Genomic DNA, 144,179 nt, shown 5'->3' with positions numbered 1-144,179 from the left:
GAATGTAGAAGGTACATTTATTGAAAAGTGCCTTCTACGCAGTAAACAACTTGTACGAGGATGTATTGATATCTAGTTAGCCTAGACCAGTTCCATGCATAAACAAAATATTGCGTTACTATAGCAACAAACAATAGAAGTGTCAGTATAAAGTTTGATATCAAAAAAGTGAACCAGAGCTACGCAATAAATTAAAAGAAAAAAAATATGTCCACCGAAATTGTGAAAATCGTAAAACTGGTGTATCGAGCCATCATCAAGTAGCTGAATTCAAAAGGGTTAAGAGGTAAGCAGATTTACGAAGATATGCTTAATACCGTAGGTGATCAATGTCCTTCGTATACAACCGTGAAAAATTGGACTGCAGGCTTCAAAAGAAGTAAATTTTCCATTGAAGATGATGATCGATCGGGAAGGGCAGTTTCTGTGTCAGTCCCCGAAAATATAAGGGTTGAACAATTGCTAGAGATTACTATTCGATATTACTTACTTACATTACGGGAAAAAATTAAAGAGGAAAGACGCGGAAAGCTATCCAAAGGTGTTTTGTTTCTGCATCTCTTTCCTCAATTGAAAAAAAGTTTAAAAGGTCGTAAATTTTCTTCCAACGAGCAGTTAATAAAATTAAGCTGTGGAGGTCTGGTTTGCAGAGCAAGAAGAAACATTTTTTTTGAAAAGTCTAGAGACGAGAATAGAGAATATATAGTAATAATATATTTTGACAATATTTTGATTGGTTCTATAGTAAGATAAGAATTTTACACGTTACACATTTGGTCAATGTTAATATTGATTTTCAATACAAATTATTGCATATTATAGGATTGTGGTATATTTAATAATTTTATTAACTGGTTTATTTGTCACAATGTATACATGTAATTTATATTACATATAAAACCTGCACATTTTGAAAGGTAATATCGATATTCATTGTCATTTTTGTATATATTTAAATTTCATTTTCATTTGTGTATCTATTTAGTTATTTGTGTATTATATTAATTATTTACAAGCTCTTGTCTATAAATTGTAACAATTTTTTGACAATAAATTTTTTCTTTCTCTCCAATCTATCCAATAATATACTTTTCTCAACTGAAACAGAACATATTGTAAAGATAATACAGTAAACTAAAGATTATTAGGTAAGAATTAATTGAATTTTGGAACATTTTAAACAGAACCAAAATCAAAAAAACTCTCAAAACAAATGAAAATACAAGGGCTAGCAACAAAATTTTAAACAATTTTAATGAAACAATTTAGGAAATACCGTATAACGCAAAAATTGTAGAATTAATGTTTTTTGTGATAAGAGATATTTTAGATTTTCTAGAATATGCTTTATCTATTCAAAATAAGTAAACTATTTAACGAACTCTGATTCACGTTCAATGTAATTCTAGCTAGATATAGATAGAATAAGATAACCGTATAAAATTGGTTTTGTAAACGCAAAGCTCTATATCCGTGTTTTATAAAATATGATAACATATTTACCGAGCTGCAAAAAGTAAATTTCTTCCATTAAACGAAATTATCATTTGAATTAAAATATAAAAATATTTTAACTTTTGAAAAAAATTATACTCGTGGCATCCTAACCATTAATGATGAACTAACAAATTGCCTATACATGAAAATTAAAACAAGAATAAATTATATGGAGAGTATTTCGGAAATAAATCAATTCTTAGCAATATGTCCAATCGAAGAAAAGTTGAATTAATAAAAAGTGTGCAAGGGTAGAAAATTCACCATGTAGAATGATATTCAAAAAATAAAGAGTTAATATTTCAGTAAAACAACATATGGACAGCCTTTTGTAATAAATAAACTTAATTTGAAGTTAAATCATCCACAGTGTATGTCCAATGAAGATCGGTCTGAAAAGCTCAAAAATCAAGGATATTCCAAATCAATAAGTAATGTCAACAGAAAAAAAATCTCCAAAACGAAAAACTACAGAAAAGCCATAGAAAATTAAATCCAGTTTCTAGACGCTTCTTTATGTAATGTAATTGTTTAGTTATTTTTGCGAATGGCTCTGCAACCTCAAAAGAGGGATAAATTTCCTAGTTTTTGAAGAAATAATCGGCATTCTTATTTCTTATCTCTTATCTTATGAACTCAGTTAATAGAGGTGGTAACTTATCTGAATAAATTTTCAGCCATATATATATATATATATATATATATATATATATATATATATATATATATATATATATATGATCGAAAGTGTTTCTCTATCCTATCTCTTCCTTGGAGTATTTTGTTCCCCCTTAATTATATTTATATAGAAATTATAATCGTCAAAATGTTGTATTCAATAGACTATTAGTTGTTTAGAAGACGCTGATTGTGCTGATAATGCAGTTTTATATGTTTAAACATAATGGCATATAATATACTTTGAAGTTAAAGTAGAATCTGACTTAGAATGACACCTACTATTTGGATTGTATTTTTCACTTTCAATAAATTCATGTTTTAAAAAAAATATATTTTTAAAAGCAAAAACATAATTAGCGCAGTCAGTAGGATCGCAAACGAGTCTGTATAGTGGAAACTTGTCGTTATTAAACATTTGTAGTTGCTTATTACTTTCAAGTAGAAAAATAAGAAACCGAGAACATTCCTGGGGATATCGTTAGAAGCTCCTTTAACTCCTCTGTGCATATTAAGTACATTTCCGTTTAATCGTAAATTTCTACAGATATTTTATATCTGCAGTTTTTACTTGTGGAAAAACTGATCAAGAAATCATTGAAAATACTAGTTATGATGAGAATTTTCGTTAGTAAGTTCAAAGACGCAGTAGAAACTATTTGACCTGGCCAAATAGGTTGAAGAAGGGAATAGAAGACTATAAGCACCTGATGATGAAAATGCTTCTTTATTGCATAATCAACCATTCGAGGTCAGACATTCATGACAAATATTTACCAGGAATATCCTCGTCTATAGATGAAATTTTAGAACCTAGTAACATGAATCAACTCTCTCTAGAAATCAATGAAACAAATATTGATATCTGATAATAAGGTAACAGTAATTTACAGTACATAAAATTAATATTTAACATAAATCAAAACATGACATAAAACATAAAACATCATAATTCATCACATATTGAAAAAGACGACATAAAAGAAATTAAAATTCAGAATTCTGGAATCCTGGATTAAAAATTGAAGTTGGCTTTTCGAAGTCTCTTAAATACTTTCTTTGAATGAGAAATGTGTTTATGTATCGTTGGAGAATTAACAAAATTCTTCCGTTTTGAATTCCAGCAAGAGCGTTGTCATTACTCTTTGGAATGGCGAATGGGTATACGGCGGTCTTCAGGTATCATTTCAATCTGATATGATACGACGTTAAATTATATTTGCCTTAGTTTTAGTAGTGTAAAAAGTAGTGCCATTCTTGAAGACTTAGAAACTTTTTACAGCATGGTACTACCATTATGTTCGAATCGTTCGAATTAGACCATAAAAGAGTTAACTTACTGTTACAGATGAATATAAATAAATAAAATTTAAATGAATTTCAACTAACCTAGAAGCCACATATACTTATATCAAATAAAGAAGAAGAAGAAAGAATAAAAAAATTTCACGGGGAAAAGGATCTGAGAATAATCCTGGAAAATAAATATGAAATGGTTAGATGATTTTACGTGAAAAAAATATCACGAAAAATCTATCTCTTCTCTGTTGTAGTAATAGTCAATTTATATTACCAGTGAAAATCTTTCTAGTAGCGTGATTATTAATGTTTTCCAAAAGCCAGGTAAAGTTGTCTTCATGAGATGGCTCGAAACGAAATGTAGACTGCATCTTAGTCTAACTAGAACATTTATATTGGAAATTTTAACAGATTTAACATTAAATATCATTTTAACAGCTATTGTAGACGGTAGAATTGATAAGTCTGTGAGTTTAGTTAGTGTTTTTTTTCCTTAATAGACTTGATTTTAGGTTTATTGTGATGGAAAGTTAGTTTTTAAAATAGTTAAAAAAATGTTGAGGCTTTGACCTATTCCAGTCTTTATCAAATTTTTTTGAAGAGACCTAAAATCAAGACCAATTAACAATAAAAACATATAAAAGGGTGTACGAAATAAGAGTTAAAGCTAATTTCAATGACTATATACTGAATAAAAAGATGTTTTTATTATCCACTACACTGCTTATATATATTATCGAATTATATTATTCAGTAGATTAATATGAATAGCTAAATCCTTTCCATTTTACCAATGTTTATGAAAGTGCTTTTATTTATTCTTTGAAGATTTTTTAATACTATTCAAAAAGAAGTGTAGAGTATTGTTAACCGATAAATTTTCAAAATCTTGGTGAATATTTGTGATAAAAAGATGAACAAAAAACAATTATCCTATTTTCCAAATAATGCCTCGAGTTCCGAAAACGTGAACCCACTAATTGGCCTCTACTTATTACCAGATACTCTATCACACAAAGGATTTTTGGCGTCTCGCAAGGAAACGGTAAAAAAAATTTCTTGACCTAACCTAACCTAACCACGTATTTTCAGCTACTGATATTTTGTGCATATATTTAGTAATAAAATACTGCGCAAACTCCTTTAACCAGTACCGTCATATTCTCTCTATGATTTTTGCAATATCATTCTTCAGGTAAAAATTTTCTCACACCAAGGTAGTATACTTTCACGATTTTTAAACTTATTTCCTAATGTAAATAAATTATATCTGTTGCTCTCCATTTTATATTATACATAAATAATGAACTAAAAAAAATCAAGACTATTAAAATAGTGGCTTTTGTTTTTTTTTCTACTTTCATGTGTGACTTTGTCAAAAATCAATGATATTTTGATTATGGTTCAATTGTAGCTATTACAAATAATTAATTAACTAGTAGCGGTAGTATGTTTATGTTTCTAAATGTCATTTATTTTAGGCCTCTTCTGTTTCAAAATTTGTTTTTTTTTAATAATTTTTGAAACACAGATAAAAATTGACGTTTCGCCTTCTTTTAGTCTTTATCAAAATTTGATATTGCCACTGACAATTAATTAATAGATCATCTACATCATGAATATCAAAGTAAGAATATAATCAAAATAGAATAGTTTTTTTAAGAAGAAAGATTAATTTTTTCTTAGTTTTTACATCTCAAATACATCCATACTAAATAGAGCTATAAATTTTACTTAAATTATTTATGTCTTTTTTATCATTTATAGCTTTTTCGTTCTTATGAATGTGAACCATTTCTAAAAATTCTCTTTTTCGTGTATTAGATTCCCTTCCAAGAATTTTTGAATCTTTACAATTGAATTTATGTTTTTTTGATATTTCATGGTTCGTTAATGCAGTTCTATTTTTATGTCGTATTGATGACCTCTTAGTCTATTTTCTAAATACTGAGATGTCTGCCCTATGTAAACAGCGTCACAATTAGTACAAGGCACTTGATATATAATATTACTTCTTTTGTTTTTTGGTGTTTTAGATTTTAATTTAGTGAAATATTTGGTCTTTATGACTTATACTGATATATTTATTGAAATAATGCGATATTTGTTGGGAAAGTCCTTGTTCATATGGCAAGGAAAATGTTTTATGTTTTGATGTTTCGTTTCTGTTTTGCTTTTTAAATGATTGTAGTATCTGTTTATACTTTTGTTGAATATGTTGTTTATCATTTTATCCGGATAATTATTTTCTTTTGATGCAGTTTTTGCTTTTTGAATAGCTAACCACCTAAATTCAGGATCTGATAGTTGGATAGATATATCAGTCAAACTTATTATCACAGATCTTTTTTGTGAAATAGGATGACACGAATTGAAGTTTAAATATCTTGAGGACCAAGTTTCGTATACCATTCTCTTCTAATGTCATTGTTAATTTTATAAAATGTGACATCAAGAAAATTGATTCTATTATTTTGCTCAACCTCGATTGTGAATTGAAGTTTTTTATGATAAGAATTGAATTTTTTATTTATGTTTTCAATTTGATTCTTTGGTACAGCATTAATGCAATCATCTACATATCGAAAAAAGAATGGAATATTTATATCAGTTGTGCTTAGAACACTTTCCTCAAGATCTTCCAATACTGTAACTGTGTTGTAACACTTAAATGGAAGCTCCCATAGCACAACCATCAATTTGTTTGTATATTTCATTTTCATATCACGTATTATAGCACAATTGGTAATTGAAGAATATATAAAATGTATAGCTCCATTTTGTAAATTTTAATAAAACTACAAATAATGTAATTGATGATCGCTACGTATTTAAGATGTAAAACTGAGGAAAAATTAGTCTATTTTGTTGAAAAAATTAAACGATACTATTCTTATTTTGATATTTATAATATAGGTGATCTATTGATAAAGTCGAAACGTCAATTTTTATCTGTCTTTCAAAAATTATTAATTAAAAAAACTTTATATATATAATTTCTTAAATTTCTCATTTCTTAGACCTTTTGTCAATATCATATTTTGATAAAGACTTAGTCGTAACGTCAAAATTTATCTTTCTTTTAGAAACTATAAAAAAAACTAATTTTGAAACAGAAGAGACCTAAAATCAAGAACATTTAGATGCATTTATATATATAAATTGTAAAGAAGTCTTTGCAAGCTATATTTTGAGCGTTTTCTTATGGGGAACGTGGCAAGGAACCACCATAGTGGACTAACTTCAATATATTTTCCGAGTTTTCGAATACTTATGTATTCATCGTCTGGGAAATAATTAATTAAGATTTTCGGTGGGTGAGTTGAGTTCTATGAGTTTCTAAATTTATACAAGCATTAATACTATCCAATACCACCGAAAATCTTAATTATTTTTCAGACGATGAATACATAAGTATTCGAAAGCCTGGAAAATATATTAGTTAGTCTACTTTGGTGTTTCGTTGCCACGTTCCCAATAAGAAATCGCTATATATATATATATATATATATATATATATATATATATATATATATATATATATATATATGAATTTATTTTTTTCATCTCTTTAATTTCGTTGGTTGTTTAGATAAAATAATTACTTCGATGAAATATTACTTATAATACCCAGTCACCTTTCTACAAATTATCCAAATACCTTGCCAACAGTTTATTAAAAATAACCAAAACGTTTTTACATAAAAGAATCATTTATGCTCAAGCAGTTTTTAGATACAGTACATATTCCTGACAATTACAAAATCATATCTATAGACGTTGTCCCAATGTATACAAATATTCCTAATGATTTCATAACGCACGTATTGAAAAATAGTTGGGATTCAGTCAACAACATACATCACTCAGCTATGACGAATTTCTAGAAGGTGTCTATTTCACTTTAGGAATTGAAAACAACAAAATGAATTTCTTAGACATGTCGCTTATTAAAATCAATAATAAATTGAAAACTATATTTTATACAAAAGAAACATGGAATGGAACATATCTTGATTATAACTTAGCCCATCCCAAATCACAAAAAAACAGCGTCGTTAGAGGATTAACAAATAGAGCATTAAAATTAACTTGTCCAGAATATCACCGCGAAGTAATAAAAAAAATTAAAAATAATTTGAAGAATTATCCAATATCCTGGTGTTTGTAGGTGCATTCATCTAATGTGTAATAGAGTTTTGAAGCCAATCGGTAGGTTCCAGTTTTCGAAACTACACCCCTAATAATATTAACCCTTTCTTAAAAAACAGAAATGTCTTAACTCGTTGTATAAAACCTCACTTTTGACTGTTAGATAAGGAGTTTGAAGTGCAGATCAAAGGAGGCTGACTGGAGTATTTTATAAGCTTTGTTTTAAATTATTTTCTATAAGCCTTGCGACAAAAATTTTTTTCATCAAAAAGTGACGTATATCATTAATTCTGTTTTATAGAAATTGTCGACAGATTTGTGATTTTTTACCCTAAAATAAAAAATCCGTATCTGAAATATAGAAAGTTAATTCAAGAAGCTAAACACAAAAATAAAGTCGAAATGATGCACGCACCTACCCACAATTATACTATTGAATTCTTTTTATACAAAAATGTTAAGTTCCTTCAGCACGTGTGCCTTATTACTATAAATAATTTCCATCAATTATTATCAATCGTAGTTGGTGACGTAAGATCGGTATGAATATTCATAATATAATTTATTTTGGAATGGATATTTCTTGGTATATTGAAAAAATTAGGTGAATTTTTCATAATAAATAAAATAGCCTGTCATGAAAATGGGAATAAATTTCATTGTAAATTTATTTACAGATTACAGTGACGTCAGGGATATATTCATGAATGAAATATCTCAGATCTATAACCACTTTTAAATTATTCTTTGGTAAGTGGGGAGATTGTATTAAAGCAGATTTTGATGATTGGTAACTAAAAAATTAATTTGTTCTTATCTTCTGAATAAATTTTATAATTTTAGACTGATAATATATTTTGATATGTTAGTCCTATATTTACATGAACACATGCTAAATTAGCTGTTTAATGTTCGATGCTTAAGATTCTTTTCTCGGAAATTAATTAAAATATTAGTATATCTACCTTTAATAAGTTATTTATTATTTATTCGGGATAATTATTGTTTTCAGCTTTTCTTCTTTCAATACGAGGATATATTGATATCTAGTTAGCCTAGACCAGTTCCATGCATAAACAAAATATTGCAACTAACAATAACTTATTAGAAGTGTCAGTGTGAAGTTTTACGTCAAAAAAGTAAACCAAAGTTTGTGAGTCCCCGAAAATATCGATGCAGTTCATGACATGATTTTATCAGACTGTGAATTGGGCTAAAACGGATATCTGAAGCACTGAATAATTCATACGAACGCGTTCATCATACAGTTCACGTCAATTTGAACTTGAGAAAAATTGCTGCAAAATAGATTCCCAAATGTTAGAATGTTGACCAAAAGCGTGCAAGGGTAGAAGCAACGCGTTCGATCTGCGCTCGATTTGAAAACGATGTAGACTTCTTAAACCGAATTGTTACTATGGATGAGACTTACGATCCAGAAACAAAGCAACTATCGATGGAATGGCGACACTCTGATTCTCCATAACCTAAGAAGTTTCTTGTCCAAAAATTTGCTGGAAAAGTTCTTGCTTCAGTTTTTTGGGATTGCCATGGACTAATCATGATTGATTTTTTGGATAAGGGTAGAACAATAACTTGAGATTACTATTCGACATTACTGACCACTCTACGGGAAAAAATTATAGAGAAAAGATGCGGAAAGCTGTCCAAAGGTGTTTTGTTTTTGCAAGATAACGCCCCTGCACATAAATCTTATGTTGACATGCAAAAAATTCGTGATTTAGGCTTTGAATCACTAGAGCACCCCCCTTATTCACTAGATTTGGTTCCGTCCGACTATCATCTCTTTCCTCAATTGAAAAAAGTTTAAAAGGTCGTAAATTTTCTTCCAACGATGAGGTAATGAAAGCTGTGGGTTTGCAGAGGGTTTGCAGAGCAAGAAGAAACATTTTTTTTCAAAGGTCTAGAGACGTTTTAGGTTCGCTGTAATAAATGTATCCCATTAAGTGGAGAATATGTTTAGTAATAAAATATTTTGACATTGAAATTTTGTTTGGTTCTATAGTAGGCTAAGATTTTTTTCAATATATCCTCGTATATCTAAATTCAGGCTCCAATAGTTAGGGTATTTTGTGTTTTAATCATTTTTATTTAATTATTGGCATTATAATCAGTATCAATCAATTAGTCATCGTTGGATCATTAACTAACGAGTAACACAGACTTTTAATTAAGTAGGAACTATAATAAAATATATATTAAGAGAAAATGTAACTAATCACAAAAACCATTTTGTCCATATAGTATGGACAAAATTACATATAAGTTGAGGACATAATTTTTACGAACACTATTCACAAATAAATCGTTTGAGCTCAGCACATGGTGTATGAGCCCAAAAGAAAAAGTCATACATCGTAACCAACCTTCGCAAAGCTTGGAAGGGAAAAAAAGAGATCTTTGCAATAAATGCAAGCGGAGTCACTATCGTCGTCTTATGTCTCGCCTTAGAAATCATCGCTTCCTGAGCTATCATATATCAGAGTAGTTGTATGCTTCCTCAATGTTCTCAATCTCTTGTGTCTACTTTTCTATCGGTGGATCCTTTGATCTGTAGTTAGCAATAATGGATGGATAATAACCTGGATGGTTTTTGAGCCGCTTAGACATTTCTTGATTGAAACAAGTTTTTACCGTGCAAAATGAGTGAATAAACAATTAACGAGAGTGATAAAAAACATACGGAACCGGGAAAAAAAAATTAATAGATACGCAAACAATACAACCATGTTCATTAGAAAAGCGGTGTTGCCATACTGTTAAAACAATCTGAAAAATAAATGAAATAGTAGAAGCTAAATTAGTGATAGAAAAAGGAGAGAATTTCGGATGTATACCGATAGGAAAAATATAAAGTCCGAAGAGTTGATTTGGGTTGTTTTTACTATTGTATTGTAGTAACATGAGCGGAACGATGGACGTATACTTTGGTCGAAGCAAAATAACTAAGAGATCGCCTGTAAAAACAAGTAGGGAAAAGAGAAAGACAGAAGAAATGATGTGGGAACTAATGAATAAAAATGATGATTTAATGGAGTGAGTGGAGCTAATCTGGAAGAAGCTTAGAGACAGCCAACAACAACTCAAGGAAATTAAAAAGAGAACAAAAAGATGAAAGAGGCAAAGAACTATTTATCGAAAAAGAGCAACAGAACAAGAAGTAATACTTAAGAATATCGGTTCTGAAGACAATATTAACGATGATAAAGCAAGTCTTAAAGGAACAGATTGAGAGCTTTATGTTGACGGAACTTTAAATCGATATATATTAAGAAATGCAAGAAAAGTGGGAGGTGAGGTTTCTACAGTAGAAACAGAAACTCTTGAAGAAAATAAAGATATACTACGTACCAAAATCTAATTCAGAATGCTACCTCAAAAAATATTAATAGATTCTGAAATCACAAAGAACGAGCAAATAATTTAGAATCAAATAAGAGCGACTGCAAAAGAGGAAAGGGAAAAAGGTAAACGGGCGAAAGTTTGTTACGAAAAGCTGGTTATGAAGGTAGAGTATACACATGAAATGAAGAGCAAGAACGAATACAAGAAGAACAAGAAGAGAATATCTTAAAAAACCGACAGGCATTTATAAGAGCGGCAATTAAGATGGCAGTAAGGCAACGGATAAGGAAATGACTAACGAGAATAATGGAGGAGATGATAATATAAATAATCAAGAAAGTACAAAAGAATGAAAACTAACAAAAGGAAGAAGAAGAAGTAATATAATAAAAGTCGGTACAAGAAAGTAATGTCGACTTATGAGGAAGAGGCGTTGTGAAATTTAGTAGAAACAATGAAGAGGTCTAAATAGACGTTTTCGTTTTGCAAGAAAAAAAGCAAAAAGTTAAGCTCACAATTAGTATTGACGAATTTATAATACGAACTGAATTAAAGAACAGTTTTATAAATTTTGAGCGTTTTGTTCTTATTGGGAACGTGGCAATGAAACACCAAAGTAGACTAACTTTAATATATTTTCCGAGCTTTCGAATACTTATGTATTCAATGTCTGGGACTGAAATTATGGCACTGAAATACAATATAAGAAAAATGTATAAATGTATAACAATAATAAATTTTCACTTACAATTATTAATTGACATGTTAACATCGACAAAAAGGTAGATTTACATCACGCTCTTCAGAGGGGTTGTAATTCAATATTCGTCGAGGTGTTAGCCAGGAAAGTAGTTGTTTTCCTCTTCGAAGAACGGAGGAATACATTTAGAAGTATTAATATATCAAAAGGACTAAGAAATGAGAAATTGAAGAAATTTATGCATATATTTTTTCTTCTCCGATCACCCCTCTCCGAGATATCATCCTTAAAGGTAGTGACTAAAGTTGAGTTTTTATTTTTTTTTTCTAGACGGGTATTTTGACTAGAGGTGGTCATTTCCAGCATTTATTATGAATCGTACTAAATTTTACATTTTATAATACTGTTTTTGACTCAATTTATTAGAAAAATTAACAATTATGGTTTTTATTTTTCTCTCTACAGCTATTGGTTTTGGGAAAAAATTGAGAAAAAAATCTGTTTTAAATAAAACAAAGATTTTAAGTATAATTTTATTTCAAAAAACTCCATCTTGAAAAAATTTTGATATGAAATAAATTAAGGATTGTTAATTTAACCCCCGTATAATGTATCAGAAATTTTGAAAAAATACACGTAGTTAGTCCTTTGCGAGTGCACGAAAATTACAGAATTTCTCACAATACTAAAATTTTAGAAAAAATCAATACGCTTTCTCCATTCATAGCTATAATACTAGAAAAAAGCATTTGGGCATTTACTTAACTATACCCACTTTCTGCTTAAAAGACCTTATTATTCTGTGGCAGAATTCTACAATTTACCATAGACCATGATTAATTTAGTATGAAGAAAGATAATATATGTATTGGGTATAATAATTATCATTCCTTCAATTTCTTTTTTCTTAGACTCTTTTGTTTCAACATTAGTTTTTTTCAATAATTTTTAAAAGATAGATAAAAATTGACGTTTCGACTTTTCTTTAAGTCTTTATTAAAATATGATATTGACACTGACAATTTACATATTTATATTAATCAATAGATCATTTGCATCATGAATATTAAAATAAGGATGAAATCAACATAGAACTTTGTTCTAATGATAAAAATTAATTTTTCCTTAGTCTTTACATCTCAAATATGTAGCCAAATTGTTATTTCATAACTCTTAACATTCACACAATAATTTGAACAGCAAGAAGAATAAAAAACTCCATTTGTATGTCACGTGTCAATTTGTCAATTGATTTTTGAATCGCATGAATTTAATATTGATCATATTCATAACGATGAAGGATGGAAACAAGATCATGAATGGGAGAAACCAAGTAAGAATGTCTAGGATAGGCGAAAAGAAGAGAAGAAAAGAATTGGTTTAACAAGCAATGTAGATTAATGTTGAAGAAGAGAAACTAGACAAAATTAAGACTAATAAATCTAAATACAGATAGCAACAAAAGAAGATATGATGGAGGAAGTAAATAGGCAAAAGCAAAATGCTGAGGAAAAAATAGAAAACATATGGAGGAGAAACTAGGAATAATAGAAGAAATTTCTACCAGGAGGTGAGAGAAGCTCAAGGTAAAACAAGAGAGCAGTATGTCACTATAGAGCAATCATACGACACCAGCACTTGAGAGTGAAAAAAAGAACGACAATTTATTGAATGACAACAGAAAAAAATCCGATATCATGGAACAACAAGCAGGAGAATGTAATGATGGAAAGGAAGTGAAATAATGTTAAAACACATTGAAATATGGCAAACGAAAAATAATACAAATGCAGGAGAAAAATATATCACAGCGAAGATATTTGAAATAGGTGAGCCAGTACCGAATAAAAGGATTTGTAGACTGTTCTATCTATAAGAAAGGTGATAAGACCTGATTTGAGGTGTGCTGGATGTGACCTACAAAGTTTGGGCCAGAATAATAAGAAACAAACCGGAGCAATTCATAACCAAGAAGTCGGTGATTATCATGGAGGTTTTAGGGGGAACCAAAACCTAGAACTACATATACATCTACAGTTAATAGATTATAAGCAAACATACGATACAATAGAGAGGACAAAGTTGTATGAGACTACAGAAGTCTAAGGTGTCCCAAGAAAACTAATAAGAATGGTGAAACTGAGATCATAGTAGTATGGTGAGGAAGACTATCAATAAGTTTTCGAGGAAAATAGAGCTGAAGCAAAAGGACTCCTCATTTACTTTACTGTTCAACCTCACATTGGAAGTAATCATAATGCAAGCACTATTACTGACAATTCTATTAGAAGCAAAAATTTTTAGCATATGGAGACGATATTTTATTATTACACAATTCCGAAGTGAATTGGAAAAAGTATAGATCAGAAGAGAAGAAAACCTAAACGATTTGAGTAAAATTTATAATTCTATTTTATAAATTATAGTGCAACTACAAAGACAAAGAATAAATGGACATACCCCAATACGAGGCTATATTGAAAAATATATTATACTACTAGGATCTTTAGGCTACAATCCCAATTCCTATCTGCAAATTTCTGCTTACCTTCAGGCTCTTGTGGTTTTGGTGATTATCTCTTTTCCAATCAGATATTTCCCCTCTGTTTTCCACTCGATTACTTGATGAGTTTGAGGTTGTAGGTCTTGTTCGGATCGACGTTTAGCCCCACCTTTTTGTACTTCGTCTATTACAAAGCTCCACATAAGTGGGTGTTTCACGAGAAGGTGTTACAATTAGTGTTGTTAAGAATGCTGTTAGGAGTGTTGGTGATTATCTCTTTTCCAATCAGATATATCCCCTCTGTTTTCCACTCGATTACTTGATGGGTTTGAGGTTGGGTTTTTTGTTCCTAGTGAAGGAAATTAGGTAGGTTTTGTTCGGATCGATGTTTAGCCCTACCGATCGACACCACCTTTTTGTACTATGTCAGAGTGTATTCTCAAGCATCATAGTGTTGTTGGGAATGTTTTGATCTAATCCTGACTCCTTTAAAACATTCTCGTCTTGTGTAGATGAAGGATTTGAGTAGAGTGTATTGTATGTATAAGTGATATATATGTTATGTATAAGTGATGTATAAGTGATGTATAAGTGATATATAAGTGATATATAAGTGATATATAAGTTATATATAAGTGATGTGTAAGTGATATATAAGTGATGTAATTTAAGTTTATTTAAATTATTCAAGTGATATTTATAAATAAATTATTGTAAGTTAAAAGAACGTAAGACACAGTGTTTATTAATTCAGCCCACGAATAGAAAGAGGGTAAATAAATTCGAAAATGATTCATAGCTTATTTTTTACTAATGTACTTTAAAAAGTATAAATAAATTTTATATTTTTTATTATTATTAAAGGTGGTTATTAAAGAAATAGTTGTTCTTAGAGAGAGAGAAAAATCCGATGGTAAAAGTTTGGTAGGATAAGGCGATGAGTGCGGTGTTGTCCGCATACAATTGGACCTTTACTGTAGGGAGACTGGGTTTATAGTAGTAGGTGGCAGTCGGATAGACAGAAGCTTCCTAACAAGTCCGGCATGCCACCTGATCGAAAGCCTTCTGAACATCCATGAAAATGGCGGAGGCATACCGGTGTTGGTTCATTGCTTTGGTCAAGATAGTTTGAAGATTGGTGATGGCGTTGTGCGTGGAGTGTTCGAGCCTGAATCCGAATTGGTGCTTTGGAATGATATTAAGATCGGTACAGAAGTCCCAAATTCTGTCTTTAATAAAACGTTCAAAGACTTTACCCAAGACGCTGATGAGCGAAATAGGGCGGTAAGATTCAGGTTTGATAGGGTCTTCGCTAGGCTTAGGAATGAGAACTGTGCTGGCGGATTTCCAACCTTGAGGAAAGAAAGAGAAAAGCAGGCGTCAAATAGGCTGCAGAGCTTAGAGAGAGAGGTCTCAGGCAGGTTTTTCATTGCTTGTCTTGAGACACCGTCCCGCCCGGGAGCGAAGTTCTTCCCAGATCGGTAAGCCGACCTAACGACATCAACAGTGAATGGTGCGAGAAGTTCTCATTTAGTTGGGTAAGAAGTGGGTTTCTTCGGCAAAGGTCCTTGAAAATGGGAGTTTTCAGCAGTAGTAAAGATAGTTTGCAGGCTGTTTTTGAAGACGGTAGCTTTGTCTTCGGGTGAGAGGTATTTCCGTCCCTGCATTTTAAGGTGCAACTCTACATGCTTTTCTTTGGCCAGTAAGCCTGTAGAATTGAAAATACTCCGGGTTTGCTCGAGCTTATATAATAAACGTATGCATCTTCCTTGTCACATAGATAGTGAGCCTGCGTAGGCTGTATATAATATATTATAGTTTAGCAACCATCTGTCTCTGTCTACGAACTACTGTATCCGGCATATATGTATGTATAAGTTGGCCACCTCTTAGAGCTTTATTTTTTGATAAATGACATATAAATATAATGAAAATATAATTTCAATTCATTTTTAATTTTCCTATTGAGCAGTTACCAATGAAGTATGGATTTTCATACGATTTGCTACATTTGTAAAGAAGAGCTCACGGAAAATATTGTAACAGATTCTACCTTATCAACCTTAAGATCTGTTAGTCGAGAACGGAATTATTGTTTTCATAGTCATTTGAAAAAAATTTATTCTGTTAAGATTCTTATTAAATGCCAAAAAAATAATATTTTTCGAAAGCTTGTTACTTAGCGCTAACTTATTTTTATTTTCCGTGGAAAATATCTTTCCTATGAAAAAATGTGTTATAATATTTTTTTCGTAAAATTTTGTCGCCAACGTTGCGTTTGCCCTAATTATTTGGCTTTTCCGTAAACGATGGCGACGAAAACATTGGCTTTAACCATGATTGGAATATCATGGAAATACTTGCCACCTTAAGGTAATTTTATACTCCCTTTTTTAACTATTTGATATTAGTTGAAAAGGAAATGTCTATGTCGCAGATATGATTCTTCTGTAAAACTGCAGAAATTTTTGAACTCGCTTAAAACTAGGTTAGCCATGATAGTGTAAGAGATTTCATTTCCAACGATGTTGATTTAAAATCAAGACATTCTGTGAGTTAATAAAATAGGGTTATTGGGGTAATTGATTTGAATGACGACACTGGTGTGCTATCGTCGGCGAAGCTATAAATTATGTTTGTGGTTTTGTCGACTAGATCGTTAATATACAGGAGAAAGAGAGGTGTGTTCATCGATAGCGACCTGAATGGATTGGTATTTGAGAAAGCTACTAAGATAGTCGATAAGTAAGGATGACAAACCGTTCGATCTTGATTTGTTTAGAAGGTGAGCATGCCAAACCCTCTCAAAAGCCTTCGATATGTCCAATGTGATTGTGATTTCCCATATGTCTCTATAGATTCAGTACATACGTTAGTGATATAGGCCAGGAAGTTAGTAGATTCAAGATATCCCAAAATTTGCTGATTAACGACTTTCTGCATGACCTGGGCAATGGCTGGGACTTAAGCAATCGAACAGTACTTATTGGTAACCGATTTTTTCCCTTTCTTTCGAATGGGCTTAACACAAATTTTCCAACCGGCAGACAAAAGATCTCTTCAGCCTGTAGATTTTGCCATTGAGAAGTTTTGACATAGGGGATAAGAAGGGTTTCTTTCGCAGCAGAATTAGTTGCTGGTGGTAGATGATACGAATCACATAGTGGGCTTGGAGGTCATTTAGTCGGCTTGGAATGGGGTTTTGCCACATCTCAGTGTCTAAATTCTATTTCTGGCATAGATATACCAGCTCAGGGCAGGCTGGGAGGCTAGGTGGTAGTTTTCCATGCGAATGAAGGACTGAATTTAAAGCAATATGCGACCCAACAAGTCCTCCTTCTCCTTTGCGGTCTCTATGATTTACCCTCTTTCCCAGTCAACGATGGAGGTCTTGGCTGACTGATTTTGTTACAGACCACAAAGACCTTGATCGATTTGGGCAATTGAGAAGTTTATTTTCCACACTTTCATTCAATCGTTCCTTGCAAGCATCTATGCAGGTATTTCTTTAGACAATAAAGCACTAGGATTTAAGGGCCATTTGCAATAAGCAGCATTTTTGTTGTTGACTGCTCAAGTGCAGTTTTTTTCAAACCATGGATTTTTGTCGGCAAAGCCCTTGACAAACGGAAACTTCCAATATTACTTCAGAAATCATTCCAAGAAAAAGTAGAAAGGAAACCATTTATATACTTCCATTTTGAATATCAAAGCAATAGCAATATCTGCCTGTGGATGGTTTGATTTTAGGTAATCGAGTTTATTGGCAAGATTCAAGAATAACTGCCTGTAGAAGTTATCACTAGGAGGTCTGATAGCAAAAGAATTTTGTTCTTCTAGTCGCTGTTTCAAATTACATTACATCAAATTCTGAAGGCTCAAAATTCTCTACCCGCTGGCAAGATATGTCGGCACTAACGAAGATGGCGAGTCCAAAATTATATCTGAATCATATGTGTAAGTCACATCCAGAATATACAAGATAAACATTGGACGTTGTTGAGTTTACCTTTGTTGAGACAGAATATGAGGTCTCTTCGACTGCAGATGTTGGTGTATAGTGTTTATATTAGTATTAAGACTTTGTATATTGCAGAAATCTACCTTAAAATTTGTTTTGCCTGATAGATCCTCCAAACCAGCTCCCACTCGAAGATCCGAATGGGAGGCTTATTCAACTCCGGTATATTTTAGTCTAGAAGGTGCCGTAATGGTATATTTTTTTCCCATGGGAATCGAATACATTGGTACAGCTACGTAACCCTTTGAGTCAATTCACGTTGCCTAGATCCGATGAGGTTGTATCTCCCCAGGAGATGCGATTGGGCAACATCTACCACATATATCAAGAGAAATGATGTTAGTGCATGTGTTGACTGAAAAGCAGAAATAATCAGTAATACCCCAGACACTTAGCGATAAAAAACTATCTTATGAATCGTAGGGGGCGTGAAAATTCTATCAATAATTCGACCACTCATATACAATATAAACTGCTATTTGAATTACGCCAAACTTAATTTTTTAGTATTTTCAAAGCCCAGATAAATGGAGTGTGATAAATAGTACCAAGGACTAACTACCTGTATTGCTTTTGTTACATCTATAATAAAAAAATTTTGGGGTTTTGGCACAGAAAATGAAACTGAGCAAGACTCCGTAAAAGACTGGGATTTTCGAAATGTCAAAGGTGATTTGAGACCCAAAATTAATTGGATTGGTTTGAATATATAGAGGAAATATTTTGTTTCCACACCTGAAATAATTTGGAAATGACAAGAATCCTGTATTGTAGATGAGCAAGAATATTGGAATAATGAAAATTATGTGTGAAGCTAAATCAATTCGATTGATTTTAATTTCTGAAGAAAATTAAATTTCTCCTAGGGGACACAAGAGGTGAATTGAAGCAGGAAATTTTGAATTAATTGAAGTGAAAAGTTCTTCAGTTGTACGTTTTATCGAGGGGAGAGATGTTGGTGCAGATGATGGTTGAATAGCAGAAATAATCAGTGATACTCCAGGCACTAAGCGTCACAAAACTCTCTTATCAATCGAAACCACTTGATCAGACCAAAAAATGAGTCTTGGGGCGCGTAAAACTTTTATCAACAATCCTACGGCTCAACAATTTCTCTACCGAAGAACGGCAGAATACATTTTCGGAATATTGAATTTCGAAATTACATTAGAGGTGAATAGTAGAAACTTTGATTTTGATTCCTTTTACATACCTCATTTAACCTCGGAATCTTTATTATCGGCGACTACGCTAGATTTAGTGTTCGCTGGGGAATTCTCAACTACATGAACTAAGTGACGTTCATTGACATTGTCATCAATTCAGGTCTCAAGTAGTGGGAATGTGGAAAAATTGAATACCTAAGTGTTAGAACTATAGTATATTCTGAGCTTCCGAATACGTATATATTTATCGTCTGGAAAATAATCAGATATCAAATTGTGTTATTTCTTGTAAATAACTTTAAATTCATATACGAGTATAAATTCTGGCGATGCGAGGTTAAGGGATGAGTAATTCTTATCCGCCTTGGATATAATCCGATGCAGGGCTGACGTTCCTGATTTCCTATGAAAGAATTCACGTAGTTTCATTACCTATCGAGTGTGCAGGCTAAGAATGTCGATCAAGCCTCTCCCACCCTCTTTTCGGGGTAATGTTGTGGATGACATCGGTTGGTGGTTGTTGTTCTTCGTCATCATTGTTTGTGTTAACCTCTGAATACCCTCTACCTCTGTTTTCGTCCACTTCAGGATTCCAAAAGAGTACGTTAAAACAGGTGTGGCATAGGTGTTGGACTGGACTGGACTAAGTTGCCTGCATTTAATTCGGATTTCATAAGTAACTTCACTGATTTGGTAAATTGATCCTGGATTCTAGCTTTTGCCTGCTTGATTTCCATTCATGACAATTCATTTCTCGATATGTAGAGTCTTGCACTTGACAGTCCAAACTCCATATGTGTATCGGAGGATAATCAATGTTTTATATCGGAAAGGTGATTGATTTGACGCTTATTGAGTATGGTAGATAGGGTATTCAATGCACAACGGACTCAAGGAGTCGCTCTGGTATATGCCCCTGCGAATGGGTATTTCGTCAGTAGTGAGGAAGTTTGGATCGATTAGCAGATGTAGGTTTGTTCGCCATCCCTTCATCGTTAAAAGGAAAGTAACAATAATTGGGTGGACTTTGTAAATCTGCAAGATCTCCACAAGCCAGGAATGAGGTACACTATCAAACGCTTTCTTTTAATTAAATTGACTATAATTATTACTCGTTGGATAATTGATTTCTGTTATTACAATTGTTATTATTATTATTATTATATTGATAATTGTTTGTTGATTTATTATTATTATATTGACTATTCTGATTATTTCTTATTAAATTTAAATTTGATGGAAAATTATGATTTCGAACTTTAGGCTCATAAAATTGGCCGTAACGTTTCTCGAAATTTTTAAACTCATCAGCATAAGACATTGCGTCTTCTAAAGAATTCTGTTTATTTCACGTAGTTTTCTTGCAGTGATTTATTTCGCATTTTTTATCTATTTCACTTAAACTAAAATCATTGCTTATTCGTTGTATTTTTTGACTTTTCAACAATTGTAATCTGTTTTCAAAAGTTCAGTTATCATATTCAAATGGTCTGGCTCTTGACAGTTTTTGTAGAATACAGTCGAAAGTCACTTCTGTCAGCAAAACATTGTTTTAATGCTTCTTGTATTATTCTACCATGACCTCAGCATTTCCAATTAATTTTTCTTGGATACATTCCATAATATGAGTGTTTATATCACGATCATTGTAGATTGCATTAGTTTCGATCAGTTTCTCGATTTGTTTAAGGTATCGACCGTATGCTTAATATTTTCTAATTTCAATTTAGATCATTCTCAATTAAAGGTTTTTGGGTTTTCCGTGTCCATTTTAAATGAATCTAGGCAACCAATATTTTCTTTGATATTTAATTTATTAAAAGTAGTCAGTAAATTTTCTAATTTGTTCATAGAAATATTGAAAATACACTTCAAATTAATAAATGATCTCTTCCTTACTTAAGTAATAGATGAAGATAGAGTTGAAAAGATAAAAGAAAATAAGGAACTTGGCTAATACAGACAATCTGAAGGCTGGTCCTTTTATTTGTCCCTCGTAGATCGTAGGCATTCGCACTCTGTATTGAAATACTTAGTAAAGTAGTTTATCGATACTTTGCGTAAAGATTACAACCGCATAAATCCTACTGAGACTGCGCCAGTTATAGATTTCACTCCCAAAATTTTATTCTTAAACAACTTTATTTACAAATTACAATAATGAATGAATTACATTAATTTCAATGATTGCAATAATAAAACCCATTCGATGAGTGAATTAACAAAAACTCATTAAAATAGTTTTTACAATAACTTCTATTTATATTGAAATAAAAGCTGAGGAAATATTTATGAACTATAATCTTTTCACGTTTTAGTTTTTAATGTCGTCTCAATTTTTCTAGATGTTAATTTGGTTAGATTTCTTAAATTCGCATTACATTTTATTTTATCTTATGATTCTTTTTTAACTATTTCTTTTTTTAACTATTTCTTTGTATTGTTACTTGTGCTAATAGCTATAGCTGTGACAACAAAAAGGTTAATTTTTTGAAATACTAGATTTTATACCGGATGTGAGCCAAACCGATCAAATAATAGTTAAGACAGGGCATTTACGAAATTACATGACAAAATTAATAGTAGAAAAAAAAACAACGCCATCGTGTTCTAGGGGTTAAATGAAAGATATGTGCACAAAATTCAACATTTTTTGTCTATGCGTTATTTTCTTAAACAATAAAAACACCAAAAAATCGGTACAAATTTTGTTTTTTGCGTTTTGCGCTGAACCTATGCAAGACTTGTGTTTGTTGCTATGGACAATATTGTAGAAAATTGAAGAATTTTCCAAATAAGCTTTTATAAATTAAATTTCGTGAATTTGTTGCTTAGATAATTTAACCAAAAGGAGAAAATTTCTAATTTTTTAAATTGATTATAATTTGTTTTTAAATATAAAGGTTTCTTATTCACTGAAAACCGAGATCTCAATGTACTTGATCAATGCTCTAAACAAGGGCCCTGGGGCCCCAATAGTTTTTGCAAAATGGCAATTAAACCATAGAAGGCCTTTTTTCTCAAAGGGCCATTCTTGCTCACCGGATGGTCCTATCATCATTTGGAAAGTCGCGTTGGAAAGAAGAAGAGTTGTACTAAAAAATCTAATTTCAATTTTTTTAAATTTTTTTTGACCTCAAAAAAGTGTGCAAAAAAGGGGTATAAAAAATTTATTGTTTTTTAATCATTTTATAAAAATATCGTAATACCAATGTTATATCCGCAAGCTGGCAGTTTAATTTGGGACAAAAGCTAGACATTTTTGTTTGTTTCGCAGTATTAGGGTACAAATAAAAATATTTTCATAAACAACATTCAAAAAAGAAGTATTTTCAAATTTTGTGTATGAAACCTATAAATGCGTTCAAGTAAAGCAGTAAATACGAAATATTTCCCCATAAAATTAAGTATTAATTATTATTATTAAGTTTGATTAGTTAATAAATAAGTCATAAAAAATATTGCAAAATTCATAGAGGGTAAAATTCTGGGAAAATTATTAATTTTAGCAAAAAACTAATGTATCAGCTAATTTTAGCTGAACGAGTTAGCCCAGTTATAGAAAAAGATCAAAATCGGCCCAATAGTTACGGAGATAATTAATATTTTAAAGTCCTCCGCAGATTTGAAATCTGTCGGAGCATTTTTGAGCCCGTCGTCTTTGCTTCTTTTCGTTATCCCCACACATTTTCAATAATAGATTATTGAAACTTTTATTGAAAAAAATTTCAAACTTCCCCTACAAAATGACACTTTTAAGGTAAAAAAAATGGAAAAAATGAGGGATTTTTAGTTCAACTCTTCTTCTTTCCAACGCGACTTTCCAAATGATGATAGGACCATCCGGTGAGCAAGAATGGCCCTTTGAGAAAAAAGGCCTTCTATGGTTTAATTGCCATTTTGCAAAAACTATTGGGGCCCCAGGGCCCTTGTTTAGAGCATTGATCAAGTACATTGAGATCTCGGTTTTCAGTGAATACGAAACCTTTATATTTAAAATTAAACAAATTATAAATAATTTGAAAAATTAAAAATTTTCTCCTTTTAGTTAAATTATCTAAGCAACAAATTATCGAAATTTAATTTATAAAAGTTAATTTTGAAGATTTTTCAATTCTCTACAATATTGCCCATAGTAACAGTCTGAGAATACTTCATTAGTTTGTGTATAATTACCAGCTCAACTGGTGGAGTTCGATAATTCATTAAATTCCAAATTAAAAGCCTCGAGATAAATAAGCAGATTCTTTACAGTAAAACCATTACTGTACTATTGTATACTGTGGAAAAACATTTTATACTTTGATGGAAATATCTGACAATATTTTATCGGCATAAAAAAACAAATACAATTCGTCCTGGAAGATCAATCTAATTATAATGTGAACAGTGTTGAAGGATTATTACATCTCAATATCAAATGCGTAGTAGAATTTTTTCAGACTTTAAAGGACGTATTCATAGACGTATTTTGCTTTTTAAACAATTAAAAACAAATTAAGGATTTTAAGTTATGATTTTATTTCATAAAACTTCTTCCTGAAAAATTTTTGATATGAAATAAGATAAGGGTTGATAATGTCACCATTAAACTATTTACTGAAGTATCCTATGAGAAAAACTCAATTGAATTTATATTTTCCTACAGGTTCCAGAGAGCTACTGCAAATCCTGAATACCTATAACTATCCAAATAACAAACTATTCAAAACAAGACTATTTTAAATAGAAAAAACATCAATATTGTTTATGGGAGCATGATATTTAGACTAAGCTGATACGAAAAATAGAAAAGGAAATTTCAATTGAAATATTAATTCATTCATTACGAGGATGTATTGATATCTGGTTAACCTAGACCCGTTCCGTGCATAAACAAAATATTGCGTTACTATAGCAACGAACAATAAATTATTAGAAGTGTCAGTGTAAAGTTTGACGTCAAAAAAGTAAACCAGAGTTACGCAATGAATTAAAAGAAAAAAGATGTCCCCCGAAATTGTGGAAATCTAAAAGTTGGAGTATCGAGCCATCATCAAGTACCTGTATTTAAAAGGTTTAAGAGGTAAGCAGATTTACGAAGATATTCTTAATACCCTTGGTGATCAATGTCCTTCATATGCGACCGTGAAAAATTGGACTGCAAGCTTTAAAAGAAGTAAATTTTCCATTAAAGATGATGACCGATCGGGAAGGCCAGTTTCTGTGTCAGTCCCCGATAATATCGATGCAGTTCATAACATGATTTCATCAGACCATCGAATTGGGCTAAAACGTAAATCTGAAGCAATGAATATTTCATACGAACGCGTTCATCATATAGTTCACGTCCATTTGGACATGAGAAAATTGCTGCAAAATGGATCCCCAAATATTTGAATGTTGACCAAAAGCGTGCAAGGGTAGAAGCATTGCGTTCGATATGTGCTCGATTTGAAAGCTATGTAGACTTCTTATACCGAATTGTTACTATGGATGAGACTTGGGTACATTTCTGCGATCCAGAAACAAAGCAACAATCGATGGAATGGCGACACTCTGGTTCTTCAATACCTAAGAAGTTTCGTGTCCAAAAATGTGCTGGAAAAGGTCTTGCTTCAGTTTTTTGGGATTGCCATGGAGTAATCATGATTGATATTTTGGATAAGGGTAGAAAAATAACTGGAGGTTACTATTCGACATTATTGACCACTCTACAGGAAAAAATTAAAGAGAAAAGACGCGCAATGCTATCCAAAGGTGTTTTGTTTTGACAGGACAACGCCTCATGTTGCCATGCAATAAACTTGTGATTTAGGGTTTGAATTACTAGAACACCCCCCTATTCACCAGATTTGGCTCCGTCCGACTATCATCTCTTTCCTCAACTGAAAAAAAGTTCGTAAATTTTCTTCCAACGAGGAGGTAATAAAAGCTGTGGAGAACTGATTTGCAGAGCAAGAAGTAACATTTTTTCTGAAAGGTCTAGAGACGTTGCAGGTTCGCTGTAATAAAAGTATCCAATAAAGAGGAGAATATGTTGAGTAATAAAATATTTTGACATTGAGACATTGAAATTTTGTTTGGTTCCGTAGTAGGCTAAGAATTTTTCAATATATCCTCGTATATTCCACCAAATTCGAGGCCTATTTTTATTATTCCATGTTATACAGAAAATGAACGCTCCATTGAAATTCAAAATTAAGGAATCTACTGCTTGTTTTAGTTTAATTATGCTTCATCACATCAGCGATTTTGGATGCACAAAGTTTTTGTTGAAGTTTCAATTATTTCTTCCAATATTTTTCAGTTTGTTCATTCTAACGACATCGAAGATGTCCTGCTCGCCCATGAAAGTTGCACAAATTGTTTTGTCAAAAGTATAGATGTGGGAAATAATTGTCGATATGAATATATATAATAAAAATTACCAAAAAATTTTTGGAACACCTATGGGGTCTTCATTCTTCCCTATATTAGCAGATTATGTAATGGATTGTATCTTGGACTTTGTAATATCTGTTTTACCCTTCAAATTATTCTTCATTAAAAACTATGTAGATGATATAATTTTATCCCTTCCATATAATGAAATTGATAATTTATTATTTTACTTCAATAGTTTCGATCCCTATATACAATTTACTATAGAAAAGGAGAATACTGAAAAATCGTTACCTTTTCTTGATACTAAATTTATAAGAAACGAAAATAATAAAATTTTAATTGACTGGTATAGGAAACCAATAAGTTCTGGAAGATATATCAATTATCATACATATCACCTACGTAACACTAAAATTAATTTAATCAAACAGATGAAAAATAGAGTGCTCAAAATATCTGATCCAATTTTTCATGAAAAAAACATTAAAATACTTCACAAACTTTTTTATGAAAACTCATATCATCCATATCTTTTGAAACGAATTCCGTATAATTAATTTGACATTTACACGAACATTGAATCATCATTTTGAAACGTAATTTCTAGCATTTCTTTTCCGAATATATAAAATCAGTTACTCCTAAACTTACTAAACACAATATCAAAATAGCATACAGTCAAACACTTAATATTCAATCTATTTTCACTGAAGTGAAAGATAAAACACTGCCTAACATAGTATATGAAATCCTAGTTTAAATTGTGACAAAGAGTACATTCGTCAGTCGAAAAGGTCACTAATTAGTCGGATAACTTCTCAGAAGAGTGATAGCAGATTATATCCTGATAGATGTTCATTAGTGACTTATGTCTATCACGAAGGACACAATATGAATTATGAATTTGCCAAAGTTTTGTAAACTGAAAAAAAAAACAACAAAAACGTTTATTTTTATAAACAACGTATATTGCCCAAAATGATCAAGGCATTAATAAGAAAACTGATTTAAATAACCTTAGTGTAATTTATGCATATCTTTTAGATTTTGAAAAAACAAATTCTATAAAAATTCAACGCCATTAACAACCAACTAACCTCACCTAATCTTACCAATCAATATTAAACATCATTCACTAAAACTTTTCCTTATCTAACCTATAAAAATTTAACGTTATTCATAATCTAACCAATCAAAAATTAATGAAAATTCCTAGAGTAACCAGAATGATTATTTCAATTAATCAATATTTCTATCAAGGTCAATTTGAATATTGAATTTTGAATTCTATAAGTTTAAAAATTTTTACAAGCTTTAATAATATCAAATATCACCAGATATCTTAATTAATGTAAAATGTAATGTAAGTAAAATTTTATTCTTGTTATATACTTATACATATTTCTTATATTGTATTTTTAAAGTAGTTAATGGGTAGATATAGGTAAATCGGGAATCAATATTATTGTAAGTACTGACAGGACAGTTCCCACGTTATTTGCGTTAATGTCTTTGAGAACAGTTTTTATATCATCAGCAGACTTGTGTAGACATCCTGTTAACACAATAATTATCATATATTATATCATATCTCATTTTACTTTATTCAGCATTCTTGTTACCTTTTTAATTGTTAAACAATTCTTGAAAAAAACAGTGTTTGTTCCAACCACCAACTGTTCAAAATTACTTAGTTTGAAATAAATTTTTACTTTTGAAATTTAATTGGCGCTGCGAACAGGATATTGTCTATAGTAAAGTGTGTTGTAAACAACCACATTTTCTATCAAGAAATTTAGACGGTATTCGAAATAAAAATATAAACTTAAGTGACAGTGGTGAAGAAGCTGACTCCAACCCAATTGTTCCTTCAGAAAAAAAAATAAGATGGTTGTCCAAAAAGGCTCAAGTTCCTTCAGAGAATTCGAGACAAGGAAAAGCCCATAGATGATCTTCCAGTATATCCTCCTGTTATGTTCAAGAAATTTTAAGTGTAGAATTAATTTAACAAACAGAATAAGGGGAAATTTTCAATTATTTAAATATTATTCATTCTCATAATGAAATCGCCTCCGATATAAAAATAATTAAAAGCAATCTTTTGCTTATACATCACTCTTAAAGTAACTATATTATATGAATTACTTCATATTGCCAAAATTATCTCTATTCTTAGTAAAGCAAATAATATCCTTTTACTCCCGTACAAACTCACATTAATTTCCAAAGGATTAACAAAATGGACAAACGAAGAATGCAAGAAAACCTTTTCGTTCTGGTATTACGAAAAAGAGCCCCACGAAGACACCTGTAATTTAGAAGACCTCTCACTCTGCAACTACGATCAAGTAAAAAACGATTTTTTATTTTTCACTTAACTAACTAATGGAAATACAATAATTTGTTCGAAGAAAATAACAAACATCAATGAAGATTGTAAACTAAAATTCTACTCTATTAAAATTTCAAAATGCAAAATCGTATTACATTTAGTCATTTCAAAAACACACCTGGATAGGATCGAATAAAATATTTACTCAAGAATGGCCCAGTCTCAAAGAACCAACAGAACATAAAATCGATATCAAGAATTTACACTTAGACGATCCAACCCAGCTGCAGCCCCAGTTTCAAGATTCAAAATTGCTACCCCTAGAAGTTCATCAAAGTCATTTAGGAATAACAGCATTCATATTTTTCATTTCAATAATTTTCTGTTTGTTATATTTGTACAGGAAATATTTCAACAAGACCGAAAGTTCGAAAAAGCTACAGGGCGAACTATCAATCCATATTGAAGCCGAAGCTACGATAACAAAATGGAGACGATGTCATAATTATAAAATAATATTATTCTGAGTGCTGACAAGACAGTTCCCACATTATTTGCGTTCAGGTGTTTGAGAACATTTTTTATATCATCAGCAGACATGTGTAAACATCCTGTTAACCAATAATTATCATATATCATTTCACTTTATTCAGCATTCTTGTTTCCTTTTTATTTATTAAGAAATTCTAGAAAAAACCTGTCTTTGTTCTAACCTAACCAACTAATGAACAGAATTAGTTAGTTTGAAATAAAAAAAATTTTAATTTTGAATTTAACTCGCGTATCGAATAGCAACGGATATTGACCTACCAGGTAGATTAATTTATCTTACACTAAGGCACCCGGATAACGCTTCGAATGGATCTTAAAGAATTGTCAACTATTAAGCTCAGATTCCTTGAAATATTTATTTCTATAAGGTAATTAGAAACTGGCTTATATTGAAACCCCTGGATAAAATTTAAAAACTATAAATTAAGTGTTACTATAGAGAAAACTACATCAATGGCTACCAATTGAGACTATAAATATAACATATTATGATAATGAGAAATGCTCCTAGTTATTGTCAATTTGTTCTTGTAAGTTCCTAAAACTTTGTTCAAAAATACATTTTATAATATTTTCAGTGACACATTAGGAAAAAACTTTAAAAAGACTCTGTACATTTATATATGGCTTGATCTCAAATACGTTCTGTATTTAGGTAACGACGTGATTATCAGAAGTGACTGGTTGTTGATAGATATTTTATAGCTTCTATGTGGCGCCTGTCTTCCCCATACGTAAAATATATGTACACATACATCCGACCGCAGGCTACTCAAGAAAATTTAGGAGCAACTAGTCCACTACTGACCGCTCATCATCTAACAGATTTATCTGAACTTTTAAACGAGCCGCTTGAACTTTATATAAGCGATAAACGCGGGTGTTTTTAAATGTGAACGTAAGGAGAATTTTGAAAATTTGTGATGGTTTTGAATCCGCCTAGTATGTATGCGTTGTTCCTATTTTGTTTCTTAGGAATAACACCTACTTTACAACACTGTCCGGTATGGAAAGAAATTGTTCCTTGTACATGTAAAATGGATGCTGTAATAAAACTAATGTCGGTTTATTGCGATAAAATGGAATCTTTTGAACATGTTTTGGAAAAACTTCGAGGACATTTTCAACCAACAGATAAAGTGTCATTAAAACTTTCATTTTCATCTCTTAGTGATTTATACAAACATTCTTTTAATGAGCTCAATGTGACTATTGAGGATTTAAAACTCAACCATGATGTAATTGGGTAAGTTTTTTAAGTTATTAAAATTTTTGTGGATCCTATAAATCGATTAAGAAATATATAATATTTGCTGTTCTCAATCAATACGTTCGTATTGATTGAATTGAATTGAGTACTACTACCTGTCTATTGAATATATACAGAGTGATTCATTAAGAATGTTCAATCTCTGAACGGTAGATTCTAGACCTCAAACTATAATGATTCTGCTCAACATGCCCTATGCAAATATTACTAGTTTCCGAGATTAAAATTAAATTTTGATTTTCGCAATAATTTTTTATGTTTTCACAATTTCTCTTTGAAAATTGGCAATTTTACGTTTTTTGGCATGAGGAATCATAATTTCCACTCTAATTTAACATTGCTAATAGAGGGCGCTAGTTACACTTGTTTGTGTTAATTAAATCAAAGAAAACTTTTTTGGGCTAAACTACAAATAAAATAATAAAAAAATATTAAAAAGCGTTAAAATCTACAAAAAAGGTACTCTTCTTTGATTCGTGTAACTCAATCGGTTATCGAGTTATTTGCTTCTAAAAAGTTCAATAAATTTTTATTATTCCTTAAATATGTAACAATAACAAATTTGTAAACAAAAATAAAAAACTTCAAAGCAAATGCTCAAAATGCCCACCACCATTTACTTCAATACACTTTATGATCCGCTTTCGTAAAGATCTCTTAATATCAAAAGCACATTCGTGAATTAAGCCGCCAATTACAAACTGTACCACGGTGCTACAAAAAAAATCACTGCCGATGAAGAAGATGAAATTTTAATTTGTGTTACGGAGAATCCAGATATCAGTACTCGCCGATTAAATCTGCAAACAGGTATAAGCCAATCGTTTATTTTTAGAATAATGCAGAGGGAAAAATTGCATCCATATCTTCACACTCCTGTTCAGAATTTATTACCTCAAGATTTACCTAAGCGTTTACAATTTGCCCATTTTTTGCAAGATAAAAAAAAGGTTAATCCAGATTTTCTGGATACAATTCTTTTTACTGATGAGGCAACATTTACCAAACGAGGAATATTTAATTATAAAAATAATCATTTGTGGGATTCTGAAAATCCACATGCTATGAGGGAAATACATTTTCAGCACGAGTTTAAGGTTAACATTTGGTGTGGTGTAATATGTGGGTATTTAATAGGACCTTTTGAACTGCCAACCAATTTAAATGGACCTCTTTATTAAGATTTTCTTCAAGAACATTTACACGAATTAATAGAGGATATACTCTCGCTTTAAGACAAAATATGTAGTTTTTGCACGACGGAACACCACCACATTATTCTTTACAAGTTCGTCAATACTTAAACGAACAGTTTCCGCATTGATGGATTGGTCGTGGAAGTGAGTTTGCTTGGCCACCAAGAGGCCCTGATTTAAATCCTTTGGATTGTTCAATTTGGTCGCAAATGAAGGCATTAGTTTACAAAGAAAAAATTACTTCTCTTCTACAACTGCGACGGAAAATAGAAGAAGTCGCGGATGTAATTAAAAATAATAGACAAGGATTATTTGATATTAAGAGATTTTTACGAAAGCGGATCATAAAGAGTATTGAAGTAAATGGTGGTGGGCATTTTGAGCATTCGCTTTGAAGTTTTTCATTTTTGTTTACAAATTTGTTATTGTTACATATTTAAGGAATAATAAAATTCTTTTATGAAACTTTTTACAAGGAAATAACTCGATAAACGATTGAGTTATACAAATCAAAAGAGAGTAACTTTTTTGTAGAATTTAACGCTTTTTAATATTTTTTTATTATTTTATTTCTAAGTTTAGCTCAAAAAAAGTTTACTTTGATTTAATTAACACAAACAAGTGTAACTAGCGCCCTTAGCAATGTTAAATTAGAGTGCAAATTATGATTCCTCATGCCAAAAAACGTGAAATTGCCAATTTTCAAAGAGAAATTGTGAAAACAAAAAATTATTGCGAAAATCAAAATTTAAATTTAAACTTTGAACACCCCGTATCTCGGAAACTAGCAATATTTACATAAGTCATGTTGAGCAGAATCATCATATTTTGAGGTCTAGAATCTACAGTTCAGAGATTGGACATTCTTAATGAATCACCCTGTATAATCATTGTTTGTGTATAAAAACAAATATAGTCTAAACAAAAATAGTCTTTCTGTTCAAAATAATTTGATAGATTATTAGTTTAAGCAGGAAATGAAGGACACAATATAACAAAATAGAAAAAAAATAAACCCAAAACCTTCTATAACAATAAAAGTAATAAGTAGGAGGAATGAGAAAATAAAATTCAAAATTATGACCACCAGCCAGTATCAAATTGGTAACACTCAGATTTTAGGAGTTATGAATTAAAAGTTCGATATCAAATTCCTTTTATCTAAACGAGAAATCTTTAGATGATTGTATTAATTACTAGTTGACTACTTATTTATTTTCAGATAGGACCAAAAAGTTATGTTTCCAATTCATCGTAAATTCCTCACTACTCAGAATTTCTCTTATGTATTTAGTATTTTAAGATCCCTCACTATACTTTTATTATTATTATTATATTTGGTTGAGTTTGAATTTCTGGAAATATTAGTTAAATTCATAATGAACACACTATTTCCACTACCACTACACCAACGCTCACAATTACACTGTCTGACATCGTGTTTTGATAAACAAGTTATCGTCTTCAGAGACTGAAGGTAAACTCTGTCTCTAAAAACGATAACTTGGTTATCAAAACGCACGTCAGACAGTGTAATTTCGAGTGTTGGTGTAGTGGTAGTGTAAACAGTGTGGTTCATTATTTTCTGTTGGTTAAATCTCAAATATCTTATAAAATATCATAATTTCAAACAAGTGGATTAAAAATCTCATCGTTGTTTTGAATACTCATAGAAATAAATGGAAATGTTAAGTATATGATTAATGACTTCGCAAATATGTTTAAAAGACACCGATATCCAATGTTGTGCAGGTGTAATTGTTACACATTTGTGCTTTTGTCTAACTTTAAGAGAATTGTATATTCACCTTATATGGTGACTTCACCAGGTAACTGAAACCAATAATATTAAGCGAGAACTAATGATAAATGACACCTCGTTTTGAAGGTATTAAGAAAACATTCACTAATACTATGGTAAATGGTAAAATGAATGAACACTAAAATTTGAGTTTCACTTCCAATTATTAAATATTTAATAACAAGTTTTTATTATAATTGCTGTCTATCTACTTCCTGGCAGTAAAAAATCTTATTATCAAACTGTGATGAACTCGATACAATTTGTTGGGGAAATTGCCATACATACACGTTGTTTTAAAACGTCAATACTGTCAGGAGCTATAGAGTAAACTTTAGATTTAAAGTATCCCCACAGGAAAAAATCTAAAGGTGTTAGGTTCGGTCGCTGAACTGGCTATTCTATTGACCGCAAAGTAATAGTATGCAGGATTATCATCCAGTATTTGAAGAATTAATGCTTCTGTTGATATACTTACTGTACCGGTTAAAAAAGAGTTCGAAAAAAGTGACCCGACTATGTGGTTTCCCAATAAACCTGCCATGACATTTATTTTTACTGGGAGCTGTGTATGTTTTTCTCGAAACATATGAAGATTTATGTTTCAAATTTTAAGTACTAACATTTCAAATAAAGAAGAAAGTACTTCCGGCACTAAAAAAATTGTCCTTACATAGTCTCGCTGTTGTAGAATTTTAATATAGTTAACTTCGGTTGGGTCGTCATCTGAAAGTTGATGCATCATTTTTAATTTTTATATGTGAAATTTGTTTTTGGTCCACACCCTGAACACTGTACTATGATCGACTTAACAGGTAGAGGGTAGGACTTGGTCTGTGGAAGACGAAGGGTCTACAATGATTTCTGCAACTATGTTAATTTGTTTATTAATACCAATATTTGATCGACCCGATAATTTGATATCATGATTACTGCCTGTTTTTTGAAAAAGCTCCTCGATATAAGGCAATCGGGATATCTCTGGTTAGAAATGCACTCCGTCGAAGTTTAAGTCGTGAATAAAAAGTTTCTATTAAAATTTGACGTTTCGACCTATTGCGATTTGCTGACTTTTCGGCTCAAATTTGACACTCCTCACGGATGACGCCACGCTGGAATCAGAATGTTTTCTTGGCAATTAAGATTAGGTTGGAGTTGCCAGGTTTCCTCCGAGTCTTACTTAATTAAATGTTATAGGGTTGATTTGGGTAACTGTAAACAGAATTTCTATTTCCTTGACATTGCAATATTTGACATATTTCCAACAAAAGTACCGCCATTCTCGTGCGGTCTGTTAAAGTTTTACGTTCGTTCTCGACAAGTTTGGGCTAAAATTGAAGTAATAATCGTTTTATATGTGCGCAACATCTTGAGGAAACTCAACGAAAAGGTAGGTATATACATATTTTAATTATATTATACCTAATGCTCAATTCTGTGTTTTTCCTAAGTACAAATAATCTTTAGAACTGTCCTGTTAGTGTTTTTTGGTATTTTCACCTCAGAAATTTTAGATGCTGGGGTAGATGTAAACATAAAATTTGAGATAAAAGAGAACAATGTGCAAAACAGAAACTTCTTACAGAAAGGTATCGGTAATTTACCACAGGATTAATGGTAGAAAATTACCATTCAGTTCTAAGTGAAGATGTTGAAAAATAAATAGTTTTACGTTAAATTGCAAGAGCACAAATTGGATACCAGTGTGACAAACAAGAATTAAAAAAACATTGTGGCCGATATTGTAAAATATAATAATCTACTAAACACAATATTTACAAATGGTGTCCCTGGCAAAGAGTGGTATCAGTCGTTTATGAAACGTAATGAAACGTAAGAAACCGGAACATCTCCACAAAGCTCGCAAACATCTCGAAATCCAGATGTTTAAAATAACTTGAAATAGTTTATGAACAATACGACCTAAAATCTCCATGTAAATCATCTTACATATTTAACTACGATGAGAATGGGTTTGAAAGTGACTCAGCTACCAGAAAACCAAATGATTATGGAGAATTGGAATCAATTGATTTGGATTGATCTTTCAGAATCAGCAATCTATTTCCTGAAAAAAAGAAGACCTCCAAAAGAATAATAGAAATATTTTCAAAAGTTATTAGAAAGAATAAGTCCCCATCTGCTGAAAAATCCATTCCAATGTAAAAAATTAACCAGTTCCAATTCCTCGTTTGGAACACTCTAATTATGGCGAAGTATTAACAGCTAAGGAAGGGAGAGAAGAGAAACAGAAAAAGGATAACAAGAATGCTGAAGGAAAAAAAAGGAAAGACGGAAGTAAGTGAAAATCCCTGCTGTTAAGAAGCATAGAAATGAAGTCAACAAAAAGGACTTCATTGAAGGAAATTCGTCAGATAAGACTTCAAAATTCTAATGAATATTAAAAATACCAATGAAGTATACTATAAGAATTCTGACTACTATAGAACCATCAAAATTTCTATGTCAAAATATTTTATTTCTCAATATATTATATTGATATTATATATATATTATATTATATATAATATAATATTATATATTATATTATACATTTATTACAGCGAACCTGCAACGATTCTAGACCTTTCAAAAAAAAATGTTTCCTCTTGCTCTGCAAACCAGACCTCCACAGCTTTTATTACCTCCTCGTTGGAAGAAAATTTACGACCTTTTAAACTTTTTTTCAGTAATGTCGAATGTCGAATAGTAATCTACAGTTATTGTTCTACCCTTTTCCAAAAAATCAATCATGATTACTCCATGGCAATCGCAAAAAACTGAAGCAAGAACTTTTCCAGCAGATTTTTGGACACGAAACTTCTTAGGTCTTGGAGTGTCGCCATTCCATCGATTGTTGCTTTGCTTCTGGATCTTAGAAATGTACCCAAGTCTCATCCATAGTAACAATTCGGTTTAAGAAGTCTACATGCACGCTTTTTTTCAACATTCAAACATTTGGGGGTCCATTTTGCAGCAATTTTTCTCATATCTAAATTGACGTGAACTATATGATGAAAAAATCATGAACTGCATCGATATTATCGGGGACTGACACAGAAACTGGCCTTCCCGATCGGTCATCATCTTGAATGGAAAATTTACCTCTTTTGAAGGTTGTAGTCCAATTTTTCACGGTCGCATACAAAGGACATTAATCACCAAGGGTATTAAGCATATTTTCGTAAATCTGCTCACATCTTAACCCTTTTAAATACACGTACTTGTTGATGGCTCGTTACTCCAATTTTTCGATCTTCACAATTTCGGTGGACATCTTTTTTCTTTTAATTTATTGCGTAACTCTGGTTTACTTTTTTGACGTAAAACTTTACATTGATACTTCTAATAAGTTATTGTTCGTTGTTATGGTAACGCAATATTCTGTTCATGTATGGAACTGGTCTAAGCTAACTAGATATCAATACATCCTCGTATATGATTAACTGTGTCCTAAAGAACAAAGAATTTATAGTTACAGACCTGATAAATAGAAATCCAATCAAAACATCTTTTATAGTAGTAGATTCTGATGTTTCTATAAATTGCATTATGTAAACATTTTTATGAGCATTTTTGTTTGATAAAATTAGGTTCAATATTCTTTTTCTTGTATTTTCCAGATTTTATGTGGCTTATCTTTGAGAAACGTTCCAGAAGTTGTTTCTTTTTGATAAATTGTCACTATTTATAGCCTTCAAACTTATATAATATATTTTCCTCAGAAAAATTTTGTGTTTTATCATTGGAGTAAATGTAAACACAGAAGAACTAAACTCATATATACCTAAAATGTTAAATAATATCTTTGTTCCTCTTAATTTGCATATTCTTTGAGTACATTTACCCCGTTCTCTTAGGGGTAATTGAAAATAGTACGGGGAAAATATTTTCTCAGACACAAATGTAATCTTGCATTTGCTGCTACCCCAAACATGAAAAAATCACTTACATCCACCCAAACCAACCAGCCAGTTGATAAATAATATACCCATTTGAAGAGATTATGAGTAGACACTCGTACAATTACTTCGACATATGTGACTTAAAATAAAATTTATTAATGACCTCAGATTAGCAGATATGATATTTTCAGTGAATACGTGACAAGGTAATATTTTACTATAAAGAATGGATTTTTTTTACCACCTCATCCTCGTTCTCCATTATCAATTTCTGGAAAAGCTTTTTATTCAACGTTCAAATTGGTACCGACCTTCCATCTTTCTTTGAATTGCTACTGGACCAAGCCTGTGCCAGTATTGGGTAGCCGAGGTTAGACGCGTCAACCTGTGATCAAGTCTGGTCAGCCGAGCATTGACCGTACCTGTGATTTCCCAGCCTAAGCCCAAGACCGGTAATTCAATGGGAGCCCAGACTTGGGACAGATCTGGGCAGCTGTAACAACCAAACACGGCTCATATCTGGGAACAAAGGATGGCCCAGATGTGGTAACCGACAATGAGCCAATGATAAAAACCAAACCTGGCACACTATTATTATCCCAGTCTTTAGTCAACGTTGTATCAAGAAGGGATTACAATCTTGGCCCAAGTTTCCTAGCACATATGGCCTAATTAAGGCAGGTGCAGCCTTGGCAGTGCTGCAGGGACCGGCATTGGCAGTGATGCTTAGGCCAATGGTAGTAACCGAGCTAGGCATCCTGTTATCACTCCAGGCATTTACCACGGCTGGGCAAAGCCAGGTTTACAACCGTGGGCCAAAGTTGCACAGCCTTGCGCTAAGTTTGGCCCATATTTGGTTAGGTTGTTTCTTCTTGTATGGGAATCACTATAGAAAAAGCTATAACGCCATCGCATACATGAAATAACTGATCGTACCAAGCATAATTGGTTGGAACATTTGCCCTGTCACTAAAAACTCCGATGAAATCTTTATAGAGACAGATCGGGATGTAATCTATCAAGATGGTGGCCTAGGCTGTTCATCCAATAAAATCTCTTACAAGCTAAAGGGTTCTCATCACTCCTAGATAATCTCCCGAAATAATTTTCCAGTACCTAAGTTACACTTGTTCTGGAAATAACTAGCTATCTTCATTACTTAGTACCATCATCGCTTCTAATGATATTTTTAATAGGCCTTCTTTCAGGACAAGGGATTTTCAATTTCCACCGCCCTCTACACTCGCCATTTGGCCGTCTTTATTCCAATGGAAAGCTCTTGCTTCTTCTGAGAGTATATCTAAGTGTATCTTCAATTCGAAGCTGAGGACAGCTTTCTTTCTTCCAGCGTTATTTAACTGACAATAGTCGAAGCAGAATTCTGAAGTTCCATCATTTTTCTTAACTAGTACTACTGGAGACACCTATGGACTAGTAGATGGTTCTATTACTTTGCCCTCTTCCATCCCGCACATTATTCTTGCAGTTTCTTCTCACCTTTGCTCTTGGTGGTCTGCAAGCTGATTGCCTGATGTTCTACCAGTATTTTCTCCTTTTGATACGAATAGCTCTTGATACTGTAAAGGAAGCTTCCTCATTATCCTTGTCACAGCTCGAATGAGGATTAACTAGCTACTGATATAATCTCTTCCAATCAGTCATGGGAGTTTTCAGTTGTCGTTATTTGGTGGACAAAGTCCAACTGGAAACAGTTTAGATCCATTATGTCTGTTTTCAGAATCACATCTTCTTCGACGTCAGCTATAATAATCTTATGCGTGATCTTTAGGACTTTTATCTGTGACAGTTTATAATATAACATAACAATAAGTTTTGTTGGTAGAAGCTTCTTCTTAGAGTCCATCAAGTTTCTTCATTTGCAGGAATCCTAGAGAGCTCACACGAAATGCGTCCCTACCCTAGCACCCTACAGTTCCAGTATCGGATCTTCTTTGGTTTCTCGTTAACCATACCTAAGTAGACGATCAGGTCAATTTTTCCTCGTCTTTATTCACATCATTAAATTTGTTTTGTTTTGACAATGCATTCATGTAATGTATATGAAAATTTTTCAGAAATTTTTTCTATAAAAACAGTCACAACATAATGTAAACAGCTCACAAAAATAATACAAAGCAATGGCCGTCGTATATAAAAAAAAATAATTTAAATAAGCAAATATATAAAAAAAGTACCCGGCGCATCCACCAACATTTATATTCGCTCAACATAATAGAACGGGACCGGCTACATTTGCTTCAGATGCAGTTCGTAGTTTCACTGACTATTTGTTTCTTATAGAACTTGATTAGGAATACACTAGTTTGTCTTTATCGATTTCAATATAGCAAAAATATCGTCCACATACCTGTACTATACCTTGGGAAAATACTGAAACTCTAGACTGATTTGCTTTTCAAAATGACTCATGAACAGATCAGGTATAAACGGTGATAGGCAGTTGCTCATTGCTGTTTCTTTTTCTTGTTTGTAGAATTCGTTGTTGTACCGGAAATAGCTTTGTTTCATACATATTTTTGTTAATTATAAATATTCTAATAGGTACATCAGCTTATTAGATCTCAGAGATTTACAGTTCGGTTTATGATTAACTATAACAAAACTATGTTCTCTTGAATGAGCAGCAGAAATTTCTGATTTTCTGCCACAAGCGAACGAGGATATTTATTGATATATAATAAAACTAGCTTTTACCCGCGGCTTCGCTCGCATTGAAGTCACGAAATTAGTATCAAAGATCATTACAATAGAAATAAATGAATATGATTGAAAACAAGAGTTATACTTTCTTACTGCTTTGACTCATCTGTAACACTTAAAAATAAGGTTTTGTTCTTATAATGCAAGTAAAACTTTACCACTGGAACAGCACATTCCAAAAGTTTCATCTTTTCATTCCAAAGCATCGCAATATTGACATTTTTTATTCATTGAGTCAATAATAATCAAGAGAGAACTATGATATTCAATTGAAGGATCATATTGATCATATTGGAACCCAGTACCATTGAATACTGAGCTATCATTACGCATGAAATTTCGACGGCGCTTGGTCTGCATTTCTGCATTATGAATTCTTCTCGCTTGCGACTGTTCAATCGTTTCAATCGCTCTTCTAGTTACCTGCAGCGTAGTATGTCTTTTTGAAGGAACTCAGCTCTGCGTGAACCGAAAATTCTAGATTTCGTGCAATTTTTGCTGCACGGGCCCAAACCGAAGAAGAACAGTATAAGTCCTCAAGGATGGCACGCAGATCAAAGGAGATTAAAATTTCTCTATCTTAATATTCTGTAGTTTCCACTTTGTTAATAAATTCTAACGAATTCTTCACTAAAAAACTCTCAAGTTTGATGGATAGGTTTTCAAACTCTTTCGTTAACCATCTGGAAATATTATAACTAGGTGGGCAAATTGTTGAAACAATAGATCTCATTACCTTTCCGGCTCTGTGAATTTTGGAAAGGAAATAGACCTTTGACAATGTTTGATTACTTACTGATAACTTATACAAAGTTCTTACAATTTTAAAGTGATTCTTTCACATTTTTGATCATTTTATTTAGTGAATTCTTTGAGATTTTGGTTTATAGCCCTGTTTCGATGGAGCTATCCACTGTCTCGAAATAATCCTTTTTGTCCATTATAACAGCAGTTATCTGCTTTTAAGTACAATGAAACTTTCCTCTTCAAACTCTTGATAGTATTCAAATCTTTTTTGCTGACTGATGGATTTTTATCCTTAACAAACATATTTTTTTTGTTGATAAAACTAGTTGTGCTACTTGGGCTGTAAATAGCAAGATTGTTCTATGTAAAATGGTTAGAGTATCGCTTGGAAATACTAGATATCAATTTTCCATATTATTTTCAAGATCTAAATAGACACAACGTAGTTGATATAAATGTAGTTATTATATGTGTATTGATAAATAGGTCTTTTTAACCGGTAGTTAATTCACCCTATTTAACCTCATGAATTCATTTATAATCAAGGTTAATCATTGTCTTCAATTTCATACAGAATCAACGTAAGCATAAAAATTCAATAGATGCTATATCAATTTTAATGAGAATCAATAACTATTTGTGAATATATTTACAATGAAAAATACTATGTTCGTTCATTATTCTAATTTGCCATGGAATTTTTTATCGAAAGCGTGGTGTGTTTCTCTTTCATTTGATCAGTTTCGTTATATTGGAAAAATAAATTCGATACAAAACAATCAGTCTCAATTAGTAAATTATGAAGTAGTAGAGGTCGAAAACAAAACAACATTCAATACTGATATTCTCTGGATCATTAATATTAGTATCAAATATAACATTCTGTCATATTTATCAAGAATTTGTAATAAAGCTGCATCAGTCAATGTAAACCAACATCATTAATGAAAAAAGAGTTCTAATCAGATCGACTCAAAAAACACACATTTGTAGGATTTATATTACCAGTGATGACATGTAATTGATTCTTAAAGGCCGCTTGACATGATGTAATACAATGCGCAATATGTTTTGACAAAAAGCATGCGCAGATGAAGCTGCTGATTGTTTCATGCAAGATCTCGCACGATATCGGTTTGGTGCTATTTTTATTGATTGCAAGCGGCGAATCTAGGAAGGAATCTAGTTACTTTTGACTTAACAACCAACCTGTTCATCGGACTTTAATAGCAAAACAGCAGCAGATATAATTATTGACAGTAATCCACTAACCACTTTTTCAAATTGTTATCTAAGTAAGTTCTTTTATTCTAATTTTTAAACCGGTCACAAAATATCGAACTAAATTTAAGGTTAGGAATTTGTTCACTTTTACTAATGGGATTTTTGTTAGTGACAGCCATGATACAATGGCAGGAGACTTGTATAATGTCAAGCGATGTGCAATATTTTGACCTTGCAAGAAATTGCATGCAGTTTCTTGCACTTTGTCTTGCACCATGCCAAGTGGCATGTAACACCTCATTTGAGGGGGAATTTTACTTTTAAGTCAGTGATATTCAACGAAATTAAGTTATACAGGATTAAAAAAACCAATTTCAACAAAATTACAATCACTTTTCTAATTACTTATGCGGTTTAAACTTTTTATTTTTATTTTAAATTTATACTTAAACTAGTGCCAGACAAGCCTATATTTTTTTTATTTTGATGTCCCGATTGGTGTTTCTAAATTACAATTTGACACCAATTTCTTCATAACATGAAATAAACATACTACTTTATTTCAATACTATTATATCACGTCAGATTGGAATCTTCATGCACCTTTACCTAATGCTTTCCTGCCACTCTTTTGATTTCTTTGGTCATTCGAAAGAACTTTATTTGGATATTTTTGAATGATGGTAACTTTAATTTTGTTCTGCATCCCCATTTCTGAACTGCGTAGATCCATGTAGGTAATAATATTTGTATAATAGTAATTTATTACAACTGCAGTATCTTCTTCTAAAGGAAACATGTGTCAAGTACCCAGGTCAAGATGGCATAACTAACGAACTACTCAAATACAGGGGAGAAAACCTTGCCAAGAAACTAACAACTCTCATTGGAGAACGAGTACTACGATTCTCATGTTTATAAAGGAGATAAAAAAATACCATCTAAGTATAGAGGAATCAATTTGCTGGGTAGCACTCCGAAACTTACAACAAAATAAACACGTTAACAGATGAGCAACAAGGATTTAGATTGAAAGGTCGTGCACAGATGCGATCTTCGACATCAGGCAGATCACAGAAAAATCGATTGAGTACAACAGACTAGCATTTATGTGCTTTATAGATCTACAAAAAGCCTTCGATGGAGTACAACTAAAAGACGTAGTGCATCTACTATACGATAAACAAATTCATTATGACTTGATGGACTACAAAATCCAAGCCAAAGTGAACGGAGGGCTAACGGAGCAAATAGCAGTACACAAAGGGATTCGCCAGAGATACTCCTTAAGCCCCTTGCTTTTCAATATCATTATGGACGAAATAATTAAGAAAGCTAAGGGGCTACCAGATGGGGGACCAAAATATTACAATATTATGTTACACTGATGACGCTGTTCTAGTCGCAAAAAATGAGGATGATCTTCAAAAGCTTTTACATGTGTTTAACTGTACAGCTAACTCTTTCAATATGAGAATATCTGCGTCCAAACAAAGTGTATGACCACATCAAAAACGCCGATAAGATGAAAGCTAGTCGTAGACGACCAGATAATTCGCCAAGTAATGAAATTCAAATCCCTAGGAATCGAGATTTCAGGATTTGGAGACGTAGAGAACGAAGTAAGAGAGCAAACGACTAAAGAATAGCGACATGCTTGAACGAAACCATATGGTCGAAATAAAAATAATAAAATAGAAGCCGAGAATAGAAAGAGAGAATAGAAATCGAGAATATTGAAGGCCACGGTAAGACCCATAATGACCTACACCGCAGAGATTCGGCCAGAAACAGCGTAAACCAAAAGAATTATGGAAGCAGCAGAGATGAAAGTGCTATGCAGGATAGCCGAAAAAGCCCTACTGGACAGGGAAATAAGTGAGAACATCAGAAGATTGTGCAAAATAGATGACGTCAACGAATGGGTTCTATCAAGAAAGAAATAATGGAATGAGCACATAAGGGGGATTTCTTAGGATTTTTTTCTTTAACCAGTAAATAGATAGAGCTTTAATTTTATTATCATTTATTAACATATATTTCGACAGTATAAATATAAATTTTGAGCTAAAAATATTGTGTAAAACTTGAGTTACAGCGTTCTGGACACCCCCGCCGCGAAAAAATTATCTCTCACTTCCTCCACGATTCCGGCTGATTGGCTTATCTGAAACAAAAAAAAAACGGCGTAATCTATAAACCTAAGTGCACGAAATGGACTATTATAAAATGAATATACAAAAAATTGGACTTCTGGACATTTGAAATAAAAGTTGAGAATTTGTTTTAAAAAATCGAAATTATGGAAATTTTCGATTGATGATAGTTCATTTTATGCGTTTTCATGTGTTGAGTGTACTCTATGTACTTTTGGTATTAGAGGTGGTTTATCGTGATGAAATTGGCCGAGCTCATTCTTAGCTTCTGCCTTACGCCATTTACATCAACTGTCTTCGCCTTCTGGACAAAATTGATGTTGAGAGTTTTCATCTGAGAATATTTGTGATAATACGTTGCCCAAACTTCCTTTTTCATATCTTCAAGCGAATAACTTTATCAGTAAGTTTACCTGGTCCTTTTCCACCTATTCCTTCATTTGTTTCATCCTTTTTAACAGCCCGAAGTCGTGTTCCCATTCTCTTTTCTTCGTGGCTCACACATTCTTTTTTGTTACTACAGTATCTCCATACGGTTTAGCATCTAGGATCCCCTTGTTAGTTTTACTGTCATAGTAATATACTTTACGCCATATTTTTCCATAGACCTCAAAAACATTTTACCGGAACTTCCGGAATGGTTTATGGTGCCTCTTTTCATCCAAGTATCGTCACCTGGCACAATCAATTCATTCTGTGGTTTTCCTGATTTTTCATTCATAGTTTTCTCTTGCGTCACAGCGAATGATAATAAAGTATCACACAGTGAAGATGTGGCAATATGAATGTTTTTCAGTAGTCCAGTATAAGTTGAATTTCCAATACCCCAACATATGTCCATGGAGCTGCAGAAAAGATTTATTCCTTCGCGACAAACTCCTAATAATCGCATCACAAATACAAACCGGCGATTAACTTCAAATGCATTCTCGATTAATGGGTCTGAGTTCTATATATGTATAAAAGGGGGGCCAGGTATAAAGTCAACGGGACACAATAGGCCTGGACCCCAACTACCAACTCAGTACTCCGAACAGCTCTTTCTTTTACCTGCTGTATCTTTAAAACGACTTCGACTTTCCAAAAATCACTTTACTACCGTATTCCAGACATGATAAGAAAGCAATGTATGAAAAAAAATCGATTTTTTGAGCCCATCACATGGGTGACCCTCTTTAGTCGTATGGATAACAACAGACTGGTCAAGATAGCACGCGATAAATCTCCATTGGGCCGTAGGAATACCGGCAGACCCAGAAAAAGGTTGAGCGACAACCTTGAAGCAGGATAGGAACAAGGATGTCGAAGATAAAACAGGTGACTACGCCTAATACACGGAAGAAGAAGAAGAAGAAAAAGAAGAAGAAGAAGCAGTATCTTCTGCAATAGTGACTATATAAGTCTCGTCCAACATTACCCTGGGGTACTACAGTTTTTATATCTTCAAACTATTACAGAGATCAAGGTTATCAAGATTATCGAGAAAACACAAGAAGAAACTTGAAAAAGTTACACAACAAAACTGGAAAATAAATGCTTATAAATACAACAGTAACAAGCTAACAGAAATATGAAGTCGGCTAGAAAAATGAAGGATGTATATCTGGTTTTAAGGATGAACAAGAGATAGGAAATGCAGAAATGCGAAAGTGGTTGAAGCGCTAAAAGTTGAGTGAAAGCATTATTCCCTCAGAAGTCAACTAAAGTGACACATCTTAAAGATATGGACGCCATCACGAAGAAAGAAGAAATATAGTCTACAATAAATATGAGTATACGAAGTGACCAGGTCTAATGGTGATAACAATAGGAATTTTAAGGAACAGAAACTGCAGACAAGATGGCCAATAGCAGAGGGAGTTTGCTGCAACGATGATGGCCACAGATCTATCTAGAAAAATGGCAGGCCAAAATGAAGTGAGATTACTACTAAGTAACTATATCGGAGACGCCCTTTACATAATCTATTGATACAAAATATAATGACAAACAGTTTAGACGCCTCGCTGGTGCGTATTGTTCTCCCAATATCAATCAAAGATTATAAAAACCCGTTCGAAACACCGATAATTTTGTTTGATCTGCCGTAGGTGTAGATACTTCATTTTATAAAATTATTATTTTTATAAATACTTTTAAAATCATTTATATCTAATACGAGAAAGTATTCGTTAAAAGGCAATCGAATTATTATAAATTGGACGGCATTATACGCCGTCATTTAGACAGATGGACTAAATAGGCTAGTTGACAAAATTTGGAAATTAGTTTAAAAACAGTTTAGCATCTATTTCACCCCAAAAATATGTTATTTAAAAAAAACAGGGTTCTTACGTTAGTATTTTGAGTTTTTAAAAATGAAGTTGAAATTAACCGCGAAAAAGGCCAAGACTGTCATGGCGTCTTCAATGATGTCACATCTCGCGAAACAGCTATGTTTGTTTATGACAATCAATTGTGTTTCTTTAATAAATAATGAATTCCTCGTATTATAAATACTGTATAGTAGCCCAATGTGAAAGTACAACGATAAAAACGCCAGACAAATTATTCATATATGTTCCAAACAATAAAGACATACGACGAAAGTGGTTAAAAATGGCAAGGAGGCAAGATGCTCTTACTTTATCAACTAATTCCACAAATTATTTCTGTGAAGATCATTTTGATGTAAGTATCAAACAAAACTTGATGTATCTATTTATAAATGTATAGTAAAAGGATGAATTTTGCAAAATCTACCATAATATACCACACATAACATATAAAATGTTATAACTTAATTAAGTTAAAGTTATTGAAACTTTGTATTTGCTAACCTCAAAATCAGTTAAGTATTTTCATTCTACAGTGGGTAAATGCGACTCTCTGACTGGTAACTGTTAATTAAATAAGACTTTGTTTGTTTTTCACATAATACATATAAGTTTTAACACTACGGACTTCCGATGAAGAAAAGTAGGTGTTCATTGCAAAAAAAGTGTCAAGCACAACGGCGTCAATTTTGGGCAAATTACTGCAGTTTGCTTTATTAAATCCTGATTCCATGGCAAATTATACCTGTCTTTCAAGATTAAACTCAAAATGAACTTTATTAATTTAACAATAATTGCTGAAAACTTAAAATAACCTAGTCACATTAAACGCCCCATTTTGTCGATTTTATTTTCCAAAAATATTATTAATCTTTTATTATTTTTGTGGAAAAGTGGTTTTTTCATTTACTAATTATCATGGTTAATCATTAGAAACTCAAAACCATCCGATTTATTCTTAGTGGAAACAAGCCTGTTATAGTCCTACTTGGAACTCGGAAAAAAATCATTATTATACCTGGTTAACTTGCTACAACTGAAAATTAAATTATAAAACGTAAATAGACGAGTAAAATGTACCTGCCTCTAAGTGAGTTTGGTTTAAACAGGGTACCAGACGTGATCTAAGCCCTTTTCGTACCCCATTCGTTTTCTTTTCTGGAAAACGAAATAAGCAAAAACTATAAAGGAAAATAAATTCTTTGTAAATAAAACAAAAGAAAAAAACATTTCAATTCCAAAGTATCTCTATAAATAATAATGGTAGTCAGAATCATGATGGGTTATAAAGAGGTTGTGAAGAGGACAATACCACATACACAGTTTTTCCAAAGCTCTTGACGGTCTGCCGCTTCCCTTTAGATAATGGGCCATTCAAACAGCAATTTTCACTATTGTCAACCCAACCAAAATTTACTTCACCGTGACTGTCAAACCATGTTTCATCTATAGATAAATTATGTGTCTATTAGAACTACGGTAGTCTTTTGTTTGACGCAAATAATTTTGTTACCATAGAACGATCCTTGACGATTCAGTTATTACAATCAGTTTACTCAGTTTTTTGAGTTTAAAACCACATGCTGACAAATCTTGACGCAATGTTTCTGAACTGGTATAATTGTATTCTGGATAATCTGCTACCCTTTGCCGTATTACTTCTAAAGTCGCAACCCCGTTCTCCTTATAAAAACTAAAATTGTCCTACGTAAAAAATCTTGAGTAGCTGTGTCAACTAATTTCAGTTTTTCTTTACATGTTTTTCGGTTCTGTGAATGATCCCTTTCGTGACTACTAGATAAATGTAGTATAGTTAAATCGGCAATTCTTATTATGATTGCATTATCAGACTGCTGAATATTTTCTTCTTTCAAATATATTTAAAATAACTTGCTGCGTTTGTGTATCTAAACCTTTATTATTAAATTCATACCTGTATTTATGAAATATTGATTGTTATTCGCATAACTGTCTTCTACAATTGATATTGGAAGAACTGTAAACATAGAAATACATTTCAGTGCCAAGTGTTCTGCTTGGGGAGCTGTTTAAGACATTTATGTAGGAAGATGAAAACTCACCTTACCATAACTATATTTTCGTTAAATAATTATGAACCAATCCAATGACGAACAAAAAAATATGTGATAGAAGGGAGTTCAAGGAGCAGTTGTGGTTTTCCAGAGTAAAATTAATCAAAAGCTAAATGGAGCAATAATAGCAAAAGCACTTATTACTAGTACTTGTGATAAGTCGTTTAGAAAGAAATTTGCCCCATATGATAACAAGTCATCACTGTACTAGTGGAATACATATGGTGCTTGAGTCAGAGAGGAGTGCTATAACTCGCACCAATAAAAGCTTACACAGAAATGCATAAGAAATCATAAAAACTAAATGTAAATTAAAAAAGAGAATGTGCTAAAGAAAATTCGAAAAGCAAAATTGAAAATATAGAAGGAGCTCCTAAAACACGTAGAGGCCGATATTTGCAGCATGGATAATAAAATAGTAACGGAGGCTTTTAGTAGAATTAAACCAATAAAGGCCCCAGGACCAGACAGATTTTTTTTCATAAGAAATATAATAATTTCGTAATTGCTATACTTTTATAGATATTTTTACATTGTACTTAAACTATAGTTTCAGTCCTCGATGATGAATACTTAAATATTCGAAAGTTCAGAAAAATATTTTAGAAATACGAAGGCTGCTACTCAAGTTTTGAGATATGGAAATACTGATATGAATATGTGAAACCTGACATTGTCATCATGAGGTTTGACTTTTTTAATGGTGAACGTACTCAGAACGTGTTGTCATACGAATCCTATTTGAGTTGTTTACAGATACTTTAAACATTCATTTTGGTCAAAAAATGATCTTACGATGATTTTCTACTACTTTCCACTGAATTAAATCAACAGCAGATCAACTTACTCCGACTTTTAGTGATGAAGAACCATCTCGAGCTATCGTGTTTTCCTGGTTTTCCGACTCAAACGTGGTCGCATTTCGATACAAAATAAATGTCATGAAGGTCGTCTCAATTAAAATGAAAAAAAAATGCTGCGACAATTGACTTAAACGCATGCGAAAGTGTATTGATCTAAATGGAGAATATTTTGAAAAGCAGGAAAGCCAAATCCAATTATAAACATTTGTTTTTATTTATCTATCTCAAAACTTAAGTAGCAATCCTTGTAGAACACTTTGGGGTTTAATTTTGCCATACAAAATCGCTTATAAACTAGCTGGCAAAGGCTTCCCCCAATTCATTGATTTTTCTTTTATGCTGTTCAAAGGAAGAAATAAAAACACATATTACTTATATTATAGATTGAATAGAATGATGTTCAAGACATATAAATATAAACCACTCTTTTTAAGAAACGATATTATACAATATTCATATTAAAATTGAACAAAAAGTCGAGTTATTTTTCTGAAAATACTTACGAAGAACCGATTAAGGACCTAACGTAATGACGGCAATGAGGAATTTACTTTACATAACAGATTCCAAGTACTTCCCCTTATTGAATCTTTTGGCTTAACCCGGTAGCTTCACAGAAAGCTTCACTGGCTCTAAGCTTGTTCAATATCAGTGAAAGTTGTGCTTTGATATATATTTCAGTAGATTATTTTTGAACTGAACTGAAAAACTTGACAATTTTCCTTAATTTTGGAATAAGATCTCTGTATTGTAATAGCAAGAGCAACTCTATTTCTTGAATTTCTTCTTCTACCAAAAAATTACCTTGCTTGTCTTTGTCATATCCACCTTCATTATCACTCCTGTTATCTGGTTTATTTTCGAATAAGTTTTTGCTGTTGTTGTCCCTTAATATGAAGAACTACAGCAAGTTGCAATGTATAAGCAAAGCATATAGGTGTTGCACTAATCCATCAAATTTGTTCATGACTGCTCCACCATCGGATGTTGCTGCATCTATATTTAGGTTTATTCTTAAATCCTGCAGTTTTTTCAAGCGCATCTCCACAGACTCCTGCATTAAAACGTTCTTCAATTCTTTCTAGCCCCAGGTTCCAAATCTCGTAGCTACCTCGGTGAATCAGAGAAGATTCAAATTTAAATAGCGGCTATTTCTTGAAGATGTTCAGTAATCAGAAATTATTGTAAATCGTTTTGTCGAATGAATGCTCCGTAGACCATTAACATAGTTTGTATCGTACTGACAGAAGAAGTAAATTTGTCATCAAAGGACTTCATGAATTGTGAACAAGACTCCATCTTTCGCGACCATTCTGCACAATCTTTCTTCCATGGAATTTTTTTTATTGGGATACAACCCGCTCCCGATGCTGGATTCTCAACCCTGCTTTTGACGCTAACAAGTTCAAATTCTTGCTATGATTTGTTCGCAAGTAGGTGTTGAGGGATATTGTAGAACGAACTGAGATTTTTAGGATAGCAGGACATTTAGCAGTTTATCTATTTTCTGCTCTTAAAAAATGTTTCCACGTGTCACTCGAGCTTTTATAGTATTTTTAAACAAAATTGACACTCATTTTTAATAATATATTATATTTTTTTAAACGTCGCGTGTTCTTAATTAACACTTTGATAACTCAATAATAAAAAATAATTGTCTCACGTACGTTACGTAACATTTTCACATGAAAAATCACCGGTAAGATGGAAATGACACAATTACCTTCTTTGACATTTGCCTGCGTGCGAAGGTTAATTCCCGTAGAGATAGTCATGGAATACCAGGACTGACAGTCTAAGATCCCACTGCTTGATCCTGCAGGTTTGTTTGATGAAATTAATTTTAAAGGAATCTTGAGGATGTGTGGAATGGATTATGGATAGGTTTCCTTGTAAAAATTAGCCGCAATTACCTGTAACTAATTTTAATGTCATTAATATACTAATATAACTTGCAGCTATATTTTATCAGTCAATCTTACAGCATTTGAAAGAAAATGATGTCACAAATCAAAATAAAAATGTCAGCTCTCAGGTCGGCGGCAGCATTAGGGTTGCCAGGTGCTGTTTTCAATGCGGAAAAAAATTTTCTAAGAGAGACTCAATTTCTTATTTTTTGTTGAAATTGATTGGAACATTTGCAAATCTGGAAATAAATCGGACCGTTAATACAAATTTTTATTATGGGTAAATTTCAGATGAATTTTTTATTACTAATTTATCTCGTTATTTCAACCATGGTTCAAATATATTTACAATTAACATAAATATATTCAAAAATCTTATTTTCAATACAATATTCTTTTGGTTCTCGTTTTACGTTATAATGACTGCTCTCGTTTTATTAATATATTTGAAAGATTATATTTTTCTCTACTACACCCTGGAATATGGTGTAGAAAACTCACTTTTTTACATTTTTTTACGTTTTTTACATTTTATACGTACAATAAGTAATAAATATAAAATGCTTTGGTTTTCCCACCAGTTCTTGCTACTAACGGCCTTCTTGTACCAGTGCTTGCTTCATTCTAATGAAAGTTGGCAATCATCATTTGGAATTCCTCACGATCTTCAGTCATGCGTATTAGTTTTACGGCATCACGTACATGAAGGTTTTTCAACCATGAAAATCTGTTTCTACCCAGGCCGCGCCTGCCTTCTATCTTCCTTTCCACGATCAGCTGTAACAAGGCATTTTTTTGATTTCCAAAAATGTGGCCAAAGTAGGAAGCTTTCCTTCTCTTTACAATGGTTAATAGTTCTCGTTCTCTGTTCATTCGTCTTAGCACCTCGTCGTTGGTCACCCGATCCATCCATGGTATTTTAAGGATCCGTCTAAAGAGCCACATTTTAAAAGCTTCCACCATACGCATGCTGGAGACCTTCAAAGTCCAGCTCTCAACACCATAAAATAGGGTAAGGTAAAGCCAATTATTGAAAATGGAGGCAAATTTTAGGTATTCGCTTTTGATTTGCTATTTCCAAATAAGATGCAGCTTTTATACACAAAGTAGTATCAGTTAAAAAACAAATTAGTGACATATATATCAAAAACACGAACGATACAAGCAGCGAGGTACCTCTATCGAAAAAATAGAAACCAGTAAATGAAAATTTCCATAAAATTAAGTTTATCGAGTTAAAAGTCTCGTTCTCCAGAATTTTTCATGAGAACTAATCATTGTTCCGTACATTAGTAAATATTTCAAATTACAAGCATTGTATTTTATTACTACTGAAAAAAGACAGCGAGGGTTGCTACTTGAGTTTTGAGATACAGCAATACTGATGTGAATATATCAATTTTCACATTTCCATCATAAAGTTTAACATGTTTAATGGTTAGGAACGTTTTCGGAACGTGTTATAATACAAGTGCTATTTGAGTTGTTGCAAATACTTGTAACATTCATCAAAAAATGGAATTAAATCACAAATATTTTTGTGCGATAATTTTGTATGACCAACAGCAGTGTGCCAATTACCTCGATTCGACTTTTGGTTATGAAGCTCCATCGTTTCGTTCGTTTGCCGAATCCAATCGTTGTCGCACTTCGCTACAGGGTAAATTTCCTATCGAGTTATAGCTTTCTCCTAGAAATTGATTTAGCCAAACAATTCAAATTAAATGTACAAATTTCTTGCTTTTTTTCCGGGAAATTGATTTATTAAATCATTTATAGCTGAATGAAAACGATTTCAGTTTTTTTAACATTTCTGCCTCTATAGACAATAGTGACAATTCTGATAGCCGTACCCGTCCCATCGAAAAAGCTGATTGCTGAAAAAATGAAGAAATTTTGGGCATTTTTTTTATACCCTCTTCCCTTTTCTGTTTACTTTTTCTTTTCATAGCGCCACTGGAATATTTTCTTTTCGTTCCACTCATTCTTTTCACAAATCAAACTAATTAACCAATAAATAATCAGAAGAACAAGATTGTATTGTATTACTAAATTTAATAACAGTTGAACCGGAATGAAATAAAACGCGTAAATATTGCTCCCCGTGGTTTGACCTAAACGGGGAAATCCCGCAATAACCGATGTAGGATGTTACTAACTTTTGCGCGCACGCTCACTGCAAATCCCAAGATTTCGCAAACGTATAAAAATAACACACATAACATGCGATACGTTTAATGTAAAATGTCCATACACAAACTATACATGATTTGTATACGTTTCAAAGCGTGTGAAAAATCTAGTTTGTGTACGGCATTTAACATTGAAGAGGATTAGCGTGTTAAAAGTATTTACAAGAATAACACACTTGGATTCGCAGTGCTTAACCCGGGAAAAAAGAGATTGCTTTTTTGACTTTTGTCATTTCTGAAGTAAAAACTCTATAGGCACGTATGACAATTTTTTTATATGTTTTTTCACGAAATTGTTTCGATTTAAGAAATATGAAAACAGGAAAATTCAGTATTTCACATATATCATGAGGGTATGACCAACAAAGGCGTCAATAAAGTTTGTTCAGTGACACTGCATTACATTGAAAAACTTTTAGATAAAAGCATAAAAAAGTTTTCCATTTTTTCTGACTACTGTCGTAGTCAGAAAAGGAACCAAACTATGGTAATATTTTTACTGGTTTTAACAGACACAACTTTTTCACAAAATAACACACTACTTTCCTATCAGAGGTCATTATTTCCTCGTTAATGATTCAGGACTTCGGCGTCCTATAAAAAAATACGATCGAATATATATTCCAGAAGAACACTATTGTATTGTATTCATGATGCAAACAACTCAGATATTGGACTTTTTTGCTATTATTTTTGCTATATTGCTATTGGAGAATTTTTCATTAATTATCACTTGAAATATACTCAGCAGAATTGATCCAAAAAAGATAGAGAATATCAAACAGGTAGAAGGAAACATTTCTGAGGAACATTTACCATTTTATACAAAAATTTTCAAAAGGCACTCGAATGACGACATGGCTGTTGATAATGTGGAACCCGATGAAGAGTATGATTATGTGTCTTGAAATAATTTACTTAATTAATAAAAATTTTCAATTTATTTCGCGTATTATCTTATTATCGATGTATATCATAACTTTTTTGGCATGATACATTGCTTATTGTAAAAATCACGTATCACAGTCACAAATTTATTTTATTTGTTTACAAACACTATATAAAACTTAAGTTGCTACGATTAACCCATCATGTGTATAATGTGATTGTATATTAGTAACTAAAAGATTGTTTAGCAAACTAAAATTGTTTTTATTTTATTTACCTTTTTTTCTCTACTGAAAATTAATTTTTTTTGACTTAAGTTGTTTACGAAATGACCGATTCAATTGAATCTTATGAAATGACAACTCATAATATACTTGACTTTAATATGAAAATATACTTGCACCCCCCCTTACGTGCCCGACAAAGACGGTCCTGACTTGTATTTACTATCAAACTAACTTTACATTCGATGTTATCAACAGAAAATAGGTTGATAACTATATATGTATTAGTTATGTTTTCAATTTGACTATTTCTACGGGTCAGTACAAAATAATCACTTTTGAAATTAAAATATTTTTATTTCTTTTTTCCGATAATATTCTAAAAGCAAAGTAGATTTCCATCTTGCATGGCGCCAATGTTTAGTTTTAAACAGATAATTTTTAGTACACCAAACTTAATATCGTTGTTTTACGACTTTAAAATTATGTAAAGTGGAGAATGGTTTTTTCGAACTGATATTTTTTAACTTTCGATATAGAGGTCTATTAATGTCCAGCTAAAATCTGAATATATATAAAAAAATTGTATTTATCATTGTGAGAATTGCAGAGAAATACATTTTTCATAAATTTTTAATATCATTGCTTTCAAAAAACACCCCACAAAATGACAAAAAGACATCTATATTCATATCTAACGAAGTACTAAATGTAATTGCTGTGGGATTGTGGCAATGAAGCACCAATGTTTCAAAGTATTAAAACCATTTTATAAATCGTTGGTTGAACAAGCAGCTGATTCTCCATATGAATCTTCATTAGAAGAACATCAAAATCGTCCATGAAGAAATTGTTTTCGTAGAGGGTGGCATGAGAAACGAAATGCAAAACAGTTAATAGCGACTAATACGAAGTGGTGTGCTTAGAAGAATAAATTCTGAAGAAAATAATGATATTGATATTGCATTCGCATCCATCTTAATTCAGTGATGACTTTTTCTCGTTCTTCTAAAGAACTAAAGGATGTTTAAAATATCAAATCATATTTTTTCACATTAGTTATGTTAACTTGTCATTTATTATTTCAAATGCTAATTCATTTAGTTATAGTTCTTGTTGATTCATTGTATTTTCGACAATGACTTAAGGAGCGAAAATTTACTTGACTACATTCAACTAAAATAGTTTAAGATTATAATCTTTAAATGAAAAATGGATATTATTATTGCTTTCCAAAAAGTATAGAATTACTTTATACCTACTTATCTAACAATACTTCAAACACAAATAGTTTCTAACTAAAATAAAACGTGTAATTTTCTCTAAAATAGTTTTTTAAATAAATACACTATTAAAAAAATAATTGACTAATATGTGTTTTTAAAACTTATCATCCTAATTAAATTCACTGTACTCTTTCCAAATTGTTTATGATTGAAGAATTTAATCTTTCCAATTAGCAAATAGTAATTAATCATATTAACACCAATTTAATAAAATCTCCAGATAAACCGTCCCGCAGGCGCCATTCGTAATAGGCTGAGCATGAATTTGAAAAACTGATTATTATTACGGTGTTTTGCAAATAAAATCTAATCTAACTTATTCTAACTTTAAATTGGGAATAATTTGATGTGCTATGAGATAGCGTTGTTATAGCTATAATTTCAGGGACATGAAATGAATCGAAAGTAAAGTTGTTATGGTTGTGAATATCTGAGTGGAAATTACTTTAATTACTTCTATATCTTCAATATCTCATTTAGGTTGTTGAGGAATTGAATAATTGATGCAACAAAGAGATAAAGAAAAATATATGAATGAACTAGAAAAAGAAACAAGTTAAGTGATGGAAATATGTATCCAAATACAGAAAATATAACAAGAATTGTTAAATATGAAAAATACCAAAGAAATGTGAAAAAGACAAAAATTAATATTGATATTAATAATAATTTCATAGCTGATAATTATGGAGAATTACATTGAGACAAATTAGATAAAGGAAGTAATGAGAAGCTAGAAGTGGATACATACATCATATTTAAACTGTGCTAGTATTCAGGAACACACCAATCTTTAAATTATTTCTAAGCGAACGAAAAGAAACAGAGTAAAAATATAGAAGATTATTTTATGAAGCAATATAGAAATTAGACAAACATTTAAGACTACTCATACAATAACATAAAATGGTACAAATAAAAAATAGTGATTAGAATTATGATATATTTGAATATCTACCTTATATCAAAAGATTATTGTACATAATGGAAACAAAATAACAAGACGTCATTATACAAAGAGTATGTGATACTACAAAGTGGTACTAACCAGCACTGCATGACTGCGGTCATCTGATGGGATCTGGTTATATGGAGTGTGGTGCGATTCCGGCGATGGCAGAAGGTAGTATTATAAACTGCATTTAAAGAACATCTTTCTATACAGATGAGTCGAAAAATTGGCAAACACATTTTGTTACTTCTGCTATTTTTTTTCTAATTTTCTCCTAGAATATAAATTATAGAAATGATTCGTTTATATTTACTTCAATTGATTCAGATTTCACACTTGTAACGATATCATATAGATTTTTTTAATACATGTTATTTCTTTTGAAAACAACTCAAGTAGTTATTTTTTCCCTTAAAGAACGGTAATATATAGCTTCGACTTATTCAAATTCGAAATTATTCCAGAAGTGAATAGTAGAAATCTTTAATTTTAGTATATTTGACACACCTCGTCTACATTAACGGCGACTACGTTAGATTTCTACCTCTCCTGTGCTCTTTGACGTTCTCGTCAGTCTCCAGCCCGAACGAGAGTTTGTTATACCGCTTAAATGAGACGTAATAACGTCGAAACTATTCAGTGGTTACAAACCTCTCCTTGCAATTGCGTTCCATTAGGCATCTTAATATCGATGAAAAGGTTGACATCACGCTCTTCAGATGAGATTCAATATTTGTCGAGACATTAGCCAGTTGTTTTCTTATATATATATATATATATATATATATATATATATATATATATATATATATATATATATACATATATTATACCTATTATACGTTTTGGCAGATTTGAACACCAAAGTGTACTTTGTTCAAATTGTATTCCGAGCTTTCGAATTATGTATTCATCATCGCATCATCGGAGATTGGTAACCAATCGGATAACTCCCGGATAATAAAAATTTAATGTCATTCACAGTCTAACCAATGAAAATAACGATTTCGATAGCAATCTATAGGCTTGAAACCTGAACTGAAGACAACGTCAAAGAGCGCCGCTATTTGATACATGTAGTTAAACATTCCCCAGCGATATCAAAATAAAGGATTTCCACTATTCCCCACTGAAATAATTTCGAAATTCAATTTGTCGAAAATGTATTTTGCCGTTCTTCAAAGGAGAAGACAACTACTTTCCTTGCTAATGCCTCGACGAAAAGCGTGATGTCAATCGATCTTTTTGTCGATATTAACAACCCCAATGGCTCGCAATTGTGAGGAGAGGTTATAACTACTGACTAGTTTCGACGTCATTACGTCACATTAGAGCAGTTTAACAGCCCTCGTTTAGGCTTGAGACCCGAACTGAAAACAACATCGTAGAGCGTCATTATTTGGTACATGTAGTTAAACATTGACGTTGTCTTCAGTTAGGGTCTCAAGCCTGAACGAGGGTTGTTAAACATTTTGATGTGTGCCACAGACTTACAACAATCATTTCCATTAACTTACATGTATAGAGGCCACGATGTGTGCGATAGTAGTAGTTCTTGGGGAATTGCTCCAGTTTGTGTTTTGTAACTTATAGTTCGACAAAAATCAAATATTTCGCACATTATAACCTTGTATCTGGTTGACTATCGCACTTTTAGAATTTGCAAAAAAAGTCTTATGATATGTTGATAAACGGGTATCGATCATCGCTTTATAGTTAATTAGTACAGTGAATGTAGGTAAAAATAAACTATTTTGGTAAAAAAATGGAAAAAAATGCAGTTTTGACTTTCATTCATATCTTAATTCTTTTAGCAACCAAACTACCCTCTTAATAGAAAATCATCAAAAAATTAGATATAAAAAATGGGTTTCAACAAACTTCAACCGTTGGAATAATATATAATTGACTTTATTTTAGTTAGTATTGAAATGATTATTTATTAATTGAAAAATTTTCCACCCTTGTCATAAATATGATGTACTTTTTTTAACATCTTCATTAGCTTCAATTATTTACGATTTTTTATCAGTTATCATGAACATTAATATATCGCAAAATTCATATTATTCTTTCCGCACACTCCAAACTGCCCTGTATACAAATTGATGAAAAATCATATTTTAACCTTGGAAACAATTTTGGTAGTACTTATTAAAATTAAGTTTATCAATTAAGAGCAAAAAAAATATATTAAAATGTATGAGAAGTTCATTCATTTTTCATTTAAATAATGTTTCTTAAATTGATGAAATATTAATATTTTCTTATAAACTTGATGTTGTTAGAAAGAACTTTTGTCCAGTTACACAAAATATATAAATCCTACTCTGGTAGGTGGATAGGACGTGGAAGTTTATTCATTTAACCACCTACATCTTCAGACCTAACTTACTTAGATTTCTATTTGTGGGGCAGAATAAATGTTCTGGTTTAGAACAATAATGGATCAAGTGATGATATGATTGAAAAAATGCGTATAAAGTATTTTTATGGCAGAAATTGAAACTGGTTAGGTTAGGGCGCCAATAATTACGTAGTTAGTTGTCTAAGTTGTTAATTGTTAGATGTGTTACATGCTGCATTTGATTATCTGTTTTTTTGTTAGTAATATTAGCTTAAAATTTAGATCACGCCATCTGGCAGCAATAATAAGATTATTATGAGAACACTTTAAATTGATGCAGGTAAGGTATGAATAAATTTTTTATGGTATTATGGTATTTTAAGCTCATTTTTTCAAATACGCCCTCTAATTGTGGACCTAAAATTCTGAAAATAATTTCCACATGTTTCTCGGGACCATTGTTGTTATATTTTTTCTTCTGAAGCTTTGAGATATCCGTTCCTGAGATTCGGCCGACAACCTATCTAAAATAACCTAACCGTTATTAGTTTCCCACCCGGTCCATTGATTACATTTAATTTTTCAACTTTTCTTTCTTCATTAATTGGAGGTAATCATCCTCACTGCACGATCCGCAGGTTGCATTGCACAATAACTCTACTCCTCGACACCCGCAGTTGCGAAAAATCAAATTTAACAGTTCTTCAGAGGCAGGTGGATTAGGATTTTTAATTGGAAGCAAAGATTTTTCAATTTAGCACTAATCTTATATATATATATATCTTTTGCTCCTAGAATGGCATTATTATTAGCGGCTTTATTATAAAATATATTGATCTCCTATCTCAAATCAGGCCAATCAGGCCTTTTGTCTAGAAAACCGATAATTTTTTATATTCGACTCATCGACTTTATATTCGACATCTTTTAAATATACATACATTCACCCTCACATGTATATTTTGTTAGCATATACCTATCGACACGTCTACTTCTTACTGTCTTTTTACCTATAAATGCATAAAAAATCTTAGAATCTGTTAATTTCTGATATCAAGTTCATCCATATGAAAGATAATTTCAAGGGCTATATCAAAATTTAATTATTGAAATCTCTTATTTTTTAAAAGATAAAAGGTTAAAGGGTCTCTGTTCGATTATATGGTTCTCGCCGTGAAATTTAGGTTTTAAATGGTTCGATCTCGGTCATTTTTATAATAATATTAATAATTATATTATACAAATGAAAAAATCAACTCCCATTCTTTACTACAAAATAAAGAAATCCCTACGTAGGTTAAGTTAGCAGAGCTAATTTTTAGGAACTGTATTAGATATATTCAGGAATTAAGTGCTTTTCATGTGCTTATTATGTGCTGGATTTAAAAATTTTATGCTCTTATAGATTGTCTAGAAAAACAACATTTAGAATGCGCTGCCCATACGTGTCAAGTTCGCAGAGCATTATTCGAAAAAAAAATTACGAGAAAGATCCTTTCATAGAAATTACATGCTTTTTATGTACTTCTTATGTGTTAAATAAAAAAAATTACTTAATTACTTTTTCTGAAAACATTAAAATTTCCAAATTTTCGCCTACGCTGGTCAAGCTAGCAGAAAACTAACTTTAGTCCAAATTAGTCCAAAAGCCCCAACCAAAAAAGTAGGTTCTGAAAAAAAACGTACGGAAATAGGTATTTTGTTTGGATATGTTTAGGGGTGTCCCCTGAATGTAAATCCAAGTGGGCGTCATAGGGGGGGCTTCAATTCAGCCGACATCTTGAAAAACACGTTTTATTAAATATCTCGCGAACCGCGCATCGTACGACAAATATTGTGGAGAGAATTATTGTAGATAATAATATTTTCCATCTTTTTTATTTGAAACTTTTTCTTGTATAACGCATAGGTTCTTAATTATAGCGCTCCAAAGAAGTTTTTAGCGAACGAACAGAATAAGAATCGTTTTATAACAATGTTAAAAGAAGAATTTCAACAATCTGGGATTCTCGTCAAACAAGCCGGAGAAGATGCCGACACGCTGATCGTACAAACCGCCATACAAATGTCCTCGAGCTACGATTCTGTTATTATTGTGGGCGAGGACGTCGATCTTCTTGTATTGCTAACAGGATTGGCGAATGGACACGAGAATATTTTCTTATAATTGCTCGCGCCGGAGAACGTTTTTTTATTGCGCTGTACGGAGAAGACGAATCGAAAGTCTCTATCAACTCGCTTCGCTACAAATGCTTTGGCAAATTGGCGAGTAAAACCAAGTTGAATCTGTCTCTTCTACTTCCAACGCTACCATTCTTTCAGAGTCTACCACCAGGTTCAAACTTGGCTTGGTTTTTATCACGACACTGAAAAATGGGGTTAGAAGCGAACTGCACAAGGACTTGAACCAATACACCAAAAATTGCGGAGCTGCCTGCAGATGCCGAAAAGCTGGTCTGAAATGCTGCATTATTTGCTCCAATTGCAGTGGCCAAACATGCGACAACGTGCCAGACATATTAGATGCCATCGGAAACGAAATCGAAGAAGACCCATCCTTCGATTCGTCTCCTTCGGATATGGCGGAGGCAGAAGAGACAGATTCACAAGGCGATGAATGTTTTGTCGACATCGAAAAAAATAAGACAAATGTCTGAGTCCGTTTTTTTGAAGTAACATTTGCAAAATTCTTTTTCTTTTAGTGATTTCGACAACAATTCTAGACAGAGAAAATAAAGTGCAGACGAATATACACAGTATTTTACAAAATTTGCAACAATTGAAATGGTTTAGCGATTTTTCGAACAGATTCACATTAAATTAAGAATAAAAAATACAAATTGAATACCAACCTTCATATTCTTCTATTAAAATAGAAATCATTTTTAATATTAAAATATAGGTATTATAATATACTATACAATATAAAATAGCATGATACAAGCATAACGTTAAATAATAATAGTAATATTAAAAATTAACAATAACAATTACGATGTAGCGTAACTAAATATTTAGCAAAATCCATATTGAAAAAAGTTTAGAGCGCTATAATTAAAAACTTATGCGTTATACAAAAAAAAGTTTCAAATAAAAAAGATGGAAAATATTATTATCTACAATAATGATCTTCACAATTTTTGTCGTACGATGCGCAGTTCGCGAGATATTTGATAAAACGTGTTTATCAAGACGGCGGCTGAATTGAAGCCACCCCCCATAACACCCACTTGGATTTTCATTCAGGAGTCACCCCTGAACATATTAAAAAAAGATACCTGTTCCCGTACGTTTTTTACAAAAAAAAAAACCCGGACCTTGGCCTAAATATCGTATCAAAAAACAATTTACATATAAATTACGTGCTCTTTCTGTGCTAGTTAAATTCTTGACCCAGATTCGCGTCATCAATATATGATCTTGAAAAAAAAATTAGTTACGAAATAAAAAATTTGGGATTCTGTGCTGTACATTATATTAATATAAAAATATACAGAATACGGAAGCTTAATTATGATATTGTCTGAAGAAAAATATTCTTCTTATTTTACCCTTGAAAATAAAATAAAAAAAAGTTTAAAAGTTTTGTTTAATAACAAAGCATATTCATGAGAAATCAATTAGATTGAAACGACCCGAAAATTCATTGCATAGAATTTTTCAAATAAATATAGCGATTAACTAAGAATAGATAAATAAGTCTCTTCAACGATTTTAGATAGAGAAAAGATACTTGTAGATCATAATTCCTATAAGATTTCACCAAAACTCTTTGTAGAAGTTTTTTTCTTAAAAATAAAACCAAAAAATTTAATAATATCTACACTTTTATAATTTCGGAATTTTATTATTGGTGAATCGAAAAGAGATAAGAAGTATTATCATAGAAAAAATATATCTGCTCATTCGTGATTATACAAGGCGAGTTATAAAGCTTTGAATTCGAACTTTTGGAACAGAATTCGAAAAAATTTAGGACGAGGGGAAAATCCATGAAAATTGGATTTTCGAAAAAACCACATGTCCCATTAAAGAATCTGATATGTTTTTTAGAATCTTCGGTGATGAATACATGATATCTGACTTTTTTCATAAACTTTTAGTACAAACCCAAATTTTCAATATTATAGTACATACGAATTACGTGCTTGTTATGTTCTAGGTATATTTTCTAGATAAAATTTTTAGGTTTGATGAATATATCATTTAATATTTGCTGCTCACCCGTATCAAAGTGTGTAGAGCATCAAAGGTTAAAGTCAAATGATGTGCCCATACGTGTTGAACTATCAAACCAATAGCTAAAAAAAATGTTGGGTTAGCACTCTTTTACTATCCATGTCAATTGAGCAGAGCAGAAGCTAGGAAAATAGTATCAAAAAACCCATTGAATAGGAATGACGTCCGACTTATGGGTTAACTAATAAATTCTGCCTTTTAGACTTGCAAATAGCATACAGTAAATCATGTTCATCCCTGTTAAGTGAGCAAAGCGTTAGTTCAGAAAAAGCTCCTGTGTGAACGCGCATCTCAGGACGATAAAATGGTTTTCACGTACTATTTGTGTACTAGAAAAAAAGTTCTGCTCAAGATATCAATCTGGCCGAGTATGAACTTGAAACACGTTGCTTTGAAAAATAGGGTTGCGTAGGAATTAAGTGCTTTCTCACTTTTAATCTTGACTCACATCTTGTGAAAATAATTCCCAAATAACCTTTCCCGAGTACAAATTAATAATATCGAAACATTCATCGTTTACGTTTCCTTGATCGTAACGCGGTTGAAAACTTCCAAGCTTCTCCAGATTAAGGAATTATGTACCATCTACTGGCTGATAATTTGTATAATTCAACGCTTTTATGTTCATGTAGAGTTTCCAGAATTACTCAAACGCGTCAAGCTCGTACAGAATTATGTTCTGGTTAGAAGCTCTAATATTTGGGTATAACGTATTGCCATGAGTTTTTACATGTACATGGTCATCAGACTGAAATACAATTTAACTTGATAAGTGTTAAGATCGTGTTCTGCGTTTTGGAGATGCATATCGTACGGAGAACAATGTTAGAGTGTAAGTACTCAGAATTAAGTACGTATTATCTTCATGTGTTTTCAATATATTTGTTTTGTCCCATGTTTCATTTGATTATTATTAAGCAGTCGTATCTATCACGATTATCATTGCTGTTGGCAAACTTAAAAAGCTTGTTTTTATTCGTATATTTGAGCAGTACTGTTGTTCCTGTTTCTAGACTCTTGTTTCTCCTTTTCGAAGCTTTTCCTCGCTTTAAAGTCTTTTCTCTCATGGATAAGATGTTCACAATAAATAGTCAGAACTATTAAATATGTACAGTCCAAAAGAAAAAACTGAATTATTCTCTTTTTAAGTTCCAGATCTTTTATTAATCATTATTTTGGCTCTTTTGCCGATTCTGTTTATATTAGTTCAACGAAAGATGTGGCACATTCAGCAGAAAGCTGAAAATCAATAGAAATATTTTCTGCAAAATTATTAGAAAGAAAATGATTGTCCTGACGACATTGAAGTTTCCTTCATCAGAATGCAACGAAATTCTGTTTTTCTTCTTTAGAAAAGCCCACAATTTATTAACAGTGCTCAATTACGATAATTAGATGATTATTTATTGCAACCTGAGAATTTTCTTCAAGAATAATTGGAATAATTTCGAAGATTGAAAAGATTATGAATAGAAAAAATATTGTTAGTTGCGTTCGAACGGTCAACTTGAATCTTATTCCTCCTGGTGTCTCAACCATCTCCACCTTTTCCTACATAGTTTTGAGTTTTTCTATCGCATAATTGAATGTGCCAAGAATTTTTTGTAAATAATATTTTTACCCTTCTCTATTTTGTTCTACCTCGAATCATTATCATTATTATTTTCTAATTGGTGTATAGGTTCAATTGAATGTTTTCATGAAATTTCATCGTCCTGGAAGTTGTGGCGAAAGATGTAATTATGGATCCTAAAATCTCGCTGCTAAAGAAACTATGATTACACTTCTTGGGGTGATCGCAACCAGGAATGTCAATTTTTTATTGATCGGGCATTACATCCAAACTATTATTAGTATGTATAAACTCGGTGAGCCGTCTCCAGGAAATAGTACGAATAACTTTTGAGTTTTTTTAAAGAAAACTTGCCTCAACATACCAGTGTTTTTCAGTAGTTTATCATGAGGGCCTAGGTATTTGTAATTGAATTCTCGCTGAGGATGATATTTACATCATTGGATTCATCAGAGCTTAAGCTTAACCCATCATTATTCAGATCGAGGAGAAATTCGTTATCACTGATATAATTCTCCAAAATATGTCATAATTCACAGAAGTTTGACTTTCATTTTTTTCAGTCTATTTTTTGCTCTTAACATGTCTTTTTAACACCAGAAACATCGCTTCAAGACTGGGTTTTATTGTTAAAATATTTTTGCCCCTACCTATAAAATTTAAATGAAAAAAGTGTTTTTCTTTATTAATTACTTAATTTGAAAATAATGTGTCATAATCCTTGATGTACACCGTGTAGGATTAATATTGTGTTGAAGATACATGACGACGTGGTGTTAGGAGTTTATACAGGAAAAGTAAAACTCAATTTTTTAGGGTTAAAACAACAAACAAATAACCAGTAAGTTTAAATGACTTCACTCGCCCATATTTCTATTTATTAAATAAATTTTACCAAGCGACGCTAACTTCTAGCAGGAATATTTCGAAGAAATTTTATACATACAGCTTCGGCCAATAGAAATTCATTTATGGTTAGGATTCGATGTTTTCATTGGTAAACAGTAGAGATGAGAGTCCACGTGGACTGACGGTTTGTTAGATGTTTACCGAATTTTATACGGGGAGTAAATATTATTTTTTATTTCTTAATTTCTTAAATTGATATTGTGATGAAATACAGAATTCAATCACTGTTTTATTTTTATTCGTTTTGTAGAGTATTGAGATTTGTCTGTTATTATCTGTAAAAGTTATAGCCTCGAAGAACATTTCCATATACTATTTTGAATAATATGTCCAGAAATCAAAATATTAACAAATCACATTACTTTACACTGTTTACATGTTATCAATAATTCTGATCTTTTAAAATTAATTTTGTAGACGACATTTTCAAATTTTTATTTTCATACAACTTGTAAATAGAATCAAACAATGTACATTGACATTTCTTATCCACAATTTAAATATTTGGAATAGATTCCACTTGAAGTTTACCTAAAACATTCGTGTATAAAAACATACATTCACTTGTATTGAATAGTGGATTTTAGTCGTTTATCCACTCTTAGTTAGATGTAATTTAATAACACAATATTTTCAAGGCTTATTGTAAGCATTTATATGTTGTATTACACGTAAGAAGTTATAATTTGTTTGACTTATCAATAAATGAAAAATTTACTATTGTGTATACATATTTATTTTTCAATTCACCTCGACAAGCTCAATACAAAAATCGTGGAAATAAATCAAATAATTACTATAGGAATATTTTGATATAAACTCAGATATTTAATTGAAGTTTTTATTTCGTGTTCCTCTTCTCTATGTTTTAATTTTCGTTCATGTTTGTCTTGATTGTGTTCCAATTTTAAATCATTTTTTTTCTTGGTAATGTTTCAAGTCTAAATCATTTTTTTCTTGATGATATTTCATTTTCTGCCTTGATTCCGCCCAAGGTACATTGTTGTTGAACCCTCATAAAATGTTATTTTTATTTTACCCAGTTGGTCTATTTGCTTTTCAAAGTATTATAATACAGTCGTTCAAATGTTATTTTTTTTTCAATAGAATATTTATAATAAATTCAATCACATTCATGGAATACGTTCTTAATTCTTCATAAAATCTAGTTTTGTCAATACAATTGATTGGTCAAGTGATTAGAATGTAGCAAATGATCATAATGTACCTAACATTACCTACTTTCTGAAATGGATAGGTCAATGAATGAGAGAAAATTCATTGAAAGTATTTATTATTGTAAGTTCAGAAGAGAGGCGTATCATAAAAACAAAAAATTTTGGAAAATAATATGTTCATTTTTCAATATAATCTCCTTTTAGCTCAATACACTTCTCCTAGCGATGTTCAATTTTTATAATAAGAATCACCAAACTTCTCAAAATAGCCATTAACTGCCGACATCAACTCTTCATTGTTGAAAAATCTTTGACCACTAGCCATTCTGGGCCAGTCTGGGAACAGAAAATTATCCGAGGGGGATAAATCTCGCAATTAGAGTCAATGAGATAGCAATTCAAAATTTTATTAACTAATGTTGGCCATTGCAATAACGGATGTGTGAACTGGTGCATTGCCTTGATTAAACAACACTTTATTCATAACCAAATGCCGCTGTTTTTGCTTGATTTCTTCGCTTAAACGTTACGATAAGCTAACATAGTACTCACCGTTGAGAGTTTTCCCTTTTTTAAGATAGTCAATGAAAATTATATCCCACGCGCATCCCAAAAAACCGATGCCATGACCCTGCCTGCAGATGGAACTTGCCTTCTTTGGAGCCGGTTTTTCTTTTTCAGTGCATTGTTTTGATTGGGCTTTATTTCTGTGAAACATTGTCAAAGACTCGACGCAAAAATCTTCACGACTCTGTTTTTCTTACATCATTAGCAAACGCGGCACCCACCTTAAGCACAGCTTGCACTTTTTGAAATGCCTTCTATGTCTTATAGCTCGCGCACTTTCAGTCGACGATCATCCAGTACCGTTTTGTGGATTTTATTCAACATTTTTGAGTCGTCACCTCATTTTGTCGAGCACTGCGATGCTGGTCTCCGCAAGTCGTACGGCCTCGCTTAAACTCTGCTACCCAATATTTCACTGTTAATAACGAAGGAGCAGTCTCACCCAGAATAGAATCTAGTTCAGCTTTTATATTGGTTGGAACAAAGACTTCCAAATTAAAATATTAACGACTTCCACACATCTTTCATGTCATACTGTATATCTTCTAATTTCAGCATACGAATAAAGATCAATAAAATGATCCAACTTCTTACGGTGGTTTTAATAATAGAGACATATGCTAAAAGTAAAAAAATATAAAAAATTAAATTCTTAGAAGCAAATATACTACAACCGAAATACATTTACGAAATGTTTAAGAAAACTCACATGGTATCAATGTAGACGATTTTCAGTATTATAGTTGTTTAAGTACTAGTGCCATTCACGAGGGTTGCTACTCAGTTTTTAAGATAGACATGAAAACAAATATTCATAATTGTATTTATTGTTTTTCAAAATATTCTCCATTAAGATCAACTCATGTAGGAGCCCCCAGACTTAAACGACGGGGCTTAGCTTGGACTAACGCTGGTAAACCCGGCCTTGGCAAACCAGTAATGACCCAAGCCTGGTTGAAGTCTAGGTAACTTAGCCCCGGTCATACCATAGTCAGCCAAGCCTAGCAGACTCTATGTAACCTCACCTCGGCAAGCGAGTGAGATTGTTATCATCCCAGAGTCCCACCAAGTCTAGGCCAATAATGGCTTCTTAGCTAGAGTCAGAGTTGTACATACTTGGCCCAAGTCTGGGCCTATACTGGGCCAATCGTAAAATCCTATGTGGGAATACACTTTTGCATGCGTTTGAACCAATTTTCGAAGCATTTTCTCCATTCCTATTGAGGTACCTCCTAAACCTCTTCTGCCGGTGCATAAAAACGTTGAAATAGTAATTAATTCTTTATCTGCAGGAATAAGAAGGAATCCTTGGGTGCCATACAAGGACTGTACGGCAGATACCCTCTCAATCCGATATTTTGTTTGTTCAAAAACGTTTTTGTTTGAACTGATGTATGAGAGCTCGCATTGTCGTTGTAGAGAATGATTCGTTTTCTGCGATTAATATCCCTAATTTTTGAACACTTCTGGCAAAAAAAACTGGTGTACCATTCATAATTGACTGTTCTACGATTGAACTATGACGACATGTCCAGTTTTTCTAAAAAATCAGGCGACCATTTGTTTCGAAGTTTCGATTCAAGTTTCGTCGTCTCTAAAGGTCTTATAAACGTCTTTTGCAGCACCGCAATTGAATTTTTCTGCATTTCTTTGCACCAATCGACACGAACTTGTTTTCAGTTTTGACATAATACGTGTATCCACAACAGTGTTACCATATCTCAAAGCTTAAGTAGCAACCCCGGTAATCTATACTGTTTTCACATATTACATTTTTCATTTAAATGAATCTGTTAATTGGTCTGACTGTTTAGATGGTAGTGAATAAAAAACTTAATTTTTCTTAAAAAAAAGATGCTTAAAAAACGCACAAATACAAATTCCGGCGAAGATATTGGTACAATTGGTATTTAAGAATGATTTAAACAATAGATGCTGATGATGATAAAGTATGCAGTGAACATATGAGTACAGAAATGTGAGGTAAAGTTGGTGATATGAAGTGTTCCTTTCTAATAGCCGATTAAGCCAAAAATTTTATTTTTCGGTACATTTTAAATGGAGTATGGATTTCAATTTTGTTTCATCCAACATGTATTCATTTGCTTGTTCAAGCTGAATAAGAGAGACTTGACAAGAAATTTGGACACAAACACATGTATAAACCTCTTGATAAAACAAATTCAGTTTATTTGGAACATCCCCTTCTCTCCCATCAATCCCTGTTGTCATTTAGAACAGATAAACAGATCTTTTTCTCATTATTAATTGCTCTATTTTTCTGTTTTTATCATTTTCGTTGTCCTCAAACTTCAGTTTTACGGTTTCCTTTTATTTCTTTATTTCGGTAATATTTCTTAATATCTTTTTTATAAATTTTTGTGCGTCTTGTGATACGGCCAGTATTATGATGGTATATACATTTTTGTCAGATCTTTCCTTTTGCCGGAAAAATAATGAACTTTGTTATTTCAAATGGATCATCCTATATTTTTTGTATTGCCGAGAACACCGAAATGTCAAGAAGAATTGGAAAGAGCATTGCACAAAGTATCGCAATAAGAAAAAAATAATAGTAAATACTACTAACTCATTTATTAAAGAAAATACTCCAGATTCTGATGTATCTACTTCATGTCAAATGTCAACACCTGAAGTTGCTGAAATAATTAATAAAAAAAAGAAAAGATGTTTAGATATAAAATAAAGAAAAAAAGATGAAGAAATTAAAGAAATGCAAAAGAAAGCCTAAAGATACACCAAATACAAAGTTACAAAAAATGTCAAATACTCCAGAATCAAGGGAAGATCTAGTCAAAAAAGCACTTTTCGGTGAGGTACTAAAACAACAAATGCAAGAAAATTTGTTAGAGATGAAAACCGTAAAAGAAAAAAGACTTTTAACAAAAATGGTGACTGGAAAGATAGTTGATAAATATAAGTTATGGCGAATGAACAACATCGGTGTAATAAGCTACAAAAGAATAAAAAAGGCAAAAACGGGTCATCGATTGGAAAGAAGAAGCAAAATTTCAGATTTCAAATTCCAATAGTAGGCTATAAGCGGGAAAGAAAGAATTTATAAAGAGAAAATCAGAACGAAAACAAAAGCGATACATGCTTGACTTATTACTAGGGTTGTACGAAAAATTCAAACAAGAAAAGAGAAATTTCACATTAAGTTACCCAACTTTTTGCAGACTGCGACCGTTTAGGATTGTCATGCACAAAGTTGATAAACGTGATACTCATTTGTGCATGACTCACACAAACATAGATTTAAAAGTATGTGCTCTATTCAATGCAAACATTTTAAATTATAATAGCTATCAGAGATTGCTTCAGAAGCTGTGTTGTGACCGCTATACTGCGAAATGTTTGTCTAGAGACTGTCAAAAGTGTGTTAATAAGATTCCTTCTTATAAAGAATTTGATAATATAAGACACATAAGTTGTAAGAAATGGATATCTGAAAAAGTTGATTTCATAGACTCAAAATCCAAAAAGAAAGAAATATTCTACATCAGTTCAGTGCAATTAAGAAACTTAAAAGTACACTGACAGAAGAAGACGCTCTTATTCACATGTACTTGTCTGAAAATTATTCAATTAAATATTCTCAAAAAATTCAAGCTTTTCATTTTGGAGGTTCGAGCACACAATAAGCTTGCACACGGTTGTAGTATATTTGAAAGACACAACAACATCTTACTGCAAAATTTCTACGAATATTTCTCATTCTCCAGCAGCCATTTGGATTCATCTTAATCCAATTTTTAATGCTTTGCCACTTCAAACTAAACACATTTTTTGAGTAATGGACCAGTTCCCCAATACAGAAATAAAAGCATGTTTTACATTATGGCGACGAAAATACCAAAACGATTTCCACATGTGCAACATTTTACTCGGAACTATACGAAAAGTGCCCATAGTAAAGGCGCTCCAGACGGCGTTGGAGCTGCCTGCAAGAGTACTGCAGATACCCTGGTCGCTACTGGAGGCAATGCCAAAAATCTGGAAAAATTTGTAGAAGCCAATGAAAAGAGATGTTCTGCAATTAGTTTGAGCATTATACCAGATGAAGCGATTAAAGAAATGAGCGCTGAAATCGGTCGAGAAATAACCAGAATGACAAATTTTGTTTGCACCCTCAAAGTCCATCAAGTCACTGGAAAATTTTTTAATCTAACAGGAATAAAATCAAATTTTACTGAGATAGTGATGAAAAATTTAAGCTGTTTTTGCGACAATGACTGTTGTATGCACTTTATCGGAAAAATAATTTATGAAGGTAGTTCTGCTATAGTACAAGTATTCAAAACTGGAGATTACATTGTTGTGAAATTGCTTGGCAAAACAAATATGGTATATAGATATGCGAGCATAATTGACAAGATTGATGAAGAATAATGGTGAAATCCGGGTTACATTCTTAAATCTGTGTGATAATAAAGGCCAATTATTCAGATACGATGATGATGATGTGGTAGATATTACAATGAATCAAGTGGTACAGAAGCTGTCTAATCTCGATAGTTTTAGAAGGCAATAGAATGTTTTACAAGTTTGATTCACCTGTTCATGTTTTCGAGAAAAAATTAGACTTCAAATACAATTTTTTTAACAACGAGTATTTATGATATATTTTAGAAATAACTATTTATTTTTCGAGACCGATTCGTTATTGTAAGTTTCAAAGTACTGAACATCCTTTCAATGTATATGATTTCAATTAATAATAAGTGAATATTAATATTACAGTGATAAGGACAATATTACATAATGCTAGTTGATTCTTTACTTTTTTATTATTCATTTACTCAATTCTTAAGCTCCAAAGTTTATAATAATAAAAAAACATTTAATTTCGATGCTAAAATTGTATTTCACAGTCCCCTGGCTTTTTCAACAGTCCCCTGTATACATTTTCCAGACAATGCTTAATATCTTCTAAAGTAATGGAAATATTTGTGATTCATCTGCCCTATATTAATAAATAGACGGATACTTGTTCCCTAAATAAAATTTATTATATTATGAGCAAAAAAGTTGCCTAGACAGTTTCCTTAGAACGAGTTGCCCAGTTTACAGAGAAAACCCTGTAGCCAAATATTGGTGGCTATTTCATGCCTCATTGAGAAAAAAATTATAAAATGTAGATGAGGATTTTTTTATGTAAAATCTGTTTAACTAACTAACTGCTTAACAGTTTTAACAGTTTAATTAAGCACTTAATATTTTATTGGAGTTTTATTCAATTTTTTTACTTTAACTAAGGTGGTTTTGATCTTCTGGCCTTTAGTGTATTTCTAGATGTCTTGTTTCCCTACCGCGTCAGCATAAAGTGTTGAGCATATTAGTATTATTAATTATATTCAAATATCTTCCAAAGAACTGATTATAGACCAACCCATGCAAGGTGATAAGCCTGTCAGTATCTAATAGAATTAAGCCTTTATCAACCATCCGATGAATTTACATGATTTCCTCAAATTAATGTGAGGCATCCAGTTTTTTGAAATCTATGCGTGGCTGAAAAATTGAACCATTTTTTAAATATTCAAGATGTAGCTAATAAAATTGAAACTACAGAATATTCACTGATTGAAAAATTGTCTTTCATACAATATGAAAATTAATATACCAATTGTAAGTTACAGTCATAGTATGAAGTGTTACAAATATCATTCTTGTTTAATCTGACACCAAGTGTATAATCCATTAATGTCAAATGAATTGAGAACGTAAAAATCACTCATTACAGACTCAATATCTTCAACAATGATAGATTTTAGAGTTTGTCAGTTCGATGGATGGGAGGTCTAAACATTTTAGGGATTAAGTTGCAAATTCATGTAAAATGAATGAATCATCCAGAGCAGGGATTTATGGAATCGTTCGTGATATCATATTGAACTATTACCACTACATCAAAAACACAACAATTACACTGTCTGAAAGGCGTTTCGATAACGAAGTGAATTTAGATTGACTGAGAGACTAGAAATTTATTTCTAAAAATAAGATATTATACACGAATCAGGAATTGTTCACCAATGGTCATACGCACTTAATGCGTTTCTCTTTGTAATATGAATTTATATATGCCGACAAATACAGCGAAAGATTGTACACATTGATCAAAATTATATCTAATATAGTTTTCATTTTGAAGAATTTAGGGTCCTTTTAAACAAAAAACGAAGACTTGAGTAACAAAACTTCAAAGCTCATCACGCTAGACGGACAAGTCATTGAGTAGAAAATAGAGGGAAAATATCTGGGACTATCTTTGGAACAAACACAAAAAAGAGCTACTATTGAATCCACAAAAGCTCTGGTGGAATACAAAAACTTCGCCACTGAGAGGAATTGGATTTGTAACCATTTGTAAAACCAAAACAAGTTTGGGGTAATAGAACTAGTTTGAATTCCACGAGGAACAATCTCTCGAAGGTACAAAGACTTGCATATATACAACCATGGCCGTGAAAATATGTCCAAACCATCCCTAAATAATGACCAAACCTGGATCATGCTTTAGGATAATGCATCAGCTTTGCGAAAAAATTTACCTGAATATTGAGCTGTAGAAGTTGGTGAGAACAAAGTACCATACAAGAAAGTATGACAAATCTAAAGTAGCAGACAAAACTGGAATAGAAGTGTACGTGCCCAGAACCAAACACTCAGAATACCTGGGCAACACAAGAAGTATTTTTAAACAGAAGTTTATGCAATTGAAAAATGTGTCCAGTTCAATCTAGAGAGGAACTAGTACAAACAGTATATCATCATCCTGTCTAAGTTGGAATCTCTGGAACCGTTGGCGATATTCATATTGAATATACTGTTTACACCACCACTACACCAACACTAATAATTATACTGTCTGACGCACGTTTCGATAACCAAGTTATCGTCTTCAGAGACTGGAGGTAAACTAAAATCCCAAACCCTTATTCAGCAACTCCATCTCTTTTCTGTCAAACGTCTGGGAGGAAAGGCTTTCAACAATCTCGATTGGCTTTAAAGAAACTTCCTTGGGCTGCGGTTTCAACTTTTTTTGTTGTTTTGCTGTTGCGGACGATGGCGATTTCGGCGAATTGATTGGATATATTGAAAGTTCCATTCAGTATCTTCCTCAAAACGCTAGGAACTTTGTTTAGGAAGTGTGCAGAAGTCAAATCTTGAAAAATATATCTACTAAGAATAAAAAACAATCAGTCAGTAAAAGAGATCTGAATACTGTCAGGAGTTTTAAGAGGAAAGATTGTTTCTACTTGAAAGTAGATGAAAGAAACAAGGTTGTTATAATGGACAAGAAAGACTATTTCGAGAGAGTGGACATCTTAATCGAAACAGGACCATACACCAAAAACTCAAAAAATCCGCTGAATCAAATGATCACAAATGTGAGAGAAACACTTCAAAATTGTAAGAACCTTGTCACCGGTACACTCAAGCATAAGTTATCCGTAAGTAATCCAACATTGTCAAAGCTCTATTGCCTTCCCAAAATTCACAAACCTGGGAAGGCAATGAGACCTATTGTTTCACCAATTTTTACGCCTAGTTATAACAGTTGGAGTTTGAAAACCTACCCATCAAACCTGAGAGTTTTTCAGTGAAGAATTCTTTGGAGTTCATCAACAAAGTGAAGACTACAAAGATTGAAGATGGGAAAATTTTGATCTCCTTTGATGTAAGTTTATTCTTTCCCAGCGTGCCGATCCCGCAGACCTTCGTGTACCTTGAGAACTTACTGAGATCTAATAATTTTGGGAGCTGATGTGATAGAAGAATATTTACATTTAACAAAAATATGTATTGAACGAAACTATTTCCAGTACAACAACGAATTCTACAAGCAAGACGAAGGAACAGCAATTGGAAACTGCCTATCACCGTTCATGGCCGAACTGTTCATAAGTCATTTTGAAAAGCAAATAAGTCAAGAGTTTCAGTATTTTCCCAGGGTATGGTACAGGTGTGTGGATGATATTTTCGCCATATTCAATATAAGAAGGCAAATGTAGACGAATTCATTTTGGAACTCAACTCAAAATATCCATCTATAAAGTTCACCTACGAAATGGAGAGTAATGGACAGTTACCATTTTTAGATACTAGTAATTAAGAATAGTAATAGGTTAGAATTTGATGTATTTAGAAAAAACACCGCTACGTGCAGGTACATCCCCGCTGATTCTTTTCATTGTATCCAACATAAGATGGCCAGCATCCATTTTCTGGTACATCGGTTAATCCACTTTCCACACACCATGGAGAGATAAAATTAGGAGAAGTCCTTCATGGAGGATGTAGCTGTACTCAACAGTTATGAAAAAAGAATTGTAAATAGGTTGATCAAACGTCATAAGTTTACAACCACTTTTTTCCAAACCCAAAGTAAAATACAAGAAAAATTTGCTTTGATACCTTTCAATCCTCTTTACACGAGAGGACAGAGTACGTTTAAAATTGGTTTATAAATTCAACAACACATTAAAACAATTGTTGGGAAAAGAGTGGTATATATAAATTAAATTGTGGTGATTGTGACCGAAAGTATATTGGGCAGACTAAGAGATCCATTATTGTCCGGTTTAAAGAACACATAGCTCATTTGAAATATGGACGGACCGGAAAATCAGGTTTTGCCGATCACGCTGCCAGTCACAATAATTGCATAAATATTAATAATGTGATATTGTAAAAAAATGTATCCAATAATAAATTGTGGGATGCATTTGAGAGCATTGAAATTGCTAGATGTAAGAGTAGCTTAAATAGGGACAAAGGGCCAATTCCTTACAGCCCAATCTTTAGTTTAGTAGTCAAAGAAAAAACATGAATATTCCCGCCAAGGAGTTTTCCCGCTGAAATTAATTTTTCGCGGGATGTGGCTTATTGGTGGGAAAATTTAGTATAAAACAGGTAAGTCAAGTTATTAGATTTTAGTTTACCTCCAGTCTCTGAAGACGATAACTTGGTTATCGAAACACGCGTGAGACAGTATAATTGTTAGTGTTGGTGTAGTGGTGGTGTAAACAGTATATTCAGTATCATCTGTCTGACAGCCGAGCAGCCATTAGGGCTTTGAGCTCCAATATCATACAATACCAGCTCGTTTGGAATTGTCTAGAAAAATTAAACAAGCTAGAAAATTTCCTGGACACACTGGAGGGAAGGGAAATGAAATAGATGATAAGCTCGCTAAAGCGGGGCCAGGCAAGCCCTTCATGGGACCCGAACCCTTCTTTGTTATCAGCTACAGAAAAATGGAAAAAGCACTGGAAAAGAAGGTAAACCAAGTATTGAGGCAATCTAAAGAGGCTGAGACAGGGCAACTATAACCAGAGTAGATCTGCCAAATGTATCAACCTAAGTAAGAACATTCTTGAAATACTAACAGGAGTTAGCAGATAATGCGGCGTTCATATTTTGTTGCACAGAGTAGAAAACCTCTATCCACATTTTTTTGAAACGTAACTTTGCTCATAAATAGAGACAACGGATGTTAAATTTCTAATGCAATCGCTGAATTAACATGGTCTACTATGTCAAAACAAACATCGTTGGTTCTACTTTACATTAAAACCATAATTATAGTAAATGAAACGGAGTCATAGACAACATTCTTGGCACTTTTCTTTTTCATTTTTCAACGTTCTAGAAATTTAAGAAATTCTTAGAAGACATTCCATTTCACATATCTGGAAGATTAATGTTTTCTGCTGATAATTAATTGTACGTATTTACACAAAGAACACATACATTCAATATGTTCTTAATGAGGCAGAAATGAATTAATAATGTGTCGCGTGCCTAGACGCGACGGTGCGGTCGCCTTCAGATTCTCTGGCGATAGCAATTGATTATAGAATGTGCATGTGCAGACAGAAATCTTCACCGAATAGTGATGCCTTTTTTTATTATGATGATAGGTTTCTAGTTATGAGAGAATTTAAATATTAATGTGAAACCTACATAACGGTAATAAAATAACTAATTATGTTACAAATGTAGTAATACTTGACGGAGTGATAATAATCAAGATACGAGGACCGATACTCCAGTTTTGAGATAAACAAACGAATAAAAATATAAAGGGCGTTTTAAATTAAGTGCACATTATTGTTAACTTATTTAATATTCTAGATAGGGAGATATTTATCCTTTTGACAAGTTGGCGGTGTACGTCAAACAAAAAACATCATTTCATACATCAGAGGATTACACTTCTGTCAAAGAACATGTAATTTGTATTAGTCTATGTGGATTAAGATTTGAAACTATAAGTTTATAAAATGGTGTTTACGCATTAGAGAAATGCGATATGTTAGAAGCGTATGTCATGTGTAGAAAAAATAGTTTTCAAGCATTGGAATCTTAAGTTGTATAGAAAATTCAGAAATAACGAAACTGTTTTTGTAAAGGTGAGAATTAAGAAACAATTCATAATATGTGAACAAGTAGAAGAAAATGTGTTGGCGTATTTTAGAAGCGTACAAAGATAATTCAACCAGAGATTTGGAAAGGGATAGTGGTTTAAGTTTATCTACAATTTGGAGAATTCTCACAAAATTTAAGTTTGTGCTCTACAAGTACCGACCAGTGTAAACATTACTAACCGGTAATAATGAAAGAAAATTTATCTTTTCTCAATTGTTTGTAATTATATGTAGACAGAACTGCAATTTTTTTAAATCCATTTTATGGATCGATGAAGCAAAATTTTCAAATAGGGGTATGTTTAATGTTTAAGAACAAGCACTATTGGTGTCGAGTTTGTTTATTTATTGCTCATCTAAGAAATCCGCAAAGACAATTCAGTATTAATGTATGGTGTGGTTTAATTGGCAGCAAAATTGTTGGGCCAGGTTTTTATGAAGGTACTTTGACAGGCAGGAGATAGTTGATATGCTATCAGAGGTACTGGAAGAATATTTGCGATATCATTTCACGCACAGCATCGATGTTTTCTGACACAACAGACGATATTAGACGACCTTCACGCAATTAATAGGAATAGGAAAAGTTCAGGACGATTTTCAACGCCATCTCTGTTACTGGCTCACATCTAAAAGCTTACTTTTCGGTGTTTTATTTTTGAATGTTTGTCAATCTGGATTCTGAAACTAAGTTGCAATCATGCATCGAGAAACAACCAAGATTATTGAATGAACAACGTCCATCTTGCAAAGGAGTATAAAATCTTTGCAAAGGTGTTTGATATTGTTTGTTTATTAGCTATTTGCATTTTTGTGCATTTAAAAGTTATTATTTGTTGCGAATTGTGCTGTCGTGCTTACTTACTCAAAATGAGTTAACGAGTAAAGGCCTGCTGTGTACCAGGATGCACGAATAAGCAAGCGATAAGGTGAGAGTAATATTTACTATTTATCGACATAAAAATATTTAAATTGAAATCAACTTCATATCTATACGAGAATAACTCTTTTCTTCCTAACATCATTAATTTGTATTTAGGAAATCATTTTGTTGAATAGTTAAATATGTTGAATGATTTTATCCTTATTTTACTTTTTTATAGACATTCAATTCCTACGAATGAAGACGTTTGCAGAATTTGGTTGCAAAGAATAAATAACCCCAAGTTAATGCTTGCAGATACAGCATTATCATCACATAGAATAACCAATTTGTAGAAATACCAATGGCAGGTTAAAAAAACTTTCACTGCCAACTCTACATTTACCTGGTAAGAACTTATATTTACTATGACAATAAACGTCTTATGAATCCTAGTGATAAGTTATCCAGAGGAAAAGAATTGCTAGTTCCTCCAATAGTCAATGTCCCAATTTAATAGAAGCTCAAAATATACAGGATTAGATCTTGTCACTCCTTATGTGGCAGGTTTAGTAGCGAAGAAATTATTTAAAAGTCTCAAATGCCACTTGTGTATAAATATAATATTGTCAAACGAATTAATTAAGACAAATTCATTAACATATTTCAGGGGACATAAAAAAAATGTTTTATGTGCGCCTTCAGCAAAATTCTGTGATATTTTTAAAAGTTTTTCTGATAAAATCTTCGAATTGCCCCAGTTAATCAATTCGCTAGGCATAAAGAAACAAATATTTCGTTTGGAAGATTTGACAGACATTTCCTCAATATTTTGTTTATTATTAATAAAATTTTGAAGGGCAAAGATCAACAATACAAAGACTGCGATGTTGTGATGAATATGGCATATGTTAAATATAGGGAAAGCTGCAAGAAAGACAACGGTAATCATTAATTATCCATGGTTATAAAATCAGTTTTTTTATATACCATCGTATGTATCATGTACAAACAGAAACATTTTTTAAACACTCCAACATCTCACTGTTGACAGTCCTAAGCCTGCTATGAAGTATGAAGGAAAATTTTTTGTTTGTAGATATAGTTATATAATGTCAAAAACAAAATAAAAATTATAATAATCATCCTGTGTTTTAATATTTCATCTACCTATATCTTATATAAACCATTTAATTTTGAAATTTAGGTGGTCGGACCTGGTTGTCACATAAATTGTAAATGAAACCAAAATATTTTACAAAATACTTCATTTAAACAGCATTTTTATTTCAGGTATTTATATTTTCTTATAAACAATAATATTTGAATTTGAAATGCTAGCAAAATGAAAGTATTTTGTATAATACTTTTGTTTCATTCACAATTTGATGCGACAACTAGCTTCGAGCATTTAAAAGTACTCGAGTTATTTTCAAATTTTCCGCGAAGTTAGCAGGGAGATGAACTTTAGATCAAATCTTTGATTATAGAAATCTTTTTTCTTGGTACGGAGCCAGTCCGAGAGATGTCGCTAGGATCGAACTTTGTCGTCAAATTTTTATACAGAGTGGCGGATCTATCGAGTATATAATCTTTGAGTGCAACCACAATAGAATTCAGAAAAACAAGGAAAAAGGTGTTTCATCACTAAAAATCGAAGCGAGTTTATAGTCCTCGGGCCCTCGACCCATTTTTTTGATGATGACCAACAAGCTGAAAATTTGTAAATCGCTTATTTAGATCAAGACCGACAATTTTCTCCTTTGCGAAAAACCTTGATTCTACACCATTCGCCCCGTAGAGGGCGGTAAACATGTAATTTGGGCGAGTTACCAATAATTAATTATCAACTGTTTGATATTTATTTCAAACGGGAGATTATTGATTATTATTACCTCAAAGAAATTTGTCCGACAGAAATAATGCGCCATTTCCCGTGCTAATTATGTCAATTTAGCACGCTTGTATTAATGGATAACCAGCAAGCTGATTTTTTGAGAATTCGAAGGTTAATCAATTAAAAAAAACATGTACTCATGTTGTCCGACGTACACGCGTGCCATAAAGGGAGTCCGACACTTGGAACCTGCGTTTTTAACAACCATTGCATCACTGATTACCAACCATCGGACAACGGGAGGGTTTATAAGAAAAACCTATTTTCTGACTGAATATCACTTTGCCGACAGAAATATTGCGCCATAAACGTAGTCCGACACAAAAAACATATAAATTCATTTTTTACTTGATTTTTTTTATTTTTTGTTAATTTTTTCCTGTTCTATATACTTTAAAGAAGCTGAAATGTATATGAAATAAGGGTAAAATTTTCTCAAATCTCAATTGCATCTATTTATTTTGCAATTCCATACTACTGATCTGAACTCTACGAGCAAGCTGGTTGTCTCTCAATATTCAAGCTCCCTAATTCAATAGTATACAAATACACGAAATACACTCTTCCAAGTATGAGCATGCGCATTAAATTCGTGGCGAGCTGTATTCAAGCATACGGATTGAAGAATAATTCTAATACTTCTCTGTTATTCAGGCGTATTACTACCCAGAAAACACAAAATATTTCTGAAATCTTTCTGAAAGATTTTAGGCTTAGATAATAAAAAACTATTGATGTATCTCTTAAGAATTTTCGAAAAAGATCATGAAATGTTACTGGCATTTTTCACCTATTCCTTTTGAAATCTTTCACAAAGCTTTCAGTAATATTTTGTGCTGGCTGGGTAAACTTAAAAAATGTGTGATTATGTTGAATGAACGAGTATTTTAGTACTGAAAGCTCAGAAAAAAATTTATTTTAGAAAATTCTGTAAATTGTATAAAAATTTACAAAATTTTGTACAAGTTAACCCTGAATTCGTCAAGTCAAAAACTGAGCCAAGAAAGCTAAAAATGCTTAAGTTTATCCCATACATTGAAAAAGAAACTTGTAAATATTCAATAGACAGGCTCATATATTCAAAAGGCACTGAGAGCTGAAAATTTAAATGAAGATTGTACAAAAAGGGTATCAGCTATAATAAAATGAAAGACACAATCAATAAACAATTTCATTCATAGTTATTGGACTACTATACTGCAAAATTATTTAGAAATGTTTTTTCTGGCGCATCCAATATCTAGCAAGGTTTGATGATTTCAGCATATCCCAGTTGTACTATTCACAGCTAGAGCTCACACAATATTGTCTTTGTATGAGAGATGCAGCTCTCGAATATAGGTTATGAAATTCTGTTCGATGTTTCGGGCTCTTCTCTGTTCAAAATTAAAAACAAGTCAACAGGAGTTATTATGATCAAAATTGTCATAGCATTATTTTTTCAGAATTGGTAGAATGGAAGTTTGAATTTTTAATTGCATTCACAGTAGGATCGTTGAAAATCCTCCATCATGTGACTAATACGTCTGAAACAAATCAAAAAGTCTGTACTCAGTAGAAATAATCGTTATGACTAATATTCCAAAAGTCGGTCTTTTACGAATTGGTAGTTGAAGAAAAAATTTTTTCAATTGTTCGTATTTAATTTATATGATTGAAACAACATATTTGATTCTTACAGTAACATGTTTCACTAAAATATAAAAAGTTCAAAACTACCTAATCTGTTTACTTACTTACTTCCTTAATGTTATTCTAAGTGTGATTTGACTTGAATCTAATGGTTAAGGACATATATATATATATATATATATATATATATATATATATATATATATATATATATATATATATATATATATATATAGAATTTTGACTTTTCGACTACTTTCAGTATTCGTTTTCATATTAATCATAGATCATGAATATCAAAGTAAGAATGAAATCAAAATAGAAACCTTTTGTTGTTGGTTTATGTCCTTCATAACTTAAACTGATATCATATTTATTGAAATAATTCGATAGCTGTTGTCCTTGTAGGTACACATATTATGGTAAAGGAAAATGTTTTGATGTTTAGTTACTGTTTTGTTTCTTTTTGATTATAGTATCTATTTATCATTTTTTTGAATATGTTGTTTATCATTTATTCCAAATAATTTTATATTCTATCAATGCAGTTTTTGCTTGTTGAATAGGTAAGCATCTAAATTCAGGATCTGATAGTTGGTAGATCTATCAACCAAACGTATTATCTATGATCTTTTTAGAGATAAAAGATGAAATGAATAGAAGTTCAAATATCTTGAAGACTGAGTTGGTTTCGAAGTTTTTTGTGAAGAGAATTGTACCAAAAAATGAAATTAAAAATATAAATCAAAAATTCAATCCTCATCACAAAAACGAGAAAGTTATCAATGATAAAAAAGAGTAAAGAGTAAGAGTAAATAAAATTCATAGTTCTATTTTGTGAATTTTGATGCAACTACGAAAAAGTTGATAGATGGCTGGAACATATTTTTGAGATTTAGAACAGAAGAAAATCAATTTTTGTTGTTAAAACAGATTTCTATTTTGATTTTATTTTTATTTTGATATTCATGATATAGTCAAAACGTCAATATATATATATATATATATATATATATATATATATATATATATATATAGGGTGTTTTGAAAAAAAAGATGATCTCTAAGATAGATAGAAAACAGAAAAATATTTGAGGTTTTACTAGAAGTAGTATTGAACATCCTGGTATAAAGTTGATTGATAAAATTATTTATAATATTATTTAGTAAGCATTATGTGAATGAAAAATTATTTGTCGCGTAAATGAGACCCATCGATAAAACGGATACATTTAAAAAAATTGGGACCAACGGCTTTAGTTTCACAAAAATCCAGTGTAATCAGTAGAGGATCTTGTTTTTCAAAGTTAAATAAGTATGAGCTTTGAGATATGGAGGACTTGTATTGAATAAACAACAATAATTTGATGATTACGTATTGCGGTTTTCGGATTCATACTGTTGTTTATTACATACTTAGGCCCCTAATAGCTGAGTACCCATAATTACTTTGAATTTTATACGGCATATAGCATTTTCTCTGAGTTTGTCATGGAAAACTATCATTCATTGATAGGTATGACGTTGAATCAATGATAATTACATTTACCGAACTCTGATGCAGAAAAGTTTCCTCGAAGGAACTTACCCAGTAAAAATACATAGAGCCATTGAACGACGTTGTGAATAAACTGGGAATGTGAGGCCTAAAAAAATGAATTCTGGTACGCCAAGAACAAGAACCATCAATAAAGGAAATATGATATCAAATTTAGTTGATCAAAATCCAACAGTTAGCGGGAGGAATGTGGCAAAATGTATTCTTTTTACGGACGAGGCCACTTTTACGCCACAAGGTATCTTCAACTCCCATAATTCACACTACTGGTGTGATAAGAATCTACATATTAAAAGAGTATCACTTATTAACACTCATTTAAAGTTAATATTTGGAAAGCAGCTTTAGGTAACAAATTAATAGGTTATCACATTCTACATGGAAATTTAAATGGTGCTTGTACCTGGATTTTTTGAGAAATCACTTATTCGAGATAGTAAAAGATTTAACGGTAAACGAACGAAGATCTCTAATTTTTATATTCGATGGAACTACACCGCACTTTGTTCGATGGTGTCGTAATTGGTTGAGTAACCATTTTCCGAATCGATGGATTGGTAGAGGTGCAGTTTTATTGGCCTCCTCTGTCATGTGATTTTAATCTCTTGGATTACACAGTTTGTTCAATATTAGTTGGTACGAACCGTATAACTAGCGCCCTCTATGATAGTCAGACATAAAAACAAATTTATTGGATGTATCAGCTTCCAAAACATATTCGTATAAAATTTCAATATAATGTTGCCAGTAGTTGCGTAAAAAAATGTGTATAATTGTATTTCTTCAACGCACTGGCGCACAGTGAGCCGTTTAGTACAAGCTAGGTGGACAAAAGTCAATTCAAAGAATCGATTAATCGATGATTTTATAGTAATATGACCTCTTTATAGACGTCGATTCTAGGTATAATTTTTTTTTCAAACTTTGAGAGCAATGGGTTATAACCGGTTTAAATGTAGTGAAAAAGTAATTCGTGTTCTGTAAACAATTTAGTTGCCACTTGGTATTAGTTCATATAACATCTAAACAGATTGGAAGTGAAGGATATTTCTTTTGCTGTGATGGATTTTACTTTAAAGGGTAAAGAGTTTTTTATTTCATTTAATATTTAATTCCAATAAGAGCCATTATCTGTTATAATAGGGTTTGGAAAATTTACTCTAAAATTCGAATTTTTTTTTTCAATTCAATTTTCTAACGTACGCAGCTACTTTTATCCACATGTATCCAGGCTAATTTTTCAATATTGTATAGCCACTACCCTAGGCTAACTAATGATATATAATATAGCTCCACGTTGGTCCCCGATTTTTTTAAAATTATTTTTTTCAGATCGCGTATGCATTTTATCAAAAATGGAATTGTTTGAAGAATGGAGGAAACATTCCAAGAGGACCAAAATTTTCGTCTATTGCATTTTATTATGCAAAAATTTTCCTTAACGGGTGTGACTGATGATTTCCAGAGATATTTGCAATTGAAAATTTCAAGTTATTCTGCCAAATTTTCTCAAAAGTGGGCTGCAGCCAATTACATGATGGACCGTTTTTTGAACGACAATAAAAATTAGTTAGAGGACACAAATATTGAATTTAAATTCAGCATGCATCAGCCCTGTGCTTCCTCATCATTTGGAGGAAATATTCCTCAAGGTCGGCCCAAAAAGAACTTTGAGGATTCATCTTTTAAAACTAAAAAACGGAGGGTTGAAGACTTAGTGCGTTCGAGAAGTGCCAGCGAATTGACCACAGCTGCTGAAATAGCAAATCGATTGTCCGGTCATAGAAACATTGCTACCGTGATTAGAAAAAGTTCTGAATCTTCTAAAGAAAAGAAACCTGTTCATGTTATTTGTGGGGGGAGGCAGTTGACCAGTGACGAAGCATTGGCTTATTATGTAGACTCTAAGTGCACCAGTCACTCTTACAAACTGGCACGTAAATGGTCACTGAAGGCGGGTCATCAAGTATTTCCGTCTTATAAAAGTCTAATTGAATCCAAAAGATTGTGTTACCCATCTACCGACCATATTTCTGTAACAGACACACGTGCCGAAATTAAACTTCAAGCTATACTGGATAAAACCGCTGGACGTTTAATTGAAGCACAAAGTGAAGTTCTGAAAAACATACCTGTTGATTCGTCATTCACATTGATTAGTAAATGGGGATGTGACGGAAGCTATGGTCACAGTACTTACAAACAGATGTTTGCGAACTCCAATGCTACTGACGAGTTTCTGTTTGTATTTTCATTTGTTCCTTTGAGGTTGAGTGACGGTCAAAATATAATTTGGCAAAATCTACGGCCATCATCTACACTCTATTGCCGGCCCATAAAATTCATTTTTTCAAAGGAAACAAATGAATTTACTTTAACAGAAACTAACAAAGTTTTGGATGAAGTATCTCAACTTATTCCAACATCTTGTAGTGTTGGCGAATCTCGAGTTACTGTGAGCCATCAGCTTTTATTCACGATGACTGATGGAAAAGTATGCAATGCTTTGACTGACACACGTTCTCCACAAAAAGATGTGTTTGTTAAAAAAAACATTATGGTTTTGGTTTGTCTACTTTACATGCTTGGATCCGGTTTTTCGAGTGCTTGTTGCACATTAGTTATCGTTTGGATATAAAGAAATGGCAAGCGAGAGGTGATGATGATAAATCTAATGTGCAACAGCGCTCGGAACGAATCAAGCAGAAGTTTAAAAACCAGATGGGACTTATTGTAGACAAACCAAAACCTGGTTATAGGAACACAAATGATGGGAACACAGCTCGCAGGTTTTTTATGAATCCGGAACTGAGTGGGGAGATTACAGGATTGGATGTTAATCTAATCAAGAACTTCGGTATTATATTAAGAACGCTATCATCTGGCTATGACATCAATTTGACGGAATTTGAGCAATTTTGTTCTGATACCAGAGCCCTTTACCTCAGTTTGTATCCTTGGTACTACATATATGCCTGTTACTGTGCACAAAATTCTTGTACATAGTACGGAGGTTATAAAAACATGCATCCTCCCAATCGGGCAGCTCTCGGAGGAATCTCAAGAGGCCCGAAATAAAGATTGCCGTAGATTCCGCGAGCACCATACAAGGAAAATGTCGCGTATTTCCACAAATACAGATTTGCTGAATATGCTCTTGATAACATCCGATCCTGTAATTATCTCACTTAGAGAAGTTCCTAAAAAAAAACCGAGAATTTACCGGTGGAAATTCGTCTGATGTTCAAATTGATAAAGAGGATAGTTACTAGACTAAAAATTTGTTTGCTAATTTAATTTAATGCTGTTTATTTCTATAATCTAAATTATAATTAGTATAAAGTATGTAAATATATAATTGTATGTAAAAATAGTATAGTAATAAATTTTATTTAGAAATAGTACAGTATTTAGTATAGAAATTGTGGTTTTTGAAAGCTCTGGATTCATATAAATAACATATAGAAATAGAATAAATGTGAAAATAGTATGATGTAAAAAAAATGTAAATTTTTATACATAGAGTTAATAGTGTTTCTCCTTATAACAATAGGTATCGATTAAATACATTATTTTTCAATTTTTTTTTCAATATAGGTATTCGCCAAGCTTCTGAATCATCAATTAATGCATAACTGTTCAAGAAAACAACAAAAAATCATTTATCGTAAACAAAATAATCAAACCGTAGAATGAAATGTTTTTGTCCACCTAGCTTGTACTAGGTGACCCACTGTGTGGCGTTACGAAATTTTTTTGATGAGTAAACCCCAAATATTTTTCGGTTTTCTTTATATCTTAAAGACGGGATCACCTTTTTTTGAAACACTCTGTAGGTAAGAATTAAGAATTGGATCACTTATTTATATCGTATACATCAATCAAAAGCAATGAAAAAACTGACGCACCTAGTATATCGAGAGAACGGGCGCCACATCTTTGGCGCCGTAACGTGGAACATTGACCCTTTATTCTATTTATTTCTTCTGATCATAATAAAAATTAATTGTAAGAATCAAAAAGATTTTCAATAATTTATCAGTGGTGAGAAAAAACACAAATAATATGTACAAAATGTAATTATTATAAGGCATTAATTTAATATTTTCAGAAATGCTAATATGAGAATGGGTAGAAAGGATATAAAAAAATAACTTTAACATTTTTTAGGGTTTTGGTTACTGCTCCTTTTGAGATGATCCTCTTAATGAAGAGTATTATTTTGAGGGCCAGCAGCCGCAAAGTTTAGTACGGACTATAACAATGAGAAAAGTTTATAGGAAAAATAATTCGAAGTTGATTTCTCTCAATGCCAAAACCTCGATTTTCAAATTTACCATCTAGAGAAAGAATCATTTGAAAGTTTCATGACCAGTTATAAAACATAATTATTATTTCTTTTCTAGCTTTTCTAGTATCCGAGATCATTAAAATAGAGATAAATATTGAATAAATAATATTGAATTTTAACAATTTCAAAAGATATAAATGCAGAGTATTAATCTAAGACATTTTGAAAGACTATATTATAAGATTTTCTACCGAGTGCAAATATATGTAAAGTGGAAATAATTGGAATCATAATGAATAACATCTAACCAAAAAATGACAATTAAGCTCAAAAATTCAAATAGATTTATTCGCGAAAATTACGAAGTCGGCGAAATCGGTTAATTTTCTTTCTAACTTCAGTAGAGGTGAACAACAAAGCCAGAATACCAATAAATTTTCTAGTTCTATGAACAATAGATTAAAAAGTGTTATTTGAAATTTTTGTCTAAATAGTAAAATAATATACCCGTTTATTTTCTGATAGAAAAACAACCATACATCCATAAGATGCATTTTGAAAACAATAAAAACGTGATAAAAATTGTAGTCCCATAAATGTTCTATTCTAATGGCCAATAAAACTCTTGTATACCTTTTTGGAAGTTTCGTATCTTTATGCAAGTCTCTTCCTTCCATACTTGAACAAATACATTTCCAATATTTAACTACATCATTCAGATTAATTTTTATCTCATGAGGCTGGGAAATTAAACCTGACTTCTTTAGATCATGATATATCTGCCCTTGTAGAGTAAAAGTTGGTGAAAATCCGGGTTTTCTTATCTCTTTATCAACTCCAAAGGATATCATTTGAAAGCAAGAGTTATACTTTTTTATTTTGATTAAAAATTGCTGTAAAACTGTTCACCAAGTAATGGAAATGAAACTTTACCACTGGAACAGCACATTACAACAGTTTCATCTTTCCATTCCAGAGCATCGCAATTATTACATTTTTTATTCATTGAGCCAATGACAATCAAAGTATGATTATGATATTCAATTGAGTACCCAGTACCATTGAATACCGATCAATCTTTACGCATGAAATTTCTACGGCGCGTAATCTCCATTATGAATTCTTCTCACATGCGATTGTTCTGGCATTTCTATCGCTCTTCTAGCTGTCTGCAGCGTAGCTTGTCTTTATGAACGAGGTCGTGACTGAATAGGAGTTTCAGCTACTTTTAAAACACTTTGTCGCTCTGCTCGCTGTTGTCTTCTTAGCTCTGTATGAACCGACTTTTGCTGCACCGGCCCGCGACGAATTTTTGGATAGAGCAGACTTCCGCTTTCGAGGCATTGAAAGTAAGAATTGAAACCAAAGAATAAGATCTAAAACAAAGAATAGCATCTAACCACAAAAATTACACCTAACCTCTAAAATTCAAATAGTTTTATACTGCATACATAAAATATTTGACAATTTTACTGAAATAGTTATTTTCCTAACAAGTGCGGAAAGTGATACTTTCCCGCACGCGACTGCAGTTGTCCCAACGACGCGGAGCGGAGTTCGGTCAAGCGGTCAAGTGCGGGAAAGACACTTTACGCATGCGTTAGGAACATTATTTTTTCTACGACCGTATATACAAAAAAGTATACCAATCCATTTTTCTAAAATTATTTTATTCCAACAAACATAATAATATACAAAACTGTAACTAAAAACTACTAATTATTATAAATATTAATATTGAAAGCACAATTTGTTGTATTCTGTAGACTAGTAAGAATTGTCGGTCCAGTGGAATAATTTGGTTTCAACTGGAAGGTAGATGACGTCGATGAGGATTGCATCGGTTGCAGGTCGCATAAAGATGACGATGGCGGTGACGGCAACAGTTTTAAGTCATTTGGCAGGTAACAGCTCGGAATTAGTTTCATTTGCAGCCTTCAAAATGGCTTCGGGAAGTTCTTCGTCGGATGAATCCATTAATATTATTGTATCGGATTCCGTTTAATGTGGTTTAATTTAGAAGAAGATTGCACTTATTCGGTCACTTCCAAGACGTTTTGAACAGCTTTGACGTTTTAGTAACAATTACATGGTTATATATCTGTATTATTTTATATTTTCAAAAAATTAAAAATGCTACAAAAAGCTAGAAAAGGTTTAAATTTTATTTGATGGACTATTTCGTAAAAATTTATTCACCTGTAGTAACAATAGTTATAATCTCAGAAGTAAAAAACTATCTAATAAGGTCAAAATTTGCATAATTTTACTTTCCGGTCGTAGAAAAATATTTTCTTTGATTGTTCTCTTATTTAAAAAAATAAAAATTATCAGGTTACTAAGGTAACATTGTAAACAACGGCAGACATACTAAATTTTTAGAAATACAATAGTTATTTGTATGTCCTTGTACTGAAAGTGATACTTTGTCGGACGAGTCTGAAAATTGCGAGACGAGCGAAGCGAGTCGCGCAACAAACGAGTAGTATTTCAGCCGCGGCGTACACAACATTTTTTAGACGACGCATAAGATCCAAAACTTTTTCAATTACACTGAGGAATGAAAATAAATAATAGAGAATTATAAACATTTTATTTATTGAACAATATAATGTACTTAATGATAATTGCAATGTCAATATTAATTTATTAATTATTTGCAAAAAGTAATGTTGACTGTACCTCCAAGACAATTATTAATATTTATTGGATTGGATGCACATGGAATATGTTTATCTCTATTAGATGTTGATGGAATTACTGTAGATGTGTTTGTGATTTCGATACAATTTGTAGATGTAGAAAAATAAGCGAGCACTACATTTTCTGTTGGAACTTTCACCTTTTTCTGGTGACACTACTTCATAAAGAGCTCGTACTGTTTTTCGTACCTTGCACGAGATTTATCCGGCAACGAATTAAGAACGGCCGCATTGCTGTCTTCTGTGAGATCGGAATTCGAGTAACTCTTCATCGCTGATGTTTTCTTTTTCATCATCATTCATTGTTATTCATTAATTTCGACAAAACTTCGAATAAAACAAATAATTTCAGAAAATTAAAATTTTAAGGTTATGCAAAATCATCGAAGTGAAACTGTCAACATTGAAGTGGCTAGAGTCATATTTAAACTCGTCTACTCCAGAGCGTTCCGAAAGTGTTTTGCAGTACGTCACTTTCACTAAATGGAACACTCAAAAAGCAACTTTCGGTATGTAAATGAATACATAACGAACAAATTTCAGATGATGTCGTTTAAAAAAATATCTTCCGAAAAAATTGTCTGATAATTCAAATAAAAATTTCTGAGAAAAGTACGGAAGTAGTAGGGCAAATTATTCCAATTATATCTTCGAAATGGTAAGAAAAAGAATATGTTTTGTTTTTCGACTGGCGTAAAAAATACGAGGTAAAAAGTGCTGATGCAATTGATACCGTGAAGTGCCAATTCCTAGACTCAAATTAGTACTATAAAGTCGACTTTACAGTACAGTATGAAAAAAAATTGATTACTCTCGATATATAGCTTGTTATGATGAGCGTGCTTGCCTCATTCATTTTTTTTCAAGCTTTCTGAAACTTATTAGTTTTCTAAAGAACTTCGTATCAAAGAGTCGATTATATTTGAAGAATTCACGGCATAAGTTTTCTAGTAGAATTAGTATTGAATCAATATTAATTAGTTTAAATTTTCTTGAATTCTCTATATTTCTAGTCAACTTCTTTGTTGGATTCTGCTCAACATAATGTTGAATGAATTGGCGCTGATCACCTCTGCTCTTTATATATATCTTCAAAGCAGTTGTCATTTTAAATTGAGCATCGAGCAGGACACGTATTGTAATTGATTCACGCAGGCATGCAAGTTTTTTATTCAAACGTGTAGTATTTTGAATACAGAATGTTGTTTAATTTGGTTGAATCGCTATAAATAACATAGTACTCTACTCGCTTGATATGTGATTTAGTTAAATTACCTGCTTCTTTCTTATTCATCATTAGAATTCAATAAACCATTTTATGGATTTGTCAAACTCAGAATTCTATCTACAAATTCTTTTCGAATTGAACTTAATAGCCTGTTGTTACTTCAATACAACTATTGCCAGATTGTAGAGATATTTCAACGCTAAAAATGTGGAATTTGTTATATTATAGAGACTGAAAAAAGATTTGAATGACTTATATTTTCAAAAATATGGCTTTCTCGTTGTTCCAGCAAACTTTTGAGTTTTATCGGTAGCGTGGAAAAAAACTTTAATATACTTTCCATTTAAAACTTCAATGACTTTTTCCTTATAAAAGCTTCAATTGCTTCAAATTCAATTATTACTGGGTTCACCCAATTTTCTAACTTCAGCTAAACATACTACGTACCTATAATAGAATTCTCTTCCATGTTGATGAAAAACTTCAATTAATAAAAAACATACCCGGCAACCTGCAATTTAATGTCAAAACTATTGCTGAGTTATATTTTCTATATCTAGTCACTTATTTGTTTTAATTTGTAACTTATAAAATTTTCTACTAATACCATATTTTAAGAATACGACGCCCGTTCTGGCCAAGTATCTATTGCATTAATTTTGACTGTTAGAATACGTTTTTTTAAACGAAATGATTTGATACAAGAAAGTAAATTTATATTTGCTGCATGGCGTTCAAACTAGTGCCACTTGTTGGCGAAGAAGTGATTCCACCGTAGAAATGTTTATCAGACAACTGGACGTCAAGTACTGTTGACCTTTTACAAAGAAAATATTTACAAAATATTTCCTTATCAGTTGAGTTCAACCCTAGGAGCAACGCTACAGGACTGTTTACTAAATTCTTACACTTTGAGACAATAGTTATTGCAATGACTTTTCTGTAAATATTCAAAGTAACTTCACCGTTATCAAACGAAAAACACTGACTTTGCTCAAGCCTTACTATTGCTGACTAATAGAGGCAGCAATAGCACGACTGAAAGACGTTGGAGATAGGTTCAATAAAACACTAGAAGCAACAAAGATGTCCTTAAAACTGAAGGATCTGAAAGGTTTGTTGATTGAACCTTATTTCAAAATGGCCGTAATGTAACGGTGATAGAGTTTCATCATCTCTTATAGATGCTTTTAGGATCAATATCCTTAATTCTATTGTAGATACAATCAATTAAACAATGAAAAACCGTTTTTCCAAGCATAACCTACTGTATTTGGACTTTGACCCTAGAAGATTTGATTTAATGAAGGCAAAATTACCAGAAAATGCCTTGGACAAAGTAAGTTCATTGATTACATCTGTTGACAAAGAAAACATTAGAGAAGAAATAATAAGACTGAAAGATGTGAAAGTTCTGAAAACATTCAGGGATTTGAAAATATGAATCATGGACGAATAATAAAAGATGGAACTAGCGTCATAACACACAATATGCGGACAACGATGAAGCTAACTTAGGGATAGTTTTTTTATGTTGTCCCGCACACATGACATTATTCGAACATAGGCGTAGCATGCGAAATGTAAAAAATTAAATTTAAAAAAATAATTCAAACACATGAATGCAATGTAGTTAGTTTCAAAGAAAATTAAATATTTCAAAATGTATGTATCAAGGTAGTTTTAAAAATAATATCCTAGATTAAATGTAGACGTAAATTATCAATGCTAACCAGAAGTGTATAAAACCAACAAAATGTATTTTCTCATGGCAAATGTTGGATGTCTGACAATAATTTAATTTAAAATTAAAAGTAACAAATATTTGTAGGCCACTGTAATATGGAATAACTATGAACAAAATTGAAATACAAAGTTAAAAAGCAAACATTTCTGGTCTTTGAAGAGTTTTGTTTAGGTGTTAACGAATTCGTGGAATTTTTTCTATTTTTTTATTCGTTTCGTGATTAATTCGCACATTAAAGTACTTTTTTAAGATAAGCTTAATCAATTGAATTCCGTGATTTTCATTGGGTCTTCATCATATAGATGATCATTAAATGAAAATGGAGAATATCAAACATGCATTTGAAGTGATAGTAGATTATAACATTCATTTTCTTCAATATACAGAACTGTACAAAATTTACTAATATTTAGTAACGATTTCATTAACACAGGTTACCTGCGAACGAGTTTTTTCAAAGTTAAAGTTAATAACGTTCAAATTGAGAGCAAAAATGACAATTTAGAAGCATTTCATTGTCCTGATCCACACGGAGACTTACATATTGATTAACATGGTTATTGATAAACTGTTAGTCCAGTCATCTTAGGCCAAATTAGATAAATATCTTGGTAAATCGACATACTGTTTTCGAGATAGAGTGCGTGGAACGCGCGGTCAGAGAAGTATCTGAGGTCAACTGATAGTCTCGATCAAATTAAAGGAAAACATCTGTTTAAATTGATGGGCAAAATAAATCAAAAACCATGGTTTTGTCAAGTGAATTTGGATAGTGCGAGAATAACCATGATGTGTAGAATGAGATTGGGTCTTTGTGACACTCAAAAGCATCGTCTCGCCACGGTGCATGTGCGGGGAAGTATTAGAATGCAGCAGCATTAGAAGTGACATTAGAAATAGATTTTATTTTAGTATGCTTAATTGCTCTTCTTTAAGCTTGGAATGCATGCTTATTAATCCAACTGGTAAAAATGCTTCCCTAATATTTGCTTTTTTAAAGAAAACAAACTGTGAAATTTGACAATTTCAGATAGCTGGAAGGAGTGATGACTATGAGTCAGACACGATAATATTCGCACCTCTGGACAGTTAAATCAAATTGCAAGAACCTTACATTAGCCTGGGTGGATGATCTAAGGATTGAGCCCATCACCACAAAGAAGAAGAAGAAGAAGTCTCGATCAAAAACTCGTAATATTAAGGTTATAATTTATTGCTAAATGTATAATATAACTTTTAGATTGAATTCATTTCTTCTTGGTTACTTATCTATTTTTGATTAAGTTACAATTTATTAAATAATGTGTCATTTTGTAGATTTATTATTGTCAAAATTAATAAAAATCTCGAGAAAAAATTCTAATTTCAATTCTTTTCTTCTTTTTCTTCTTCTTCATCATCGTCCCTCTGCTGCAGAAGTTCCTCTTCATTACCGTCTTCAACGACGTTTGTCTCCAAGTCATTCATGATTTCTAGGTCAAAGCTTCTATTATCATTAATATGGTACAGCATTGAGACAAGCTTGTCCAATACACTGGTCGCGAGCTAAAGAGCACTGAAACCCGCTTCCCAGCATCCACATCTTGAGCAACAGCTACTTTTGCAGTTACAGAATTTTGTACGAGACTATTTTACCATCTGGTGTTCTATATCATACTCTAAACAAGTTTGATTTGATAATAAACGCGATTGAGCTGCTCCACTTGTTGATGGAAAATTTGATAACTGTATAGGTTTATTCGACTTTGTTGACTTAGTGCATATAATAGGGGTCCGATTCCCGGGTATAATTGTTAAAGTTTGAAAGAATTTAAGAGTTTACGGATTCTAAATAAGATGTTATTAATTATTTTCTACTTCGAATGCTATTATTATTGTTATTGAATTGATAAATTTTTGAATTATCATAAAAAAAGATTGAATTAAATCTAAAAGTTAATGAAAAATGAGAATTATACATTTAGCAATAAATTATAACCTTATTATTACGAGTTCTGAATCAGGACTACCAATTGATCTCAGATAATTCTCTGACCGCGCGCTCTACGCTACTCTATCTCGAAAACATTTCAAGATATAAAAAAATATTAAATATAAAAGTTGTAGAGAATAGAATACACTGCAATATTGATCAAAAATACCATTAACATCAACCCCATAGAAAACGAGATATATGCAAAAAATGTAAAAAAAAATCGATTTTTGTGACATTTGTCCCCTGACTTTAAAACTTGCGACCATCCAATTATATGTGAATTTTGAGGATAGTTTTAGGATTCCAAGATACAAATTTTTCCATGGTAATATACTGAGTTTGTCGATTTTCCGAGGTCAACACCCTATAATGATTGTGAATGTGAAGCAAGTTTGGAAATGAGAAGACTTCAGATTGGCTATATGCGGAGATTATGTAGTTAAATTGAGGTTTTATGATTGTGGCCTCGTTTTATAATTGTCTTATTTAGGATTTTTATAAATTTTTCAACAAAATTCTTAAGTTTCTTATAATTATTTCAACAGTGCCAACAGTTTTCCTTTTATGTTCATTAAATTGAGTTATAAATTAGTTGAAAATGTGGTTTTATATGTAAAATGTTTAGAATGAGTTGTCGGAAATATATTAATTAGCTTTTAAAATTCTTTAAAAATTGTAGTTCAGAAGTACAGACACTATTTTTACACACCTACAACACTCAAATTCTCATATATTTTGGATGTTTATTGGAGATCTTTGTGAGATTTGAACATAAATAAATAGTAAAATGTCATCGTCTATAGTAACTTGACATCCCGTACTCTTCCTATGGTAAAAGGGGAATCTATTATGCATAAGTAAGAGGGACTCAAAAACTGGAAATGAAGAGCAAGTAATAAACCTAATGTTTATCTCTTTCTAAGCGAAGCGAACGGCACCCTCTACAACCATTTGGATCGGTTTTCAAAAATTCTTTTCAGATTTTTTAATGTCTCCAATAACCTCCAATATACGCATCTCAACAAAATAATTTCTTACATGTTGAGTGATCCGTAGTAAGGACTGCAGAAACAATTACTTAAAATTTCTTGTCAAAACAAGTTTTTCTAGCGAAGGTAGATCAGAAATACGCTAGTAGTCATCATTTTAATAATCTATTATAATTACTAATGAACATACTGGTGGTATTCAAGTTTCCTTTCTACTCTATTTTGTAAATAACTATTAAATTTTATATAATTTCTTGCATAAAACATTTGGTCTCTGTATTTATATATATTTTAAAATCATATACATAATTACCAATACAATTAATTGATATGCTACGTTTCTAATGTGAATGAGAGTGATGTCTTCATTTCATATAAATTGTTGAATTGGAAGGAATAAACTATCACTTAGTTACACTAATATTTTGTTTTAGTTACATGAATCCAGAAACGTTCCGAAGCTTGACACGAGTGAATTATCTAAGCTTAGCAGATAATGATTTAGAACAAGTACCTGAAAAACTATGGACTGAAATGCCTAACATAAAAACTTTAGATTTGGGAAGGACCAAAATAAAAACCCTTCTCGAAAGCAGTTTTGCCGTAAGTTTTTCTATATTATCTATTATCGGAGGTTAAATGAATAATATTCAAATCTTCACAAATAATTTCATTCATTGCTAAGCATTCGCCAGGCTGAATCTGTTCAATTGCTTATGAGTTCTCATGTCACTTTGAAATATACACAAAGAATGAGCTCCTAATGATAAAGTTGTTTTTGACGAACCTGTTAATATTAAATTGGAAAACCAATTAACTTTATCACTTGATTTGGATAAGCCTCAACCATTTTTGTCCAAAACTGTAACTCAGCAAAAGTACGTTTTAGTTTTTGTTTACAAAACTAAGACCAATTAATAGTATTTGTATACGAGGATGTATTGATATCTAGTTAGCCTAGTTACATGCATAAACAAAATATTGCGTTGCCATAGCAACGAACAATAACTTATTAGGAGTGTCAGTGTAAAGTTTGACGTCAAAAAAGTAGACCAGAGTTACGCAATAAATTAAAAGAAAAAAAAAAGATGTCCACCGAAATTGTGAAAATCGAAAAATTGGAGTATCTATCCATGATCAATGTCTTTCGTATGCGACTGTGAAAAATTGGATTGCAAGCTTCAAAAGAGGTAAATTTTCCATTGAAGATGATGACCGATCGGGAAGGCCAGTTTCTGTGTCAGTCCCCGAAAATATCGATGCAGTTCATGACATGATTTTATCAGACCGTCGAATTGGGCTAAAACGGATATCTGAAGCACTGAATACAAACCCGTTCATCATATACTTCACGTCAATTTGTATATTATTTGCAGCATTAGAAACATTGCTGCAAAATGGATCCCCAAATGTTTGATTGTTAACCAAAAGCGTGCAAGGGCAGAAGCATCGCGTTCGATCTGTGCTCGATTTGAGAACGTTGTAGACTTCTTAAGCCAAACTGTTACTATGGATGAGATTTGGGTACATTTTTAGGATCCAGAAACAAATCAACAATCGATGGAATGGCGATACTCTGGTTCTCCAAGACCTAAGAAGTTTCGTGTCCAAAAAACTGCTGAAAAAGTTTTTTGGAATTTGCATGGAGTAATCATGATTGATTTATTGGATAAGGGTAGAACAATAACTGGAGATTACTATTTGACATTACTGACCAGTTTACGGGAAAAAATTAAAGAGAAAAGACGCGGAAAGTTATCCAAAGGTGTTTTGTTTTTGCAGGACAACGCCACTGCACACAAATCTCATGTTGCTAAGCAAAAAATTCGTGATTTAGGGTTTGAATTACTAGAAAACCCCCCTCATTCACCAGATTTGGCTCCGTCCGACTATCATCTCTTTCCTCTACTGAAAAGAAGTTTAAGAGTTCGTAAATTTTCTTCCAACGAGGAGGTAATAAAAGCTGTGGAGGTCTGGTTTGCAGAACAAGAAGAAACATTTTTTTGAAAGGTCTAGAGACGTTGCAGGTTCGCTGTTATAAATTTATCTAATTAAGAAAAGAATATGTTGATAAATAAAATATTTTGACATTGAAATTTTGTTTGGTTCTATAGTAGGCTAATAATTTTTCAATATATTCTCGTATAACTTGATAACACAGTATCTTTTTGGATAGATTATATGAAAACTCTCCATTGTATTCCTCATCAATCGAAACATTCCATCGAAAAAAGATAAAGAAACTTTAGATATGTACGCACACATCAAAATCCAGTCGATCTATTACCCAGAGGTGTATCATCAGAAACTCTCATTAGAGAAGCTATTTGGAAAGGGGACTCTAAAAGAAACACGGCCCTGAAAACTATGAAGCTTTGTAGCAATGGATATACTTGAGGTACGAAGCTTACCCGAGTTAAATTTCAAAATACCTTATCAAACAGATTCTACTTTTAAACTTAAGAACCACGATAGTTGCTTACAGAACAAAGATTCATTTTTTCTTGAATTATGAAAGAAATGAATTGAAAAAGGAATGCTGGATAGAGCAAGACCAGAATCTATAAAATCTATTCTCACATATGCCTCAGAAACTAGAGCCGAGACATCATAAGAAAAAGAATAATGAGAACCATCAAAGGGTGACTCCCTCAGAGACCAAATGAGGAGTGATGACATAAGAGAAGAATTGGGCGTACAGGATGTGTTGAGATGGGTCAGGGCACGAAAAAGATTCTGGAGGTATCACGTAGAAAGATTGCCTGACGACAGATGAGAAGAGTGGGCTAAAACTCAGAGATCGAACACACGTCAGCTTCTCAGGAAGATCCAGGAAAAGGGCCAAACTTACAGGATTGAACAGGACCTGGTCCTATTGAAAGAGGAAGAAGAAGAAGTAAAATGAAATATAAAATTATCAAACTATGATTATTAGTGTATTTACATGATATCTACACATGACTGCTGATAACGTGTGAATTGTGGTCTTGCAAATCATGTGGGAACTACCTTGTCAGCACTTATAACGATATTCTTTTATAGACATGTCATTGTCTTTTTATGATTTATATATAACGATCAATATAATAGGAAAATAGAAAAAACAACGTATTATAGCATTATGTTTACGCTTTAAATTCTCAGATACAAATGCAATCACTATTGCTGAAATGCGAAATTGAACTAATCAAATAATAAAAACATACAATTCTAACCGATGTCCAATAAAATCATTGAACTAATTATTCAACGAGAGCATACCTGTATAAGGGTTCATAGCGTCATACAATTAACTCCAATTAATCCTCATTCAAATTATCAGCTAGTAGAAAATGGAAAATAAACACGCCACATTATACGTCAATGCATATATAGTGCAGTCAGTGAAATTTTTCACCTCCGAATTTTTGGAAACAGAACCGATTTACTTGAAATTGTTTTTAAAAAATAACACTAGAATTCAATAGAGAATCAAATTCTGAATGAAAAAAATCACATTCGTATTTCGCGAATAACTCAAAAACTATGCATTTTATTAAAAAAAAGTGTAATAAACAAAATCATAGCTTATGAAAATACAAAGAAAATCATTTTTCATTAAATGTACAACGTCTAATACAAAGCAATATATGATTAGAGAAAAGAGACTTATTTTGGGAAGAATACTCGAATCGATGGGTTCAACTTCAAATAAAGGAAAGGAGGTTGATTTGACGTGCATAATGCTCCTAAAGTTTTTTGTAATACTTAAAAATACCTTTAAAATGAGTACTTATAAAAGTGAATTGGACCAAAATTGGTGGCTCATATTTTTTGAAGTAAAATGTGCAGTTTCAGTTGTACCATTTCCACCAGAATTCCAAAATTAAACGTTGACCTTTTACAATTAGATTTATATTAGTGTTTGTTCATACGATTCTAAAGTTAGACCGGTTTAGAATACATATTTTTTGAAAAATGTACGGTAAAAATTGAAAACGTATTTTTAATTTTTCAAAAAATATAATTCATATTCAATTCATATTCAATCATATGCAATTTCATAATTGTATAACTCTGAAACTATGAAAGATACATAAAAAATTATGAAGAACAAAAATGTAGCTTTTTTAAAGTATCCACTTTAGTGGAAAGATGACAAGTCTTGAAGCGTTCAACCCTTTACCTTTAAAAAATAAAAGGGCTCTAAAGATTTTTCATTTACATGAGCCTATAGGTCTTGAAATGTCCCCTCATATGAGGGACCTATAATTGAATGTGTTAAGGGTTAAAAGTGAAGTCATTTTGTAAACAATAAAGAAATAACAAGCACCGTTTAAGCATTCTAATCTTTTGGAAAGCATTTCAGTGGTAGTTTTTAGGGGTTGAAAGGAAAATATTCTTTTATTACTTCAAAAATCGCTTTTATTCTAAATGATTTCACGATTTAATTATATCAAATCTTCAAAAAGTAATTGTTTGTCATTATTTTTTGCAAAGGGGTTACATAAGGGGTTTAAACATTAAATATACAATAAAATACGTTTAAGAACATGAAACACTATTTAATATTTGTGCTTGAATAAAATTTTTACCAGTAAAATGATTAAAATTTAATTTTTTAAATTTTTTTCACCTAGGGGTAGTTTTCACCCTAAAAAACATAAAGCTTCCATCGGACTTATGTCATTTTTTATATTGAGCCTAAACTCGGAGGTTACATCTGATTTTCAACTTCACTGACTATACTAATAATGTGCTAAAGTTAACTCCGTTCCTCATATTTACATTATGACTAATCTACCCAAATAAAGTGTAATAATTAGTCTACTATTTATAAATATAGAATGCAGTAGATTTATTTCATAGAGGAAAAGAAATTTCGCAGTCAAACCAAGTTGAAAATTCACATAACAATATTTATCTGCTTAGTAATCTTCTTCTTCAAGTACCATACACTTTGCAGCGTCTAGGTGTTCTCTTGTCCAAAACTATCGTCATGCACACCTCTTCTGCTCCTTCCGTCGATCTTTCCCGTCAGTATGAGCTTGAGAGTTGAATATCTCGGTCCTCACAGGATGTGTCCCAAATAAGATACTTTTCGTTGTTTAATTAGCGCGATCAATTCTCTTTCCACACCCGCTCTCCTCAGTACTTATTCATTCGTATTGTGCTCGGTTCATGGGATCCGTAGAAGTCTGCGCAACAGCTACATTTCCATTGCTTCTATTCTCTTAAAGGACCTCACTTTCAGGGAACACGTCTCCACACCATACAAAAGGATTGGCCAAATATATCATTTTATCACCCTCAATCTAAAGCTTAGGGGAACTTCTCGGCGGATTGGGAACTTAACTTTGTAAAAGCTGTTTTTGCAGTTGCTATCTGAGTTTTAACTTCCTCGTCGTAATCCCATTTTTCATTTAACATACATCCAAAGTATTTAAATTTATTGACTCTCTCTATGTTATTTCCATTGACAAGTAATTGAGCTTCGACGTGTTGTAGTCTGCTTATGACCAATAGTTTGTTTTTATGCACGTTTATTGTGAGTCCGTATTTGGTTCCAATTTCGTTGATAAAATTGATTACCTCTTGTAGGTCTTCTACGCTGTCGGCTAATATAGCAGTATCGTCGGCATACCTAATATGGGAGTTCCATTTACTTTAATGTCTTTTTGATGGTCTTTTAATGCCAGCTGAAAAATTCGTTCTACGTATATGTTAAATAGCATGAGTGAGAGTATGAATCTCTGACGGACTCCCCTAAGTATCTGAAGGTGTTCTGTAGTTAGAGAGCCGCTAGTTCGCAGTTCCGCTGTTTGATCTGCATACAGCTTTTGTATGATCCTGTTGTCTTTACTATCAATATCAACATCCTTTAGGATGTCAAACAGTAATAAAGGCAATTTATGATGAAATTATTACTGAACCCACAGACCATCATTTAATGCACCATATTATCCAGCTCCTCTCACTAGCAACGCAAAGTCAGGAAATTGTATTTATGAAATGCCAAAATTAGGTGCTAATTGGGTGCCAAGTTCAAAAATTAGGTGCTCAGTGATTTTCATAGCAAAGGAATACTCAAAGCTGCGGAGCTAGGAAAACGTGATATTACCAACGCAATGAAAATAATTACAATACATGTCAGTAATGTCGAATAGTAATCTCCAGTTATTGTTCTACCCTTATCCAAAAAATCAATCATGACTTGATCGAAGAAATGTACCCAAGTCTCATCCATAGTAACAATTCGGTTTAAGAAGTCTACATCGTTTTCAAATCGAGCACAGATCGCACGCTTTTGGTCAACATTCAAACATTTGAGGATCCATTTTGCAGCAATTTTTCTTATGTAAAAATTGACGTGAACTTTATGATGAACGCGTTCGTATGAAATATTCAGATATCCGTTTTAGCCCAATTCGACGGTCTGATAAAATCATGTCATGAACTACATCGATCGGTCATCAATGAAAAATTTACTTCTTTTGAAGCTTGCAGTCCAATTTTTCACGGTCACATACGAAGGACATTGATCACCAAGGGTATTAAGCATATTTTCGTAAATCTGCTTACCTCTTGATCCTTTTAAATACAGGTACTTGATTATGGCTCGATACTCCAATTTTTCGATTTTCACAATTAGGACATTTTTTTTTCTTTTAATTTATTGCGTAACTCTGGTTTCACAACTATTTTGATGACCTTATCAGTCTAAATTAAAAAACTTGAATTGTGCGTTGACTTTTAAAATAATATACTAAAAAATAATAATATTCAAATTTTGATGATTTTAATAAAGTATAGTTTAAAATATATGTCGACTCCCACGAGTTAGTTGTCGTGAAAATTTCAGTCAGCTGTCACAACGGAGAAGTGATGGTACCCAGTCAAGAGATAAATAATATTCATTTCCCAAAAACACAAAATTGCGAAAACATATGGAAAAACTGATATAATAAACCACAGTGAAAAACGTATTGAAATTATAATAAAAGACCGACCGCAAAACATAAATAACACTAGGGGTTTTAATGGAAAAGGAGAAAAGCTTCTATCAAATTATTCGACGACATCAAAGACATATTCTACAAAGACAAGAATTTTATCATCCAAAAATATGAGAATCTAATAAAAGATGCAAAATATAAACAAATATGGTTAGGTTACTTCAAGGATTTACTAACTGAAACAAGTACAGAAGAGGAAAAAACAGGAGTAGAACGATCAAAGATATCATAAATAAAATGAGAAATCGAAAAGCACTGGTAAAGATGAAACAAGCATAGAGCTTATAAAGTATGGAGAAACCAAATTTCATGGAAGAATATACCAACTAATTAGCACGATATGGTTTGAGGAAAAGATTACAAAAGAATGAGAAATCAGATAAATCGAAACTATACACAAGAAAAATGATCAACACCAAAGCAGTAAATAAAGGGGGATTAGTTAAACACATAATAAAACAAATAAGGGAAAAATCACACGAGCACCAAATAGATATAAAGATGCCCTTCTTTGATTTTCAACAGGCCTTTAACTCAATCATAATAAACCACCTACTAACAGCACTGAAAGAACAAGTTGTAGACGCAAAACTGCCAACATTAATGGAAATGACTATGAGCGAAACAAGGATCAGCATACTAAAACATCTCAATAAATACTAACAGAAATGTTAATTCATAAAAAGAAGTTTCCATGAAAAAATTATTTCGACCTGTTGCGGTCTTTTACAAAATATTACTTGACATTGACAACTTGCTAAATTATATTGATTAATAGATCACCTAGAACATGAATATCAATGCAACCACAAAAATCCAATTGATAGAAAGAAAGAAAAAAAGTTAAAGGTAATCAATATAATTTAGCAAGTTGTCAGTGACAAGTAATAGTATGATAAAGATCGCAACAGGTCGAAATGTCAAACTTATACTTGCCTTAAAAATCAAATTTTGGTTAATTTAATTAATATTTTCTTGATAATGGCCATAATTTCTTTTGTTTCGATACATCTACAACTTTACAGGAATAGGAATCAAATGCAAAAAACCCGAGCTCGCTACATGCTTCCTGTGATGAGATAAACGGACAGACGGACGCTTGTAACAGCGCATTTTTTTTTAAAATACGCGCTAAAATTCTTCTAATGCGTGTCATGAATATACATAGTCTTAGTTACATCCACTATCCTCCAGCTTCTGCGATCTTCTATTTTCCACTGCTGAACTAGATAAGTTTGCAACAACGCCATCCTTTAATTTTCTCTGAGTTCACCTACTGAGGTTCTGCCACCTGTTTTCTCAAAAAATTTATACCTTTTTCTCACGTTTGTTGTTTCGTCTTTTTGGAGTCCAAATATTATTCTAAGAACCTTTTGTTTGAATACTAGAAGCTTTCCACTGCTGAACTTGAATCCTAGATAAGTTTGCAGCAATGCCATCCTTCAACCTTTCTCTGAGTTGTCCTATTGAGATACTGCCACCTGTTTTCTAAAAAAATTGATGAATTTGTAGTCTTTTGACCTTTATACATGACTTGCTAATCTCATCAAATTAGATTTGATGTACCCATATTTTCCAAATCCAAATATTATTTTAAGAACCTTTTTTGATTTTTTCCGTTGGTTAAGGATACAGGTTTGGCAGCCATAAGTAACTACCGGGTGAAAAATAAAATTCTCGGCATTTTAGATCTTCGTAATGATTTAGGAGAAAATAACGATTTATTATAGATTGTGCTTCATATGAGTCGTTTTTTTATACCATTGTAACTGAAATTGATGTTAAAATATTTGATATTTTTTATAATTAGACAATTCAGAGACTCAAGTAATGAATGTTTTCATTGGAATAAATTAGATGAATGAGATTGTTTTCTCTATTAACAAATAAAATTTTCTTTCAAATCTTTCATATATAATATTCACCTATATTTCAGGGATTAAAACACATAGAGTGTTTAGTTCTTCCTGGAAACCAGATAGCCGAGATGCACCCAAAATCTATACCATCCCAAATTCAAAGATTACATTTGGGGAGGAATCACATCAATAATTTAAATAACACATTAAGGAATTTATCGGAATTGAGATGGTTGTTCATAAATTCCAACCAACTGGTAGATATAGACGGTCAATTACCTCGGTATGCACCAAATCTAATTTTAATCCATGCTTCTCATAATCAACTAGACAAGTTACCACAACAACTGAGAAATTATCAATATCTCGAGTCAATTTTTCTTCATAACAATAGATTGACTTCTTTGGATGGAGCACTGGCTAAAAGTTCGCATCTTCAACGAGCAGTTTTGGAACATAATCACATCAACACGGTAAGAACTAGATTTTATTATTTATCATGATTGTGTACTAGCCTAGAAATGATTTCACACAATCTCTCTTTTTGACCTTATCTTGATATGATTGTTGGGGGGTCACATTTTCACGTTGCAGAATGTCATTGTGTAATTTACCACGTTGAATGCCATAATGGCAGGAAAAAACGGGTCTCAGTGATCACATAAAACTTATCAACGACGCCAAAAAGCGAATGTTATGAAGTAGCTAACTTAATCACAAAATTTTAAAGAATAAATGGAGAAAACTGACTTTTTGGTGACAGGCTGGTTGCAGATGGCTCTCGAGGTACATTTTTTTCTCTAACAGTCCGCATTAATACAATCTGACATAATAGTTGAGGAGTAGGGATACAACAAATCATCTGAGCTAAATAAAAGATATCAAATTTGCAAATGTAATGGTAGATAAGGAGAAAGATGTATGGAATACTTTTAAAGAAGCTGCATATTTCTTAAAAATTATAAAGACACAAACAATATTAGAATCGTTGAAAATATACTGAGAAAATTCAGGATTCTTGATTGTACTATGAAAATTCACTTTATGATTCCTATTTGCGCAATTTTCTGGAAAATATTATTAACGCGAGTTCTGTCACAAAGCAGGGTTAAAGATCAAGATATCCAAAAGGTGAAAAACGATACTAACAACGCTGGGATACGCCGATTACTGCTGGACAATAACGAGAGATCTTCCATCAGCTGAATATGACAGAACAAAAACGGAATGAAGGAGTTTTCTTCAACAAAGAATACTTTATTTCAAAAAGCTTCAGGAATAAATGAATATTTTATTTTGTGTATTCATGTTTTGTATATTTTTGTATTATTTCTTTAAAACGAGGATTGCTACTTAAGTTTTAAGATATGGTGTGAATATATCAAATCTGACATTGCCATCATAAAGTTTGACATTTTCAATGGTAAACGTACTCAGAACGGGTACTATTTGAATTGTTCACAGATACTCGAAACATTCATTCATAAGTCAAAAAATGAAATTAAATCGCGAACATTTTCGTCGATGATTTTCTATGACTTTCTGTGTGGATTAAACAAACAGCAGTGTGCCGATTAAGTCGCTATACTGTATTGTTTCTATTTGTCTCAAAATTTAAGTACCAGCTAGAACTAGCTTTTATTTTGAGATTTGACAGTTTCGAAAATTAACTTTATGTGACACAAAAACTAAAAACAGATTTGAAATCGCTAGAAAGCAGTTCAAATTTTCAAATCATCTTTGAAAGTGTCAAAAACAGGCAGACCTGTAATTACGAGGATGTATTGATATCTAGTTAGCCTAGATCAGTTCCATGCATAAACAAAATATTGCGTTACCATAGCAACGAGCAATAAATTATTAGAAGTGTCAGTGTGAAGATTGACGTCAAAAAAATAAACCAGAGTTACGCAATAAATTAAAAGAAAAAAGATGTCCACCGAAATTGTGAAAATCGAAAAATTGGAGTATCGAGCCATCATCAAGTACCTGTATTTAAAATGGTTAAGAGGTAAGCAAATTCACGAAGATACGCTTAATACCCTTGGTGATCAATGTCCTTCGTGAAAAATTTGACTGCAAACTTCATAAGATGTCAATTTTCCATTGAAGATGATGACCGATCGGGAGGCCAGTTTCTGTGCAAGTCCCCGAAAATATCGATGTTCACGACATGATTTTTTCAGACCATCTAATTGGGCTTAAACGGATATCTAAAGCACTGAATATTTCATACGAACGCGTTCATCATATAGTTCACGTCAATTTGGACATGAGAAAAATTGCTGCAAAATGGATCCCCAAATGTTTGAATATTGACCAAAAGCGTACAAGAGTAGAAGCATCGCATTAGATCTGTGCTCGATTTAAAAACGATGTAGACTTCTTAAACCGAATTGTTACTATGGATGAGACTGGGGTACATTTCTACGATCCAGAAACAAAGCAACAATAGATGGAATGGCGACACTCTGGTTCTCCAAGACCTAAGAAGTTTTGTGTCCCAAAATCTGCTGGAAAAGTTGTTGCTTTAGTTTTTTGGGATTGCCATGGAGTAATCATGATTGATTGGATTGGATAAAGGTAGAATAATAACTGGAGATTACTATTCGACATTACTGACCACTCTACTGGAACAAATTAAAGAGAAAAGACGCGGAAAGCTATCCAAAGGTATGGTATTCCACTGCTAACCAATTAAAAAAAAAACCAACAAAATTTTATGAAACATGTGCGTCTTCAGCTATTGTATTGACCAACCACTTGATTATTGGAAATGTTGAAGGAGGAAACATCACCTCATTTCCTTCATAAATGATATCCCTTGTAGAATTCGTTACCCATTTCAAAGATTTTCGATCTTTCATTGCTATATCACTTTTGTATGTGTAGCTTGAACTCAAAAGTTTTCAGTAATTAATTTAATAAATGATGAAAACAGCGGGGTAAGTGAAGAAATGTATGTGCTTATCATATATTATTTATGTAACCTTCCAGATTAATGAGATCTTAATCTCTGAATTAAGCTACATTTATAGTCTACGATGATGAAGTACATCAATTATTCCTAAGATGTCTATATTCCTATTCTATTCAATTGTTTGGTACTAATAGAATGAATCAGTATCTCTCCTTATTTGTCAAAAAAATTACAGAATTCTACTCTAAAGTTTATAATCAGTTCTCGCACATTCTACAAACGATAAATATGCAGCTGTAACTGTTCTTGTTGACCTTCTGGAGATTCTAGTTGCAATACCTCTCTACCAAAAATGGGAATTTCATATTTGCCTTGAAATAAGTTAATAAACAACCTATCAAGCATATTATTATCGATCGAAGCATTTTACCCTTCAAAAACGCCAAAAAATTTAACGATCGATAATAATATGCGCCGAAAAACCTTCGAGTACGTTGTAGAAACAAAAGTAAATTCAGAAATGCGGCAGCAGCTAAATACTTTTATGGCTCTCTCGACCGCTCGATAGGGAGGAACTTAAGCGTTCCAGAAGCTTTGATTGGCTAAATCTTATTGTTAATTTGCGATTAATCTATGCGTTATAGACATGTGATTGTTTGGTGATTTTTGATCGATTTTTTTCGCTAAATGCAGTGATATAACTCGCATGCGAATGTTTTGAAACATCCTGTATATAGGAATAGAGTGAATAAATATTTTATAGGTTAAGTTTCTTACTTCATTACATAATCACGTTAAAAATTAAGAGCTTAATAAACTTAATTACTATAAAATTTGAATCTTACTCACATTAAAATAATTCCGGGAAACAAAGATTATTTACATCTTGCAGGATCGTCAGAACGACCAACACTTTCAAACCATTTTTGTTTTATATTTGAATTTCTTGGCATCATAAAAAAAACTTTATCAGGTGTTTTATTCGTGGTATTTTTACATCCTGGCACAAAACACGATTTATATACCATTTTTCATATTAATCAAAGTTTAATAACGCTTATTCAAGAATAAGTGAGAGAATAACTGTCGTATTTACTTTGTATCATATGTTCAGTGTTTATTTTATACCTACATACAAAATTTTGAATTTTCAATATTTTCTATAATTATTGATCGAATAATTAAATAAAATTATAATAAAAGTTGTATATGAACTATCCAAAACTATTTTTTTCTCAAACCATTCAAGTACCCTATTCCAATTGGATTTGTACCTTTTCGTGCCACATATGGCGGACTCACAGTTTTGTTAATAGAAGCACGACGGCTAAGTTCAGTTCAGTTCTATTAGGCAGCGGCGGCCTCAAAGACTACACAAGTGTGTGCTTTCGTAACAAAAATAATTTTCTTATGAAAAGAACTTGAAATACTTTAATTCCATGCAAATTTCGGGAATTCATTATTAGCTTGTCAAAAGTAGAATTACTTCATTTCTATTGAAATAAATAAAAGATCTGACTTTAAGCAGCTTTGCCAAGTATTGCACGTCTGGATTATACTTGAACTTATTATTTTTGACAGTTTTGATGGCAGATATTTTTAACCCTCGGCGTCCTGTGAAATTTTTGCAATATTTTTCAGAACTCTTAGGGTTTATAGAAATCAGAGTTTCTGATTCAAAATATTACCAAAATACTTTTGTCAACATTTTCCAATTAACAATAAACTTGAAGACTTACTTGTGACGCCAGCTTTTATATTTAACATACATCTTTTTTTACATACTTATCCAATATTATCGAATTTTTCCAATTTCTGAGCGTAACTTATAATTGTAAGATACTTGAAACAGTATTTATTAAATTGCTTTGATAATGATATGGGAAGACGAACAAATTGAGTTGCAGGATGCGAGGCCTCGGAATATAAAAGTTTGTATAAAATTAGAAGCCATCAATATAGTAAACGCCGTGATATCATATTGTACCCCTTCTCTCGTTATCTAAAATTATAGAAAGATTGGTCAAAAAGAGGCTTTTATCATTTCTGTTTGAATATAAAATACTACCCATCAATTTGGGTCTTTAAGTAACAAATGTCTACTCTCTAAACTCCAGTGCAACAACTTTTTGCGATTTTTCTAAGGCTTTAGATTGTGTTAATCATAATATTTTAATTAACAAATTGCAGTACTACGGTTTCAGGGGAACACCTTTCGGATGGTTCAAGTCATACGTTATAAACAGAAGTCAACTTGTAAGGTTGATACAACGATGTCTTTTTGCAAGCCAATAGAATGTGGAGTGCCCCAAGGCTCAGTACTAGGCCCTATTTTGTTTCTTCTGTTTATAAACGGTATCGCCTGTCTAGACATTAGGGGTAAAATACGTCTATTTGCAGACGATACTAGTTTCTTTTGAAACAACCCTGATCTCACGTCACTTCATATGACCAGTAACCTAATTACCCTTAAATCATGGTGCGATTCTAATCTTCTCTGTCTCAACGTTTCCGAACCCAAAGCTTTATCATATAAAAATACATTGCAGCCTTTTTTATTTTTATTAACTACCATTGGTGTCGTTGATTCTGTAAAATTCTTAAGGCTTGTGTACAATTCCTTGAAATGGGATTTACATATTGCCGCCTCATTTAAAGAATTAAGTTCTTCCTGTTTTGCGCTGAGATAAGTTTCCAAAGAACTGGACTTATCCCTTCCCTTCTGGGGTACGAGTGGTGCGGCTCAATTTGAGCGAATCTTCAAACTACAAAAAAGAGTTATTAGAGATTTAGGTTTAGTTAGGACTCATTGCAGGAACTTCTTCAAAATATTAAAAATTCTGGCACTTCCTTCCTTATTCATTTTTGAATCCGTTTGCGTAATTCGTAAGCTTCTATAATTTTCCAATTTCAGAAAGGTCGTTGCACGGCTTATGAACGCGGAGCACAACCTTTAACTACCTACTCCACGTTCAGACTTAGTCAAGGGTTAAATATTTTACAATTCAAAAAAAAATGCACAATCACTTGCCAATTGAAATCAAATCGATATCATCTTTTCCAGCATTTCGCGATAATTTGAGGGCCCTCTACTCTGTAAACGACTTCTATACTAATAATAATATTTAATTCGGGGCATGCTGCATACTGGTTTAATTTTGCTAGGGACTTATATACTCTAGTTTATTTCGTAAAGGTATAGAGTAATAAAACCTCATAAGGTATGCAAAGGGACCACAGAGTGACCCAACAAATATTTAAGCCACTTTCATAGTTTAGCATTGATTTCATTGTAAAGTTCTTTCTTTTTATCAAGTTCGGGTAGTACCACCCGGGTTCGTGTCAATATTGTTATCCATTCACAAACACTGAAAATAGTGCCAGTAGGAGAAAAAGGAAAGAATATTATTTTAGGCATTAGGTACATAGTATTAAGTACACTTATTTTTTATTGAACATTACAAAAAAAATACATAATGCAGAAATTAAATTATAAAAAATGATAATATTCTTCGTCTTCTGAGGAACTGTCATCTCCTCTTAACAAGTCGACGGTCCAATCGATCAAGTAGTAAATATCCCACATTTTCTCCTCTTCTTTAATGACATGCTGGACTGCTTTTCGCCAGTTCTCTGGTGTCACCTCCTTAATGGCTTGATCAGACAGTATCTTAACGTCTTTCATTTTGAATTTCGTGTTGTGTCTTGCTAGAAATCCTTTCACTTGCGCCCCTATAAGTTCTATAAGATTTAGTTCGCAATGATATGGCGGTGTGCGCAGCACAGTTACACTATGTTTTTCTGCTATATCTTCCTCGGCGTATTTCATAAAACGATGTTTGTGTAAATTTGCTATAGCTAATAGTTTTTCTTTATGAAATAATCTTCAAATTTAATACTTTTGGTGGTTAACCAGTCAATAATTTCTTGTTTTCTCCAAGATGAAGCTGGAGTCTTCTCCATGCGTCGAAAATGATAACTTGCGTTATCCATAACTACTACTGAATCAGCCGGAAGATATTTTATCATTTCACAAAAATAGTCTTCAAAAACATCCGATTCCATGTCCTCGTGGTAATCTCCCATATGGCACGACTGAAAGGTTAGCAAACCTTCTTTTAAAAATTCCTCTTCGCTTCCAATATGGACTTAAGGAATAACCTTAATTAACTTTATGGTCTAAAAATTATGGGTAAGGTACCATTCCCCTTACGGCGCCTGGTTAAGCCGAAACTGAAATAGGGTTGGAATTAGGCACTAATCGAAGGTTAAACGGTACCTGTTAAACGCAAAACGTAACTATATAATCTACTACCTAAGTCCCTACACAATATTTCAAGACCTTCACCTATGGCCGACACCGAAATTGAGCCGAAATGGACGGAATTCCCCATTTTATTGCTCTATACCTTTCTGAAATAGACTACAATTATTACCTATTACTATTACCTATAATTTTGTTACTCAGTGTGGTTTTCTTCTGTATATTAAAATTTTATTGTATTTGTATCTTTATTTAATTATTTTTATGTTTGTTTTTTAACAATATTATGATCCTTAAAACAAAAATATCTAGTCTCATTTTCTCCTTTTCTGTTGGAAGCTAACTAAAGAAGACTTCGCCGAGACATCAATGCTGGAATCATTATTACTGGGCCATAATGAACTTTCAACTTTGAATAATTCTCTACTGAAGTTGACCAGACTGAACTTCCTCAACTTAACATTCAATAAGTTACAAGAATTTTCTTTACAAGAAATTGTTAATCTTAAAGATCTGAGGAGTATAGATTTGTCGTACAATTCAATTACGACTTTAATAGGACCTCCTGCTGTAAGTATTCGATTTTAAAATAGTTGTTAATGATTTGTTCATACCTTCAGAAAGTTTGAAGGCATAATAATTTCATTGAAATATTTAGACCTACACCAACAATTTGAACACTTTAGTCCAAAAACTAGCAATGGTAAGATCACAGCTCTTCTTATACATAACTGAGTTTATTATCGTCACCTTAGTACTCTTAATATCTGGAAAAGGATGTGGGTCAACTGATATCATATCATAACTTATCATAGTTCAACACGTTTACGCCGGAGCCGGTTTTCATTCGTTTTGGTGTAAGGCGGCGCTCGAGTTAAGAACCTTCATCTGGCGGCGCGTTATTATTGTTTCTTCAGACCTACAAACGCGTTGTTTGTTTCTTCAGAAATACAGTGAGTGCTTATTGTGCAAGTTGTGTAATTTCATCCGGACCACAAACTTCACTAGGATGAATAACTAGAAAGGTGGTTAGAATATGTTTTCAATTTTTTCCTTTGATATCATGGATATGGAAATAAGTGATTCTGATGAAAATATAATTTAAAGCAAGAGAAAGGCATCAAGATTATGGATACTTTCTTCCTCGTCAGGCGAGGAGCTTGTTAATGTTAACAATGAAGTAAAGGAATATTCCACAGGAGAACGAGGATCACGATGAAGAATGGCAGGAAGTGAAAGAGAGAACTTAGTAATAAATTAGTATTCAGAAGAAGATGAATTTTTACATGGAAATATTGACTGTAATGACCCTTTTGCTTTCTACAAACTTTTTTTCACTACTAGAGAAGATAGTTGAAGAAATATAATACACAATTATACACAATTATACAACTCTTCATCTAACAGTAGAATGCACCAACAGGACCGGCAGCCTGTTACAAGAGATGAAATCAAGCGCGGATCCAGGGGGTTTTTTTTATTTCGATTTATTCGATTTAAGTCGATGAAATGTATACTTTACATCTTACATCTTAAGTTTTAACATTTTGCGGACAATACCACAGCTACAGCTTAAGATCGGTTGCACAAAATTCGAGACATTCTTGAAACAATTTTTGATACCTCCAAGTGTTCTATTAAACGTAGCAAAAAGATCGTTATCGTAAAAGCATACAAGTTGTGGTTGCCTGAAAGCTACACTCATAATATCGAAATTTATGCCGGGAAAAGTGGAAAGATCAGTGAAAAATTACATTCTCATGATGTCGTACTAAAATTATTAAGTAGCTTATTATTTGAGGGGCCGAACTTTTAGAAAACAATATATTGTGGTACTATAAAAATAAACAAAAGATATGTACCACCGCAGGCAGGAAAAGAAACAAAACCGTGGTGAAATGATACGTTTCGAAAATCGTAGCGGTGTAAAATTTCTGAAATGGACTGACAACACCTCAATTTACATATTAAGTACCTCAAAGAATCACCGGTGTAACTTTGTGCAAGGAAAAAATGACCAAGTGAAGCTGCTGCGATGATGTATTCCATTATAATATTACAAAAAGGTATTTATTTATCCGATCAACTAACTGCGTATTACAGTTAAATACCGCTAAATGGTACCGAAAATACATCGTCATATACCATCACATTAAAACATGTCCTTCAATCATATAGTGGTGGCACACCGGATGCCTGCATCACCCGATGAGACAGTCTCTAATGCGGGCCACTGGTGGCCCGTACCCCCGATGAGGAAGCCTAGTGCGGGTCACCGGTATCCCGCGCCTGCGTGAACGTGTTATCCAAGGCCTTTTTGCTAGGTGTGATGTAAGCAGTGCACAATATTTTTGTGAAACGCACTACTCAAATACCTGTCTTAATTACATGAATTGTTTTCACATACGATTAAATATTGTAAAAAATAAAAATAGCCCAAAAGACTTGAAACAATAAATTCAAGCTACTACCTGTATAATTCTATAAATGTTCCAGGACTTGACGCTAAAAATTTAGAAATGAAAATAACGCTGACATGAAAAAAATTTCTCATACGACCCCTCGTTTCTGAGTTATAGGCCTTCAAAGTTGCGCAACTTATATTTAAATATATTTTCTAAACTATACATTCGAACATTATGAATTTTTAATAGATAATTACGTATATCCATGTAGTGTGTTTGGTGGAATAAATAATTCTACTCTTACATCTGAAAGGCAGGGACGGCTGATGCCAAATGGTTAACAATCCGTAACTTTTACAGAGACAACCTGTACAATGTAAAGATAGCAAAAATTAAGTTTTGGATCGATTTTTTAACAAAAACGTATTCTCTAATCGATGAAATTTATGGTTAAGGAGATATGCTGAAATTTACTTTGATTTGAACACTTAAGTGTAGATAAGTAGACAAAGTCATGCTGCATCAAGATCAGTTATCGAACCGACATTGTATATTTCACATATAAACTGTTAATATCAAAAATCAATGAAATCTTTTTGATACTCTTCCGTCTTTTTCAATATCTTAAAAGGCATCAACTTCCCTTTTCGGAAAAAGCTGGATTATAAACACAATTTGTGATCGCGTGAAATCGTGGCAAGCTCTTGCAAAGAATTTTCTCAACTTTAGCGTATCTCAAGTTGCTCGCAGTGCCTATCAGCATCCAAATAAATGAGTATTTTTGTACATAGTGCAATCATGACTGCTACAATGTCAGTGTCGATACTTCTCATCACTTTATTTGGAATGCTGTACACATTATAGACTATTTTGGTGTCAGTCTCTTCATGTTCTAGACATTTTTAATTTTCTCAACACTATTATCACTTTGATACGAACTATTTACATCGGTGGATGCAATAGCACTTTCACTCACTCCTTCGCCATTTTTAAATCGGGAGAACTACTCATACACTGAGTTTTCCCCATTGCATCATCTATGTAAGCAGTTTTCAACATCAAAACAGTTTCAGCAGCGTTTTTACCGAGTAGAAAACAAAATTTCACAGCGGCACGTTGTTCACTTAAATTTGCCATCATAAAAAAACGAAGCAGCAGTGAAGCAGCACTAGCAGAAACGGTCACTAATGACGAACAGAACGGCCTTTAGATGTTTCTTTTTCGTGCTCTGTTATAACAGTCTTCCTAGAATTTTTAGATTCGGCACTAAAGTATTTTTTCATCAGTTCTGTGAATGATTTAAAACATTCTTTGTGATAACCAATCTCTGTAAATTCACGTGGAACAATGATATCATTTATATTTTAGGATATGTTTTTTTCTAAATTTTAAAATTAATTTTTTTCAATGTCTCATCAAATAATAATATTACAAAATTTTGTTACAAATAATACAAATTAATATATTTATCACCCATGACTTGTTATATATATATATATATATATATATATATTCGAAATATTTTATTTTTTGTTGTTGTTAAATAATAATGAATATTCTTCTTCTTCTTCTTACATTAGGACTAGGTCCTGTATTTTCATCAAGGGTTCTCCAGGAGTAGTTGGGATGCTGAGGACCAGCTTTCATACCACCTTATAGGTGGTCGTCCAGGAGGTCGAATTGTGTCTGGTTTCTTTTCCTTTGCAATTTTTGCTAACCGTTCATTTGGCATTCTGTCAACATGGTCTCTCCATTCTCTTCTGCGGCTCCTTGCCATCTTACTACATCCTGAATATCGCACATGTCCCTTATTTCTTCATTTCTCTTCCGATCGAGTAACGTATGTCCTGTTATTGATCTCAGAGTTCGCATTTCTGTTGTTCTTAGGAGCCGTTTAGTGGTTGTGTTCTCCGCTCTAGTTTCTATTGCATATGTCATGACCGGCCTTACGCAAGTTTTATATATTCTAATTTTACATTTTGTGCTCACGTATTTATTTCCCCAAATTAAATCTATAAGGTATCCTGATATTAATGCTGCCTTCGTTGTTTGTGCTTTTACTTCTTTCTTTAGATTTCTATCGCTTGTTATGTTTGTTCCTAGATATTTGAAGGACATCACTTGTTCTACACTCTGATCGTAGATCGCTAGTTTACATCTTCTCGGTTCTTTAGATATTGTTAGAGATTTTGTTTTTTTTTGTGGATATTTACATGTTGTACGTGTTCGCTATTTGTTGGAATTTATATAGGAGCTTCTGTAGGTTATCTTCGTCTTCCGTCATCAGCATAGCAATTATTTTTATAATAATGAATATTAAATTAATTAATACTTGAAGGTAGCATATAAAATTATTTTAGCTAATGTAAACAAGTCCTAACTACTAAACAAATAATACATGCGGAGTAGAAATAAAAACAGCGCAGTTCATTGTTTATATTATCAATGCCAGGCGTCTTCCGGTTCTTCAGTTGTTTTGTTGTTTCCTGAATTTCCTCCATCGTTATTTCGGGTTCATTTTTGTCGTCATTTGGCGTGATTTCAATTGTCATGCATTGTCATTGGACACACAATACATGTTTTCGAAATATCTAATCCATGTCTCCTATGTTATCTCATTCACCTGTACTTCCTTTGTCTCCTGTTTCCTTATGTTTCGTAGCATATTCCATGTATTCCTCTGGCCACCATATAGATCTCCCCCCATTTCGACCGAGAATCTTTCCCAGTACACCTTTTTTAGTTGTTTTATCCTGTTGTTTATTTGTTTTCAACGATTTTATAGTTCTGGTATTCGGCTGGGCTTCAGTCGTTGATATATTTGATGTACGCTTTTTTCTTTGCGTTTGCGACTTCCTTAACTTCGCTGGTGAACCACGGTTTTGTTTTCGGTATTTAATTTTCTTATTCCTATGGCTACCTTCGCACTATATTATACTTAATTTTTTTCCAGGCTATTTCTACTTTCTGATATATCTCTATAAGTCTCTGTTCGTATAATCCTCTTGTGCTGTCATCTTTCAGCGATTCTATGTTGAAATTAGTGATGTAGATGAGTTCTTTCATGTACCAAAAAATTACACTATATTATTTGATAAATGTAGATCGTTATTTTTCACACCTTTAGTACCGTTCACTTTCAAAACCACGGTATGATTTTTTCAAGGATTCAAATTACTCGGACTAAACAGCAGGGCTAACTGCAGGGACTGCTTTAAAAGATTGAAGATTCTGACTCTTCATTCCTTATTCATTTTTGAGTCCGTTTGTTAAATTCGTAAGCACACTTCTCCGATTTCAGAAAAATCGTTGTACGAATTCCGCAATAATTTGAGAGTATATTTACTGGAAAGTCTCTTCTATTCTGTAAACGACTTCTATTCTAATCTTCTTTTTCTTTTAGTGTCGTCTTCTACGAAGGTTAGGAACCATCATTTGATAGACTTCTCTATTTTCCGCCGCATGAATTTTATTCGAAACTTCTGGTATTTGAAACCATCGCGTAGGTTTTTCAGCCAGGATTTTTTCTTTCTACCTAACCCTCTCCTATCTGCTATCTTGCCTTCCATGATAAGCTGTAGCAAACCGGTTTTCTTTTCTTGATAGTTACAAGCAAAATCTTTAGCCGGTCTTCTCAGTACATCCGTATTGGTTACTCTATCAGTCCAAGGTATTCTTAAAATGCGTCGATACAGCCACATTTCAAAAGCTTCTAATTTTTGCATTGTTGCCACTTTTAGTATCCAACCTTCCACACTGTAAAGCAGCGAGTAAAGTATGTAACATTTCGTAGCTCGCCATCGGGTACCAATGCTCAGGTTTAACACGATATTCATATTGTTCTTATTGATAACTTTCAAAAATTCAACCGGTATTCCATCGTGTCCTGTTGCTTTTCCATCCTTTGTTTGCTCTAGGGCTTCAATTACCTCACTTTTCATTATCTCGGGTCCATCCAGATCAAGAGTGTTCATTGCATGACATTGCATCAGTAAACAAATTTTTGATGTAGGCTTCTCATATCTCCAACTGCTCTTCCATGCCTATAATGTCTATTCCTTCTGTACGAGGATGTATTGATATCTAGTTAGCCTAGACTATTTCTATGTATAAACAAAATATTGCGTTACCATAGCAACGAACAATAACTTATTAGAAGTGTCAGTGCAAAGTTTGACGTCAAAAAAGTAAACCAGAGTTACGCAATAAATTAAAAGAAAAAAGATGTCCACCGAAATTGTGACAATCGAAAAATTGGAATATCGAGCTATCATCAAGTACGTGTATTTAAAAGGGTTAAGAGGGAAGCAGATTTACGAAGATATGCTTAATACCGTTGGTGATAAATGTCCTTCGTATGTGACCGTGAAAAATTGGACTGCAAGCTTCAAAAGAAGTAAATTTTCCATTGATGACCGATCGATCTAGTTCATGACATGATTTTATCAGACCGTCGAATTGGACTAAAACGGATACCTGAATATTTCATACGAACGCGTTCATCATATAGTTCACGTCAATTTGGACATGAGAAAAATTGCTGAAAAAAGGATCCCCAAATGTTTGAATGTTGACCAAAAGCGTGCAAGGGTAGAAGCATCGCGTTCGATCTGTGCTCGATTTGAAAACGATGTAAACCGAATTGTTCCTATGGATGAGACTTCAATACATTTCTTCGATCCAGAAACAAAGCCACAATCGATGGAATGGCGACAGTCTGGTTCTCCAAGACCTAAGAAGTTTCGTGTCCAAAAAACTGCTGAAAAATTTCTTGCCTCAGTTTTTTGGGATTGTCATGGAGTAATCATGATTGATTTTTTAGATAAGAGTAGAACAATAACTGGAGATTACTATTTGACATTACTGACCACGGAAAAAATTAAAGAGACAAGACGCGGAAAGCTATCCAAAGGTGTTTTGTTTTGCAGGACAACGCCGCTGCACACAAATCTCATGTTGCCATGCAAAAAAGTCATTTAGAGTTTGAATAATTAGAACACCCCCCTTATTTACCAGATTTGGCTCTGTTCGACTATAATCTCTTTCATCAGCTGAAAAAAAGTTTGAAAGGTCATAAATTTTCTTCCAACGAGGAGGTAATAAAAGCTGTGGAGGTCTGGTTTGTAGAGCATGAAGAAATATTTTTTTGAAAGGTCTAGTTATTTAGTTATTTTTAAGTTTGTTCTTCAGTTCTTACAATCTTTCGGCTACAAATTGTAACAACCTTTTGACAATAAAACATTTCTCTCTCATCAACCCAAACTTCATAATGACTCATCGTTCTTAGCTATATTGGGAGCATGTGCTGAAAAACTTTCAGTTTTTATAAAATAACGAAGATTTAGGGTCCACGGGCTCTAACGACTATTAATCAAGGAGCTTCCAACTTTATTCAGTTAGTCAAATATTTCATTACCTTCCTAATATATTTAAGATTTGCCTTTAGAAGATCTATGATTATGAAAACAAAAACTGAAACTCATTAATCGTGAAATAACTACTAGTAATTAGAAATAACTTATTGGACAAAATGATTCTCCTGTAACTAAAATAACTCCATCAGTTTTCAGGGTTTATTGACAAAACTAATTATTATTAGAGTGCCTACTGATACATACATACCTATACGTATATTTTTGACAATAATAATCGCAATGTTCATTTTCTCATTTTTTCTTATGTATATATTCGAAAGTATTGCTAATGATAAATTATCCCAAACTTTTTCAGAATCTAGTTGACTGGAATATCAGATTAACGGAGCTCAAGTTGGATCATAACTACATTGAAATTTTAAATGGAGCTTTGTCGGGCTTAACAGAACTATTGAGATTGAACTTGAGTTTTAATAAACTTAGAAAAATTTCACCAGAAGACTTCATAGGTTTGGAAGAACTACGATTGCTAGATATTTCCTATAATTATCTAACAACATTGGAAGAGACTAGTAAGGTATAGTACTTATGTATTCTAAATTTCCGTGATGTTTCCGAATGTTTCCATCTATGTATTCGTCTATATCACTATAGTAGATTATATTTAGACCACGTATCATGATATTGTTCCCAAACTATTGAAAATTCATTGAAAATAATGAAATTCAACAATTAAAATGAAATTCTATTACATTCTAGCAATTTGTCTTTTTTTATTACAAAATTCGCATCAACCGTATACTGGTTATTAGCGATTCAGTTTTTTTTTTAATCGTAATAATTAAGTGTTTTATCTACAAATATTAGTTAAATTAAGTTTACGATTGAGATCTGTTCAAGGTAATTTTTAAGGTAAGTAGTATAGTATTTAGGTCTTATAATTTCACGTATTGTTCCGAGTTGTAGATTTGATGATGATCTTTCTGATTTAAAAAATGGATTCTGCGATTATGTGTTTTATTAGACAATTTGCAATTGCTACATTTTGGTTCAGGTTTCGCATCAAATAAGTTGCTATGGGTCATTCGCGTATGGACTAGACGGAGACGTGTTAGAAGAACTTCATCTCTACGATTTTTCGGTAGTATTGACCATGGTGTTACTGAATCTTTCACTTCACGAAGTTTATGTGTGGACGTTGACAATTTGTTCTCCCATTCATTGAGCACTTTACGGTTAAGGATTGATTTAATATCGGCAGTAATTAAAAAGTTTACGCACTCCGCACTATCACTATTTACAGCTTCTTTAGCGGCAAGGTCTGCCTCTTCGTTTCCTTTTATGCCAGTTTGTGAGGAGATCCAACAAAATGCTAAAATTTTTTGTTGTTTCCTTGTATATATCGCAGTTGCTACTTGATTTTGTTTGCTAAGAAATTTGTGGTGTGAATTTATTGAAGAGGTTGGATTGAGTCAAGGGAATCTGTAAGTTTGTGGTGATTAGGTTCGTTTGATGAAGCGGCGATGTGTGTAGCTCGATATAATGCATATGATGTGAAAGTGGATTAGATTGGACGAGCATATGTTTGGAGGTTGATGTACTGATAGCGATAGCCGTACCATCTTGAGATTTCGATGTGTCGTGTAAATGTGTTTTTAAACTCATTGAGTAAATTATTAAAGTGTCCTTCGATTAGCATATAGTTGGTGTGGTGTTTGTCGAATGAAGTGAACTGGGTAATGAATTTGGTGCTTTGTATTGTCCATGATGTAGTCTGAGAAGATTCGATAGGAAGGCATTCAGGAAGGAAGAAATTTAATTCGCTTAGATATGATCTAATTCTAGCATAGAAAGGTTTGGGGGTTCTGGGTTTATTTGAAAAAAGATCTGGGAATTTCTTGGAGGAACAGTTTTGGAGGGTTGGATTGGAAGGATTGGATTTTAGTTTGACTGCATACGTAAGGTTCAAATATATAAGGATGATTCCCTGATTTGGAGTACAGACTTTCCGCTGGTGTTGTTTTGAATGCACCTGTTATCAAACGTAAGGCTGAGAATTGTGAAAGCTGTCGAGTTTTTCAGAAGCGATTTGTTAGCTGTTGAATATACAATTGATCCATAGTCTAGTTTTAATCCAATAAGTGTTCGGTACAATGTTAGTAATGTCTGTCTATCAAAAGTATCAAAGAATCCTGACCACAAACTGATATATCGGCACGAGTTTTGAAAAAGCTCTAATAATATTCTCACAAAAAAAGTAGAGAACCTTTTCAGTTTGCAGCCCCTGTAAAAATCACGTGCATTCAGATCAAAAAAATAATCCTATTATTAGGACAGTGGAGAATAAAAGTGTTTCGAAAACTGATGAAAGTTTAGGATGCAACCAAAGATGTTGTTCGACGAATAGTGTATGACTAAAATAAAGCCAATTAAGTGTCAATATTAGACATAATTCAGAACAATGATTATATCCAAAAATGTTATAGACCAAGAGCCAGTGAGTGATCAATTTCAGGTGGTCATTTCAAAAGTCACGAAACTTTCTACAGAAAACGAAAAACCACTTCTCGCAGCCCTATGTGGCCGGGGTAGCTTACCCTAAAATTTCAAACAGGGTAAGAAATAAAATTCATTTTAGTTAAAGTACGAGTATCGGTGATAAAATTTCAAAAAATTACTTTCGACAGTATTTTGTCTTCTTGGAATATTTGCCAGAGCATTTACATATCTCCTAATTGTTGAAAGAATAAATAAAATAAATAAACCATTAATAATATACAATGCCAGAACGAAATTCCATCACCAACAGTCTGTCAGAGTGAAAAACGAGTCGATGCGAGTGCAAGTAAGACATTAATATGGAAACCTGCAGGTTAGAGTGAGAGCAGTTATTGGGCATCTGTGGACTTCATTAGACGTAGATTTAAAATGATACATAATGCAATAGATTTTTCCTTAATCTTGTTGAAACATCACATTTGAAATATTTTCTGTAACTTTGACGCAGATATTCTCCAGGTCATTGTCAAGGATACTGTGGAAAAATATTAAAACGCGTAATATTCTAAGTATTCTTTTCTTTCAGGAGTGGACGCTGTTACCTGTACCTGTGACGTATTTTTATAATTCTTAGTTTACATTTCGAAGGTCCTAACACAGGTAACCTAACCCAAAAAATCGAAGCAAACAACATTAATGAACAGGACGATATAGAGACGTGCTGGAAAAAGATAAAAACGAATATTACCGACAAAGCTATTGAGGCTCTATGCCTAAGGAAAGTAGAAGTGAGCAAGAACAGTCGAAGGAAATTATGGTATATATCGGAAGTGAAAAATGTGTCAAAGGAAAAACGGGAGGCATATTTAAGATATAGGAGCAACAAAACACCCGAAGAAAATAACTACTACAGAGTTAACACAGAAATCAGAAACATAAAACGGAGCTTCTGGGAAAAATTCACCTCCGAAATGAAACATGACCTATACGGAGCACAAAAAAAGGTATAGGGAATGCTAAGAAGGAGAAGACATGAAATAGTAGAATACACACAGACACAACAGATTGATGAGTTCCACTGGAAAAACTGTAGATGCTCCCGAAGAGGAGGGAAACAAAGAAAACAATGAAGAAGATAACGAAAACAATGAACCCCTCGAGATATTAGAAGAAGTAACGATAGAATACGCAAAAAAGATCAAAAACAGGAAAGCACCTGGATTAGATAACATACCAAATGAGTTATTGAAATACAAAGGAAACAACTATTGGTAGAACTTGCAAAGCTTTTCAACATAATACTATCAACCAAAGAATGGAAAAAGAGCATAACCATTCCTATATTCAAGAAAGGGGACGGAAAATCTCCGGAGAACTATAGAGGTATAACCCTTCTAAACACAACCATGAAGCTTTTTACAAAAGTCATTGAAACAACAACAAATCGATCAACCATAGATGCCATCTTCACAATCAGACAAATAGTTGAAAAAGCTATAGTATACGGCAAGCCCGCGTATATGTGCTTCATAGATCTCACCAAAGCATTCGACAGGGTAAGGCTAAGCGACGTAGTAGACATCCTAAAAAAGAAATACGTTCTAAAAACCATAATAGACGTCATAAGACATTTGAACTATAACACATCCACTCACATATTAGTTAACCAACACCTGACAGAGGAAATACAGACACCAACGGGTATCCGACAGGGAGACTCCTTAAGCCCGCAACTGTTCAACCTGATAATGGACGAAATAATAAATCATGTCAAGAATACATCAAAAGGATATACACTTACAACGAGCGCAATAAAAATAATCTGTTATGCCGATGATGTTGTAATTGTAGCAGAGAGTGAAGACGACTTACAGCAGCTATTCATTCTACGTCAAAGCTAAAACCTTTAACATGCAAGTATCTACCGCAAAAACTAAAACCCTTGTCATCTCTAAAGAACCAATGAGAATAAATGAAGTAAAAGGACAAGCAAACAAAGCCAGCCAAATATCAGGGGCACTCCGGGACATTATCTGGAATAATACCAGTATGAACAAAAAGGCAAAGGTTAAAATATACAAGACCTGTGTTAGACCCATAGTGGTATATGCTATAGAAACAAGAGCGGACAACAAAAGAACTAAAAACATCATTCGAACAACAGAAATGGAAATACTCAGAAACATATGCGGATACACACTAAGAGACAGAAAGAGAAACACAGACATAAGACACGAATGAGAGGAGAAATGCATAGAGAGATGGGGACGTAAACATAGAAGAGCTTGAAACGAATACGTGAACAGGATGACCAGAGAAAGATTAGCAAATATCGTACGAGACGGTGAACCAGGGACACGACAACCTTTAGGCGTAGGTACATAGATATCAGCGTTGATACCTATATACTTTAATTTCAGCCTGATATTTATTATTTTAATGAATTTATTTATTAAAATAAACTACGAAATACTCTTATTTCAGCTAGATTATTACTATTGTAATGATTTCAATATATATTTTTTTCGTGTTTGCCAATACTTATCAAATAATCTTTTGCATTAATATTGTAAAGAGTATTATTTATTTTATTATATAATTAAAATTACTTATGAGTAGCACAAAAATTATATTCAAATGCGTACAATGTAATAATTTTTTTTTACAATTTTATGCGCCCTATAAAAATCAGAATAGTATCTGAGTAGTTACCTATATAAATAAATTTACTACACTATTAACTATCTAACTGGAATTAAAGTGATCGATAGTTTATAGTGTATTTAACAAAAATAAAATATATAGCCGGTAATTCATGGGTAGAAAGTATTTCAGTTATGCGATCAACGCTGATACCTATGTACCTACGCACGCGCACTCATGATTTCCCGTCACCCTACATGCAGTTGAAGGGTTTTTTGTCAAATATACAATATAATCTACCATATTATTCAGTTTGAGCCATCCCGGAATGAGTTGAATTTCCAGAGTTTATTACACCTGGATCAAAGGAACCCGGCGCTACCTTGTCAGCTGAAGGTCATTACGTTCACTCCTAAGGTTAGTTCGGCCAGGACAAGCATAATTGGGTGGAAGAAATATAAAAGTACTTCACAGGTACAGCAATAGACCTTCTATGAATTTTCACTCCTAAAAGAAAGTATCCTTGACAATGACCTGGAGAATATTTGCGTCAAAGTTACAGAAAAATATTTGAAATGTGATGTTTCAACAAGATTAAGTGAAAATCTATTGCATTTTGTATCATTTTAAATATACGTCTAATGAAGTCCACAGATGCCCAATAACTGCTCTCACTTCCATATTACTGTCTTACTTGCACTCGCATGGACACGTTTTTCACTCTGACAGACTGTTGGTGATGGAATTTCATTCATATTTTATTTATTCTTTCAACGATTAGGAGAGATGTAAATGCTCTGGCAAAAATTCCATGAAGACAAAATACTGTCGAAAGAAATTTCCTGAAATTTTATCACCGATACTCGTACTTTAACTAAAATAAATCTTATTTCTTACCCTGTTTAAAATTTTAGGGTAAGCTACCCCGACTACACAGGGCTGCGAGAAGTGGTTTTCATATTCAGTACGTATAGAGTATTTACTGTAGAAAGTTCCCTGACTTTTGAAATAACCACCTGTGTTTCAATATGGTACGGTTAAACATATATACTTGGGTACATAGAAATCGACTCACTGTAAACTTTCGACTTCAACTATATATTTTTTTAAATTATTCATCAGATCAACAAAAATATGCTGTTTGGAATACAATTCAATTTGCTATGATGTGAGTATAAATTTATGAAAACTTATTTCGACTTCCTATGTTTAACATAGTGAAATTAATGCATTAAGCAAATTAAGCTTTTTTACTATTAACATAAATAGGGTTATTGACAATTTAAAACTTATCACTTAATTTCTTAATATGCGTACGACCTCCTTTTGCCCTAGAAACATCTCTCATACAACTGGTCATAGATCTAATCAAATTAGCTTGTGGCATGTTAAGCCACTCTTCTACTGCAACAGTAAGCTCTGGGATCGAGTTTTTAGTACGAATTCTTCTTTTTAGCTCATCCCATAATGTTGTATCGTATTAAGGTCAGGCCACATGAATTGCTAAAATCTCCTCGATATATCTATCGGCCGTTAAAACTCTTCTTTCGTGAACACGGTCGCGCCTACGAATGAACACAGGGTCGATTCGTGATGCTATAGATATTGCTCTGCTCTTCAAAACAGCAAATCGCTCTCTGGACTTTTGATACACTTTTCTTCTTCGGTTGCTGCCATGGAGGACTAGGTCTCATCTGAGAAGAGAACAGATCCCCATTGTTCCAACGTCCAATTCAGATGATCCTGTCGAAAACACAGGCGTGCTTGCCGATAAGCTGGAGTAAGTTTTGGACCATTCGCAGGTGTTTTAGGGGCCAGGTTATTTTCCTGCAGTCGGAGCTATCGTTGCACTTGAACGGCATTAAGGTGACGATTTCTCAATATATATAAATTATAAATCGCCTTCTGTCTGTTCCAGGTCGCTTTAGTAGCACTTTTACACTATAAAATTAAAATTAATTGTTAACGTCGCAATATGAAAAAAATCGATAATTTACGATAATATCTTACATATGAACCCGAAACTCAAAGAACAATCTACTGTTTGGGTATTTCAAGACGAGCCAAATCCAACAAAAAAGTTGTTCGCGCACGAAGAATTTCGAAGCAAATGGTCGCCTGTTTTTTCGGAATAACTGGACATGGCCACCATTCCATAAGGGGCCATCCATAAATTACGTCACACAAATTTCAGGACTTTTTAACCCCTCCCCCCCTCCTTGTCACAGGTTGTCACAATTTCAAAAACCCCTCCCCCCTGATGTGACGTCACACATTTTTCAAATTTATATATTTATTCAAAAATAATCAAAAGAAAACAGTTATTTTTATTTTTTTCTTACTTTTATTATATAATCTTTGATAAAATTAACATAAAGAAGTCAAATATTTTAGACAACAGAAAAACAAACGACTAGTTAGGAAGCAACAAACGACTAATTATGTTAATTAAAAATACAAAAATTAATCATCTTGTGTCCATGGACTTTGAACCCATTCTTTTATATTAGCTATTACTGGTAAATCAGGCCCTTCATTTTCATTCTGAGCTTGAACGTCAGGAATATCTTTGGTGTCTACGTCATTTTCTTCCATCCATAAAGCATCATCATCATTCATTCACGCCGACGACTTGAATTTATTTAAACCCTTACCATTCAGTACTTTCGTGAATTAGAGTCTAACTTGCATTACAGCACCGTTCTAGATTTAAACTGCTATTGCTTGAGAGATAATCTTATAACGAGAGTGCTAAATTATTAATAAATATATAGGTCAAGTTTGTAAATTTTTTATTCACACATAAATTTTGCGTGATGAATTTTGAATTTTAACATGTGATGTCACAAAGTTTTTGACCCCCCCTGCCCCTTGTCACACTCTGTCACATTCCGATGATACCCTCCCCCCCATTAACATGTGACGTAATTTATGGATGACCCCTAAGAGCAACGTAGAACAGTTAATTCTGATTGGTACATTTGTTTGCCAGAAGTGTTCAAAAAATCAGGGAAACCAATCGCAGAAGACATTTTCCTTCACGACAATGCGAGCTCTCACACCTCAGTTCAAACTAAACCAAAAAACTAACTTTAAACTAAAACGTTTTTAACAGTCAAAACATCGAATTAACGGATCATCTACCGTACAGTTTTTGTTTGGCGCTCAATGATTTATTCTTATTCCCGCAGATCAAAAATAAATTACGGAGTCAACGTTTTTCTCAAATATGTTCGACAATTGGTTCAAAAGCATACAAATTTTCAAATTGATATCTCAAAGGATAAAGGAGGCATCATCCTGTAGATTTATGAAGCTCATATGTACCATCCTTAAAAAGTAAAGGTATGAACAGGTTCATTAACCACAGATTATTGGGTCCATACTCTAGTTATCCCAACAATGTACATCTATTATTATCAGAGAATATCTAGATAAAAAATTCACAAGACACTGAAGCGGTTGACGTGATACAATTAAATAGCAACCAAAGCAAAGTTTATGAAAAAAGACGGCTAATATTGGAGATATGAAATATATAATTACATTCGAATCAAAACATACCGGCTGGGACTTTAGGAATTCAATTGACGGATTTTACCGTCTGCTACGTTAACTAATCCGTCTATAGTACTAAATAGATAATAACTATCACGAAGTTCTTAATGACTCTACATAAGACACACATTTGCTTTTGAACTTTGGCTTAAAATTGTTACAGACTTACCCTATAATTGACGGGCTCAGAGGTGGAGTGTATCAAGTCCACCAAACTAATTATGGAGAAAATGTAGGTCAAAGTTTTTTAGGTTTATTAATTAAAACACAACAAGTCCAAGATGGAAAATGAACGAAATACTTTATTATACTTTATACTTTACAGATGTAAACTAAAATAACTTCAAACACAACTGGGGTCATTTCTAAAAACGGTTTATAATTTTTTTGGAATTGAACCATTTTATGACTGAAAATGTTTTCCATTTTAAACATAAACAGGTTTATCGGTATGTTCTTCTTCGTCAGTCAGGGATTTATTGCCTTCGCTTTGTCTAGTGTTGCCTTCAATAGGTAAATTTTTATAAAAATTGTTATATATGGGCGGGACAAATATGCTTTTTAGATTCAGTTACATTACGTCTGGATGGATAGAGTTGATCCTGTTGGATGGCTAATGAATAATAATTTTTAATCAACTATTTCAAACGCAATTTCTTCATTTAGAGTTTCTTTAAATTTTAGTGATATGGGCGACGCTCTTTCAAAACGCAACCACCTGATTTTTAACCATGAAAAGTCATGTCCAGTTACAGTTTTCTTTCTATTTTGTATTGCTGCTTCCAAATGTTTGGTTGATTTAAATTCTTCCCTCTTCATTTCAATAACCCTAAATCTTGGTTCTTCTTTATTTGCTTCTCTTGCTATTTTTATCCAGACTTGTGCGGAAAAAATATGAGGGCATTTGCGGCTAAGCTTTTCAATTACGCCGAAATTTGCATTGTTCGGCAAAAACGAATGACCTGACATTAAAAATTTAAGGTCTATAGTGTACACGGCCATGTGTGAATCTTGTACCAACTTAAGCAGGGAAACTCTGACCTGTGCATGAATCAGAATACAATATAATGTGTTAATGATTTGCTGCAAATTGAATACATACACATATACGTACATACATGAATCCAGTTCCTATAATGAATGAATGTACTCCAAGGTTGTAAACATGAAAATTTTTCTTAGAATAGGCTACGGACGTGGCAAGTTTAGGCAGCGCTTTTTGAAGATCAAAAGTTAGTACATCAGTTGAGGTCTGAGGCCTACGGCTTAATCAGCTTTTGCAAGATGTATTCCTTTGTCTATTTTAAGTTTCTTTTTTATTTCTTCATTTTCTTCAACATCAATTTTCATTTTAAGGTGTCGCATAGAGAATAAGTATCTTTAGATGGCGATTTAAAACTTAAATTGAACTTTGCGTTAAAAACATGGTAGTAAAATTTCTTTCTTGCAAGGAATCTCATTTTCTGAGATACATTTTTCTTTGTATAACTCATACATTTTGCTGATAGTATATTCCTCATTCAAATATTTCCTGCCAGGGTTATCTTTTCTGGTATAATGACTCTGGTAGGCGGGAAAATAGTTGACATGTTCAATAATTTTCGAATCATCCACTTTCTTTCTTGGATTCATTCCCCGCGAATCTATTACTGAACATACTTCATCTTTCGAAATACAGCAATATAATCTACCAACACTAATTTGTAATGTATCTAAAAATACTTCTTACATACTAATAAGGTATCATTTTCGGAAGCTGTACTTGAAAGACGTTTGCTTTGTTGCGCCTGTGCCACATATAATTCGTTTTCTTTGTACTGTTACCAAGCCTCTAATAAAAACATATTGACGGGAATAGTCAGCTAGTTTCCAAAAAGAATCAAAAATTATCTTGCGCTCATTTTCTTGAATTTTAGTGGTGCAGATTAGCCTTCCAATTATTTTTATTTACACTTCGCTTTCTAGATTTTCTAGATATATCGTGTCTGAAACACCCGCCGCGCCATAGCTGGGCTTGTATCATTGTTCAGTGTGGGTATAATAACTTCATCGCCTAATTCGCCTATAAAAAATTGTAAGCAAAGCTGGTATCAAATCTCGTTGCTATCAGACCAGGACATTAGATACTGAACATTTGTAATGGAAACATAACCTCACTTTTAGGAAGTAATACAGGATGATTAAAAAAAAAATAATAAAATAATTAAATAATACCTTCACACTCGCCAGAAGCTGATAATCTGATCCACTTTCTTGGAATGGTTTAGACTATGTTTCACTGTCAAGTGCGACTTGATTCACTCCTCTACTGGAATAAACATTGTTTAATATACCTTTAAAGTAGATTAACTTAAAATAGTACGAAATTGGACTTGATCCACTTCAATTCTGAACCCCTCAATTAGTGTAATGTTTTTCGTATTTACTCTTTCTATTCGTGGGGTGAATTAATAATACTTTCTGCGATGACTTTTACTAATTCGTTCTTTTCACTACGACTATTTATTTAAAAGTAACTAATCTGTGTTTACACAAATCATTTATATACGTAAATAAAAGTCAACTAAGTTCTAGAACAAAAGGAAACAAAAGAAGTATTTAATAGAATTTTTTAATTTAAAAGAAATACTGTAAACAAATCGCCTTCTATAATAAAAAGTTCATAAAAGGTACGTTCGCCAAAAAAATGAAAAGCGCCACGATGATTCGCCGAATTTTAAAATTCCATTGCAGCTGGACAGGACCTGCCTAAGGACCCATTTCGTAACATTATCATGCAGATTCTTATCAATTTTACAGCGATCATTGATTGGAAACTATAATACATACATCTATAATTGTGCTAGTAGTATATGCAAAATATGACAGGGATATCAATAAAATATTTTGTTTTACCTAATCGAATAACTGGATGTTAAATAAAGCATAAGTTTTATCTACAGTTCTTGGTGTCATATTATTGGACACACTGCAAAATGCCACGTAATATATTGATTTTCGCGTGATATTGTACCGTTTTATTGTTTTCAATTGATTTGTTTACTATCATGCAAGATTGTAATGTATTTGAGGATTGCTGGATTTAATGGTGATCGCGTCTTCATCCAGTTCCCTTTTCATCAGCTCCCACACATTTTTAAGTGGGCTTTATCAAAATATTTTAATAAAGACTTAAAGAAAAGTCGAAACGTCAAAATATTTCTTTCCTTTAAAAATTATCAAAAAAACTAATTTTAAAACAAAAGAGACCTAAAATCAAGAACATTTAGATGCAATAATATATCAAAAGGTCTAAGAAACAAGAAATCAAAGAAATTTTTATAAATAATATATAATACAAAAATGAAAACAAATATTTGATCATATTGAAAGTGTGTCTACTATACAGAGTTTAATCAAGATTAGGGCATAATCTTATTTAATAGTCTTCAGAGTATATGTAATTTTTCAGACTTACTTACCAAGATTATCGGAATTGAAAGCAAGTCATAACCTATTAACAATATTGGAGAAAGATTTCCATGGGTTACCTGTACTTTGCCATGCAGATTTATCAAATAATCGAATTATTGCATTGGGAAGAGATTTAGTAGCCAAAACGCGTTGCACATTGGAACACGGAATTCACGAAGGTACCTGGGATACGCTAAAACTGTATCTTCAAGGTAAGCGATACATTTTTGTACATTACTGTTCTCTGTGTTTGTACTAAAACAATTAATGAAGTAGTAGAAGTAGTTGATTTTTATAAATGCAATTGATATTTTCTTTTCAGAAAAAAATTGAATAGTTATCCAGTAAAATTCGAATCCCTCCTTACCTTTTATATATCAACATTCTAATCAACATTCCAATGTGGTGAAATCCACAATAGATACACACAATTAAATAGGTAGTTGAATAAAACACGAACACCAGATCGAAATATTGATGATTGATCTCTAATAAGCTTTTCACTAGGAAAACATGATGAAAGCTCTGAAAAGCCGAGGGGTATAAACAAAATAAGAAGCCATATGACAATAACTATAAAGGAATCAAAAGCATAGAAGAAACTTAAGAATTCTCAATCAATGAAGAAGTAAGACGACAAAAATTATGAGGTATGACAAGCAATTCAAAAAGGGACAGTCAAAATAGGAGATTATGAATTTGAGGAAGTATAAAACTTCAAATATCTGACGATTAACACTAAAGGGAAAAAAGGATCAAAAATAAAATAAAAAATATTAACAGCTGATAGAGCACATCATGCAAACAAGATATTGAAGACCAAAATACTTACTAAGAAGAACTAAATGGATATTCACATAACAATGATGAGATAAAATAAACAATGAACATACCGAAAAGAAACATAGAAAGAACAATATTGGCACCAATTGATATTGATGGAATGAAGGAAGAACTTGAAGTTGAAGATATAGTTAGAAGAATAAAAAAAGAAGAATGAGATGGCCATGGTGGAGACAACGTAGCTTTTTCAATGCTATAATGGAATCCAGGAGGTAGAAGAAAGAGGGCAGAGTCTAGATCAAAGTGTTTACAATAAGCAATAAAGGACTTGGATATAATGGGAATACTTCTAGAATAAGACGCTATTTGAATACGATTCTTCAGTATCGGTATGCTGCGAACTATTAGCTCTCGTCGGACAATCCGATAAAATGTACTTTCTTTTGTTCGAATGTATATCCTTGAGTAGTTCAGGGAGATCATGGCTTGAGAAATTCTATTTTAATGATTGATGCAGAGAATGTAGTATAGATGAGTATTCTTCTATTATTCCAATCCATACATCAATATTAAAAACATTTTAACACGTTGATTGACACTAGTATCTTGTAAACCGGCCCCATCTTGTCACTTACGTTTTAAAGTTATTTTTTAAGTATTTTTGTTACATGTTTTGAGGCATAACATATTGCTTCCACAAATAAATAGAATTGAAAAGATATTTGGACTGTTTTTGCCGTCTTGCCTCCCGGGACAAGTCTTTTGTTTGGGGTGGGACGTAGCGGTTATTGTAGTCATAGATAAAAACGATCGGACTTAACGATTTGAACTCCTTTATTGATTATAATACTTCCAACAATTTTGGAATTAGTTATTTATACCAAGATGTCAATTTTCGAACATGGAACTGTACAGAGAGCAGACTTACTTTGGCATATCTTGCATTTTAGATTCGTCTCTGTCCTTTTGTGTTTTTGCGCAATTTCTGCACCGCAGAAAATAGGAGTTTCGTTTTTAATTATCTGGTCGTGGTATGTGTTCCAGGTAATATTGAGTGCCAAGCTGTACATTAGGGGGCCGTTACGTTACTTCTGTGATGTACTTTTTCCAATGTTCATTTGATTTATCAATTGTTGGCAAATAAATGGCGACAGCAGTTTGCACAAGTTCGCTAAGATCGATGTTTAGAATAAACAAATTTGAGAGTTGGCATATATAAATGGTCTTAAAAAATGAGATGACACACTCCTCCGCTTAGCTATCAGGGATTGTGTTCATACATTTGAATCAAGCGAATGTTTCTATTTCAAATTCTTTTCAAAACATCTTAATTTGTTATGTATACTTTCTGAGCTAAATCCCTCTCTCTCTCTCTCAGAGTTTCAGACTCTAAGGTTATGTCTGTCTGTCAGAATATGGAACTATCCATAAGTTCCAGAACTCCTGTTTCTCCCACGATTTGCTATTAAAAAGTAGTTCACTAGAATATTTCTTTTTCTTAGTTGTTTCCTTGTTTTCGGATATATTTTTCTTCCGACCACAGTAGGTCATGGCCTCTTTTTTCTAGTTCCACGACTGAAGAATTGAATGACCTACTTTCTTTTACTAGGTACCAGAATTCCAATTTATACGAGAATACTAAAAAGACTTTTTAGTTTGGTTTGGATCCTTTTGCTTTTCTTTCTTATATCTTCTCAATATTCTCGACCCTGTATATATGAAAACTCTATGATATCAATGTCAGCATGTTTTACGTTCGTCTGTTATACTTTAGATAATCATAATTTCAAAAATTTTAACTGCTTACGAGGATATATTGAAAAATTCTTAGCCTACTATAGAACCAAACAAAAATATTACTCAACGTATTCTCCTCTTAATTGGATACATTTATTACACCGAACCTGCAACGTCTCTAGACATTTCAAAAAAAATGTTTCTTCATGCTCTGCAAACCAGACCTCCACAGCTTTTATTACCTCTTCGTTGGAAGAAAATTTACGATCTTTTAACTTTTTTTTCAGTTGAGGAAAGAGATGATAGTCGGACGGAGCCAAATCTAGTGAATAAGGGGGGTGTTCTAGTAATTCAAACCCTAAATCACGAATTTGTTACATGGCAACATAAGATTTGTGTCAGGACGTTGTCCTGCAAAACCAAAAAACCTTTGGATAGCTTTCCGCGTCTTTTCTCTATAATTTTTTCTCGTTGAGTGGTCAGTAATGTCGAATAGTAATCTCCAGTTATTGTTCTACCCTTATCCAAAAAATCAATCATTGCAATCCCAAAAAACTGAAGCAAGAACTTTTCCAGCAGATTTTTGGACACGAAACTTCTTAGGTGTTGGAGAACCAGAGTGTCGCCATTCCATCTATTGTTGCTTTGTTTCTGGATCGTATAAATGTACCCAAATCTCATCCATAGTAACAATTCGGTTAAAGAAGTCTACATCGTTTTCAAATCGAGCACAGATCGAACGCGATGCTTCTACCCTTGCACGCTTTTGGTCAACATTCAAACATTTGAGGATCCATTTTGCAGCAATTTTTCTCATATCCAAATTAACGTGAACTATATGATGAACGCGTTGGTATGAAATATTCAGTGCTTCAGATATCCGTTTTAGCCCAATTCGACGGTCTGATTAATTCATGTTATGAACTGCATCGATATTTTCGGGGACTGACACAGAAACTGGCCTTCCCGATCGGTCATCATCTCCAATGGAAAATTTACCTCTTTTGAAGCTTGCAGTCCAATTTTCGTAAATCTGCTTATCTCTTAACCCTTTTAAATACGCGTACTTGATGATGGCTCGATACTCCAATTTTTCGATTTTCACAATTTCGGTGTACATTTTTTTTTCTTTTAATTTATTGCGTAACTCTGGTTTACTTTTTTGGCGTGAAACTTGACACTGCCACTTTTAATAAGTTATTGTTCATTATTATGGTAACGTAATATTTTGTTTATGCATGAATCTGGTCTAGACTAACTAGATATCAATACATCCCCGTATGTAACTTGACTCTTTGTAGTAGTTTGATCGATTCAATATAGTCACTTGGAGTCTTTTGGTCAAGGTACCATATGTGAAAGAACTTGATGTCATCGATACTCACTTTTCCTTGGCAATCATCGAGCAATTGCTCATGAATAATTGATTGAGTATACACACATGCCTGATCCACTTAGGTACTCTGGGGGAATCATCTATTTCTCGTTCTACTCTAACTATGTAATGATGTATCAATTCATGATCTCCTAAAGAAGCATACAAATCCTGCAAGTCACCCACAAATAACTAAGTACATAATTTTCTACGCAATTTTATGTGGAATTTTTGATCTGATTTATACTCCATAAGAGTATAACAATTTTATCCATAAGGATGTTGATAAATCCTATTTTGTCTGATAAAACCAGATGACACATATTTAAGATGCCGGGATCTTCAGCGAAATTTATCCAACACTGCGCATTTCTTTTGACAAATCAGTTTTATCCCAATTTGTTCAAATAATTTCAAATTATAATATAAAAAAAAAGTTTTTTATGACGTAGAAAATAGTAACAAAGAAATTTCTTATTACCGAACTAGAAGCTGAATTTAAACGAGATGAGTTTGAGCGCTATATGGAAAATATTTATTGTGGTTCCACCAACAACTGATTCTTTGAGTGACGAAGATGAAGGCGACGATGATATTCTAGGTCTAGTGGATGCAAATGATATTCCTGGTAATTTGGACGTGGACGTACATTTTCAAGAGTTGGATGAAGCTAAAGCTAGGAAAACTGGTAACCAGAGATTAGAAAATGAAGCTGGTGAAGAAGTTGTAGCTACTACTAGTTATATGAAGAACTTGCTAAGCTTACACCACCTCAAATATTCGACTTCAATTTTGTTATGGAAATTAATGATATCATAAATTTTATTCATGTTTTGATGGATGTGTTTTAATTGATTTCAAATGTAGAAGGGAAATCATGGTAAATTTTTTGCATTAAAACTCACCAGAACGAAAGTATATTCGGCACATTTGATCAATTTTGGAATGTTTTATTTTGTCTTTTGATATCTATAGTTCCAGATAAAAACTAATAACAATATTTTATTCCAGATAATCCCATCCTCTGCGATGCAGCTTTGCCCGATATCGTTTCAATTATGGAAACAAACCACACGAAAATAATTGGCGTGTCTCATTGTCCTCCGTTAAGCGAACAACCCACGACATCAAAACCCAATGCTTTCCTAGGATACATTCCTGAAACGACAAATTCTCAAAAATATTCGACTATTGAAAGAAACAAAGATGAATATCAAAATGAAGAACAATCTAATCATGAACAGAAAAACGATATACAAACAATCCAATCAGATGCAGCACTAGATTCTAAGTTACATTATAGTATACAAAATGATCCCAGTATTATGGACGAACCTTTCAAGAAAGATATACTATTAAACGTTCAACATCCTCCCCAAAAGGATCAGCGCTTCAATCCATTCAAACGTCTGAATGATACATTAGCACAAGCTGAAATAAAGAGTGAACTATCACAACAAACCTCACTTTTCGATCCAGTAAAACAGGGTCAACAAATAAATAAATTAGCTTCGCAAATTGAAGAGCTCAGGTCTCGAATCGATGAATTAACATCTCAAAATAAAATGTTAATGAATCAACAGTTTAATAAAAATGACAATTTATCTGAGCTTCAAAAACCGTAGATAATTTGAGTTGATAGATAGAACAAGAATCCATTTCTCAAACAACTTATTGCTAGTCATTTAATGCTATTTCTACTTAGAAAATATTAGTTCAATAACAAAAATGGCTTCTTTGAGCAAATGTCTTTTAGCACGTAGATAATTTTAAACGTAAAGAATATAGAAATGCGAGCCACGGAGCAATTATCTAAGTAATTACATTTACTTGCAAAGCAATCAGTATTTCCCATCGGAAAATTCAATTAATTTACAGTATGCAGTTTTTCGACGTATGGAATACATTAAATTCTGAATCAATACATTTATGGACTTGGACGCGTGTATATACATGGTGTCACACGACAAAATAAAACTATCTGTATATGGCAAAATAACACATTTTTGAAATCTACGTAAAAACTGCTTTCCAAAAATGTATACTTTTCGAATTTTTTTGTAAAAAATTTGACCGTTGCAGACCCTTATAAATTATAAAAATTTTTTTCGAGGATATCTTTAAGGGTATCTTACAGTCGACTTCCGGTAGAGCCGGAAGTCTGCCATCTTTGAAAATATTTTAGTTAAAAAGATCGTATCTGAAAACCCTCACGTAGAGATTTTCATGATTTTACTATTTTGCCATATACAGATAGGTTTAACTCGTCGTGGGACATCCTGTATACTCTATGTACATTTCATAAAATTGACTTTTACTCTGACGTATACTAACCAAAAACACGAAAAGAATCAAAATTTAAGGAAGTAAAAACGAATTTATCACTGTTAGATTAGCGTAATAATTTTTGCAATTTGAATATCTTCTAATAGAATATTTCTTATCTGTATACTATGGATCTGTCAGTGGTATACTCATAAAATCGACACACACATATTTAATGTACATTATGCTGTTACTTTTATTCTTGTATATCGAAGATCACCGAAACGGATAACTGCAAGTCCTAAATTTCACTTAGAGGTTGTAACTCGATCTATAAGAATATTTTCTGTATTACAGAAATTTGGATATCAGATCAAAAACATGCTATTAAATAAAATATTTATTGTTCCGATTAAAATTCTTGGTACTATTCAAATAATCAAATAAGAAAATTGTAGGTAATAAGAAGATCTACTACTTTTGTATTCAAACTTCTTTCACATAACCTCAAAATTTATGTGAAAAATTGAAAAACCGAGTTTTTGATTTTTATTTTTAACTTTTGCAAAGAACATTTTTATGTTCCATATACACATATATTTTTTATAAAAGATAAAAATAAAAAACCAAAATCCATTTTTTGAATTTTTTACATAAATTTTGAGGTTATGTGAAAAAAGTGAGAAAACAAAAGTTGTAGATCGTCTTATTACCTACAACTTTGCAATTTAACTTTTTAAATAAAACTTATAGTTTTGCCAGAAATCGAGATAAGCCGTTTTTTGTTCTTAAAAACTCACCCCCTTTCCCTTCCCGACCTCAGATCGCCCTTAAATTACTTTTCCTTTCATTTTTATTATATTCTCCTTCTTTTCCAATAGGTTTTATCCTACTATTATTTTTCTCCAGTTTTTATTATTTTTAAAGGCTTCTACCCTGGTCTAGTGGTTGCTTCTCAACATATATTTTCATTAGTGATATTTTACATCAAGGTGCCATAAAAAACATTGAAAAACAATTTGACTGTAATAAATTAGTTACTTGTGAAAAGATAAGTGGAAGTGGATTCGGTAGACTTAGTCAATAACAACTTCTTCCGAAAGGTCGGAATGTTGTTTTTTTTTTGGAAAGACCGACGACAAAGAAATAAACATTCAGACAGATCTTCAGAAATACATTCGAAACAATATGAAGGACTCATACTTTTCAAAAGAGTCTGCTTTAGCGTTAAAACATCATTTAAACATATTGCTAACGAAATATTACCGAGCCAGCAATATTTAAAACTATAGTTTGACTGGGTACCTTTCATGGTGGATCAAAATATGGTGTTGACATATGGCAAGTTGATTTATAGTGCACCCATTCGGAGCGCTGGAATATTGTATGATATTCAAAAGAATCAACTATAATTTGGAAGAAAAATCTCACAGGTAAAAACTGCGATTTTAACAATATGAAAAGCATCAACCAGATCCATTTTTTCATTTTTAAAATCGTTGCCAAAGGTCCAGGTCACTGTAAAGCACAGTTTCCAACTGTTTTGAGTCAAATAAGTGCAGTTGACACTTATAGGAGTTCATATATAAATGATAAGATACGGAATGGGTTTCCTTTGAAAGTAATGTTTAATAATAGGTGTTTTCTTATTCTTGAATTGTCAATTTTATTATTGTACAAATTACGATAATCCTTTTTAACCAAGCTTCGAAGGTACCATTATTAGATAGCAAAGAAACATGAGAAATTTTACTAGCAACTAATATGTGGAAAATTAATTACAAAAAGATATATAATGTGTCTATCATATTCTATAGAAACCATACCAAAAACAAATTTTCAATTTTGTTAAAAATTTTCGTTAAAGCAAAGGTTGAAATTTTTCACTTGAAATCTTCTTATAGTCCAGTTAATTTAGCTGTTTTTCTAATAAAACCTCTCATTATTCCGAAAAATGGTCATTTTTGAGGTCAAAAAATTGCAAATTAAAGGGGAAAGAGTACTCTGATGATAAAACTGAGCACGTCAATCGAAAGAGGGAGAAATATGTATATATTGCCATGGTCTTCGCAACAGAGGCGCTCATTATATAATGTTGTACAATTTTGATGTCTACAATTTATCAGCGTAAAAGACTCGATTTTCGAGTGCGCTATTTTCGTCAAAAAATTGGGGAAAGAGTACTCTGATGATAAAACTGAGAACGTCAATCGAAAGAGGAGGGAATTTTTCTAACGAAATGTATATATTGCCATTAATGAACTTCGAAACTGTACCACCAGATCATTCGATTCTCGAGTACGCTAATTTGTACCTACTTGCGTCCCAAGCTCTAGAGGAATTTATTAGAAAATTTAGAAAAATTATCGTGAGTAGAAATGTTTTCGATGAGGGACATACTTTTCCTTATGTAGAAAAAGATATGATGGTTTTCTAGCTTCTCCAGACAACGGAGCAAACCAATTTCAATTGAGGAAGACTGGAAGAAAGAATATTTTAAATGGACTTCATGACGTAGGTAAACTATTAGTTCTTCAAATTGAATTCGTAGTACGATTTAACTTATTTATGTTGTCGAATAAAAGAGAAATGGAATATATTGAAATATCTCCACACTGCATAGTCGAAAAATATCAAAATTAAAAAGATAAAAGTTTAAAAGATACTTTATTCCACATGATATTTTCTTTAATCAATTATTTAGAAGTGTTATTGATTTTATAGATATAGGGAAATGCTTTGAAAAGCTGTAATTATTATTAAAACCAGCAAAATACACTTAAAAAGCATTTTAAGTTTGTAATGTCATTATCAATACGACAGAAGATCGTTTTGTTTTCACCAATCAGTTAAATGCAATAAACTTCTTTGTCTATGAATAGTTTTTTAATTATTCGCTTCTACTATCTAAATTTTGGTCTATATCCTATAATTGATTCTTAGTTTTTAAATCTTCATCTGATTTAACATCATATATATATATATATATATATATATATATATATATATATATATATATATATATATATATATATATATAATACGTGATGACAATGTTCATTTTCTCTCTCGTTCGAGACACTTTATATATACTGCACATGCGTAAGAATGCGCAAGAATGCGCAGAACCGAGCTGGAACCTCGGAGGATAGAGAAATCGTTGCCATTCTGTCTTCTTTAGTCGGAACAGCTTCCACTTATAGAAACTTTCCATATAGAAGTATTACATACCAACGAAGTACGCGTTGTACTATAAGTAAAAGAAGGATAGTATGTACTTGTGTGTTTACTCATGTTTAGTAACGTCAGGGTATATATCAATTTGAACGACTCTATATTCTTCAATATACAGTTGAACATCGTTTATCCGGACTTTTAAAACGCGGAATATCTAAAATCCGGACTGATTCGTTCGTATCGTAATTTCTATCTGTATTTTACACTAGATGGCGAAACCATATTTTAACTGCTGTTTATAAAGTATTTAATCTTTTTATTATTATTATTTTATGAATGTTTTTTTGTGCAGTATTAAACGCGATTTTATTATATTTTATACATACCTCTCCCTCTGTTTACATTATTATGTAATGCGATATGATTTCTCTAAAATCCGGAACCAATCCTTTCCCAGAGATTTACGATGCTGTACTGTATTACACCTGATTTTACCAGTATTGCCAGATTTCGAGATGTATCATCGAGACTGGTGTTACTGGAGATTTTTGAAAAAAGTAATTTAAATTCAAACTAATAAAAGAAAAATACGGTCGAAGACCTAAAATTAAATTATAAATTTGCAAAAGGAAAATTTATTTATTTTAAAAAATATATTTGGAATTTTTGCATAAGTTTTTAACCTTGAGCACATGAGGCATAGCATGAAAGTCAGTGATATTAAACATGTTCAAGAATGTGACGTGATATCTGTAAAATGAGAATTTAAAAATTTTCTGCTGAGAAACTGCATAGTGTGTTTCAATTGAGAAAGAAAATTTTTATGCGAAGAGCACTTTAGCAGTATTTGGTCGAAAATAACCAGTAAATAACACAATTGACTGAAATATTTGTATAATACTGTCAAAATAGACAGTTTAAAAAAGAGTAATGGCCGATTCATAAACTTCACTTACCTTTTGCTGTTGCCGTTTGCCGTTCGTAGCAAATTCTACACCCTATTCATAAACTTGACGTTTGTGCCGTTAACCTAAAAATTTTGACGTGTTTCCTGCTTTTTGTTTTCGTGATATTTTTGTGTTTTTGTTTGCAATCCAGTATTTATGGACGATATTATGAAAAATAATAAAGAGCTTTTTTTATTAGGACAAACTCAAATGGATGTAATTGGCTCTTTCTATTGTTACGAAAGCTGCTACGAACGGCTGATGGGAAAGGATAAAATTCGTTTTTAGTTGAAAGTCGTCAAGCAAGTGGTAACGTCAAACGGCAACTATGAATGGTCTTATGCATTTCAATATTTTCAATTTTGTAACAACAAACATCAAGGGCAACGGCAAACGGCAAAAGTCAAGTTTATGAATCGGTCTTACAATTAGAAACAGAAAGTTTTAGTATGAGTGGACGCAAGCTGTGTTTCAATATTCATTGAGTAGCAATAATATTAATGTATTAATGTTGTTTATGGCAAAGATTTTAGAACAGGCAAAAATAGTGTTACAATGTTAAAAATATATTTCTTTTTATATACGTATTTTATTCAATTATACCTAATTTCAAAAAAAATGTTTACCAAAAGACGACTTATCAAGAAATACTCGTACATAGGTCTCATTTGATGGAAAGGAAGTTTCAAAACACATATTGTGTAGTTGGTTGATTTTTGTCTGGTACTGTTTTCCATAGGACCCTGGTGTTGATGGTTCTATGTTGATGTTTAGTGGTTAATATGATCTTTCTCCGAAATTTTCCATAACTTTTGACAACCATCGTTCAGGATGCGCTGCAGCGAGCCTTGAGACAAGTTCAAAGTTGGATCGCATCGCCTAGTGGAACGGCAAGGACTTCGACGAACCGACGCCCTAGATCTGTCGATATTTAGTGGAGTCGAGCTGCGCGAGGACGACCAGATGACTTTTACGTCATAACTGGTCCAATTGTACGAACAGAGGCAGCCCGACGAAGTATTGTGTTGCGATCAGGTATTGAACCATTTCGTGGAATATTGAACTCTGTGCGCAAAAGACATTGAACAGTAATAACATATTCATTACTTTTGAAGAAATTTTCAACAGCAAAAACGCGATGCGTCACCGTTCACTGCGCCTAAAACTGGACCCCCTAACCTACAAAACATTCAGCCCCCGCCCCTCAGTTCCGCTCCTCCCACTCCCACTACTCAACTCAAATTAATGCGTTCTTTTTGCGCCACCTATTATTAGGCTAATTTTCTCTACTCTCATGTAGAAAAGAAAAGCCGTGCCACCAAAGTTTGCAATATTTTAAAAATAACGGATTTGATCCGCATGTTGCTAGTATTTTGATCAGTTCCACTGAGCATATCC

The 144,179-nt window shown here is 32.4% G+C and overlaps 1 protein-coding gene across 1 annotated transcript; it reads left to right on the top strand.

Moving 5' to 3' along the window:
• The first annotated feature begins 29,397 nt into the window (after positions 1–29,397).
• Positions 29,398–139,422, top strand: LOC130892757 (insulin-like growth factor-binding protein complex acid labile subunit). The gene is made up of 7 exons (XM_057798343.1): positions 29,398–29,878; positions 96,961–97,129; positions 105,458–105,853; positions 112,904–113,134; positions 120,700–120,921; positions 132,496–132,709; positions 137,404–139,422. The coding sequence occupies exons 1-7, from the start codon at positions 29,556–29,558 to the stop codon at positions 138,015–138,017; spliced, it is 2,169 nt and encodes a 722-aa protein (XP_057654326.1). The 5' UTR covers positions 29,398–29,555; the 3' UTR covers positions 138,018–139,422.
• Positions 139,423–144,179: the final 4,757 nt, after the last annotated feature.

Source organism: Diorhabda carinulata, chromosome 4 (assembly GCF_026250575.1).
Source record: "Diorhabda carinulata isolate Delta chromosome 4, icDioCari1.1, whole genome shotgun sequence".
Taxonomy (NCBI): domain Eukaryota; kingdom Metazoa; phylum Arthropoda; class Insecta; order Coleoptera; family Chrysomelidae; genus Diorhabda; species Diorhabda carinulata.
This window is presented reverse-complemented; position numbering and strand designations above follow the sequence as displayed.

Bases quoted from the DNA above. Each gene is read 5' to 3' on its own strand.
- LOC130892757 (XM_057798343.1), top strand. From the start codon at position 29,556: ATGGTTTTGAATCCGCCTAGTATGTATGCGTTGTTCCTATTTTGTTTC. The intron at 29,879-96,960 runs GTAAGTTTTTTA...ATTTTGTTTTAG, and splicing joins CTCAACCATGATGTAATTGG to TTACATGAATCCAGAAACGT. The intron at 132,710-137,403 runs GTAAGCGATACA...ATTTTATTCCAG, and splicing joins GCTAAAACTGTATCTTCAAG to ATAATCCCATCCTCTGCGAT.